Raw genomic sequence first — 144179 nt, 5'->3', positions numbered from 1 at the left:
ATATATAAACGAGTAAATGTGCACGTTTATTTGCACGTGTGGTCGTTTGTTAAGTACAAAGTGGAAGGACATTTGAGAAAGAGTAGAACGGATGGGGAGAGAAACGTGTGAGAGGGAAGATGGTGGTTGGACTTGAGAGAGGGGTAGGATGTGGAGAGGGAGAGGGAGGGAGAGAGAGAGAGAGAGAGATGGGGCCCCTTCCTGGGTTGGCCAAAAGTTAACTTCGGTTTCATCTCCATTGTATCCCCTACCATAAAGAATCTTACAATTACAAATACAACAGTAGAATTGAAGTTGCTCTGAAGGATCCTACGTTGAATTTAAAAAAAAAAAACAATATATCCATTTCAGAAAATAAATGATGACATAAAACATACAGCAGCAGCACCAAAGTGCAAACCATTGCGAGAGGCCATCACCAATCCTACTGCTGGACCAATATTGATGTCAAGCAGTGGTGACACTGATTCAGCAGCTCCAATGACGACGATTCCTTAATTCACCGCCTAGTCCATCATAGCAGAGGCACTATTTGATGCCTCTTCCTTTACAAGCTTGGCAACTTCAGTTTCTTCTACTGATTTCGATAGATTGAGAGATAAAGGAAGGTGGGTGGAGAAACAAAGTAACTGACAGTTTGGTATACATGATAAAGTTTGATATTTAGCACAACACCCTAAACAATATAAAAACAATCTAACCAACAATTATTAAAACACTGAAAATCTGGAAATATGGCTTAATTGGCAGAACTTGGTTTGAATGTTGTTCTTCATCCTTGGACTTCATTTTTATGCACACTTCTATCTGTCCCATTATTTTCACAGGTTTCAGTTTCTTTCTCTTTGGGTTCAGCTTCTCCTGTTCTTACTGGAGCAAGGCCTGCATTTCAAAAGAAGGAATATATGAAATGAAACAAAAGGAATGACTATAATTAAGGAGATACCACAAGCAATATAAAATAGGGCATGTGGGAAAAAGAGATGGAAGGGACATTTGGAGATGTGTTAAAACCTTCAGAATATATTGGATTTGCAATTAGGAAAAGTCCAAAGGTTCTTTCCAATGCTGCCTCTTTGGAATTGTTGATGCAATAGTTAAGTTGTTCAATTGCAGGTCTTCTCTCAAAGTTCTCCTTATAATGCTACTCAATGGGATCCCCTAGTTTCCACTCCATTGAACTACATCAGCAGACATCTCTAATCACTATTGCCGGTAAAACTACACATAGCGATGCGAAGTCTTTACCTTCTTGAGTTCCTCAAACTTGACAATATAGAAAAAACCAGAGGAAGGGGTTTCATGAAGGAGGAAGTGAAAGAATTGAGGAGTGAAGCTTTGGTGATAATGTGAGGGGGGATTTAGATGTTGTAGAATGGGATAATAGAGATGTCCAACAGGGTGGGTGTCAAGGAGACTAGGAGTTTTAACCCAAAAAAAAAAAATAGGAGATTAGGAGTGGAGTTGTATCTGATATCGTGGAAGCTGCATTTTTTATTGCTAGCAATATTGGAGTTGCCTTTATTGAAAGAGATGAAAGAACTTTCCAAGTGCTAAGAGAAATTTCATCAAAAAATGGTGGGAAAAAGGTTGAATCTGTGGTTGTACTGGATTCATAGGTGAAGTTGGGGAGGTGAATCTAATTCGGTATTTCCCTCCATCTCAGGTATGAGACTTCTAATGTAGAGTGTAGGGATTTGGATTCAACCTCCAAGAACTCGTGTTTGTTTTTTGATAAGGGATCAGAAAGTTGTAGTGGTTTTACAAGAGACAAAGATTAATAAATTGGATTGAGCATCTTTATTAGTAGCATCGGAAGAGAGCAAGAGATTATCCTTGGCAAATTCCAAGTGGGTTTGCCACTTTGTGGTTTACTTGTTTAGAAGATGATCCCCAATCTCATTGATTGGAGCTTATGGCTTCATCGAAGTTTTTGAGTGTAGAGGGGAGAGCTATGACAGTTTTGTTTAACAATGTCGAAGGTTGCTTGATTCAGTGGGTTACTTTTCTAAAATGTTTTAAGAGTAAAGGACCTCAATACTGTTTTGTTTCCTTGCTTCATTAAGCAAACAAATCTCCAAGAAAAAACTAAAGCATTCTGATGAATACACTATTACCATAAATGGAAAAGCACAAAAAAGTAATCATATTTGGCATATAATATTGACATACATGTGATTTACTGATCGATTGATAAATAATGATGGTGAGGTGATGTAACCATATCTTAAATTATTCATTATAAAGGTCAAAGACACAAAGGATATATTGGTATTTAACCATTTAAGTTGGCAACAGATTAATTTTTTTCTACAATTTTTCTTGGAGGGGGGTCTCTTTAACATTGTCAATTTGTTTCTACTATCTAGACCTGTTACTTAAACATAGCTCCATAGCATGAAAAATCTTAAATAAAGATTTGATTCTTTCAGAAAAAACAGAGAAATCTTACTTTGCTGCTGATTGATGGTCAATCAAATGAAAATCTTCATAATGTGATGTTTTTTACCACTTCTAGGTGTGGGTCCTGTAAGGCTAACAAGATAATGCATTAGTAAAGCATATACCAAAACAGATTCTTCACCATATAAGAAGCCCCATCTGGAACACGTATTATTGAATACATAGACAAGTGAAACATGTGATACATGTAGATCGTATCCATTTGCATATACTGTATAAACATAGAAGTTGCATATTTATGCACTACTCATCTTTATTATTTCATAGTATAAAAATCTTTTGTACAACAAAAAATTCCAAAGGACCTTCGTAGCAGAAACAGACTGACCTATTGCCTAAATACATCTGCTTTAGTCGTAGTTCTTGCTAGGATAAGAAGTCCAGAGACAATGCAATCTAGTTGATGTACAACTAATAAAAGAATAGCTAAAGGGAAAGCTGGGAAGCCAGACACCCACATTTACTTTAGAAATGATTGAAATAATTGATCATAAGTTGACCTAATCAAAGATGTAAATTATTTTCATAATTATTTGTAGCTTTACAAAAAATCCACGTCAAGCTGTTTGGATATGAAACAAAGGAAACAAGCCATGTTCTGTCTGAAGGATGCCAACTGTGTTCTTACAATACTTACCACATGGATGCACTGACATAAAAATGAAAATAGAGTTACTCATGGTCATGTGCACTTAAAAAGAGAATAATTTAGTCAGAATGTCAAAACAAGAATAAGTTATCCCCCTTGCATGGGTCAACCTATAGCACAATCACGGGAAGTCCTAAGCCAAAAGTGAAAATATATGAACCCTAAGGCATCATCTTGATCACCTTCCCATCTATTTCCTTGGTTTTCCCTCAATGCATGAATATCGTGACAAAATATTAGCAATACATATTATGTCCTTGGCAGGCCTTTATCTTTGGACCTTGGAAGATTCACTTGCAAGAATAAAAATGAGACAACAAACTGTAGTAATACAAATGTTTATATCTTGGTGAGTAAAATACATATGAATCCAATGAAGACAATTGTAAGTTTCGGAATTTGAATTGAACAAAACCTTTGACACATGGAAATGCAAGAGGAAAAAACCATGAGAAAAAGTAAAACCGCAACACCCAAGCTACCATGTAAACTTGAGAACAGATTAAGAATCATAATAGGCATCAAGTATTGGTGACTAACCGGAACAGATTGACGTCCCCCCTTCATGCTACCTTTGTTGGAACAATGTTGAAGATACTGACCATCTTTTCTTTGCGTGTCCTTTCTCTTCGGCTATTTGGAAGGGAGTCTTAGCTAAATGTTGGCCTAGAAGTCGAAGAATTCTTCCCTTTAGTAGAGAGTGGCTTTGGATTGACATGACTTTTGCTGGTTCCTCTATTTGTGACACTGTTAGAAAGTTAGCTTTTTGTGTGACCATCAACCACATCTGGATGGAGTGTAACCTAAGGAAATGGACCTCCAAATCGCAAAAGGAGAAGAGCAATAAAGCAAATTCGGATTCCCCACTCAGCTTTGACACATTTTACTAAAATGGTCATAACTTCTTGTAGAAGATAGCACCGTTTTTTTTGTTGGAAAGTAGACTTCTAGACCTTCCCATACATATAACACTCATGGTCTAATTCCTTCACAGTTGGTACAGGTGTCATCATGAAGTTGACCCAAAATTGTTGACTACAAAATTGTTGATTACGACTTGGGCCCTATTTGCATGGGCTCCACTTGCATGAGACTTAAAATGGACTTGAGCCATTTTTGCTTGAAGTATTTTGTATCTTCTAAGAGTACGACTATTGACCATTTGAGTAGAGAGTTGATTAGAGTTGGCCACATGGGTGCGGGTGTGGCCTGCATCATTCTCCCCTTCTTCAAAAGAATTCGTCCTCGAATTCTTGTTCCACCCCAAAAGTAATCGAGCTCCACCGGGATTGAAATTCTGGTAGATTCAACTTTGTACTGGAATATGAGTTTTGGGTGATTCAAAATGGATTTTGAAGAAGACAAAAAGGGCTACGACTTTGGTTCTTTAAGTTTTTGCAAACTCAGAACAGAAATGAGTGATAAAGGGCCGTGAAGTGAGGGTCACTGCATAGATCCGAATCTACAAAACTAAAAGAGAAAGTAAGGATGTAAGAAACTTCAAGAGATCTACTCTTCTAGGTAGATTTTCGAAGTGAAGCCCTTCAACTCTTCAAGGTTGAGGGTACAAGCTCTTCAAGGCTGCACAAGGAAGACCTTACTCTTCTAGGCAAGGGAAACTCTTCAAGGTTTCTTTAAAACTCTTCTAGGCTCTCATAAGATGCAACTAGGCAACTTGAAATTTCATTCAAAAACAACAATGGAATGCCTTACAAGAGAGATTGGGCAGCCTTTATATAGGCTACTTGGATGATGTTAAAAGACTACAAAACCCTCCCCCCATTACATTGAGAGTTGCTTCTCTAATTAATTTAAATTGTAGTTCCCAAACAAACTTATCAAATAACAAGAAAAATAAAAACTGATTTTTGACTTTTGTTAAAGTCTCCAAAATTAGAACAACTTTCCATGCCTTGATGCAAGAGTTGAGGTCTCCAATGCTTTGATGCAAGATTCCATACTTTCATTCTTGTTCCAAGGTGAGTAGTGACTTCCAAGTGGACCTTCTTTGCAGCTTACAAGGGAAGAGAAGCTTCTTGACAAGGGGAAGAGCAAGAGGCACTCATAGGGACTCTCAATGGAGAAGGCCAAGGTGTTTGGGGCAGCTTCTTTGGTGCTACTTGATGACCTGGTCTATAATGTAGTTGGTGCTTGATCATGCCTTAGTCCAGGGCCAAGGAAGCTTGATGGGCTTGGGCTTTGATTTCATTATTTTGGGCTGCATCACACTCCCTTTGTCGAAAAAGAATTCGTCCCAAATTCTCGCTCACCCTAAAATGTACTCGTGCACCACCAAAATCAAATGGGAAAATACTAAGAACATCATATGTACAATATGTTTAATGCTCTAACATAAGAAAGAAACCCAAAATTTTCCACGTGAGGTGTGTCACTAAAATTTCAATGGTAATGGACAACATGGAGAAAATATTGGAAGTATTGACCATGAATTGAAGAACATATCCGAGTGACAAAGAAGGTGGATTGGTCAAATGGAAAAATGGATCTAATTCTTCCAATCTTTCTTTAGTCAAGCATTTTTTGGCAAAAAATCCAGCATCATATAAAGTAGGCTCCCTCTCATCTTGGAAACCTACTAATCCAAAGACTTGACTTAAAACTCAGATAAAAAAATGGAAAAATTCAAAGACTAACTTCTAAGACCACAACTTGGACTAAATTGTGCTAGAACTAGGACTAGACACATACGCTAACCCCTTTTCTTCCTTCCCTTTGCTGCAGCATCAAAAAACCAAATTCTGAATATGCTGGCAGATTGTTAACCAAATGAAAGCACATTGGAAAGAGATCTGGAAACTTCTGTTCACTCAGAACCAGTCTCTTACTGTGGAAATATTGAAACAACACCCTCCAACTAGATCTTAATCCGGGAATCCACAATGACAATGTATCTTTCTCCATCTATGGCTCCCATGAAGAAAAGGTAAGAATGGACAACTGAAATTGCAGTAAAGGCATAAGGAATCTGATTGGCCAGAAATTTAGTTTCTCTGCAAGTTAATCCAAGACGAGTTACCAGTTCCATCTTGATAGGATAAAGTGCTAGTCTCATAAAATATAGATATGCTCTCAACTGTTTCAAGACTCTAGCTTTAAGGAAGCTACCAATCTTCACACCTCCCCTTCCTCCCCTCCAATAAATTATTTCAAAATGAAATTTGGTGGTAGTTTTTTAAAGGGCATCCAAGAAGTGGAGGCATTCTTATCGCTCTAAGGGACTATAGTGGCACATTTCTTGTAGCTAGAGCAAAACAATGTCTTGCCAGAGTCCAGAGAAGCTGAAGTTTGGGCAATCAAACGAGGGCATAAGTCGCTAGATTAAAAAACAAAACCTTTGCCATTGCAAAATGAATACCTTGAAGCAAGGTCCCTGGAATCTTTCCTCCGATATTGGACTTAAAATCAGTTTTTCAGTCTCTAAGCAACATAACAATTCGGTATATTCCTACATTAGCAAACTCATATCATGCAATGTATGGTTTGGTATATTGCATTTCCAGATTGGTTAGACAATTTCTTAGCTATTCATAGCCTTTGCCTTCTCCTCTTTGGGGGAGGGGATTTTCAATGTATTGTTGCACGGCTTCTCTAGTTTGCAAATCTAAAATTGCAGCAATCAAAACCAAGTATAGAGAAAAATCACTGAAAGAAACCATTACAGAATTGCAGGATAAAAGGAACAAACTAAGACAACCCCATGTTTCCAATCGCCGTAAACATAATCAACGGATATAGAGAAAAACTTACCCAGTAATCCTGTTGTCCTATATTCTATTGACTAGGGTTTTCTCGTCACGGATATCAAAGCCCGTGAACAACCGCCTTACTCTCCTCCTTCCTTGCCTTTCCGAATCATCTTCTTTGTTTTCCCTGATCGACACTGTCGACCAGATGAAGTTCTCGTGGTAGCTTCAGAATCAAAGCGAGAAGTCAAATCTGACAGCGAAAATCCCTAGAATCCCCTGCTTCCACTGCTCCTTCTTCATCTTCTTCTTCGTTCAACCATTCTTCGTTAGATTTCCTATTCTCAACAGTAGGGTTGGTGGAACAATAGAAAGAGAGAATCCAAAAGGATGAGGTAAGGTTTGAGTGTTGCGATCGAATTGTTGAGGACTTGAGGAGAAGAAGTGGTTGTTTAATAACTAACTTGTTGAGGAACGTTGTCTGTGCAAGCGGGGTAGCCTACGCCCCTTATAAATAATCTTCAATTTATTTTTTTTGCGAACCAATTCATGTCACTACAATTTGTGAATTTTTTAGATATCACAAATTAATCTGACTGTCCATTTCCAAAATTCTTACTCTATTTTACAAAGCTGCACCGGGCTTTGACGACAGCACCACTAGCAAGGTTTTAAAACTGGCAATCGATCAGAGAGGATTTTGATCCAAATTGGCCAGAATTGGAAATCTAAACCGTGAAAATCGAATATGTTCAAAATTTGAGAATCGGCCCATGAATCGATCCAATCTAAGATGGATTATAAAGAAAATGACTAGAAATTGTCCGATTTGGATTCGATTTGGCCGATCCAATTCCGATTCAGGAAACAATGATTAGGAGTGGTGGAATTGTGGAAATCGGGATTGGTGTCAACCAATTCCGATTCAAATCGGCTGATTCACCGATCCGATTCCCAATTTTTAAAACCATGACCACTAGGCCTCTTGTTCCCTTTCTTACCTCATTTGCATCGACAATGGAGAGCAATCACCGGTGAAGACAGAGAATGTGAAACATGGTTTCATAGAGAGATTCATGCCATAAAAAAGAGATCATTTTTTTGTTGATTCTTGTCGTTCCCGAACTTATGTATCATACGCGTATCCGAACGTTTAAATAAAAAAAAGGTCCTCTGGGCCCAAGAATCATACTCCCGAACAGAGTCCTTTTCCACTATTTTTTTAAGGGAAAAGGTTCTCTGAGCCTCTTGGCTAGGGTACCCTAGCACCTTTGTGTCTATCTATTTTTTCCTGACATGAAATGACCTGGCTGCCCTTTAGTGTAGGATACTATTTTATTGCACCTCATTGGTGCATTTCTCTATGCCATTTGCTTAGAGAACCATCCCTTATTTTTTAATGGGCAAGAGATCGCTGCTTGGTCGTGTAGCCCTTACACCTGGGCATAACACTGATGACATTTTTTTATTTCAGAAGGGATTGAGCGGTAATATCACGCGCTCCTGTGTCTGGGCGCAAGATCCATGCAACCAAGCAGCATTCTTTTTCCCTTTTTTTAATTATATTTTTTAGAAGAGATAAAAAAAAATATACGGCAAAATATTCTTGTAACAATACTCGTGATTTTACATAATGTCACAAGAATGCATTAAGATAATAAGGGAATACACTAGTAAAATCACATCTTCATTCTCCTCCCCGACCTCTTCCTTTTCAAACTCTTTCTCCCCTTTTCTCTCCAACTACAACCATGAGTGATGCTTAGCAAATATGTATCCTTGGCAAAAGATGTAGTGGCTACCATCTACGACTTCGACACCAATGATCTCTTTTTGATGGCATAAATCTCTCTATGAAACCATGTTTCACATTCTCAATCTGCATCGGTGATTGTCAATGTAGATGAGGTAAGAAGGGTAACAAGAGGCCTAGTGGTCATGCTTTTAAAAATTGGAAATCGGATCAGTGAATCACCCGATTTGAATCGGAGTCGGTTGACACCAATCCCGATTTCCACCGCTCCTAATCATTGTTTCCTGAATCGGAATTGGATAGGCCAAATCGAATCCAAATCGGGCAATTTCTAGTCATTTTCTTTATAATCCATCTTAAATTGGATCGATTCATGGGCCGATCTTGATTTTTGAACATAATCGATTTTCACGGTTTAGATTTCCGATTCTTGAACTGATTTTGGCCAATTTGGATCAAAATCCTCTCTGATCGATTGCCAGTTTTAAAACCTTGATAGTGGTGCTATCATCAAAGCCCGGTGCAACTTTGTGAAATAGAGTAAGAATTTTGAAAATGGACAGTCAGATCAATTTGTGATACTAAAAAATTCACAAATTGTAGTGAATTGAATAGGTTCCCAAAAAAATATAATTGAAGATTATTTATAAGGGGCGTAGGCTACTCCGCTTGCGCAGACAACGTTCCCCAACAAGTTAGTTATTAAACGAGAACTTCTTCTTCTACTCAAGTCCTCAATAATTCGATTGCAACACCCAAACCTTACCCCATCCTTTTGGATTCTCTCTTTTTATTGATCCATCAACCCTGCTGTTGAGAATAGGAAATCTAACGAAGAATGGTTGAAGGAAGAACAAGATGAAGAAGAAGCAGCGGAAACAGGGGATTCTAGGGATTTCTGCTGTCAGATTTGACTTCTCACTCTGATTCTGAAGCTACCACGAGAACTTCATCTGGTCAACAGTGTCAATCAAGGAAAACGAAGAAGATGATTCGGAAAGGCAAGGAAGGAGGAGAGTAAGGCGGCTGTTCACGGGCTTTGATATCCGTGTTGAGAAAACCCTAGTCAATAGAACGTAGGACAATAGGAATACCGGGTAAGTTTTCCTCTATATCCGCTGATTATGTTTACTGCGATGGAAACATGGGGTTGTCTTAGTTTGTTCCTTTTATCCTGCAATTCTGTAATAGTTTCTTTCAGTGATTTTTCTTTCTGCATGGTTTTGATTGTTGCAATTTTAGATTTGCAAACTAGAGAAGCCGTGCAACAATACATTGAAAATCCCCTCCCCCAGAGAGGAGAAGGCAAAGGCTGTGAATAACTAAGCAATTATCTAACCAATCTGGAAATGCAATATACCAAACCATACACTTCATGAATAGATGAGTTTGCTAGTGTAGGAATATACCGAATTGTTATGTTGCTTAGAGACTGAAAAACTGATTTTAAGTCCAATAGCGAAGGAAAGATTCCAGGGACCTTGCTTCAAGATATTCATTTTGCAATGGCAAAGGTTTTGTTTTTTAATCTAACGACTCGTGCCCTCCTTTATTTGCCCAAACTTCAGCTTCTCTGGACTCTGGCAAGACATTGTTTTGCTCTAGCTACAAGAAATGTGCCACTATAGTCCCTTAGAGCGATAAGAATGCCTCCACTTCTTGGGTGTCTTTTAAGAAACTACCACCAAATTTCATTTTGAAATTTATTGGAGGGGAGGGAAGGGGAGGTGTGAAGATTGGTAGCTTCCTCAAAGCTAGAGTCTTGAAACAGTTGAGATCATCTATATTTTATGGGACTAGCACTTTATCCTATCAAGATGGAATTGGTAACTCGTCTTGGATTAACTTCCAGATAAACTAAATTTCTGGCCAAGCAGATTTCTTGTGCCTTTACTGCAATTTCAGTTGACAATTCTTACATTTTCTTCATCGGAACCATAAATGGAGAAAGATACATTGTCATTGTGGATTCCCGGATTAAGATCTAGTTGGAGGGTGTTGTTTCAATATTTCCACAGTAAGAGACTGGTTTTGAGTGAACAGAAGTTTCCAGATCTCTTTCCAATGTACTTTCATTAGGTTAATAATTTGCCAGCATATTCAGAATTTGGTTTTTTGATGCTGCAGCAAAGGGAAGGAAGAGAAGGGGTTAGCGTATGTGTCTAGTCCTAGTTCTAGTACAATTTAGTCCAAGTTGTGGTCTTAGAAGTTAGTCTTTGTATTTTTCCATTTTTTTATGTGAGTTTTAAGTCAAGTCTTTGGATCAGTAGGAGTTAACAGTTAGCAGTTTTCTTTTCTTGTTAGTAGATGTTATCGATTTTAGAGTCCAAGGCTCACTAGGAACTCAGATAAGGCCTATTGTCTGCTTTATTTTTGTGTTTTCATTTTGTAGTTTTTGGTTCCAATTTCAAGTAGGAAATAGGAATAGGAAGGTCCTGTTTAAGTCTATAAATATGTCATAATGCTATTGATCCACTCCCAGGATACAAGCAATAAGAATTTCCAGTTTTATGCAAACTTCAGTTGTCTATTCATGGCAGATTTACTGGACTCTCAAGTCGCCTTTGGTAGATTCCAAGGGCTCAACTTCCCAGATGGATTTATTCCAGTTCAGTTTCATATCTTTCAGGTCAGTTGTATAACTTTGTCATTGACTTGTGGCACCCCTGTTTTGAACTCTATTCTATAAACCTTCTAGTTGTCAAATCTGTTACAATACTGGTCTATTGTTCTCCTATTTTATGCTAAGTTTCTGATATCATTATCTTTTGATTCTGTCCTTTAAAATCTAGTCTAGTACTTCATGTTGTCATATCTTGCAACTGAATTTTTATCCTCTCCTGTTACAGCACGGTGCTGTAACGCATCGTGCGGCGCTGCAGAGGCCATGGCCCTATTTTGTATATTTTGCCACATGAGTCCCATCCACCCTGTAAACTATTAGAGAAATCTAAGAGTTTATTCAACCTGAAGGCTGAATATCAGAATCACTCGACCTGAATTTTAAGTCCAACCAATTAATATTTGCTCATTTATTTGATTTCTTTCATAGTTACTGTAATCTGGTCTTACCAATTTTCTCAGTTCTTACATCTGTTTTCAGGGTTTCTTCTTTCTACTAATATATTTTCTTATTCTAAAACTCCATCATCTATTTTTGTTTGTAGTTCCATATTCTTATGGTGCAGCACTGGAAACCCAAACCCTAATTTAGGATTTAGGGCCTCAAAGTCTGAAATGGAGGTATATAAATTAGGCAACAGTAGGGCAGATGTGAAATTTATGGACCTTACAAGTGATGCAGAATTCCAGCAAGAGGAAATGATGGACCTGTTGTTTTGAGTTTGGTTTACTTTTTTGGGTCCAACTGAATCAATGGTTCAAGTTTGGTTTAAGTTAGGCTTCATTTGAATGCCCAATGTGTTATATGGGCCATGGGGCTTAATATTTTTGAGTCCACTATTGTAATGGGCCAATTCTATAAGCCTAAATATTAGAGATTTAGCTCCTATATAGGATTAAGTAGTTAGTTTCTATTTTGCTTACTTAGTAGCATCTTTAGTTTCCAATTTTACTTCCTTCTTGTACAAGGCACCACTACTTCATGTATTGGCCTATTTTTTTTAGTTCTTTCCTTTTTGGCAGTAGTAGACTCCTGTTTATATTGTAAGAGCCATATAGACTCACCCACAATTTGAATAGTTGAATGAAGATTTGCTTGTGCCATTGTTATTGCTGTGAGATGCGCTTGAGGTTAGTGAGACTGACCTAGGCCGTAGGTTGTGGCCTTGGTCATATCATTTTCCCTGATTTCCTGTAACTGTATCCAAGGATTCCAAGCTGTCGATTGACTGTTGTTTATGTTTGGGTGCCTTACTGAGCCACTTGTTGCTGGTCTTCACTAGAGGCTTGACTGAGATAGTAACCAGAGTAATCTCTTGCCTGGTTCAAGTCCTGCGATTGCTAATAACTGGAGTTTTCTGCTGCTTCTGTGATCCCTTGTACTTATATTCTGTTCAGCAGATCACTGAGGTATTTGAGAGTTGTTTCCCGCCCCCCCCATTGAAGACCTTCCATCGACCCCAATCCCGGCCATATCTAATGGTTGGTTCTGTTACAAATTAGTAAGTAACATAATCTGCCTTTACTTACTAATTTCACATCTGTGTTATTATCTCTCCATCTAACCATCAGTGTGATGAGAGTCTTGGAGGAATGCTTCCATTCATCAGACCTCACCTTCGACACTATTCCGTTGTTGATCTGACCAGTAATTTGTTAGATTTCTGATTGTTGCGATATTCCCATTACTAATTGGGATGGTTCTGGGATCTGGGTTTGGAACTGATTAATAATCTGGTTGGGCTGGTTCTGGGACGGGTCTCCCAATGGTTCCAGTACCGATTACGAATCGTCTGGAACCGGAACCACCATAATTGGTTTAAAGACACAATGTAAGTTTGAGTTAAGGTTTGAGTCGTTTGATGAAGAGAGCGGTAGAGAGCTGAGAGCCACAGACTGACGCTCACATTCGGCAGCCGAAGAGGACCTGAGCTCACACTGCTTCTCATTTTCCACTTTCTACTTGGAGGGTCTTCTCTCTTCTTCGAAGTGTTCTTTTCATGAGACATTAAAGTATACAAACATGCTTTTACGTCTTTTGAGAAACCCAACTTTGCATGATCGCTTCCTCTACCAACGGCTTCCTAGTTTCAAGCTTTAACACGTCGAAGCAAAGATGCCATAGTTTTTATTCCTAGCGGTTGATTTGATCCCACTTACATGGACTTCGCCGAATACAGCGTGAGGTAACCGGTCTTGAAGCCTTGCATCAGATCTGCAGCGCAGCGGTGGACTCAATGGACATCATGACCCCAAACGCCGGTAACCCACCAGAATATTTGATATGTAACTTGGTAAAGACCAAAAAAACCAATTAAGTCTCAGATCGATCTCACTTAATAAAGAAACAAAAAAAAAAAAAAACACCAAACAAGTGAGGGAGCAAAGGTTTGCCTGAGTTTTTCTCCAAGACCGTTGATGGTCACAGCGGCAAGTGTGAGAGGAAGGTTTGCAAGTTAGGCTGCTCCGGCAGAGTGAAATCCGTTTACAGCAGGGGCTCTGGTTTGCGCTCTAGACCAGCAGTGGGAGAGAGATTGGAGCAGGGGTTCGCCGGCAAACCAGTTTCTTCTCTTGAGATTGGGAAGAGTAGAGAGAGACGGAAGAGGTTAGAGTAGGGGGTTCGCCGACAAACCACAGCGTTCACAGCGGCAACGTCTCCGGACTACCACAACGCTCACAGCTGCTCTATCTCCGGCGGTCTTTTTCTTGAGAGTGGCTGGAGTAGAGAGAGATGGAAATCTCAGATCGTGAAGAGGAGAGAGAATGAGAGGGAAAATGAAAGAGGAAAATGAAAAAAAATAAAAAATGAAAAAAGAAAAGTTTGTTTGTAATTAAATTCCGTTCGAGACAAAGAAAGAAAAGTTGACGACAAAAAAGAGAGGGTAATTTAGACATACCACCTCTGAGGTTTGACGAAAGGATCATTTTACCCTCCAGTTTTGAAAAATTTTGCGTATCCCTGAGGTTTGCAAACAGTAACAAATAAACCCATTCCGTTAGTTAGTTCATGACTAACAATGTTAAAAATAAGAGGTGAACTAACAAAATTACCCTTAAAAAAAAAAAACCTGCAACTCATCTTCCCCAAATCGATTGTGGAAGATGAGCTGCAGGTTTCAAAACCCTTTCAACCCTTAAGGAATTTAGGGCTTCAAATTGGGAAAAAATCCCAAATCAAAACCCTTTTGCAAGGGTAATTTTGTCTGCTCTTCAGTAAAGGGCATTGTGACAGAATCCTTTCCTAGCTCCGAGGTTTTGTCTGCTCTTCAGTCTCTAGGTTTGTTTTCTTGGATCCATAATTGTACTTCTGTTTTGTTCTCCGCAGCTACAACTCCCCATTGCTTAAGGTGATTTACTGTTATTGGTCTGCCAGGTACTGAACATGAAACTCTGAAGAAGAAATATCTTGAGGAGTACTCTGAGCGCAAGTGGCTCTACAATGAAGTAATTGAGCTTAAAGGAAACATAAGAATCTTCTGTAGATGCAGACCTCTAAATCAAGATGAGATTGAAAGTGGTTTGTCTTCCGTGGTAGATTTTAACCCATGTCAAGATTCTGAGCTACAGATTAATTGCTCTAATTCATCCAGAAAACAATTCAAGTTCGACCATGTCTTTGGTCCTCGTGAAAACCAAGGTAACTTTAGGTTTCCATCTTTATTGATAAATATAGTCTACCTCGGAAAGAAATATCAATGCAGTGAATTTGCTATTTATATGTTCCATTTATTGAAGCTCTACTTTAACAAAAAAGTTTGAGAACTCTTTATCAAGGTTTCAAATACACTTGGAAAACCTTTGAATCGACCTGTAGATCTCTAACGTTATCGATTTAGATGGGAATCGGCCATTTTGGAACTGGGATTGGCCCCGGCGGCCAGTCAAAATAGGCCGATCCAATCCAATTCTTGAAACCTTGCCTTTATTGATGTATGTACCTGTGTTTAAGCCTTGTTTTTCATGAATGTGCAGAGGCAATTTTTGCACAGACATCACCTGTGGTGACTTCAGTTCTGGATAGGTTCAATGTCTGCATTTTTGCTTATGGGCAGGCAGGAACTGGGAAGACATTTACTATGGAAGGAACACCTGAAAACAAAGGAGTTAATTATAGGGCATTAGAGGAGTTGTTTCGGATTTCTGAGTTAATTCGGGTTTTGAAGGGATTGGCTTGCTTTGCTAAGGCCTGTATTAACCATAATAATGGACAATGAATGGACCTCTTCTTCTTTTTCTTCTTCTTCTTCTTGAGGAAAGAGGACTATGGATGGAATAAACATGGTGGACTCACAAACACCAAATTGACCGCTTTCCACTCTCTGACGTTGGCTGATCTTTGATTAAAATGTAATATTTCTCAAACCTGGAGTATCTCAGGTGCGCAAAAGGGTTTTGGGGAAGATGAGTTGCAGGTTTTTTTTTTTCTTTTTTGCAAGGGTAATTTTGTCAGTCCACCTCTTACTTTTAACACTTAGTCATGAACTGATGGAATGGGCTTATTTGTTACTGTTTGCAAACCTCAGGGGGGTACGTAGAATTTTTCAAAACTGGGGGGTAAAATAATCCTTTCGTCAAACCTCAGGGGTGGTATGTGTAAATTACCCAAAAAAAAAGTGAAAAAGGAAAAATAAAATTTTTATTTCAAAACTGACCATTGGAAGTCAGATACACTTGTCAATGATCTAAGAGTATAATGGAGCAAAATGGAGCAGATAAAAATCCACCCCAACCCCTGTTCTTCATCCCAATCCACCACCCCTGCAACCTAGCTAGCTCCAACCCCAACCCTTGTTCTTCATCGACAACGTTCAAGAGGATGTCAGTGTTTCGTGTTAAAGTCAAGTAGAGGAAGTACAATCGAGATCATACGTTGAAGACTTGAGCTAGACACACCGTAAATTTTCATCAGTGATGAGATGGCCTAGAGACAAGACAATTGTTGCTCCTCCCAAGCACCCAACCTGCTCTCTCCTCTCCAATATCTTCTACGCCACCCCTCTCTCTCTCTCTCTCCTTCCTTTGTGGTCAAGTCTAAAACCATGAGATCACTAGAGTTGTCAATTCGATCGAAAATGAGATCCAATTTGAGTCCCATGTGTCACAATGTTTCAATCGAGATTTGCAGGACCTATCTGGAAAAGAGAAAACATGTGGCATAGATTGCCCCAACATCTTGTCGGTTTCAAAAAAATAAAAAAACTTGTCTCTACCTAAAAGATTTAAGAAAAAATAAAAAAGGGCTGGGGATTTTCAAGGAGTGAGTAGACTAAAGAACTTGGAGAGACGAGTTGAAGAAAAAAAAATTACAGGGAGCGAACAGAAGAGTTTCTCGTTTGAATAACAATAACTAGTTAGCTTAGTGAATGGAAGAGCTTCGGGTACATGTATCGCTTGAAAACTCCATCAAAATTAAGCCTAGCGATGTGGGTGAAGTTCCTCACTGAACTTGAATTTTCTAAACCTAGGTTTGATAAGGTTCCATTCTTTAAACTTATATAAATACCGTAGATGACTGATTGAAGACCAATTTTGAATCTTGCCAAGGAGAAGTACTCAGGTTTCTTTATTTGTTGGCTCTAGTAACTCTGGTTGAGTCGCTTGAACTCACTTTTCTTGATACTGGAATTGGGCCTGGACGAGTCACAGTAATCCATTATTATCGCACAACTCTCAGGGTGTATTGTTCAAGCAACAAGGATGGGGGCGGGAGAGGGAGAATGGGGGTTTGTAAGGAGTGAGTGGACTGAGGTAGGGAAGAGGGAAAAGCAATGAGGGAGCATGAGTGAGGGTGGAGAGCTGGGTTGAGCCAACAGCAGGGGTGGGGGCAAAGTTGCAGGAAAGGTGTAAAACCCACCCCTAAACCAGGTCTAACTGACGTTGTATGATATTAGGTTTTGGTTTAGTAACCATGTATGCCTCGATGTTTTTGGCTTTATCGGTTGAGGATTCTAACCAATCTCCCAGTTCACTAATAGCGGATTCTAAAAAATCGATTGATTTAGCTATCTTCGGTCGTCAGGGTCCCTGACCAATGGATGATTCCGGTACTGGCAGGTTTCCACTATAATAGAGTGGTGTTTTTAGGGTCTGATGGGTGATTCCAGAACTAAGAATACCATACTTGTTACAGTAGCATTTAACCTCATGAGACTTAGATTTGTTGATAGTTGCATGATTAGATTTGAGTCATGCATTATGGACTATATGCACCTACTTGCATGTTTTCCCTCATTGGGCTCAGTGGAGCTCATTTTCGTGGAATTCCCCTTTTTCAGATGGCTTGGCTGGTTGTGAGGAACCAGAGTTGGTGGATGATGCAGCTTTGGACTTCATTACCGATAGCGACTATGCGGTGCAGGAGCTCGAAGTGCATGATCCTTCATGCATGTGCGACCAATGCGTGTTCCTGTGATGTGGCTTGACGGACTAGGCTGACTTTCTTTTGTGTTTATATATTACTTTTGACATGTAGTTAATTTGGAATACTTATACTTGTAATTACTTCGGAAAGGGATGTACAGTGTAACTACAAGTTGTTATATGAATAAAACATATTTAACACCTAGTAATTCTGCCTATAACTATCCATATTTATTATCTGTTTCTTTTCTGCTGCATTGATTGTTGTATTGTGATGAACTGTGAATAGGAGTACTGTACTTGCGATCCTGGTGGTTGTTGGATGTCTGTTGGCATCCGGTCATAAGTCATACCATCTCGGGCCAACCGGGGCGGGGTGTGACAAAAGGGGCTGGGGTGGGGTAGCAAGGAAGAAGGGGTTTAGGAGAGACGAGTTAAGGGAGACAAGTTGAAGAAAGGAGGTGTTGGGTTGTTTTCGTTTCCTTGATTGTAAGCGAAACAACCCCAGCCCCCAAGTTTATTTGGTATTTATAAATTTACGTAGATAAAAGCATCAGCTGCTGTGGTGGTGGCTCTCAGCTTCAAAGGACGACCAGGTGAGAAGAAGGTTACGGCAGTAGGGAGAATACTTTGAAGGAGATGAGGGGTGTTTAGGGTAGTGATGGAGAGTACTTGAAGGAGATGATGGACAGTACTTCGAAGCCAGTAGAAGCGGAAAATTGTCAATAGAGGAAGAATAGTTAAGGACAGCATTGTCAAGACACTTTTTCTTTTAACAGATTAGCATAAGGGGGTACGGGAATAATTGTTAGAAACACATGGGAGGTAATTAAGGCTTAGTATAGGAGAGGTCCATGTAATTTATTTTATTTTATTAATATTATTTAAAAAGCGTTTCAAATGTTTTTGGATTTACTCAGTGGTCTTGTCATTCCCTTATTGATGAATAATGGATTAGGTTTCATGGTGGTGGTTTTATTTAATGCTTGTAAGGCCTATTGTGGATGTTAGTATTATGGGAGAAAAAGTGTAATGAAATTTTATACCACTAGGGTTTATAGTTTACGTCTTTTGTAGTATCGTTTTTTAGTGCAATTAAGGATAACTTAAAGCTATCCTTTAAGATCACATCACTTGACATGATTTTGTTTGTTAGATTGTAATTTATATATTGTTTTTCTATATAAGAGAAGCTATGGTGAAACCCTAATTGCACAACACATGATTAAAGAAAGAGTTGAAGAGAGAAAAAGAGAGTATTTTTCTTCAAGCTTAGGATTAAGCCATTGGAGAGGGTGTATTTGACAGAAATCATATTTGAGTACTGCATTCTTTTGAACACACCATCAATGCATTCTAAGTAACCATGAATCCCCCAGTTATTAGTTTTAATGAATATGTGTTCATCAAAAACCTAGCTAGGCTGTAACATTTTTTTGGTTATGTATCGCTTTCGCTGCCATCCTTCACTCTGATGTATTCATATTTCTCTGTAATTAAGGTCATGTTGGCCCCATCTTGGGCCCCCACTATTTGAATGGCTACAAGCTTGTGCATCAATCGTTCAAGGAGTATAGACTAACACTCCCCTTGGAATATATTACCTTTAATATTGATGGTAACATGTGACCATGATATATAGCTTACACTTTTGTGAGGAGAAAATTTGTTGCCAGCAAGGTGAAAGAGGTGCAAATTCCTTATATGTCCTTATAGTCTCAGTCCTTTGTTTTAATGCTAATTGTGGAAGGGTTCACAAGTAAGGGTGTCAAAATGTAACCGGAATCGAATACCGAATCCAAAACCAAGCAAAAATAATCGAATCAAACCGGACCGAATTAATTTGGTTCGGATTTGGATCGACCAAGTAAGTTTTTTATTCAATTCGGTTCGGATATGGTTTTGATGCTAGAACCATCAGTCTAACCGAGACCGAACCTAAATGGCTAAATCCCTAATTTTTTTACGTTTGACAGTTGACCTTTAGCTTTAGGCTTTAGGGCTTTATTAGTTTATTCCTTCATTCCTTCGCCGAGACTCTTTATCTTCCAAGGTTTCAAGTTCCAACCTTTTACTATCTCTATTCTCTACGACTCTTCGTCTCTCCCAACTCCCAAATCACAAGCTCCAACTCTCAATTTGATTTGCAGTCTGTAAACTACATACTTACACAATAACACATACAACAGAGAATCACAAAAACATTTGGATCCAACAACATATAATGTTCATGAATGTGTTGTACGACAATTCCCTGAATACTAGATTCAAGAAAACCCACGACTATTCGGCTCAAAGATATACTCTTCTAGGTAGAGGAAGCTTAACTAGACTTCATATTCCTCGAAGTGTACAACAGCCAGCTAGATCTTTGCCTTACCATTGTTGAGGGAGAGATTCCTGCCACATGTCACCTGCAATAAATTTTTGTTGTTTAATTATGAATATATTTTTCTCCATTACAACCTTCACCATTCCTATCTTTTGCTCATAACTGAATTAAAATCGTATTAAGACCCAAATGGGAATCGTATTCTATAACCAAATTAGAATCGAAATCGAACCGAACCAAACCAAACAAGTTCGGATTTGGATCCAATTCTAGAATTGAATCGGTTCTCAGTTCAAATTTGGATTACATTATCACTTCATGGAACCGAACCGAATAACTGAAACCGAACCCATTGACACAAGTTCTGCGCCATGTAAAAGAAACCCTAAATCCCCGTTATTCAAAACAGGTAAACTTTTTGTATTATTTTATTGATTTATCTTCCAACGGTTTTTTGTGTTAATTTACCAATTTATCCCTAAATGATCATTTCAATGGTCTAATCAGTGAAGGTATTATGGTCAATCTGACTGACCCAAGTCCCCACCTCTTGAAAAAGATAAAACAGAGTCAAATAATAAAAATCCAGTACAGAGGTCCAGAGAATAGTTATTATTCATTTTTGTGGGCCCCACCAATGGAGGCAAGAAAAATCTTCCCAGGAAAGTGTCATTTTTTGTGTTGATAGGGACAACTACGTAATTACAGCACGAGTCGAGGAGAGGACTATTGTCATTGCCGGGTGTAAGATACAGAATCTACAGATGCATGTCATTGTCGATCTCTCCTGTCCCAGAATTCTTCATCGGTGCCACGTGCGAAATGTCTTTCTAACCATTGTGTGAATCTCTCTTCTCATTGGTTGGTATGATGCCCTTTAGTTCGATCAGCCTCTTCTCTCTCCGTCTATCACTATGTCACTCACTCCCGTAGTAATCTATCACTCTCTCTCTTGCTCGACAGCCTGTTAAATTTCAGAATTTTAGGGTTTTTGATCTTCTTTCTCTTTGTTAAACCATCATTTTGGTAATTATTGGGATAGATCAACTCGAGGTGTGTATCCTTTCTTTGAATCTATTTTCATGTAAACTGCGATTTTCTTTTTCAGTGTTTTTGTTTCTAATTTTCTTTAGTCGTAGATCTTTTCTAAGCTGAATTTGGCGTTTAGCTTTGTTCAAGTTCAGACATTGTTGATTGTTGTTTGAATCAGTGCTTCTACAGCTCTAGAAATGGATTACCTTGAATTCTCCTTAATTTCTCGGGGGTAGATTGCAGAATTTGTAGTATTTCCTAGTTACCAGTGTTCTCCTGAATTTGATTTCTCTTTATGAGTGCAATTGGGTTGAAAATTACTGATTTTTCAATAGAATTGTGGTGGATAAGTTGGCCTGCCTGTGTTAAAAATAAAAGCTTGTAACTAAGCTGATAATGCACTTCGTTAGAGCTAATGAGGGTTAATTGGAGAGGGGATGGTTGAAGCTCAAGGATGGTAAGTTATAGTTTCTCCGGGTATGTGCTCCTTATCCTTCTCTTGTACTTTTCCCCTTATTTTCGTTGTATTCGTACTTTACATTCTCTCCTAAAGGATGTTATATCCTACCCTGCCTAGCAATAAAAAGACCAGCAAGTCCAGGCAAATTGGGGTGCCTAATACCTTCCCCGGACCATAACTTGGCCCATACCCAGACCAATGGATCGATCAGTCCCCAAAGAGCATTTCATAAGTCATTATATTACAATTTCGGGTCCTAGACCCTCTTCTAGTGGCAACTCCTACATACATTCTTTTCACCTCTCTCTCCCTTTCCTCCCCCCCCCACCCAAAAAAAATAAGAGGGATAAGGTGGAGGACACGTGGCGACCCCCGCCATGTCATTGGCCTTACACCCCTCAGTCTCAAGTCTAAACCAATGTAGGTGAGTACGAGGTATGTATTCACACATAGGTATCGAAGGATCTTCTTTACAACTTGCCAATGAACTGTTCTTGGATTACTCTGATAACAGCTAACTATGACAACTGCGAAGCATATGTTTGGGCACATGCACATCATCGCGTACATTAAACTACCTACTGCAGCTACATAAGGTACTTTGGACATTTGGTTTCTTTTTTCATCAGTCTTAGGGCACTAGTCTAGGCTAAAAGTGCATGCCTTAGAGTGTCTATAGGTTTCGAGTTGCTCATATGGAATCGCTCCAAGATTTTCTTTATGTAAGTCTCTTGAGACAAACTAAGGAATCTCCTAGTGGGGTCCTCACAATCTTCACGCCCAATTCAAAGTTGGCCTCATTATGTCCTTCATCTAAAAAATAGAGGACAACCACTTTTTAGTGGCGACAATCATCTCAATGTCATTCCCAGCCAATAGGATGTCATCAACATACAAGGATAGGATAAGAAAACCTTCCTTGGACCGTTTCTCATACACTCAGTGGTCTTCTTCTATTGTTTCCAAAACCAATAGAGATAATGGCATAATAAAATCTAATGTACCACTGCCTAGACGATTGCTTAAGGCCATAGATGGAATGTTTGAGCTGGCAGACGCTGCGCTCTTGTCCCTTGACCTCAAACCCACTGGTGAGCCATAAAGATCTCCTCGTCTAGTTCTCCATTAAGAAAAGTAGTTTTAACATCCATTTGGTAGTGTTTCAAATCTAGTTTTACAACACAGAATAGTGGATTTGTACTATCGCTCGATCGTAAACGTAGCCTTCCTTATTGGGGGTGAATCACGTAAATCTTGTCTTATGCGTGTGTATTTCTCTTTCATTTTGCATTTTCTTCTGCAAATTGTCATTCTGGGCATTGTTTTCTTAACACGGGGACTTATAGAGATTGACAAGACCATTCCCACGTATTACTGTGAGGCGGATGTTGTTCGGAGCTTGTCGAGAGCTTTGTTTTGATAAGTATTTTGACCTATTTTTGTTTAGGTCCGAACCGGGTGCTTTTCAGGAGGGGGTATTTATTTACTTTTTCGGGTTAGGGTTTTCCAATACAATGTTGTTATCTCTTTGAGAGATGGGAGAGAGGGTTCTGTATTTTGCATCATAGATTAGTAGAATTGTACTATCACTCGGCCGTGGACGTAGGCTTCCTTCTTGGGGGGTGAACCACATCAATCTTACCTTGTACGTGTGTGTTTCTCTTTCATTTTGCATTTTCTTTTGCAAATCGCCATTTTGGGCCTTTTTTTCTTAACACGAGGATCTATGGAGATCGATGGGACCCTTGCCACATGTTACTGTGAGATTGGACGTTGTTCAAAGCTCGTCGAGAGCTTCGTTTTGATAAATATTTTGACCTATTTCGGTTCAAGTCCGAACTTGGTGTTTTTCAGGAGGGGGCATTTATGTACTTTGTAGGATTAAGGTTTTCCAATATAATGTTGTTATCTCTTTGAGAGATGGGAGAGAGGTTTTTTTGTTTTTTTTGTTTCACAGATTAGTGGATTCGTACTATCGCTTGGCCATGAACGTAGCCTTCCTTCTTGGGGGTGAACCAAGTAAATCTTGTCTTGTGCGTGTGTGTTTCTCTTTCATTTTTGTAAACAGCTTTGATATGAATGCTTGAGTGATTAGAATCGATCACCCAAGCCCCTTTATTTATATTAACTTGAAGTAAATCTGATCAAGTACAAATAGGAATAATAACACCTCAGTCCTAGTCCTACTAGGAATTCCTAATACAACTAGGAATGCCAGAATAGGACTCGATTGAGGGTAAAACAATAAAAATAAAATAAAAGAAAATAATCTAATCTGACTAGTACTACTCCTAACATGACTACGACTAATCCTAATCAGCTAGGATTAGTCCCCCTAGTAGGACTAATCCTAATCAAACTAGGACTGCTTACCCCAATCGTGTAAGCAGCCTATTTCAACACTCCCCCTCAAGTTGGAGCAAAGATGTCGATCATGCCCAACTTGACTACATTGGGATGAAACAATTTTTCAGACAATCCCTTGGTGAAGATATCAGCAAGTTGATCCGCAGATGTCACAAAGGGAATACAAATCAGCCCAGCTTCTAACTTCTCTTTGATGAAATGCCTATCCACCTCAACATGCTTGGTACGATCATGTTGTACTGGGTTGTGTGCTATGCTGATGGTAGCCTTGTTGTCGTAATACAGCATCATAGGAAGACGAATAGGAACACCAAGATCTTGTAGCAAACCTTTAAGCCATAGTAACTCACAAATACCTTGTGTCATAGCTCGAAACTAAGCTTCGGCACTAAAACGAGCAACCACATTTTGCTTCTTGCTACGCAATGTGACAAGATTTCCACCTACAAAGGAGCAATACCCAGAAATAGACTTCCGATCTGCAGAACCAGCCTAATCAGCATCAGTGTATGCTTCTATCCGTAGATAACCATGAGTAGACAAAAGAATTCCTTTTCCAGCAGCTGACTTCAAATAGTGCAAGATACGAAAAACAGCCTCCATATAAGAAGAGTAGGGATCATGCATAAACTGGCTCACAGTACTCACGGCGACAACAATGTTAGGACGCTTGTGTGAAAGATAAATCAGCTTCCCTACAAGTCTTTGGTACCGGCCTTTATCAACAGGCTCACCCTCTTTCTCCTTGAGTCGAACAGTAGGGTCCATAGGAGTATCTGAAGGATGACAGCCTAGCAACCCGGTCTCAGCCAATAAGTCTAGGACATACTTCCTTTGGGAGAGAAAAATGCCTTTAGAAGATCTGGCTACTCCAATCCCAAGAACGTATCGTAGTTTCCTTAGATCTTTAATCTCAAATTCTTATCTAAGGAAGGTCTTCAACCGTCTGATCTCATCACCATCATTGCCAGTAACCACTATATCATCAACGTAGACTATAAGAACAGTGAGTTTTTCACCAACCCTCTTTATAAAGAGTGTGTGATCAGCATTACTCTGCTTATAGCCCACATAAATCATGGCCTTGTGAAACCGGCCAAACCATGCTCGAAGTGACTGCTTCAAACCATAAAGTGCACGCTTCAGTCTACATACTTTTCCTTGGTTTCTATCACAAGAGAACCCTGGTGGAATGTCCATATACACCTCCTCATCAAGTGTTCCATTTAGGAAGGCATTTTTTACATCTAGCTGCTGCATATCCCATCTCAGGTTGACTGCACAAGATAATAACACACGAACAGTATTTAACTTTGCAACAGGTGCAAAAGTTTCCTGGTAATCAATGTCGTATGTCTGAGTGAACCCCTTGGCCACGAGTTGTGCCATATACCTATCCACAGTGCCATCCACCTTCTGTTTCACCACAAACACCCATTTACATCCAACGGTTTTCTTCCCAGGTGGAAGAACCACAAGCTCCCATGTGTTATTTTTCTTCAAGGCGTCCATTTCTTCCATCATAGCTGCCTTCCACTTTCCATCTGATAAAGCTTCCTGCCAATTGTTAGGAATACGAACAGAAGAAAGAGAGGAAACAAAGGCACGAAAGGATGGGGAAAGGGAATCATAAGAAACAACATGAGATATGGGATGCTGAGTGCAAGTTCTGACACCTTTGCGAAGAGCAATAGTTAAGTCAGGATCATTACCAGGTGGAGAGGCAGGTTCTGGATCCGGGTTCGGCAATTGGATGGGTACTGGAGCAACAGTTGATTGAACCTGCTTATGTTTCCTTGCATAGGTCTTCACATTACTAGCATCAATCCTCCTCTGAAATTCACTAATAGTCCTCTGGATAGGAGTCTGGACCGGGGTAGATTGCTCCCCCTGAATAGAAATGGTCTCCCCCTGTATAGGAACCTCTCCCCCTGACTCAGGGGGAGTACTAGGGGCAGGCCGAACTGGTTCAGACTCATGGTAAACAGACTGAAGTGGAGGTGGAGAGTCAATAGTCAGCACATCTTCACTAACACTCTCCCCCGGAAGAGGTGGGGACACATAATATGAAACATTTTCATGAAAAACAACATCCATGCTGACAAAAGTCCTGCGGGATGGAAGGTAGTAACATTTGTACCCCTTTTGGGTAGCAGAGTAACCCAAGAAAATGTAGCGGAGGCTATGTGGGTCAAGTTTACTAGGGGACCTTGTATCCCTAGCATAATAAACGCAGCCAAATACCTTAGGTGGGACTATAAAGGAAAAAGAGCCAAGTAATAGCTCAATAGGGGCTTTTGAAAGAAGAACCCGACTGGGCAGCCTATTAATTAAATAGGCTGCAGTAAGGACAACATCCCCCCAATAAAGGGAAGGGACATTGCGAGCAAACATAAGGGCCCTAGCCACCTCCAGGAGATGGCGGTTTTTTCTCTCAGCCACACCATTTTGGGCTGGAGTGTCGACACAGCTGGTCTGATGGAGGATTCCATGTGCAGTAAAGTATTTTTGGAACTGACCTTCCATATACTCTTTCCCATTGTCACTCCTCAAAATTTGAAGAGTAGCATTAAACTGGGTCTGAATCAGTTAATGAAAGTGTTGAAAACATAAAAAAAACTTCCCTCTTTGTGTGCATAAGGTATACCTAAGTGAACCTAGAATATCAGTCAATGAAAGTGACATACCACCGATGGCCAGTCAGGGAAGCTTTCCTACTAGGCCCCCACACATCAGTATGAACAATATGAAATAAGGAAGAGGATCTTTGATTAGAAATAGGATAAGTTGAATGCGTCTGTTTAGCCAAGACACAAGGCTCACAAAAAAATTCTTCCTTATTACAGTCTTTAACTAATGCTGGAATAAATTTGATAAAGTACCTAAGGGGGGATGGCCTAGTCTAGAGTGCCATTTATGTAAATCAGAAGAGAAAGATGCCGAAGGTAAAGCCTGAGTAGGATCGCCATCAAGCAGGTACAATCCGCCATGCACTTTACCTGATCCAATCGTCTTCTCCGAGTCCAGTTCCTGAAAAACACAGTGAGTGGGGAAAAAGGTCACTTTACAATTCAGGGATTTAGTGATACTGCTAATGGAAAGAAGGTTAGTTGTAAATTTGGGAATATGCAACACAAATGACAGTGTAAGGGAAGGAGAACAACCAATGGATCCTTTCCCTGAGATGGAGGAGAGGGACCCATCAGCAATTTTGACTTTATCCTTACCAGAGGCAGGAGAATATGTATTAAAAAGGCTAGAAGAACCTGTCATATGATCAGTAGCACCGGAGTCTATGATCCATGGAGTGGATACTACTGATGCACAATGACTAGCAAAAGAAATACTTGTACGGGCAAAGAAGGAACCTGAATTGGCAGCAGACGTAGTAGAAGCAGTTGATGTGTTCAACATACGACGCAAAGTCTGGAGTTCTTCCTGGGAGAAACCAATGTCAACAGTGGGAGTTGGAGCTACACTTTCAGTATGATTGGCTTTGCTTTTAGACCTAGCACGACCACGTTTGGCCTCAAAATCAGCTGGCTTCCCATGTAATTTCCAACACTGAGCCTTAGTGTGATATGGTTTGTGACAATGCTCACACTTAACAGGCTCTTTGGTAGTAGTAGTGGAAGCAGCAACACTATCATAAGAAGCAACAGGAGTGGGACCAGCAGTCTGTAAGGCTGATCTCTCAACTTTAGGAGTCATCATCATGGCAGCCCTTCGTGTCTCTTCACTGTGAACATAAGAAAAAGTCTCATCTAAAGTGGAGAAAGGAACCCGTCCAAGAACTTGCACCCGAATAGGGTCATAGTCATCATTGAGGCCAGCCAGAAAATCATAGACATGGAATTGGTCTACATAGGTGTGGTAGGCAGTAACATCAGCAGTAGTAGTAGGCTGGAATCGAGCATAATGATCCAATTGCTGCCATAAACACTTGAGGGCAGCATAGTATTTAGTAACAGACATCTCCTTCTGAGTAGTGGTTTGGAGTGTCTTCCTGATTTCATAAACCTGAGCACCACTTCCTGATCGACCATAAGTTCCCTTGACAGCAGTCCATATCTGAGTAGCAGTGTCAAGGAGGAGATATTGACTGGATAGATCAGTGGTCATAGAATTTAAAACAAATGACATCACCATAGCATCGTTAGCAGCCCATTTAGTACGGGCAACACCTTCAGCTGGTTGTTTGGTGGTGCCAGTAAGATAGCCAGTGAATCTCCTACCAGGCACAGTCAAGGATAGTGATCTGGCCCAGATTAAATAATTCGTACCATCAAGCTTGATGGCGGCATAGGGAAGGAAGTCATTCCTAGTCCGACCATCCCCTCCGTAAGTAGCGATGAGTTGTCTCGAATCTCCCATAGTTCAGTAGAAACCGATCCACAAATTTGAACAAAAAAATAAATCTTCAAAAAGCTGAATCGATCGAAGTATGGGTTTTGAAGTGGCAGCAATTGCAGCCGTCAGAATAGGTTGAAACTTGGATCGAATGCCCTGTAAGTGGTGGAGAATAAGCCTGAAAAAATTCAGAAAATTCTGATGATGCAATAAGAAACCCTAATAGGGCTGGTTACAGTATCAAGTGAAACCCTGGGTTTTGAAACTGTATGAGTTTCAGCCGTCAAAACAGACTGAAACAAGGATCGAGTATCTCCCTTGTCGTGGAGAAGATTCCCTCAAAAAATTGGCCCCTTTAGATGAGCCAATAAAAAGCCCTAAATTTTTTAAAAAATTTAGGTATATCTGAATGTAGGTAATTGTAGGTTCGAATCAGATGTGGATTGGATTCAGATCTGCAATCTGAAATATGTAAGGTGTAGATCAGCAAGTGCAGGGATCAATCTCCCAAAAAAAGCAAATCCGGCTTGAATAATGTAGCAGCTTGATCTCGAAAGGTTGGAGGAAACTGCGGCGGTTTGAATCACACCAGTGTTTGTATAATCTTCAGTGAGGTGTTATTGAGGGCAGCAGCTAATTCTTCATTGAATCACCTCAAAGATGCTGCCCTGAATAAAATAGAGAGTCCGAGAGAGTTGGAGAAGAAAACCAGAAAAAATCGAGGGGGAGGCTGCTCTTCAGATCAGAGATGGCTCTGATACCATGTAAACAGCTTTGATATGAATGTTTGAGTGATTAGAATCGATCACCCAAGCCCCTTTATTTATATTAACTTGAAGTAAATCTGATCAAGTACAAATAAGAATAATAACACCTCAGTCCTAGTCCTACTAGGAATTCCTTATACAACTAGGAATGCTAGAATAGGATTCGGCTGAGGGTAAAACAATAAAAATAAAAGAAAAGAAAAGAATCTAATCTGACTAGTACTACTCCTAACATGACTAGGACTAATCCTAATCAGCTAGGACTAGTAGAACTAATCCTAATCAAACTAGGACTGCTTACCCCAATCGTGCAAACAGCCTATTTCAACTTTGCATTGTCTTCTACAAATTGCCATTTTGGGCGGTGTTTTCTTAATACGAGGACCTATGGAGATCGACGGGACCATTGCCATGTGTTACTGTGAGATTGGACGTTGTTCAGAGCTCGAAAATTACATAAATGGGAATTTGCAAAACCCATATCGGGTCTTACTTTAGTTGTACTGTGATAATTCCTTGTAAATTATTCGCCAGTAGACAAGAAATTTTATATGAGAAATGTATATGCTTAGCTTCCGCTCTTTCTACTACTTTGATGTATTGTAAAGTTATAAAGAATGTTTTTGTTAATTTCTCATGATTTTGCTTCTAAAGTAAGAATGAATAGTATTTTCCTTTGGCCTTACGGTCAGCACTCGTGAGGGTGGCACCTTTCCTTTGTCTCGGGACTAGGGCATTACGGCCAACTTGGGGAGACCTTGATGATCTCTAATTATAAAGCCAATACCACCTTTAGAAATTTTTAGGCTTTGAGTTGCATCACTGTTGATCGAAAAGAAGCCGAATGGAGGAGGCTTCCAAGATGACTTGAGCTGAGTTTTTTTTTTTTTTTTTGGGGGGGGGGGGGGGGGAAGAAGTGGCGGAGACTGTCGAACTCTTCTTGTTAGCATTTTGAAACTCCTCATAAGCTTTCACAGCAGCTGAGATAATTTCCATAGGCAACCAATGATGATGTTTGAAGTGGTTATCATTCCTTGTGATCTATATCCGCCAGCAAATAAAAGAGTATATACAAGAGATTTCTCGATCTCTTTTCTTATCCCCTGTTCAAAAAGAAGCCAGACTATTGAGCCAAAGATGAAGCTTTGGACATCAGTTTGAGAAACCATAAAGGCCAAAGGGCATCTGAACCAAACTGCTTTAGAGAAGGGGCAGCCTACCAAGATGTGGTCGGCTGATTCATTGTCGAAGCCACAGTGAGGGTAGGAGGGATCAATAGGGATTTGCCGATGAAGTAGTGCTTTGCCTGTTGCCAAAACTGCAGCACATGCTCTCCAGAGAAAGTGTCTAATCTTGGGGAGGGGAGGGCATTTCCAAACAAATCACTACTCAGTTTTTCTCTAGATTTCTTATTCAATCTATGATGGGCAATAGGTATATTTGACTAGAAAAAGATTTGACCTTTTTTTTTAGGAAATTGAAACTTCATCCTAGGTTCAAAGAGTTTTCTGTGGAAAGTTCTAATAGGGGGGCATGCTACAAAAGATCGGCTTTGCAGGTTTATGTCAATGGATTACCGATGTCCTTTTTGCCAATTTGAATGTGAATCTCTGTGGCATGTTCTTTTTTCATGCTCTCTAACTCACTCCAAGTATGTTTTTGCCTAGGATGTTCGGCCCATATTGTCAGTTTCAGCCATTACTATGTACTTTATAAGGATTACTAGGAATAAATTGGTATTTCAGCATCAAGCCCCTTCAACACTACTCATGCTTCATCTTATACATATTTGGACTGCTAACCATGTCTCTCTATCTTTAACTGTCTCCTCTCTAACTCATTTTTCGTTATGTGAACCATTGTCATTACAACAATATCAAGCACTACCATCTGATCAGAACTCTATACTTATAGGTGACGGATATGTTGATTCATCTTCTTCATGCTGTGGGTGGGCTGCGGTATTACTCTCCCATTACAAGTTTCACTTTGCTTCGTTGAGTTGTGGTTTTTCAGGGAACATGTTGGCATTACAAGCCAGAAGCATCATGTAAGGTTTGCACCATGCCGTGGAACAAGGACTAAAGCAAATAAAGGTTAGGATAGATATTGCTGAGCTAAACACAAGGTTAATGCAGGAACCAGAAAGGCTGGCCATTTGAACTTTTTGATGTTCTACCCTAATACTATGACTCAAGCTAAAGCTTTTGTTGTATGTAAAGATGATAAGTTAATCTCTGTTGCCTCTAGGGCTGCTGCTAGGCCTGCAATGCTCGATAAATTATTGTTAATTCTTTATCATGATGTAGATACGTTATTGTTTAATTGAACTTCTTTTCTATAAAAATAAGGGTAACAAGAAGTTGGGAGAGGATTTGATGCAGGAGAATCTGGATCAGGCCGACCCAACTTGTGCACTACCTGGAACCGACCCAAATCCAGTTTGCGTGTCCAGATGGGAATGAACCAGATCCAAATATGATTTTATTCTGATAGATATTTAGGATTTTATTATTGGGATAATTATGTAAGGAGATCTTTTAATTTGGGTAGAATTCATAGGATGAGTTTTAGTAAGTTTTAAATTGTCTTAGAGTAGTTATTTCCTTTTTAAAGTCTTATTTTTCTTATTTATATGGTTGTAACCAATGTATTGAACAGATTATTGAAGAATGAATTGAGTTTGCGGTTGTGTGTGTGTGCACTCTCCTCTTCCCCCCCTTTGTTGCATTTTCTCACGGTTTCTTCTCTTCCCTCCCCCTGCAATTCTGATTTCTTTCTAGCTTTTTCCTTTCTCCTTTGTGGTCCTCCATTAGGATTCCCTGACACTTTTCACTGTTCTGGATGAGCAGTGAAATGTGAGGGAGTGTGCAAAAGTGATCCACATACTGGCATTGCGGGAATCTTTTTCCCCCAAAAAGTAATATCTAGAATAAAGTTTGGATTTAGAAGTTTGAATTAAATTTCTTGTCTAATATTTGTCTAGAAAAAAGAAAAAGAGAAATAAATCCAAAAAGAGCCTTAGAAAATTCCCTTCGAGAGTTGCGATGAAACGCAATAACTCTTACCATTCTACATATTGGTCATATTGGTCATATTGGCAACAATTGTATCATAGCCCATACTCTACACCATTGGGGTGTGCCTTCATAGAGTGCCAGACTATACCTCCAGGTGATGGGTTGACCAAGCTGGGTCTAATGGGTTTCATAACTGGTCTATCAAAGGTTTCTGAACCTCTTGTCTAGTAAAGTTTCTCATCCTCAATATATGCAGTATTATTATGAACCAAACTAATTTAAAAAAAAAAATTGTCTGGTTTAGTCTCATAACTCAGAAAGGTAACAGAGTGTGTAACTAAAGAGCTCGAACTGTAGGACAGAAGAAAAAAAACAATTCTGATTTCATTAGGGCTGTATCGAGATTACAAAAGCAACATTTGGCTTATGTACAATTATACAATGCCCAAGGATTGCAACACTCACTATGCTGTCACCCCCAATGAAAGAAAATCACTATAGGTCAAGAATATCTCAGTTTGCAGGAATCTCATTACCTTCTTTGGGATGATGTCAACTCTTCTAAATCCTTAATAGCTTGGCTGATGGCATGGACAACCATTTTCTTTATCTATATTCCGTGATAAGGATAAAATGCAAAAATCAGTAACACAAAATATACAACAAAGCAATCTGTGCTATATAGTACATAGGTCTTCATATAAAATATTACCTCGAGTTTATCTTCTCTTGCCTTGTGATTCTTGGGAAGTTGTCTAAACTCATCAGCCAACCGGAAGCACTCACCAACGTTTTCAGGTGAGACAAAGTCCATTGCAACCTTAATGCATGACTGAGTTGAGGAGCAGAAGAAGAATCAGAAGAATGACGTCTAAGAAGAAATTGAATGGAGCTGAAGATCAAAGTACAGTTGTGAAACCATTTAAAAGGAAATAGCTTATATTAAAACCTTGAGATTTCTGACTTGATGAGGACATCCAGCAGGAATAAATACAGCTTCTCCAACTCTTTGTGCAAAAGTCCATGGTTCAACACCTAAAAATATTTAAAGAACATCTTTTAGGTTCCAAGCATGGAAATGAATTAGTAAAAATTGAGAAAATAAATGTGGCATACTAACCATATTCTTCCTTCAGCTTCCTTTTGTGTGCGGATGTCAAATAAAAACTTTGGTCATGAATCGGATGAGCAACCTAAGAGAAACATAATTAACATATTATAACTTTTGATAATTATAAATAAAGTAGTATCATTGTAGGTTCAGTTTACATGGATAAACTGTTTTATCCTACCTGCTGCACTGGAGAGCAGTATGTGTGCCTAAATTCATGTGAATACTTTCTAAGGTAAGCCTGCAGCTTATCGACATCTTTTCTGCGGAAAATGTCCCACAAAGCACCACCAGTTTCATGGTTTCCTCCCAAGGGAAACCCAGGAAAATTAGATTCATCATTCTCCTCATCGGTTACAAGTTCACATGATTGAAATATAGCAAGATGCTCCCTTTCATCTTGTGCTCTATGCTTCCTCTTCAGTTTTTCAATCAAGGAGCGCTGCTCATCACTCAGTGTTACTTCTCCAGTGTGTGTCAAAATATTCACCTACACCAACGGAAAAGTTTGAAGAACAAAAGTTATAAGATACCCAACATCAATGCTTCCCAACAAAGACCAAGTATTTAAGCTAGATATTTCTGAATATTCTTAAAATATTAATAGATCAAGACCGTTCAACTGTTATGGTTCCATCTAATCTTGTATGTGGAAACTCTAATGTCTATTACAGCTATTTTCTACCACACACACATTATCAACAACAAACTGTACTTTTGTCTAGCCCTGTTGGAAATATGTGTGCTGTGTGAGATGGCACACATACACATGACAATAGCCAAAAGTCCTAGCTGCGCCCAGTTATTGCACTTCAATTCATCAATTTTGGAGAAATGCCTAACATCCCTATTTTTAAGTTGAAATAAAGGGTCTTGACTGACACTGGTTTAACCAATGACTTTACAAGATTTTGGAAATATGTGTGCTGTGTGAGATGGCACATATACACATGACAATAGCCAAAAGTCCTAGCTGCACCCAGTTATTGCACTTCAATTCATCAATTTTGGAGAAATGCCTAACATCCCTATTTTTAAGTTGAAATAAAGGGTCTTGACTGACACTGGTTTAACCATGACTTTACAAGATTTTGGAGTATGAATCTAGCCCTTCCTCACTAAGAGCAATTTTAAGCCATTAAACACCATCTACACCCCACCCCGAAAAACAAAAAAAAACAAAAAAAACTTGGAGAAATAAGCTGTCACAACAGAAACTAAACCATATTACAATTTGAGCTGTCAAATAGGCAAACACTTTAAAAACAAGGTATCCGAAATTTGACTTGACCAACACAAACAGGCTCTAAAGTTTATATGCACATTTTGCCAAATGCAGGCACTGAACCTCATATACCATAAAACAAGTGATAGGGGAAGAGGAAATGATGCGAAAGAAGCAGAAAAATCGAAATCATAAATGACACAAATACAGGTGAGTTGGGGCCTATATTCACTATCAGACAGCATTACCGCATCTGACATATCGCAGTGAAGCTTAGTTACAGAATCCCCTCTTCCAAGCTCTTCACGAATTCCATAAGCAATATATGTTTTTGGCCCCAAATCTGGCTTTAGGCTATCCTGTGGTAGCTTCACAGCAAGATTAAGCAAACCAGCCCTAGGATCTGTGTATTCATGAAATGGCAATGCCCTGATGAATTCATAACAATGGCGGGGCAAAAGATTCTCAAATGTATCAGATGGGGGCCAGTCCTTCAGCTTGAGCATCTCCGGCCAGGAATTATGATATGTTCTCCCCTCAGAATACCCTTTGAAAAATTCATAAGTGCTAATCTCAACCTGTACATGAAAAAAGTCGATGCTTTGAATTAATAACATGTGAAGTTGACTCCTGACACCCAACAAAATATACAAACAACACAAGGAAACTTTGCATTGAGGCTTCAGATGGATTCTGCAAACATAAGAAATAAGTTGAAGAATGTGTTCACAACTCTCCAAGCATGAGCCATATGCAAGTGTCATATTCAACTGTATTTTTTGAATCAGACCAGATTTCTACCTAAGGTCTTCTCTGTAAAATAACACACTTTGGTTTTTCCAACAGAGAAGGTGGGGGAAGGGTAGATAAAAGGAATGAGGGAGAGAGAGACAGCATGGAGAAGAGGAAATACTGGATTTTATCACTATCCCATCTCAAAAACCAGGATCTATTGAGACCGAGATCGACAGTCCCTGCCCTGCTCATCTAGAGAAATCACTCACTTTACCCTTTTTTTTCCCCTTTCCAGAGGGGGGGGGATATCCAGTGTCCTAACTTGAACCACGAGGTTTCACCCACCCATATGCCCAAGAGATATAACTATTTAAACAGTTAAAACTGATACCATCAGCTCTACTTCTTGGAGGCAGTTCTAAATTATCCCAACATGTATAAGAAACAAATTTTATCCACAAATATTCCTATGCCAATGGCAATCGAGGTAACACAATACTAACCTCGCAATTAACCAAGCAGTCAATAGGCTTCACTTCATACAACTTTGAACCAGTCTCCATGTCTATATTGTTGCATAATGCACGCCACATAACCATTGGTTCCCAACTTAAACCAGACGTCCGTTCAAGCACATTGCGAACAATGACTGGTTCACCATTAGCCCAATGTCTCTGAAAGCCCAATAGTCCTTCCTCTGTTAGGGTATCTTCAGAAGATGGACAATACAAGTTATTATCACTCGCATCTTTTCTAAAAGCAGCTGTCCTTATATTTTCTTTTGTTCTGCTATTACAATGTTGCTTTAATTGGTATCGTTCAACATCAAAACTCCTTACCACTTCTTCAACTTTAACGTGTAAGTCAAAAACCCAAAATTTTGGAAGGATTCTCTTAAGCTCCAAACTATGATAACCACAACCACCCAATTCCTTTGGAGGACAAGGAACAAATCCATCAGAATTGACTTCCCATTCTATTAACGGTTTGAGAGAAACCAAAGGCACCATCATAACACCGGAACCAGGAAGAGGATCTCCACCATGGATGTATTCAGTACCTTTATTTGAATAATGAAATATTAATTCCTCAGCACCTCCCAAAAGGGCCCCTTCACGAATCTCCCGGCAACAACTAAGACAAATTTCATAAGGACAGTTCACACAGCTTCTGTGAAGATCCACAATTGAGGTTGCGCAGTTGTTACTGCTCGGAGCAGAATAACAAATCAATTACCAGGACAGTAATATGGAGATCAGAAAGCATGAAGTTTTTTTTTTTTTTTTTTTTTTTGGGGGGGAGAAGAAGAAGATGCCTACCAGTAGACACGCTCATCAATGTAACATTTTGTTTGTGGTAGATCAATTTCAGATGATGATATTCCTGTTCAAGTACATGCCACTTTACCGCTTAAAAGAATTGTCAAAGCAATGAGTAAAATAACAATAGCAACAATAGTAATAGTAGTAATAGAAGTGAAATGAAAACTGAAGATGAAAAATTAATACCTTGCAATCTGGCCTCAATCTCCATCTCCTCAGCTTGTTCTTCAAGTATTTTTTTAAGGAAGGGTTGAAGGGAACGGATCAAATATTGTGTACACTGGATCTTCTCTCGCCTAGTGAATTCCCTAATTGAACTCTGCAGTTTACATGTATGAGCATAGGTTTGACATACCTTCTTAGAAAAAAAAATTCTTCTTTTGGCATCAACACAATGAAAACTGACCTTCAACATTGCACTTGAACGCAAGCATGTGGTGCAGTTACAGTTTCCACAACAGAATGGGCAGGCCTTAGCAATTTCTTCCGCTGAGATTTGAGGATACCTGTTTGAAGAGTAAGAAAATGATAAAAACATGAGCTGTGGAATAATGCTGAAAAGTTTTAAATAGAAAACTCTCATAAAAGGAGGAAAAGAAAACAGACCATTGTTTGATACATCTGATACAATATAGCTTCTCTTCACACTTGGAGCATCGAACAACAATTTGTCTATCACGTCTCTCACACTGATGGCATCTGTTGTCACCCTGTGCTTTTTCCGTCTCCTGAAGAGATTCCTAAAAGCATGAAAAAGGAAAATCCTTCAGTGACAAAGAAAAATTGCATTGTAATAAAAGAAATAAGAGAAACACAGTGGGAAGTCATGATTCAAAGTGAGTGCTTGCCTTTGGATTCCTTGCCGTGCATCTGGCAGAACTATCTTTATCACCAACAAAGACTGTAACAGAGGAAGAAGATGAGAAAGATGTTGATGCAGAACAAGATGAGACAACCCTAGGCTCAATCTTTTGTTTTCCGTCCTTTGAACTTCTTAATTTTTTCACCCCATATAAATCTTTAATGCCTTTCATTCTCTTCTTAATCAAAGTAAGCTCCTCTTCCTGGCACCCATCACCCAGAAATTTTCTCTTATTTGAGACATTCTTCCTCCGAGAATTTCCCTCTGTAACTAGCTCCAGGTCTGAAGGTCCGATTCCTTGATTTGTCACCCTTCTTTCAACAGAAGCTTTGGCCTCTACCCATGAGAATCTTTCATATCCCCTTTGTTGTTTTTCAACTAGTCTTTTCCTATCTCCATTCTCCAGGAGTTTTAGAGTTGTTCTCTTCTTCAGACGCTCAGCAACATTTGAGAATTGTCGCATTCCCTTCAGTTCCTTTATTATTCCACTGGGTTGGCTGAAACATGATTCCTTTCCACCAAACACTGCCATCATCACTGGAGGGGCAGAGAGAGATGTGTTACCCAGTATTGTAGTAGTGCCTGGAACAGGGTTATGTTTTCAGTTTTCACTAGATTTATGAGCCTTTCAGTCCATGTAGCATCATACCTTTATTAGTGGAAATGGATTTGAAAAAGGATATTCAAACTTTTCACTGCAAAAAATATGGCAAAAAGAAAAACTTTTTATCTAGTATATGGTTTTGACAATCCAGAATATTGACTTCAAGAACGAAGCCAACAGCCATCATGAGCATAATTAATGTCCAATACAACATAATGTCACATGCATTTTAGTTTAAGCCAATGAAATTGCCATTGAGACATAAATAATGAATTTAAGCAAATACATGAATATTAGCGATGACTTGATCAAATACAATCACACATATATTTATGCTTAATTTTGTTCTGCATTACCCATTTTAAACGCAAAAACTACTTGCAGCATAATTAATGTCCAATACAAAATAATGTCACATGCTTTTTAGTTTAAGCCAACGAAGTTGCTATTGAGACATAAATAATGAATTTAAGCAAATAAATGAATATTAAGGATGACTTGATCAAATGGAATACATTTAAGCTTATTCTATTCTGCATTCCCCACTTAATAAACAATTATACACCAACTATTATATAAGTTACCCTTAATGTCATCAACTTAAGGATCCCAACCGTTGCATTTCAACATCCTTTCTCTTTAAAAAATATGGTACAGGATACACAGAAGTAACAAAATTATGCGATGACATTTCTTCATATGGAGGATATATAAGTGGCCCCTAATTGATTGCTGAAGAAATTCTTCTTTTTTTTTGGTAAAAATTGCTGAAGAAATTCAATATCATAAATAATGTGAAAGATAAACTAGGAAGAAATCTTCCTGGATTGGGTGCCATGTGCGATTAATGAAAATGCATTAATGTTAATGCTACGGTTGCAAACTACTATGAGAGCAAATACACTTGGACTAACATTTTACAGGATACAGGTCTTCCATAGACCAGGTACAACCAAACTTCTTTTAAACAGGAAGCAGTGCAGATTCTAGACATTAGCAGGGTTGATAATCACCCAGGAATTTTCTCAACCACTTGCCCCTGTTGGTGTATCTTATGTTTTTAAATGAGCTTTGTTAAGAATATTCAACTTTTCAGCTTACAAGCATTGAAAATGAGCAACCTTCTTAGGTGGTAGGAAACTCTACGCTACCCAAATTTCTAGTGTTGTATGGCCCTGAGTTCTTGAATCCTCTTGGCAGCAATTTTGCGAGAGTCAGCCTTAAACTATGTCACATGGGTCTAAATGCAGTCAGAAATATCAAGGGTTAGACTCAGAAAAGCACAAAAAGCAGGACTCAAAGGGGAAGGGGGGCTATGAAACAACTTTCAAAATTTTAAAATGTTTTAAAAACTGTTTTGATATCATATTATTGTGTAAATGATTCTATAAGTTAGTCAATCAGATTAAGAAAACATACGTGTATATACATATTTTTATAGTTTTCAGATATACACGTATACCTTTTTTTTCTTCAGGAATCCCATTGCCCCCTCCCCCACCCCCAGCTTCCTCTACAAAGCGATTACAAAGACTTTGACCAATAAATTAAGCCATATCTACCTGAAAAACCATTATTCAGAGAAATAAGGAGCCTTTATTAAAGGCAAAGGCATCACTGGAAATACTGGTCTAACTTCAGAACTTACTGTTGAATTGAACTGGAAGGTGAAAAGGAGCATTCTCAATAGCCTAGCTTTCAAGGATACTAGCCTAAGACCTGTATTATTACTTTTAATATTGAATTTACCTTTGTTCCCACAATTTTGTAGTGCATTTCACCTCTAATGTATCGATCTTGTAGTGGGATAGGACATGGTTCATTAAGTTTATTTTATCCAACCAAAAACATGAAGATCCATTTGAAAAAAAATAAAATATTTGGAATTATAAGTTATATTGGCTCTGGATTAGAGCCAGAGATGAGGTACATTGACTCAATAAGTAATAAATTTTGCATCAACTTAAAAACTAACAAGTTCAATTATGGGTTGAGTTTGATCTCCTGTGATGCATTAGTGGAGCTCAATCAACTGAACTAAATTACCAATTCATTAATCAGCCATTTTTAAAGTTTCAGTGTTGTTATTTCTTCAATTTTGTTACACTGCTAGATATGTGGGAGCTAGAAAAGTGAATAACACACTCGTAGAAAAACCTTTTTAACGGAATAACCCAATAAACTATTAAAATCTTCAATAATATAAAAATCATACACAATGGAAACAAAAGCCATGAATGAATCAAATGAAGGAAAGAGAAAATGAGACAAATAAGAGTGAGGAATGCAGAGCAGACATTGGATGTCCATAGCCAAGGAGCTTATCCATAGAAATCAGCTAATCCACCTTCTAATGTGCAGAGAAGACATTCATTACAGATGATATAAACTCATAATCAATAACTGATCATAAAAGTAAGAATTACATCAGAGAACCTCGCAATAACTATTGTAGAATTGAACGCGTCAACTCACCCTCACAACAACAAACATAATCCGTAAATCATCCGTCCGAGAAACCCTCAAATTCTTTAAAAAAAAAGCGCTCAAAAGATTAAAACAATCAAAATTTGAAGAATGAGATGAATAAAAATACCTTCCAGATCAGAATTTAACGGAAAGCACGAAGAAAATTGATGGAAGCTCCGACGACGAGAGATGAACGAAGGGATGAAGAAACAGTAACTGAAGTCAATAATAAAGACTTGAATTTGGAGTCTTATTAGCTCTCTGACTGAAACCAAATCAGTAAAATATGAGCTTCAATTCTTCATTCCTTTTCCCTGTATATATAAAAAAGGACAAATTCGTACTTATCTGACTAGTAACGTGGTCCAATGATGAAACGGAAATAAGAATCTATTTCAAAATTTCAATTTCATACCTATAGTACGTCAGGTAAAGATTCTGCCTAACGTCTGTTTGATAAAATCTGGGTAGTTTAGGAAGTTCCGGTAGGTCACCGTTACAGGAGATCAAAGCTCTTGTCAACGTCAACAGATATGACAAATTTTTTTCTTAATCTTTCTTTCGTAGCAGCTGCGTTGAGAAAGAACTAAAAGAAGACTTTGGATCCTCTGCACGGTCAGAAGATGCCAAGTCTCATTTTTTTAACTTCCATAAATACATCTTTACATGGCTCACACATGCAGATGGATTCAACTCAGTAAGGAAGAGACAAAAGGCCACTATGTGTGGTGTCATGGTTTTAGTGTACGGGATCGGATAAGGTATCCTTGAGATTCGAAATCGATATCGATATATACCCATTTGTATTGGCTGTATCGGACATTTTTGCCCTCAAAGGTACTAACTGTTGCTAACTGTTGCTATCGGAATCTGGCTTGATGACATGGACGACCTACAAAAGGGAAAGGGTACTGAAGAAATTCGGAGCGAACTCTAAAGGGAACTCTCTTATACCTAAGTCAGACCCATGTAACAGTAAATTTATAGAGGGAGTACAGAAATAGCACTAAGTTACAGTAAAAGTGAAGTTCCCTGTACCTGGGTAATAAAGGAGGGGTAGCTACAGGAGCAGTTGTGGATTCCTCGTGTCAATTAGATATCCCTGTGTGCGTAACAAAGTGGAGATCGTCTTTTACTTGACTTGGGGAACGTGTCTTGTAGTGGGGGTTGGCTGCTACCTGGAGCTCAAGTTCTACCAAGGTTGTGAATCGCTCATTCATCTCGGTCCATTTTGATCGGTCATGGACCTCATTCATCTCGGTCCATTCTCGTAATGCCCTGCATTTTCATTTTAATATTTTAATATTAAGTTAGAATTTTTTATTAATTTAGTGCCATTAGAATTGTTTAATAGTATTTTATTGCAATGGAGAAATATTTTAATGTTATTTCTTGTATGGCAATATTATAATAATAAGTGTGAGAAGTGTTTTGAATATTATATTCATATTTAATGCAAAATGGAACTATATATAGTATTAATTATTATAATATTGATTTAATCATATTTCATTTGTATGATTTTTTAATGATTTAAATGAATTTATCTGATTTATTTGAATTAATATATATTAAGTCAATAGTTAAGCTTCAACCAAAAAAAGTGAATAGTGAAGCATGAGGTGACATGTTTAGTAGTAGTCATGACTAGTTAAGACTACTTATCATTAGTTAAGTTAGATAAAAATTTCTTGTACCCCTTGGTACTTGCGCGAATGTCATGTCAACCCCACGATTTGAAACTAGGGTGTAACTGTGGGGGGGGGGGGGGGGGGGGGGGGGGGGGGGGGGGGGGGGGGGGGGGGGGGGGGGGGGGGGGGGGGGGGGGGGGGGGGGGGGGGGGGGGGGGGGGGGGGGGGAAGTAACGGGCGGTTCGGGCCGATTTTGGTTCGGGCTTTTTTGGTTTCGGTGTGACTTTTATAGAAATCGAAACCAAACCATTAAGAAATATTCAGTTTCGGTGCGGTTTCGATTTCGGTGCGGTTTGGTTTCGTGTCGGTTTCGATTTATAATAGCGGGTTGATATCGGTTTGGTACTGGAATTTTATATAACTAGTAAGGTCCGGTTAGTGCTAATTTTTCTTCTCTTTCTCTTTTAAGTACATAAAATATTTCAAATACAATGCATCTTTGTATCCTATGGCCTATGGATACGATTGGTTGGGTAATCACTAACAAAAGATATGAGATAAAGTGAGAAACTATCACAACACATTTAGGGGGCAATGGGGCATTAGGCATTTACTAATTTACTCATTTATCGGGTTAGGTCGGTTCGGTTCGAGTTCGGGCTACCGGTGCACCGTCGGGCTAGCTAAAACCAAACCAAACCGTTTGCCTTTCTGGATCCACAAACCGAACCCAAACCATTAAGAGTTCGGTCCAGTGTGGTCCGGGCTCATTCGGGCTGATTTGGGCCGGTTTCATCGGTTCGGGTTGGGTATTGACACCCTAATTTGAACAAACTACATATACCACCCCCACTTGTACGTAGTAATATTAGGTTGGTCCTATTATAAAAAAAAAAAAAAAATATTAGGTTGGTCCACCCCGTTAGTTGATTCCTGATGATGTCATCATGTTAGATTTTATTAAATGACCAAATTACCCTTGAAAAAGGTTTTATTTACCATTTTACCTTCTATGCAAAAACCCCAAATTGCAAGGCTTGGTAAGTTACAGTGTATTCTCTGCAAAACCTTAGCTTCTCCATCGATGGTGATGAATCTAGGAGATTGTTGGGCAATTTTCTCCACTCAAACCCACTGAAGCTCACCGATGATCTGCTATGTCACTCGAACTCCCTTAAGGTCACCGTTGATCTTCTCTTTCACTCTCTGCAAAACCGTTTCTTCTGTCTCACTCGCCTATTGCTCTCTTAGGTGAAGAACACATACCGGTGACCAATTGTTCTCCCATGAGAACAATCCCAACGATCTGCTCTGGTACAGGTAAAATCTTGAGAGTAATCCTGTAATGTTTGTCTTCTAAGTGAATTTGTATGCATTTTTATTGAATCAATTATCTGTTATTTTTCGTTCTTACCTAATTCATTCTATGCATGACCAACTGCTTCTCTATTGTAGCTGCATGCTTGACATTTAGCTACTTCTATGCTGTATTTTAGCTTAAGGTTATAACATTTACTGAGTACCCTTTCCTAAGGTCTTTTGTTGAACCAATGATGCTCATTTTTTAGCTGCTTCTCTGTTTCTTTGTACAAAAGTCATCCTGTTTGAACTGCTTTTCTATTTTAGTGGCAAGCTTAACATTTTTTTTATTCAACCAATTATGCTCATTTGTGTCTGCATTTGGGAAATGATGAGTGAACCAATTATGCTCATTTGTATTGAACCAATTATGTTCATTTGTCATTGAACCAATTATTCTTTATCATGTTGTGTGTCTTTTTGAAAATGAATTCATTGAATTAATGTTGAGTTATTGGCATCAGGCTAATGGTAGGAAGATCTAAGGATGATTAACAAGAATTGTAGAGTGATCATCCTGTTGTGTGACTGAATTACTGGAGCAATGTATGTGTTTGTAAAATTGCATTACTACTTTAATGAGAAATTTTAAGAGAGATTTATAGACCCCAACAAATAAGGCTACTTGGAGATGGTATCTGACATATACAATTTTCTGATCAAAGAAGAAGCCCATGTAGGTTGTATTACCTAATCTTGATGAGGTTGAGGTGTATTCTAATGACTCTATTATGAGTTTGTTTTTCTTCATGATGATGTGGAATTTATCAAGTTGTGTGTGTATATCTAAGAGTAAGCAAGAACAACACGCCAACTTACACCATAAATAACTTCCCAGATTCAGTGGTTCCCAGAGAAACCCCCCGAAGTAAGGTTGAAGATAATATGAGGCCAAGTGTGAGTGGTACTACTAGGAGGCCTGGAAAGCAAAATGTGAGGAGGGGTGGTGCTACAAATAGGCTTCTAGTAGTGTCATTGGTAATGGTATTGGGAATATAAGGACTGATATCTAGAGTGTCGCCACTGTTAGGGCAAGAAGTGGAGGTGAAGCTAATGCAAAAAGTTTTGGTAAGAGTGCTACCACTGTTGTTGGAAGTGGTACTTCTGCAAGTATCGGCAGTGCTAAGAGCAAGAGTGTTGCTATTACTGCCAATAAAGGGAAGAATGTTAATGATACAATGCAGGTTGATTGTGATGAGGAGGAAAAAGACAGTGATGTTGAATGTGAGGATGGTAGTGATAAAGAATACATAGACTCAGTTGCAGATGCTACATCAGAGGAGAGCTAAGATGATGAGCCATATGAAGATGAAATAAGGGAAGGGGATCCAAATGGTCAGTCAGAAGATGACCAATGGTCAGACTACAGTGATGATGAGTATCATCAAACATATTATAGAAAGTATGATGTGAATGATGACTTAAGAATTTAACTTCAATTGTATAATGTTTTTAAGAATGTAGACCACTTTAGGCATGCCTTGCAGAATTATAGCATACAAAAAGGGTTTGAAATTATAAAAAGAAAAATGAGAGGACAAGAGTTACAACTATATGTTCTGCAAATGGTTGCCAATGGAAGATACATGCCTCACATGCTGATGATAGAGTAAGCTTTATGATTAAGTCAATTGGGCTAGCACATAATTGTCAAAAGGTTTTAAGCAACAAGAATGTAGATTATAAATGGATAGCAAGGAAACTTGCTCCCATGCTTAAAGAAGAGTATATGAGGGTAAAGAGCATGATTGCATTGCTATAGAAAAGGTATGGTGTTAAAGCACACAAAATGCAATGCTACAGGGCATACACTTTTGCTTAGGGAGAGAGTGAAATCAGCTTTATTAAGTCATATGCAAAACTACCTAAGTACGGTCAAATGCTAAGGGGGATGAATGCTGGGACTATGTTCAGGCTCTTACCATATGAGAGACATGACATCAATAAAAAATAAAAAGGTTTAAGAGGTGCTTTGTTTGTATTCAAGCATGCAAGAATGGGTTTGTGAATGGATGTCATTTGAAGAGTAGATTTGGTAGAGTACTATTGTCTACAATATCAGTTGATGGTAACAATGGATTGTATCCTGTTGCCTTCGATGTAGTTGAAGTGGAGAACAAAGACAGATGGACTTTCTTCCTCAATAATCTGGATGAAGCAGTTCAGTTGAATTGCTATAATATGAGTCTCACATTTATAAGTGATAAACAGAAGGTATGTTTACTTTACAATAATGATTTTTCTAACTAAAATCTTGTAAATGCAATTAGATGAATTCAATTGTTTAAGGTATAACTTAAATGTTGTATTACTCCTTCTGTGTAGGGTCTTACAGATGCAATCAGAGAAATCGTTCCAGGTGCACATCACAGGAATTGTAGTAGACACCTCTACAGCAATTTCAAGGTATTATATCATGGCCTATTACTAAAGACACAATTCTAAAAAGCATCAAAAGCACCAAGTGAATTCATTTTCAAAAAGGCAACAGAAAGGATAAAGAAAGAGAACAATGAAGCACATGAATGGTTAGTGGAGCATGATGATCCCTCAAGTTGGTCTAGAAATACATTTGACTACAGAGCCAAGAGTGGTCATATTACAAACAACATGATTGAGTCCTTCAACCATTGGATAGGACCATTGAGAAGCAAGCATATACTAACCCTGATTGATGAGATCAGGATTAAGGTGATGTCAAGAATACACAAAAGATATGAAAAGGCTTGCACTATGGAGGGGAGGGTGACACCAAATATTAGAAAGACGTTGATGATGATTATGTCAGATTAAAGGTTTTGTACACTTGTGCTATCTGGAAATGAACAATTTGAAGTCACAAATGGGTTGTCAAGATTTGTGGTGCATTTGACAAAGAGGACGTGTTGTTGTTATTAGGTAATCATGGGATCATCTCCATGGTTGCCCATGGAAAACCAAAACAAAACATTATTGGGGTTTGGTATAATTTTTTTATTATCAAACACTTCTCTTTTTTGTCCCATAAAAATTTGGGTTAGTCAAGAATAGAAAAGATAATCTCTTATCCATCCCATGGAAAGAGGAAATTATCCCATACCCGAATGCGCAGTGGAAAGAGATCGATTCGGGTGTTCTTTCGCATCCCATGAATATCAAATAAAAGAAACTCAATGCATAATTAAAAATATTAAGATTCGCTAATCTGGGGAGCCTCAAATGTTGCTCCTCCTCCAGATAATGGTTCTTCTCCCAATGAGCACGTCAAAAACCCTTTCTTGAAACTTCTTGATGCAGCCAAAGATTCCCAAGTCAAAATAACCAGCTTCTCCAAGAACCAGAAAGAACCAATCTTTCAAGAAACCAGGGTTTTCCAAAAACCTAAAATAGCTCTCCACTCAATAGAGGACAAGAGCAAGAGAGAGAGAGAGAGAGAGAGGCAGAAAATTCGATCAAGCATGCTTGGCCGATCCCGCCCTTTGGTTTAAATAGTTGGGGCTCTAAAAGAGCTCATATGTCTATTCCCAGTGAGAGTCTAATAGCGTGTTTGGTTAAAGGTGTCGGAGGAGCTAGATTCTGATTTTGGATCAGCTTCATACGAATCTAGTTCAGGTGGATTTGAAGTTGAGACAAAAAAGCAGTTTGGTTACCCTGAGTCTGTCAAATGGAATCCTTTTGAATCCGTTTGTAAAACTATTTGGTTACACTGAGTTTGTCAGGTGGATTCATTTGAAATCCATAAAAACTGTTTGGTTACCCTGAGTCTGACAATTGGATTCTACTTGAATTTTGTCTGAGAAAATATTTTAACCTTGTTTTATTATACAACATATGCATATATTTAATATGACTTTATAGAAAATAAGATAATCAAAAAATTGGATTAAAATTCTCAAAAGAAATAGTCTCTTCCAGTTTTCCATGTATCCATACAAATTTCAAATTTGCACTAAGTGGTGTTATGTTACTTCAACAATGCAAAACTCATAGTATCGACAATTTAAGTACATACATATAATAACAAAAGTCGTACACCTTCTATTTTCCTTTTCTCATACTACTTCACTTGTTAAGATCCAGTGCTTTTATAGCATCAAGGACCTCCTCCAACATCTTTCTATAGTGCTCACATACTTTTGTTTGTTGTTTTGATTCTCTGATTTTTGTAGTTAGGTATCCCTCTAGATATTCTTTGGATTGACGTGAAGTTGGTGCAATGGTTGGTTGATTTTTGTCATTACTTGACTAAACTTACTTAAAATTAAGATGAAAACATCCATCATGATCATGTATAACCATCCAAAAAGTATATGGGCGGATTCGAACCACCATCCCCTTAGAACATACTTGAGACATGCTCATGTTCCAAGTGCTCCACCAATTTGAGCTACAGACCCAACAAGTAGAGTTTCTCCAACGTCTTTCTATGGTGCTCACATACTTTTGTTTGTTGTTCTGAATCTCTGATTTTTGTAGTTAGGTATCCCTCCAGATATTCTTTGGATTGACGTGAAGTTGGTGCGATGGTTGACTGATTTTTGCCATTATTTGACTAAACTTACTTAAAATTAAGATGATAAAACCACCATGATCATGTATGACCATCCAAAAAGGATCTGGGCGGATTCAAACCACCATCCCCTGAGAACAAACTTGAGACATGCTCATGTTCTAAGTGCTCTACCAATTTGAGCTACAGACCCCACAAGTAGAGTTTGAAATTTACAAGTAACTCATTATGGTAAGTTGAGTCACACAATTGACCTTCACTCCTTTACCATGATGCTCTGGAATCATAGGTTTTGAATAGAGAATAAATATTACGTTAAACCATCAAACAGTGAAGAGGCAGAACCAGTCTCTTAACCCTGAGGTTAGAAAACATAATCCGCTCTAATATCAATAAAAAACTATGAATAGATACATATATATATAGCCACAACGAGCTATAGCCCAGTTGCAAATATAAGTCAAACTCTTCTAGCAAGATCCAGCCACTATCCTAAATAAATACAAAAGAGAAAAATCATGTCCTATTCTCACTCAAAATAGGACTGAAACTACCAATTAAAATCCTAATCAAACACATTTCCCAATCCTAATCTAACTAGAAATCAACTCAAAATACCTATTAATAGATAGGAAATAGAAGGATGGGATGACCAGCTCATTGCACGACCAGATTCTGCCAAGGCTGGAAAGAAGGCTCTGGCCTGCATTTCTGAGTTCACCAGGTACATTAGAAGGAAAACCCAATCCGAGAAGGAAGCAACCAGAATTTTGAGCCAGCAAGCCATGAGTCAATTCATAATTTAAACAATTACTTTCAAATGGCATGAACATAACTGGGAAATCTTCAGAGTTTCCTCAAACAACTCAACCCATGACAGTTTCCAAACTAAATTATCAAATTTATTTTAGATCAAAATTTTTAGTTTCTAATTTCTGTACTACTCATCTAGTTTTCATTGAATCTCTCCTATATTCCTGCAAGGCTGCAACCATATGAACTAGATATTTTTTTAAGCGGGGGGCGGGTGGAGGGAATGGTAATTGACATATGAACTAGATATTGCTGGGACAAATACCCTTTTGGTGCACTGAAATCAATTTTCATTAAATTAGTAGGAGCTTGCCCCAAATTTCAAGAGGAAATAAATAAATAAATAAATTAGCAACAATAAAAATTATCCACAGTAAAGGGCTCCCTTCAGATAAGGTTTACAATTTCCATGTAAATCGAATATAATGAATGAAAATGACGAGTTCTTTTTTCAAACTCAAAGGATCAGAAACACACAGATCCAACACTTTAAGATACTGAATCAAAACTTGATCTATCGAGACAAATAAAACCCTCTAGTACTTTGTAATTCAAAATAACTGCACCATGTAAGATCCAATCAAAGATGAAACAAAAAAGGACGCATTTGAGTACAAACGACGGGAAAAAAGATAGACAAAGATAGAAAAAGGCGTACCGCAACTAGGCTTGGGGCTTTCTGGCTCTCTACTTCCACCATGGATCTCGACAGATCTGAACTCATTCTTGTCTTCACTATTTCTATTTATCTTCTTAAAAACCTTACAAAATGATGCGGCGATTTTTCCAAAGGTTAGACAAGAGACTGAGGAAGCGAGAATCCATCTCAGGAGAATTTTTGGGCCATAAGTTTTGTAGAGCAGTTGCAGATGTGCACCAAGAGCTAAGAGAAGGGTTTGCGTGAGGGAGGAATGCGAGAGGGATTAGGGTTAGCCTCGATAGTTACAATTCACTAGAATCCACTCCTTAAATACCTAGGTCAAGAAACTTGGATTCATTTCAGAATTTGAATTCGCCCCTAGGGTTGAATTCTAGTGGATTCTAAATGTACACATAAAAATGGACTCCGGTGGATTCTTGGATTTCAACACGGAACTGTGTTTTGAGAAACCAAACACGATAAAAAATATCGAATCCGGATTTCATCGAATCTGACTCCGTCGACACCTCCAACCAAACATGCTATAACACTTTCTCTCCTCAAATTTGACTTGAAACCTAATGGGCTTCTAATTGGTGAATAAGTAGAATCTAAAAATGAATTTAAATAATTAATTAATTTAATCTTTAATGGGCTTATAAATAACCCACCTCCATAACCTGACCTTTTATCCAAACTCTGGCCAGACTATATGGAATCAATCGTAGCCATATCATTTAGTTAGGATGTGGGCTACCCCGACCCCACAGGTTTCTAGGCTTTTAACAACCTAGGTGGGGACTCCCATTTTATTTTATTTCTATTTAAATTTTGCATCCCACACTTTTCCCTGCACAATTAGTCTCTAACAGAAAACAACTTTCCAGAGGTGCCGCACCCAAGGCACCCGCAAGATGCTGGACCGACACATGTTGTACCTACAACCATCTCGGTAGGTTAGGGTCGGCTTCATTGCCATACCATCTCAGCATGTATTTGTTAAACATATTGAGAACATGGGTGTTGGAGTAGTTAGACATTGGTTTTGATATACATATGAGACATTGTTGGATATTTGGCATTACATGTGTCCATCAAACCCAATTTAATGAGATTAAATTAATTGATGATAATTTTTAAACTGTGTTTGTTATAATTTTTCTTTTATGTGCAACTACCCAATTGAACCGTATATCTGTTATCAACTATGGATAAACTTTGATATTTTGTTCTAAGGTTGTCATATTGTATATTTCCCCAATGGGATTGGTATGGAAATATAAATATGGGCTCGCTAATGTGTTGAACATTAATGCATTGAAAATCCTGAATAGTTCACCACTAGTTGTTTGTGAACATGAATTTCTGGTAGTTTCTTTTTCTTGTACTTGAGAGTCACTTACTATTGCATTCATGTCTTGTGCATCTGTAGTGTGCCAATGGTTGATGTCTACCAATATGACTGACTACACACCGACTGCTTAACTTACAAGATATAAATGTGAACGAGGGTGACACACGTCAATGGAGGACATCCAAGTGTGAGAGTTGTAAGATGGTGATTGAACGAAATTCAAGGTCCGATAGTTGTTTTGTAAAGTGTTTCCAAAGTATTATATTTTTTTGAGTAAATATAATGGATATCCCCTGTACTAAGCCGTAATTACACATTTACATGGACCTCCCTTGTGTTTTTTGACAATTACATAAACTACCCGTACTTTCCACACCTTGTTACAGTCAACCCCTCACCGTTAGTGGTTTATGTTTAGTTGCTAACGCCCAATGGAAATTAATTTTTAATTGATGATTCTACCGTTACCCTCTTCCTCCTCCTCCTCCTTCTTAGAAAACCACCACCCACCCATCCTGTGGAAGACAATAAACCCATCACCACTCTTGCAACCCAGCTCTACCCCAACCCCTGTTCTTCATCCCAATCCACTGCCCCACCTCCGCCACTGCAACCTAGCTCCAACCCCAACCCCTATTCTTCATCAATAATGTTTAGGAGGATGCTAGTGTTCCGTGTTAAAGTCAAGAAGAGGAAGCACAATCGAGATCATGTCTTGAAGACTTGAGCCAGACACACCAAAAATCTGCAACGGTGATGAGATTTCCTAGAGACAAAACAATCGTCGCTCCTCCCTAGCACCCAACCTGCTCTCTCCTCTCCAATATCTTCTTCCCTGCCTCTCTCTCTCTCTCCGTCTCTCTTTTCTCTCCTTCTCTCCTTCCTCCGTTGTCAAGTCCAAAACCACGAGATCAGTAGAGTTGTCAGTTTGATCGAAAATGAGATCCAATTTGAGTCCATTGTGTCACAAGGTTTCAATCGATATTTACAGGACCTGTCTGAAAAAAGAGAAATCATGTGGCATAGATTGCCCCAAAATCTTGTCGGTTTCCCCCAAAAAAAAAAAAACTGTGTCTCTACCTAAAAGATTTAAGAAAAATAAAAGGGTGGGGGTTTTCGAGAGAGAGAGTAGACTAAAGAACTAAGTAGAAAAAAACATTACAGGAGCGAATAGAAGAGCTCTGAATAACATAACTCTAGGTTAAAGAAAAAAAACTCCATCAAAATTAAGCCTAACAATGTGGTAGAAGTTTCTCATTGAACTTGGACTTGTTAAACCCAAGTTTGATAAGGTTCCATTCTTTACACTTATATAAATACCACGATGAGCTGAAGATCAATTGTGAAGAAAAACTAAAAGGGTAACTCAAGTTCTGTGGAATAACATAACTCATTAGGTGTTAATGGAAGAGCTGGTACATGTATCTGAAAACTCCATCAAATTAAGGTTTTCTCCTGAACTTGTGTTTGATAAGGTTCATCTTTACTACATAAATACAGGAAGAGTGAAGAAAAATAAAAGGGTGAGGTTTTGGGTGAGTGACTAAAAACTTGGAGTAGGTTAAAAAAAAACATTACGAGGAATAACAATAACTCGTTACAAGAGCTGTATGTATCGCTTGAAAACTCCATCAAAATTAAGCCTAACAATGTGGTAGAAGTTTCTCATTGAACTTGGACTTGTTAAACCCAAGTTTGATAAGGTTCCATTCTTTACACTTATATAAATACCACAGATGACTGCTTGAAGATCAATTGTGAAGAAAAAACTAAAAAGGGTGGGGGTTTTCAGGGAGTGAGTAGCCTAAAGAACTTGGAGTAACGAGTTGAAGAAAAAAAACGTTACAGGGAGCAAACAAAAGAGCTTCTCGTGTGAATAACAATAACTCATTAGGTCAGTTAATGGAAGAGCTTCGGGTACATGTATCGCTTGAAAACTCCATCAAAATTAAGCCTGACAATGTGGTAGAAGTTTCTCACTGAACTTGGACTTGTTAAACCCAAGTTTGATAAGGTTCCATTCTTTACACTTACATAAATACCACAGATGACTGATTGAAGATCAATTGTGAAGAAAAAATAAAAAGGGTGAGGGTTTTCAGGGAGTGAGTAGACTAAAAAACTTGGAGTGACGAGTTAAAGAAAAAAAAACATTACAGGGAGCAAACAGAAGAGCTTCTCGTGTGAATAACAATAACTCGTTAGGTTAGTGAACGGAAGAGCTTCGGGTACATGTATCGCTTGAAAACTCCATCAGAATTAAGCCTGACAATGTGGTAGAAGTTTCTCATTGAACTTGGACTTGCTAAACCCAAGTTTGATATGGTTCCATTCTTTACACTTATATAAATACCATAGATTACTGATTGAAGATCAATTGTGAATCTTGCTAAGGAGAAGCTATTGGGTTTCTTTATTTGTTGGCTTTGGTAACTATGGTTGAGTCGCTTGAACTCACTTTTCTCGGTACAAGAATTGGGCCTGGACGAGTCACAGTAATCCATTATTGTCGCACAACTCTCAAGGTGTATTGTTCAAGCAACAAGGATGGGAGTGGGAGAGGGAGAAGGGGGGATTTGTAGGGAGTGAGTCGACTGAGGCAGGGAAGAGGGCAAGGCGGTGAGGGAGCATGAGTGAGGGTGGGGGGATGGGTTGAGCCGACAACATGGGTGGGGGTGTTGTTGCAGAAAAGGGGCTGGGGTGAGGTTGAAGGGAAGAAGGGGTTGAGGAGAGACGAGTTAAGGGAGACAAGTTGAAGAAAGGAGGTGTTGGGTTGTCTTCGTTACCTTGATTATAAATGAAACAACCCTCCAAGTTTATTTGGTATTTATAGATTCTCTCGTACGCAGATAAAAGCGTAAGCTGCTGTGGTGGTGGCTCTCAGCTCCAACAGACGATTAGGTGAGAGGAAGGTTGGGGCAGTGATGGAGAATACTTTGAAGGAGATGAAGGATGTTTAGGGCAGTGATGGAGAGTACTTTGAAGGAGATGATGGACAGTACTTCGATTCCAGTAGAAGCGGAAAATTGTCAATGGAGGAAGAATAGTTAAGGATAAAATTATCAAGGCACTTTTTCTTCTAACAGATTAGCATCAAGGGGTACGGGAATAATTGTTAGAAACACATGGGAGGTAATTAAGGCTTAGTATAGGGGAGGTTAATAAATATTATTTAAAAAGCATTTCAAATGTTTTCGGATCTACTTAGTGGTCTTGTCATCCCTTATTGATGAATAATAGATTAGGTTTCATGGGGTGATTTTATTTAATGCTTGCAAAGTCTATTGTGGATGTTAGTAGTGTGGGAGAAAAAGTGTAATGAAATTTATACCATTGGGGTTTATAGTTTACGCCTTTTGTAGTGTCATCTTTTAGTGCAATTAAGAATATCTTAAAGCTATCCTTTAAGATCATATCACTTGACATGATTTTGTTCGTTAGATTGTAATATCTATATTTAGTTTTTCTATATCAGAGAAGTTGTGGTTAATACCCTAATTGCACAACACACATAATTAAAGAAAGTTGAAGAGAGAAAAAGAGAGTATTTTTTTTTCAAGCTTAGGATTAAGCCATTGGAGAGGGTGCATTTGACGGAAATCGTATTTGAGTACTGCATTCCTTTGAAGGAACACACCATCAATGTGTTCTAAGTAACCATAAATCCCCGATTATTAGTTATAACGAATGTGTTCATCGAAAACCTAGTTAGACTGTAATTTTTTTTTGTTATGTATCACTTTCGCTCCCATCCTTCACTCTGTGTATTCATATTTCTCTCTAATTAAGGTCATGTTGGCCCCAACTTGGGCCCCTGCTATTTGAATGGCTACAAGCTTGTGCATCAATCATTTAAGGAGTGTAGACTAACAATCCCCTTGGAATATATTATCTTTAATATTGATGGTAACATGTGACCATGGTATATAACTTACATGTTTGTCAGGTAAATTTTTTTTGCCATCAAGGTGAAAGAGATGCAAATTTCTTATATGTCCTTATAGTCTCACTCCTCTGTTTTAATGCTAATTGAGGAAGGGTTCACAAGTTCTTGTAAAGTAACCCTAAATTCCCGTTATTCAAAACAGGTGAACTTTTTGTATTATTTTATTAATTTATCTTCCAACGGTAAATTTGTTGTCTTAATTTACTAATTTATCCCTAAATGATCATTTCAATGGTCTAATCAGTGAAGGTATTATGGTCAATCTGACTGACCCAAGTCCCCACCCCTTGAAAAAGAAAAAACAGAGTCAAATAAAAATCCAGTAGATCGAGAGGTCCAGAGCAGAATTATTATTCGTTTGTGTGGGCCCCACCAACGGAGGCAAGAAGAATCTTCCAAAGAAAATGTCATTCTTTATGTTGACAGGGACAATTACGTAATTACAGTACGAGTCAAGGAGAGGACTATTGTCATTGCCGGGTGTAAGATACAGATGCATGTCATTGTCGATCTATCCCATTCGAGAATTCTTCGTCGGTGCCACGTGCGAAATGTCTTTCTAACCACTGTGTGAATCTCTCTTCTCATTGGTCATTATGATGCCCTTTAAGTTCGATCAGCCTCTTCTCTCTCCGTCTATCACTGTGTCACTCACTCCCGTAGTAATCTCTCACTCTCTCTCCTGCTCGACAGCCTGTTAAATTTCAGAAATTTTAGGGTTTTTGATCTTCTTTCTCTTTGTTAAACCATCATTTTGGTAATTATTCGGATAGATCAACTCGAGGTGTGTATCCTTTCTTTGAATCTATTTTCATGTAAACTGCGATTTTCTTTTTGAGTGTTTTTGTTTCTAATTTTCTTTAGTCGTAGATCTTTTCTAAGCTGAATTTGGCGTTTAGCTTTGTTCAAGTTCGGACATTGTTGATTGTTGTTTGAATCAGTGCTTCTACAGCTCTAGAAATGGATTATCTTGAATTCTCCTTAATTTCTCGGGGGTAGATTGCAGAATTTGCAGTATTTCCTAGTTACCAGTGTTCTTCTGAATTTGATTTCTCTTTATGAGTACAATTGGGTTGAAAATTACTGATTTTTCACTAGAATTGTGGTGGATAAGTTGGCCTGCCTGTGTTAAAAATAAAAGCTTGTAACTAAGCTGATAATGCACTTCGTTAGAGCTAATGAGGGTTAATTGGAAAGGGGATGGTTGAAGCTCAAGGATGGTAAGTATAGTTTCATTTGGAGCCAACTTATAATGGCATGAGTTCATAATATTGAAGCCTTAGCCTACCTAATGCACAAATGCATTGGTCCTAAAGCCTTGCTCTGGTTAACGTGTTTGATTTTCTCTTTGGCATCCGTGCAGAAGTGGTGATGAAGTTATAATTTCTTTATACATCACATTTGGGAGGTTGAATTGAGTGGTTTTATGCTTCACTTCATGTGTCATACAGTAGACATATTTTAGACTTTGTCAAGGCTTCAAGATGCATGTTCTCACTGGTATCATAGGGTGATTCTGGGTCCAATCCAGGGTGTACTGGAAAACTACAGTTCCATAGATCTGATACATGTGCTTCACATGAGTGTTTTGGTAAATACGCACGTAACTGAAGAAGGTTTTCTGATAAATGTTCTTCAAATTAGATTGGGTCCAGATTAACGCAGAAAATGTACCATTTCTTAGTACAATGTAATGAATAGCTTGGGTTGGGTTATATATATGTGTTGAGCCTTTAGTCCAGTGAGTTTTTGTTGTGGGTAGGAGCTAGGAATACGGGATTTACTTTATTAGTTTAGTTTGAGTGTTTTGTTTCATTAAGTAATTGTTACTTCCTTGGTTATTAAGAATAGGATAGAGTCTTGTATAATTAGAACTCCTACTCCTACATTGGATAGAGTTTTAATTATGTGGGACACCTATTATAACTAGTTATAAGGGACATCTATTCCTATTATGGATTGAGTTTCCTATTTCAAGTGTACTTTCCTTTTCTATTATAACCACACTTTTAGTTTCTATTTAATGAATGTAAGGCCATAGAGCCCCCCATGGTTTTTTATATTGAATAGAGCTTGGCTTTGCTCCTATTTTCTGTGTGATTCAGAATACATTCTATGAGATGCAGTGCAACCCTTGGTGAGATGCCGAGGTAGGCTGATGGGATTTCATTCTAGTTCCAAGTGAGATCCCTGGACCTTGTTCATATCCATTTATCTTTCTTCCATTCTTCTTCATCTTATCCTCCTTTAAACCAGGTTAGTATTTTTAAGTTTGTATTCTGTTCTTATGCATACTTACTTGCTGGATTTTTAATTCTCTATAGTTTACATATGAGATTTCCAATCTGATTTCATATTTTGCAATTGGATTATGTTCTAAACACACCCATGGTTTCAAAATTTTATCTTTGTGTTGTTTTCCTAGAATCCTCCTCCTAGTTGGATTTCTAGTTCTACTGTATTTTAAGATCAATTTGATTTTCTGTTTCAGAATAGTATTCTTATATTATTGCTGAAATCTGTTGGTGTTTTAAAAGTCTTTTAATTGTTGGTTTTGAACTCCATGAGATCTGCCATAGATAGTCACTTGTGAAATTATGTTTTAAAGAATCCTATTCCTAGTAGGATACCCTTATAACTCTAGATCAGACCATTGGACTAGACTCATCTTTTGAAGAGTTATTCTTGGCCATACTTTTGACCCTCAACCAGAATTTGAACCTATTTGAGTTTCTGATTCTTACTTATCAAAATTTCTCTCGAAAATCTGGTTTCTGAACATGTCCCTGCAATTCTGGTATCATTGGATATCTGAACCCTGTAACCTTAGGCTTCTAGAAACCCATCAGTTTGTAGTAGAAACAGTATGAGGAATGGTTCTCCGTACTAAATTTTCCAAACGGGTGTCCATTGATTCATTTGAGGGAAACTGATTCCATTACTTCTTTGATCAAGGGAAGTAAGATTGGTTTGATTTTGAAGATTAGAATTTAGTAATGGATTGAAGGAAACCTTTTATGAATTTATCATACAGTTGCTAGACTAAGGATATCTTCTGAGGAAGACTCGAGTTTTTAGGATAAAAAGTATTAATATAGGATTGTACAAATTGGAGAGAACTATGGGTTGAAATATGTGAGGAACAGTGGGTGTACTGTGAACAGTTATAATGGAAGGGAGGGGAGATTTTGTGCATTATACTGTAAGTTACTAAGTTTCTTTTGATTATGTAAGTTTGTAAATTTACCAAGGCCAAATTTGAATACAATTCTAATTGTCAATTTTGGATGAGAATTACAATTGGCATATGGATAACATGCTTGTCTCAAATCTCAAGGGCAAATTCTAGATTAATTCTTAAACTGTCACAGAATTCAGAATTGAAGTTTTGGGCAATTCTCTATAGGGAAAAGGTCGGGCACACCACCGGTGTACTGTAAGCTTGTGCCCACTTTGTCTATCTCTCTTCCCCCCTTTGAAAATGACTATTCTGCCCCTCCTGTATGATACCCCACCCCACGCCCCCCATTGGTGCTGCCCGCTAGCTTACCGCACACTGGCAGTGTGCCTATCCCTCTCCTTTCTCTAAATTCCACTATTATTCTAGAGGGGCTGAAGTATTGGAATTCATATTGGAGTAAGAGCCTTGTGGGCCCATCTCAAATGTGTGCTTCATTGACAGAATTCTCATCTCGTCGTGGGAGTCACATTGGAGTAAGAATCATATGCGAGTATTGTGCATCTGAATGTGGATCCTCCTGGGAATTCCAGCTAGAATGGCTCAGGATTTAGAATTATCAGAATTAGAATTACACTCAAATGTGACCTAAATTATCAGTTTCTTATTTCTGACAGTACTGAGACTTCCATCTGAACTGAATCACAAGTCTGAACCTGAAACTAATCCTTTTATAAGGCTATTGTTATGATGGAGTGTGCATATCTCTTCTGTAATACCAGGTCTAAAGCTCCCCCTCTCCCCTCCCCCCCCCCCCCCCAAAAAAAAAAAAAAAAAAAAAAAAGAAAAGAAAAAGAAAAGAAAAAGGAAAGGGCTTTAAAAGTGGTGCATTTTCGATCAATTGTCAGGAAAACCATCAGCTCTTGTTGATGCCTAAGGTGAAGAACCCAGGGAGAATAGGATATAAGTCCTTATAGACCACATGAGTATTAGAGTATATATCAAATCGTTCGTAAAAAAAATGAATATATATCAAATCTATTCGTTCGTTTAGAGTCAAATTGCAGGTCATTATATAGGGCTGGTTGACTTAGATGGCGGCTAGTTGCTGGTTTGTGAGCTATGTAGAGCTAAGTAATCAATTTTGTTTCAGTTTCATAATTTTTTGCTGAAATTGCATTTTGGTCCCCAAACAGTGACAATAATATACCATGGAGTATTTTGTTTTGAGCTTCCAAAATTTCAGCCTGTTCTGGAAATTGTAGTCCCTCTTGAAAAATGAAAAGTAAGCATAATGTTTATTGTACGAGGGACTTGAACACAAGGCCCTCTAAAGCAGAAACTGAGCCTCAACAAACTAGTCAGAATTCAGATGCAGTTCTTACAATTAAAAATCAATCTTCAACTGTGTATCATAAACTGAGCCTCAACACAAGGTCAGAATTCAGATGCAGTTCTTACAATTAAAAACCAATATTCAACTTTGTGTCATAAATTGAGCCTCAACACAAGGTTAGAATTCAGATGCAGTTCTTACAATTAAAAGCCAATCTTCAACTATGTATCATAATGGTTATTTTTTTAAAGGAAAAGTTTTAGTGAGGAGAAAGCCAAAAAACTGAACATCAAAGGATATATAAAAAAAACTATCCCAAACCCCTTCAAAGTTTAAACAATAAGAACCGTTTACAAATATATCTTTTACTGCACGATTGGAATTGCCCGTTGTTCAAGAGTCTAAAGTGAAGTGAATAAAATCAAATGCATGGACCCTTTCAGGTTCGTTTATGTGGGGAAAGTGGACTCCAATCAATACAGGCTTAAGAACCAGAATAGGCCTCAGCTGCAAAAACTTAAATGACATGGTGGCAGAATGGGGAAAAAGTCCTCATGTGAGCCTGGACACAAATGAGGCTGAAATAAAATTACACTGATAAAAACTAAGTGAATTAAAAAAAAAAAAAACTGTAATGCAAGCATTCCTCCACAAAAAATTTCTGGAACCCATAAATGGCTCCATAAGAGCTTTTCCAAGTATTGATACCTTTCAACCTTGATTTTCTTGGACAATTCTGCATCTCTGAAATTTGGCTTAAAAATTTCTGACTTAAAAAATACATACACTACTAGACGACAATGTGATTCTACAAATGCTTACATATTTTTTTACCGTTGTTAGTTATTAATGAGTCATTTGAACCAAAAGTCATGAGACCTTTCGACCTTGATTTTCTTGGACAATTTTGCATCTCTGAAATTTGTCTTAAAAATTTCTGGCTTAAAAAATGCGTACTCTACTTGACGACAATATGATTCTACAAATGCTTACATATTTTTACCACTTTTAGTTATTAATGAGTCATTTGAACCAAAAGGTGTTGTTTATCGCTCTTACCTGCTGTTATTAGGCCTTGACAGGTGTCATCGGTTATGCAACTGCACTAGAAGGTCTTCCCACTGGTTGCTTTGATGCAGCTGGAGAAGCAAAATCAGGTGTGCCTCTATATTTCCTGTCTAATAAAGAAATCCAAAAAAGAATATAGAGGACTAATAACACCAGTTACTGTTCTGTTGTGGTTCAATTGGCCATGGTTGGAGAGAATACTTACTTCTCTTTGTTAAAGCTGTAAAATTTCAATAATAATAATGTGTTTGAATTAGCAAGTGATGCAACCCTTGGAAGAAGGAGAATTTTTGGATTTGGATTTGGTTTGGTTCAGTTTTTTGGGTCAAGTTGAACCTGTGGTTCAATAAGTTAGGCCCAAAGTTAAGTCCCCAACGGGTCATGGGCTAAGTAATTTTTAGTTTTCTATTGTAACGAAACCTATTCTATAAGCACAAATATTTAGAGATGTAAACGGATAGAATACGGATGGGATCCGGATATTTCATGACTGCATACGGATATCCCTAAATGGATACGAATGCGAACCAAATTCGGATTTTCGACTATCCGCTTACATCCTTGACTTGTGTAACCCAAACATTCCTCCCCCGACAAATATGATTCACTCTCAATCCATGTCTCTTAGTTGTCATAGTCTCATGATTCTCATTTCCTCAGTCCTTAGAACATGTTGAATCTTAAAAAACCATCAAGATCATTAGTTATTTAATTTTTTATTATTAGTTGGATATCTATTCTGATAGGATAATTGTTTTTCTGGATATCTCTAAACGGATACGGATGCCCCTAAACGAATAAGGATGCGAACCGAATTCAGATTTACGAATATCTGTTTACATCCCTATAAATATTAGGGATTTAAGGCCTATATGGGATTAAGTAGTTAGTTATTATTTTCTTAGTTTGTAATTCCATATAATGAGTTACTTAGTGGTTAAGATAGATGTTAAGTAGAAGAAGTTTCTAATTTTGTTACTTTCTATTTTGCATGTAATAGCAATGGATCCTCTAGAAGGATTCCATCCTAGTTTCTATTTTATTTGCTTTCTATTTTCCTTGTAATAGCTAAGGATCCTTTCTAGAAGGATTCCTTTTTATTGTTTGCTTGGCAGCCAAGTGGCAATGAGTGTTTCTATTATTGTATTCTATATAAATAAAGAAGTAGAGCCTGCTTTTGATTAATTGCATGTTTCTCTTCGGTGGTGATGCTAAGAGTAGCTCTTGTGGTGAAGCAAGTGGCAACCCAAGGTGGTGAATCCTTGGTTTGGGACTGGTGGTGAAGCCTTTCCCGCAGGCCGTAGGTGTTGAAAGCCTTCGGTCATATTCCCTTCCCCTTTTCTTCCTTTCTCTTCTTTCTTTCTTCTTTATTAACTGTTTCCCAATATTCCATAAATATTCTCTCTATCATGGCTTTTTATTAGGTGACTTCTGAATCTCTGTTTTCTGAGAATATACTCATCAGATGGACTGAGCTTTACGTATGTTATTCCGCATCCTATCTACTCCACTTGACCCAAGTTTGATGTCCATCGGACTGGTAGATTGAAAGTTATGCTAGTTCTCTTTAATTTCTATTTTTTGTTCTCTCTACTTTCTATTTCTGTCCATGTGTGTTTATCCTAATATAACCAGCAGTTTGCTTTGATATTTTAACCACATACTGTTAAGGCCTTTAATAAATGTTAATTTTAGCCCCATCAGATTTGTGGTTATCAAGTTCTAATCTCGTTTAGTTTCTGCCGTTTTCATAGTTTTCTGGTTCACTGCGAGTCTGGTTTCTCATAGGTTTGCTAGTTTTTGTTATTTTAGCCTAGCATACCTCAGCGGTAAGAATCCTTTATCTCAGACCTCCAAATAATGTATTCTTAGTTATATTTTATATGTTAACAGAAACAATAATTTAGGGATCCGAAACAGGGATTGGATCAGCTACTGACAATCCTGCTACAATACTGAGTCAACTCAGCCGGATCAGTCCAAGCTTGGCCAGAACCAGTTGTGGAGTCCTGTTTTGACACAGTCCTCAGGGTGAGAGGTAAGTCAACTTGGGATTGGACCGGTTGATAATGGTTTATATGGCCGATCCTGATCCCGATACAAATCGCAAAATCAATGAATGAAAAGTGCGGCTTCTGAAACCCATTCCGATTGAAGCTACGGTGATGAAAAGTACTCCTAAAGTGATATGAACAATGTAACTCACTTGAAACCTACAATGACATTAATATTGTAAAAGAAAAAGAAGATAAAACTGTGTGCTAAACCGTTGGCCCATCTCTATTTATTTTGGTCCACCATTTAAGGTTTGTAAACTTCAAAACCAAGTGGCTTGCAGTTAGATACTGCAGTTCCCATTATTGACTGGACCTTGTGGATTACTTATCTACTAATAGATTTGTTGGGCCAAGGATTTCCAAATGGACCAGGTTCACTCAGTGTTGGATGCTTACTAGATTTGATAGTAAGATCCAGATTTATGTGGTTGTTTGGATCAAAGTGTTGTAATGTGGGGTTAAAAGGTGATTTGGGTATCCTTCTAATTATGTATTGTTCTGAGGATGTCCTTGTAATTTGCTCTTTCTCTCCTGTTATTATAAATAGAACATGATTGTGCTCCATCATTTTCATCATGGTATCAGAGTGGGAACCAATCTTGGGATCACCGCCCTAGTACTCATGTCACTGTGAAGCGAAACAGCAGCGCCGTCGTCTCCAACACCATCTCGCTTCTTCTCTCTATTTCTCTCACAATATTACTGCCACCCTTCTCCGCCCTATCTAGGACTTCTGCCTCCTATCTCTTCCACTGACACACCATCTTCGCCTCCACCTAGGACCTCCATCTCACCTGTCCTTCACTGCCACAAACGCCTCCATCTAGGGCCGCCTCCTTACCTTTCTTCCACAGCCACAAGTTCCGCCTCACTCTCGCGACTTCCTTCTCTCCTTTCGTTAGTTGTCAGCTTCTTTTTCCTCTTCTATTAAAGACTCTTCTCCCTTCCGACGGTTCTTCACATGAGCTAACCCTCGGTGGTTTTCTTTTTCCCACCGGGGGTTCCCTTTTTTCTATGTTTTGTTTGCCCTGAATGATTTAAACCAGCATTTCTTTTGCTGGTGTTGTTCTCGGTGCTGCTCCTTTGAACTCCGGTGATGGTTTTTTGCTCCAGACACCTTTTTATTCTTACCGTGCTGTAGCGAGCAATCGGTTTTTCCTTTTGAGCAGCAATCATGTCCGACGGCAGTAGTACTCTTTCTACACCCACTGAAGGGACGAGTTGCAGCCCTCATAGTGACTTTACCACATTCCCTATTAGTGCTGTCAAGTTGGATGGCAGCAACTATTTGATGTGGTCTCGCTCTTGCTTTCTTTCCATTGCTGCCCGTGGGCTCACGGGATATCTTCTTGGTACGGTGACAAAACCCACTACTGACGGTGCTCCTTTCGAGAAGTGGATCTCAGATGACGCTCTTGTGATGTCATTCCTGATCAACTCTATGCAGCCAACCATTGCTCGTGGCTATCTCCTTTTGGACTGTGCTGCAAAGATCTGGAAGGCGGCAAAAGAGACCTATTATCGGTTGGAAAAGCACCCCGGGTCTATGAACTAAGGAAGAGGATCCATGGCACTACTTAGAAAGAGATGTCTCTCTCTCAGTACTATTTGGAGTTTCACAGCATGTGGCAGGAGCTTGTCTTCTATGAGAAATTTCAGCCCATTTGTTCTACTGATGCCGTTAATTTCAAGAAGCGTGAAGATGAGATTCGTGTCTATGACTTCCTTGCTGGCCTGAATGTGGAGTATGATCACATTCGATCTCAGGAACTCAGTCGAGATCCTTTTGCTACTCTCGAACAATCTTACACCCTTGAGGAGAGCCGTCAGACAGCTATGCTACAGCCCATTTTGCTAAAGAGATCAGCTCTTTACCCTGGTCATGGATCTCAGTCAAGGGATGCTTTTGTTCGCTCCGCTGGCCGCCCTCCTTTTGATCGAGATGGTTTCAATTGTGACCCCATGAAATGTGAGTACTGTGGGAAGGAATGCTATACGAAGGAGTTCTGTCGGAAGTTGCATGGATGTGCCACCTCTACTACTTCACATGGGCGTGGTCGTGGACGTCAATTTGGCTCTCCTCCAGCCGTGACGGGAGCTGGAGGGTCCAGCCCAGCAAAAACACCCAAAAAACAAGGGTGGTTTTGGTCATTTCACAGTGGGGACTCAAGTGGCTCCCCAATGAAATGACCATACCCCCTTGTTTTTGGGTGTTTTTGCTGGGTTGGACCCTCCAGCTGCTGCCACGGTTGGAGGAGAGCCAGATCCTGTGGACGTGGACGGGGTGGTTCTGATTCAGCCCACGCTCATCACACTGAGGTGACCCCTCCGACAGTCACTAAGGGCCAGTTCTCACAGGATGAGATGTTTATGCTCCCTCGCATGATGTCTAGGATGGAAGCCTCCTCCTCATCAGTAACTCCATCTGCTGCCTCTGTTACCTCCGGTTCGCATTGTTCTGCTTCCTCCTTTGTGCACTCAGGTATTCCTTTTGTTGATCAGTGTAGTTCTACCCATAGTTCAATATCTCGCGATATATCGGTATCTCGGGCCTATCGAGATATCCGAAATATTGCATTTTTTCTACAATATTTCGGGAGTCCATCTCGGTGGGTATTTGGCCATATCTAGGCCTGATACTTCATGGACACCCTTATTTAAGCTAAATAAACACATTTAAACCATAAAATTGCAAAAAAATGAACTCAAAGTGGTGTTTTAGGCTTGCACCCTTGATTGACAGTATACGATCGCCGATAATGTATAAATAGTTAAATACACATTGATTTGGCAGTTAAAGACATAAAAGAAATTTAAACAAACTAATTAAAAATTTAAAAGTTAAAACTCATAAGACAATTCATAAATCATATTCTCATAAACTCCATTATAGTCAATGACTTGATAGTCAATAACTCAATACTCAATAGCTCAATATTCAATTAATAGGCAATACACAAAGTGTCAAAGTCACAAACTCACAACTCACAAGTTCACAAATCAGTGAAATCACAACTTACAACTTACAAGTTACAAGTGCTAATAATAGTTGCTGTGCCTTCCTGGATCAACCCCACTCATGGTCCGCTGGAGTCGACGTCCATTGTTCTCTGTTTGAAGGACATATGTGGACTACGGTATAGTTTCGGAGAAGAAACGAGTGTAGTCATCCACAAGTGTCATGTAAATGGAGTCATCAACATACTGTAGGTAACCTATCCTAGGATATGGGCTAGGGTTACCAATCGATCCAGCTTGTAAAGAAGATCCAGTATGATATGATGTCGGCGGAAGCGGCATTGGCACTGGCTGCATGTATGGCTGGTGAGGTTGGTAGCTAGGGTATGCAAAGATGTATCTACAAAAGATGATCCAGTATGTCCCTGGGACTGGGACTGGGACTTGTAGTCATAGTCCCCTACCCTACTAAACTGCCCATATGATCCATATCCATATCCACCGTGAGGTTGTGATGCACTATAATCCGATGACAATGGAGTGGTATATGCGTCAAAAGATGGGGCACGCCAATGCCCAGTCGGTCCTCCCTCCCTATCACCCATACTCAAACCGCCAACAGAGCTAGATAAGTCATTAATGCCCATATAAATATATAATCAGCTTGTAACTGTGTTTGTCGACCCCTACGCTTCCTGCTGTATGGTTGCATGGGGGGTTTTGATGGTGGGGGTGCGGGGTCACGTGCACCGTGGTCCGTATCCTGTGTGACATGATCAAATTGTCTCTCCAGTGAATCGGACTGGCTCTACGGGCGTCGTATCCTCACCTACCACATAACGCTCTCGCATTCCATCAAAATCTTCACCACCACCACCACCACCACCACCACCATCACCATCACCACCATCATCATCATCTGAGGACCTAGACCAGTCATCATCATCAGCAACATTGCCACCAGTGGGCTGGAATGGTATGGGTGAGGCTTCCCGTGCATGTATCTGACCCTCGTCAGCCATATAATCATCCACATCAGCACCAATTTTGGAAGCTATCATGGGGTCGGGCCTACCTCCCTCCTGATCCAACACTGGCTCACCTCTATCGCTCACCCAATCCACAACAGGGTCCTCATCGTCTGAGTTAATTTGAAAGATGTCGGCGAGGTCAATAGTGCCCCTTTGTCCCTCATGTCCCATGCGTATGCGTTGCAATTTCAGCCTCAAGTTGTAGTGCACATACACCATGTCAGATAGACGTTCAGACCCCAATCTGTTTCGCCTCTTGGAGTGGATGAGCGCAAAGGTACTCCAGTTTCTCTCACAACCAGATGCGGAACATGTTTGGGCAAGGACTTTGATTGCTATTCTTCTTTAATTCTCAGTCGATTCCCCATACAACACCCACCATTCAGCTGCATTACAAGTTTACAACAAAAAAAGACATGTGTCAAATGTTGTTTCAAGTTTCAACTTTCAAATTTCACTACATATGTAATTTAAAACTTTTAAGAATTACCAGCATCACCGCGTGCTCTGCCTTGTATTGCAGCATCAGTTCCAAAACTTCCTAATGCATTCCTAAATATCTTCATCTACACCCTTGTGGAAAATTAGTAAGTACTTAATAGTAATTAGTAATTACTAGTTTACTACTTGCTAATTATATTCCAAATAAATTCTAAGACTCACCTCATTGTTGCAAATGACTTGTAGTTGACCATCTGACTCTAACTTCTTCACTACTTGTTTCACAACATCAATAAGTTGAGTTTACAACCCAAACCTATTATTATATTGATACTTGGGGTTCAAGTAGTATGTTGAAATTTGACATATAGAAATGAGATATTGTCAAATGCATAGGTAATTAGTAAATAGTAATACTATGAATTAGTTACATAAAACAAATTTACTCCTCAGCTTTATGTGGTGGATGCATAAGTTGATTCTCCCAGCGAGCATTGATGATATCCAAGAAGTGCTTGCTACTGCGAGGAGCCACACTGTAGATACTATCTTTCATCAAGTCCATTGCAGCATATAGGACTGATATGGTTGGGTCTTTGAGAGCGGAGTCAGCAATATGTTGAACTTTAATTACTGGCTCCAAAACTTTCATCACTTTGCCTAGTTTTGTCTAGAAGTCCTCAGATGACATGGTTGCTTGTGCTTCCCTCCCACTTGCAGTATTGGAACCCTTCCATCCAAACCACTCCTCAGAAGCAAATATACTTCTCAGCCCGGCCTTCTTTGTCTCAATGCTTTTTAGGGCAATGTAGTTGGTGGCAAATCTTGTGATGCTCGGCCTAACCAAGTCACCCCCACATTTTTCCCTCAGTAGATTGAGTGCAAATGAGTGGTTGTATACAAAGTTGGTGACTTGTCTTGCACTTTCAACCACAGTCTTCACCAACTTTAACTTTCCCATATCCTTTAGCATTAAATCAATGCAATGGGCTGCACAAGGAGTCCAGAAGAGCCGGTACTTATTGTTGTTCATCATCTTCTCACCGGCCAGCTTGAAGTTGCTTCTGTTGTCCGTTACAATCTGGACAACGTTCTCAATTCTCACATCTTTTTCAACTACTTCCTTTAACAATCTGTAAATGTATTCTGCATCCTTTATCTCTTTGGGTGCATCCACAGATTTGAGGAAAATTGTCCTCCCATCACAATAAACCATAAAATTGATGATGAACTTTCTTGTAGGCCCAGTCCATCAATCTGCCATTATCTCGTATGGGGTGGGGCCCTTGAACCCTGGCCAGCCTCTACAGTTGTATCTATCATGGTATCATAATGGGGGCCTTGTGCAGTGTTTGCTGGGATGGTATGGTATCGCATCCACTTAGCTATTGACTCTTTAACTAACCCTTTCATCTCCTTCCATGCTCTTTTGTGATCTTTTAAAAGGATTGAAAGATCTAGAACTTCCAGATGTACCAGCTCCTCCACTACCCCCTACTCTCTGTCTCTGCTGATCATCTTGAAAACTAACTCTACTCCTTGAAATAGTTCGTCGAAAGTCGCTAGCCGCCTTTGCTGTTTGTATATCATCAGGTACTGCAATCTCCTCCTCATCATCATCATCAGAGGAGTCATCATCGTCGTGGTATTGTCCTCCTCCTCCCATTGAACTCCTCACTGTATCCTCAAGTTGTTCTCTTATTCTCTGTTTGTCAGCCTTCCTCTTCTTCTTTCCCCTCAAACTCTCACCAATCTCCCTAGCTACTTGCACAGTTACCATATGACAACCTACAAGGTCTTTAGATCCTCCAGTCAGATGTTGTTTAAGTCTACTGGACCGACCTCCCATAAATTGCATGTGACAATAGTTACATTGGGATTTTCTCTTATCCCCATCAATTGGAGTGTCATGTAACCATGCAATGTCACCCTTATGCTGGCTGGCTGGCCTCTGTTCTCTCTGTTCTCTTTGCTCCCTCTGCCCCCTCTGTTGATTATTTTCCCCTACCTTTTGCTTGCCCTTCGCACGTTTTCTTTCACGATCCGCCATAATAATCCGTGTTTACTGCAATGTAAGTAAAACAAATAATTAAAAACTTAATGTAGAAGCAGTTCAATTGAGACTTTTAGAATACTAAAACAATTGTATAGCTATTTAATATTTTTCTCATAATTAAAAATAATTTTTTATATGTAATTTTAATATAAATATTGATAGGTCACAATAAAACCGAAAATTATTAAACATAATATATATCTAATGCATTTCAAAACATGTAGGAATTACTTTCATATTTTTTCAAACCTAAAACTCACATTTTTCCTTATTTATTTATTTATAAAATATTTTTTTTAATTTTTGAAAATTGAAATAATTATTTATGGGCAGAAAAATAAGTTCGGCACCGTGAAGCCATAGATCGGCCATTGGTGTTTAACATATATTTAGTTCATCCCCATCTAAGTTATATTACCCCTAATTTTTTCCTATTTTAGTTGTAGGAAAATCAATTTTTAAAACCAGAAAAAAAAAAAAAATACATATGGAAAAAAAATTTCGACACCGTGAGGTTGTAGATCGGCCTCCGGTGTCTTAACATATATTAATATCATCACCATACAACATGTATGGAACATACTATTTTCAAAAAAATTAGTTTTAGAGAAAAAAATTACTTTAAATAATGAAAAATGCTTGGAGGATGTGCTTGGATGAGGCTCCGACGTGTTTCCGGCGATAATGCGTCGAAAATTATGAAGAACAATGCTTGGAGTGTGGAAGAAAACCAAAGAGAAGAGAAGAAATGAGGAAGGAAGAAGAAGAAATAAGTGCTTTATATCGACCGAGACCTGCGAAATGGAGTTTTAATTGGCCCAGGTCACGTGATTTTTAGTGGTCACATATGTCTCATTTCGTCGATATATCGGCTTATGACCGAAATATACCGAAATGCTATGAAATTTCGACTGAAATTTGATACTTTTTCATTTTGCATACACATCTCGTCTCAGACTTCATGAAATTTCCGAAATATGGTGAAATTTCGCCGATATATCGTGAAATTTAGTTCCATGGTTCTACCATTGCCTCTTCTTGGATTATTGACTTTGGGGCCACAGACCATGTCACTAGTTCTGCTAGCCTCTTTTCCACCTTTTCTCCTGGTTCAGGTAAAGAACGTGTTCGTGTTGTTGATGGTTTGTCTTTGGAAAAGGATCTTTCTCCCATTTTACTTCTCTTCCGTTGTTATTTGTTCTTTATTAGTAGTATTACTGGGGACTTAAAACTGTAAGGTCACATTCTTTCCTTCTCATTGTGTGTTTCAGGACTTGGTGACGGGGCGAACGATTGGCAGTGGTTGCATACGAGGTGGACTCTATCTGTTGGAAGATCGTGCTGCTACAACCTCAATTCTTCAACCTCAAGTTCGTCAGTTAGACTCTTCTACTTTTGCTTTATCTAAGTTGCATCAGTGGCATTGGTGGCATCGGCGTTTAGGCCATCCACCTGTTAGGATTTTGTCTCTTGTTTTCCTGAGTCTATTTTAGAAATGTAATCCTATTGACTTTTTTTTTGTGATGCTTATGTCTTTGCCAAGCAAACTCGTGCTGTTTACCTTCTTTCAGAGAATATAATTACTTAACCTTTTGCTTTAATTCATTCTGATATTTGGGGGCCTTCCTGTTGTGCTTCCATTTCTGGTTATCGTTGGTTTGTGACATTTATTGATTGCTATTCTCGTACTACTTGGGTTTATTTGATGCATCACAAAAGTGAATTATTTTCAATGTTTTCAATCTTTTTATAGCATGATTAAAACTCAATTTAATGCTATTGTTAAGGTCCTTCGTAGTGATAATGGCAGGGAATATTTTGCCCATCCTTTTCAGTCTTATCTTAATGCTGCGGGCATCATTCATCAGACTAGCTATATAGATACTCCTGCACAAAACGGTGTCGCGGAACGCAAGAACCGCAACCTTTTGGAGGTTGCACGCGCTCTTCTGTTTGAAATGATGTCCCTAAACACTATTGGAGTAAGGCTGTTCTTACCGCCGCTTACTTAATCAACCACATTCCTTCTCGCGTGTTGGGTTCTCGGTCCCCGTTGGATGTTCTTCAACATCGGTCCTCCTTTACTCTACCTCCTCGCCATGCTTTGCACGCAACCATCACCTTGCTAGCAAACTTGATCCGCGGGGACTTCGATGCATTTTTGTCAGCTATTGTGCTACTCAGAAGGGCTATAAGTGGTATCACCCGCCTTCTCGTCGTCTGGTTGTCACTATGGATGTCGTATTTCACGAGTCCGCGACTTATTACTCTTCCTTGACACCTCTTCAGGGGGAGTCTCTTAGTGACGATGTGCCGAGATTGTTCCACTTAACAGACCCTCATTGTCTCTTCTTGATCCTATTAAGCCTGAGCAGGGGAAGCAACCGACTACTAACAATGAGCCAAGTGCTAAGCCATTGCAGGTGTATACTCGCTTTCGGTTTCACAAAGGGAAAGATTCAGCAGATATTTCCACTACCACTACTCCACCTAGCCAATTGCTTCCCTTAGATCCAGGACCACCCAATACCTCATCAGAACCTGGTAATCCTCCCTCTCCTAATGATGTTGACTCTTTGAATTTGCCTATTGCTGTCCGTAAGGGGACGAGGAGTTGTACTCAACATCCTATCTCTCATCTTGTGTCTTAGGATTCTCTTTCGCCTTCCTATCGTGCATTTGTATCTTCCTTGTCTTCTATTTCCCTTCCCCAGACTTGGTAGGATGCAATGGCAGATTCGAGATGGAAGGAGGCTATGATAGAAGAAATGCGAGCTCTTAAAAAAAATGATACTTGGGATCTTATTGCTCTTCGTCCAGGTGAAAGGCTCATAGGCTGCAACTGGGTGTACACAGTAATACAAAGAGCTGATGGAACAGTGGATCGGTACAAAGCTAGGCTGGTTGGGAAGGGGTTCACCCAGACATATGGGATTGACTACAAGGAGACTTTTGCACCTGTTGCTAAACTGAACACTGTTTGTGTTATCCTCTGATGTGCTGTCAACTTGGACTGGGAACTGCATCAACTTGGTGTCAAAAATGCTTTCCACCATGGTGAACTAGAAGAGGAGGTATATATGGATGTTCCCCAAGGTTTCACAAACAACGAAACACAAGGGAAACTATGCAAACTGAAGCGTGCCCTATATGGGTTGAAACAGTCCCCAAGAGCCTGGTCTGGGCGTTTTCATAAGGCTATGGTCAAGGCTGGGTATACTCAAAGCAATGTTGATTACACCTTGTTTATTAAGCAATCTGGTGATCACATTATTATTCTTATAGTCTATTTTGATGACATTGTCTTGATCGGAATTGATCCAGCTTAAATAACAAAGTTGGAATCTTATTTGGGATAAGAGTTTGAGATTAAAGACTTGGGGCATTTGCGCTACTTCCTTGGGATTGAAGTTGCCCGTTCTTCTAAGGGGATCTTCCTCTCTCAAAGGAAATATACCTTAGATCTTTTGTCTGAGGCAGGGATGCTTGGTTGTTGTCCTATTGACACTCCGCTTGAGGCTAACACACATCTGAAGTGCAAAGATGAGGAGCCAGTAGACAAAGGAGGTGTTGGAACTACTTCCTCTAAAAGGCCGACCTTGTAGGAAAGGGAGGAAACAATATGTATATCATACATGAGCTCTAACACGGCGGACTATCCAAAGGGGGACACGGGTGGATAAATAATTCAACACCTGTCCGCTCCTAGGGGGACTCGATACTGTTACCCCTGCCTGCTCTGATACCATGTTGGAACCGCTTCCTCTAAAAGGCCGATCTTGTAGGAAAGGGAGGAAACAATATGTATATCATACAGGAGCTCTAACACGGCGGACTATCCAAAGGTTGACACGGGTGGATAAATAATTCAACAAGAGATTAACAACATCTTGTAAGGAGGTTGATATACCTTTCTCAACCAAACATTGCTCATGCTGTAAGTTTGGCGAGTCAGTATATGCATGACCCATACTCCACGTACCTCAATGTGGTGTATCGTATTCTGAGGTATCTGAAGTCAGCTCCAGGGAAAGGGATCCTTCTTTCTCCTCATACTCATATGCGTATAGAAGCTTTCACAGATGCTGATTGGTCAGGGTCTCCAGATGACCTTAGGTCCGCATCTGACTATTGTTCCTTTGGTGGAGGAAATCTTGTGTTCTGGCGTAGTAAGAAACAAGTTCTGGTTGCCCGTTCAAGTGCTGAAGTAGAATTCCGTGCTATGGCACATGGCATATGTGAGATGTTATGGCTTAAAGGCCTTTTACATGACCTTGGTATTACTTCCAATTCTCCCATGACACTGTACTGTGGTAGCAAGTCGCAATTAGCATTACTCACAATCTAGTTCAGCATGACAGTACAAAGCATGTGGAGATAGATACTCATTTTATCAAAGAAAAACTTGATCAAGGAGTTATCTGTATTCCGTTTGTCCAGTCAAGTGAACAATTGGCTGATGTTTTCACTGAAGGACTAAGTCGTAAGGTTTTTCATTCTATTTTGTGCAAGTTGGGCATGTATGACATCTATGCACCAACTTGAGGGGGAGTGTTGTAATGTGGGGTTAAAGGGTGATTTGGTATTCTTGTAATTATGTATTGTTCTGATGGTGTCCTTGTAATTTGCTCTCTCGCTTATTATAAATAGAATATGACTGTGCTCCCTTGGGACACAAGTTATTATTATTCCTCAAATCATTTTCATCATTAAGTTATGTACCTTCTTGTTTGCAGGTACATGTTTGGATCATTAAGTTTGAGGGCGGGCCTTGGTGCAACAGTAAGGTTGCTCCTTGGTGACCAAGTGGTCATGGGTTTGAGTCTGGAAACAGCCCCTCTGTGAAAGCAGGGGTAATGCTGCGCATATTATGACCCTCCCCAGACCTTGAAGTGGCGGGAACCTCGTGCACTGGGTACGCCCTTTTTTTACCTACCTGTTTTCAAATAACCCTTTCTTTTTTGTGGTGGTGTTTTTCTTGGATCAAATAACCTTTTTTATTTGGCTAGTGAAAAGTAGAAATATTTAAAATCACACCTCTTGTTAGTATAAGAGGCAGATGGGTTAATACTGTACTTTGTTGAGATCAACGAATTCTTGTACGGATCTATGATGCTCTGACAATGTCACATTTATTAGTATCTGACATGTATATTAGGTGCCAAGGTAAGGCAAAGGTGCCCAAGTTGAGTGCCATATCCCAGAAATATCTATTGTCTAGGTCTGGCCATCTGGGAAGCTTTAAACGTAAGGCAACTGGTTGGCTTGGGTAACCCAAGAAACTTGATATTTTACACACGTTTCGTGGAGGCAATCAGCTAGTGTCACCAAAAGTATGTTTCCACTATATGCGACAAGATAATATGTTTTCCTTTTTAGGCATGCTCTCCTTCCAAACTTGTTCTTATTCAAATTTCTCTTACTTTTCAAATGGTTTGAAATTATTAATTGTTTGATAGTGTGTACTATCATGTGAAGCCTGATATGTGAGGACTTGATCAGTGGATGAAAAGTAGGTCTGTTGTTGTGGTCACATATTTTGGTGGACACAACCAGAAAATGAAAAATAGGCATGCCATATTGCCATTGCAATGTTTTTGACTCGTGTTCTAAGAACCCATGAGGTGTCTTAGGTAGTTTTGCCCATAGTTCAAGAACTCGCCGAGATCTCCTTTTTTTTCAAAACTGAGACGAGATTGAAGGTGAAATTTAAAAGTGTACCAACTAGGGCGAAATCTCGGTCGAGTTGAGAACTTGGTTCGAGATTTTGGTTTGACCGAGATTTGGACCAAGCCTTAGTTTAAAATTTACACATCTCGAAAACTTGACTGTCTCGGTGAACTCGACAGGGAAGTGAGGGAACTATGCTAGTGAGCTGATTTTTGAGGTTTTTCCACCTTGGTTTCGACGAAGAACTTGCCGGAGATGTCAACTAGTTACAAACTTGCAAGATTTGTTACAAATCATCTCAAGTGTGCGTCAGTGTGGCATGCATTTCAGCCTTAGTATGACTATGATTATGGCCAGGAGAGCACCGGTTCGAATATAGTGGCTTTGGGCAGCCGCAGTCAGTACACTATGGCCATGACTTCAACACTCGGAGCACTAGGTCAGGGTTTGTTGACGACCTATTCATAGTCCCAACCCAACCATACATGCCTGATGGCAGTAGCAGTGGATCGATTCCATTATTCCCATTGCAATCGCCTCTTTTATACCCTAGGATAGGGTACTTTCGGATAGCTGATGACATCACTTATCTAGGCTATGTGGTAGACTACACGCATTTCTTCAGCAACACTTTGACATGAGAATCCTATGTGGCACAGTCTGAGCCTTACTGGCTTTGGAAACATGGCTTGGAAGGATAGAGGTATATCATATATGTTAAGATTGATGTAAAATACCCTACTTTCCATTTCTAATGCTTATTTAAGTTGTTTTACATGATTTGAATGCTTTGATTGCTTTCTATTACTAAATTATGTGTAAAGTAGGGTATTTTAGTACACCGTCGCCTACCAACCTACGGTCCAAAGTGAAACTCCTATGTGGACTTTGTTTTTGCAAAATCTGATAGTGCCATTGTGTTTATATGGCCAAAAATAGGCTGAGTACCAAGTTTCAGGCCCAAACTAGGTTTAAAACCCACTGAAACCAGACTCTAGCTCAAAAAAAAAAGCACCAACTTGCCGAGATCGCCGAGATCTTGGCCCGACTCGGTTTTTGGGCTGGGCGAAACCAGTACCGAAACCGAGTTCTTGAACCTTGGTTTTGCCTAGCTTAGTGCTTATGGTTGAGCACTTGTCCTACTGTTGGTTAAGCACTTACCTTAACTGTCTGTTAGACACTTATCTAGAATGTTACGTTTGTGTGATGAGCTAGATCGTACTGCTGTTAGGTTTTTCTGTAAAGAGCAGATAGCTTGAGACCATGAAATGGTTTATGGGGTTAAATTGGCCATTGTTAATTCAATGAAGCATTAAAGCTGTAGTTTGATCAGTTTTAAAGATTTATTAAACAGAATTTACAAATAAGCCAAAATTCTATTCTCCTGCTAAGTTAGGAGCAGAAAGCAGCTCTCCTACTGCTTCAGCCTAACTTTACATGTCAACTTGAAGCCTTAAAATTATTTGTGAGAAATAAACAATGACATTAAAAAACTGCGAGTATTTCCAAACAAATGCTTTGCTTATTAGCTCAAATGCAACCCTAAAATTCCCAGTATAAAATTCAGCGTTTAGGCCTTAATGTAAATTTTAGTGATTTAGCATGTTATTCAACCAAAAAAAAAAAAAAAAACTCATTATAGAGTTTTTATAAAGACAAATTTTCATTTAGATGACATAAATTACGGGTATTTTGGTCATTTTATTTGCTTTAGCACTAAAATGCTGCGAAAAGGACGGTATGAAGTAGGACTTTATCTTTGGACTGTCTGATAGAAATTAGGCAACGGGTATTTTTGTTCAAATTATTTTTATGAGGGGTTTTTGAGATATTCTGCCATTCAAAAAAGCATCCAAAATTTAATTTTTTGCTTAAATGGAAAGTAGTTTTGACTGTGAATTCTTTGTTTTACCTTGTGTTCATTTTATTTAACTTCTTTTTTATGAAATCCTTTTTGGTAATGTGGTCATCTTGCAAATGTCTTGTACATTGTCCGGAGATAATTTGCCAAGGAAAATTTAAGATTTACTTGATAGTCAGAATATTGCATATCTTTGAAACTAATTTAGTCATTCAGCTAATTTGCTTAGGAAAACTTAAGATTTGCTTGATGGTCAGAATATTGCAATATTTGGAACTAATTTAGTCATTCAGCTAGATTATTAAACTAACTGCGAATGTTTTCATTTCTTCCAGATCATTAGTTTTCTATCTCGTGCTGCTGTTTGATGGAACCTCCTAGGCTCCTGCCGGATGGCAATATGTTGAAGTTCAGCTTTTCCGGATTTTGGTGTCTCAGATGATTTGCAGTAATTTTATTATGCTTGGCAAGCTCCAGAATGGGCATCCCTTTGATGAAATGTCAAGGGTTAATGCTTCTTTTCATTGTACTGTTTTGCATTCCAATGAGAAAGAGCAATGCTATCAGTCCTGATGGTATAGTTAAATAACTTGACTTTCTCTTTCCCTTATTTCTGCTGCCCAGGGAAGGGTTAATTAATGATATGTTGATATATTCAGGTTGCTTTCTGACTGTTTTGTTTACTTACCTTCTTAAGTGAAAAACCATAGGTAACTTTTGAGTTTGAGTAACTTATCAGTTCTTCCATAATTTGTTATCTCCATTCTATGACTCCCTTGTAGGAACTAAACTATTTTGTTATCAAACTGATTGGGTGCTTATATCCATTCTGTCTTTCCTCACTGCCCTTTCTAAATGTCCGAAAAAATGAGTTGGATTGGATGGTTACAATCATTTTTTCTGGTTAACTATAGACCAAGAAGTCTCTAGGTGGGACATATTAGGTTGGGTCCAGGCGCAGGTTAGCGTTTAGGGGCTCTGGAGGCGTAGGTTAGCTAGGGTTTCCTGTGGGGCCTCGCGACGGCGATTCCTCCTTCTCAGGAGGGTCGCCCTCCTGATCCTTGCCTTGGGTCTGCAGCTGCTGGGCCCAGACCTGCTTCTTTTGCTGCTGTGGTTGCTCGTCCTCTTGCGCTGCCATCTGCAGCTGCAGTTTTCTTCTCCAAGCAGGAGGTGGAGCTTTCGGAACTTTCGTTTGCTTCTTCTTTAATCACGAAGTGCAGCTATGGAAGGCCCATAGTTGTCATGGCATCGCCATGGCGTCATATCGCTGGAGAAGTGGGCATATCGACCACTGATATGGATGATGTAAGAATATCGACCGATATGGCCTCCATGTCGTCGCCATGGACGCCAAACCACGACATATGGCCATATCGGGTGACATGGTTGTTTCAAATTATAAAACTTAATTTTTTAACAATAAATTTTTTTAACCATTTTTTATTTTAATGCTTTTTCCTTAACATAAAAAAAAACTAAAAAAATATCAAACAAAAAACACTAATACACTATTGACTAATACAAAATCACATATTCACATCAGCAAATTTTTTTTTATTTAGATGGGTTGTTTATTAGCTTTATTCACTCAATATAAATTACGTTCTTGTAATTGTTTTTTTGTTTTGTTACTTTTGTAGTCACTTTCATATGAATCATATCTCAACTCTAATGATTTTTCAACTTTATTATCAACAAGATTATTGCTATCAATTATTTGATAATCCATGATTTCATATACACTAATGGCTATTATACTTTCATGAATTAAACCATAGTAGATTAGTAGTGCACTTTCATGTTAATTTTTGATGTTATAGGGTATATATTATAGCATACTAAATGACATTAAAAATAGAGAAAATAAAAAATAAAACATGGTCGATATGATCGCCATGGCAATGCCATTGCCATGGCGGGCGACATGTCGATATATCGACATGACACCCCTCCACCGACTTGGATCGCCGTGACGACGTGACAACTATGGGAAGGATGGCTTGCAGAGGTCTCTCTTCCTTCAGGGTGATGTTGTTGTGTCGACTCTGGATCAGCGGCATGTGCTTCTTAGGTTTGCGGTTTAGGCGGACTTTGTTAAGGCTTGGTTGAAAGAGAGCATGCACATTCAAGGGTTCCTTTTGCGTTTCATGAAATTGACTTCAGATGATGGGAATCGCTTATTGCTCCGGTGTGGGTTTCCCTTCCTGTTTTTCCGGTAAATTTCTATCAAGGCAATTTCTTGGTTTCCATTGCCGGCGCGATTGGCAGGGTTTTAAAAGTTGATAGTGCGACAACCAATTGTACGCTCACTATAGTGGCTCGTGTGTGTGTGCAAGTCGACCTTCGTTCTTTGCTCCCGTCGAAGGTCTGGATTGGGTGTGGTGCTGATGGGTGTTATCAGCAGGTCATCTTTGAACGGCTCCCCTCTTACTGTGTCTCCTGCTCCAAACTTGGTCACGCAAAGGGGGATTGTAGGAAACCGTCTTCCAAGAAGGATTGTGGGTTTCCCCTGGGCAGGGTGAGAAGGGAGGGGTTTGTGGGACTGAGGCTGCCGCTGCATTAGCTGACGGTGTTGGGGCTGGAAGTCGGAACCTTGATGGTGTGTTTATTCCAACGGGCGAAGGGCCCTCGCGTGGTGCTACCGTGGTGTTGGAGGGTATTGCGCCTAGGTTGGGGAATTCTCAATCTGGTTCGATGGCTAAAGGTAGAGGTGGTCGCTGGCGTCCTGCGGCACAGAGGGTACCGGTGCTTGGAGCCCTTTCGGCTGCTAGACCTGGTGATGGTGTTGTCCCCGGCAGCTCTGGTGGAGGTGTCGTGGGTTCCTTTGGGGGTGGCACTGTGACTGGTTCTGTGTTCGTGGATCCTGTGGTGGCTCTTGCACTTGTGGATGAGGGAGAGATACCTTGTGATGAAGTTGTTGTGGCTCCTCAGGCAGAGAGGGCTGCTCCTCTTTCGTCTTCTCCTCTTAACTCTGGTAGATCAGGCTGCGCTGCAGGACCAGGTGGTTTCGGCCTTTGTTGCTGATGTGGTTAGTGACAATGCAATGGACTGCGTTGCGGATTTTGAGGCGGAGGTTGGTGACGTTTTGTTGGCGGTTGGTTTGCAATCTGTGGGGGGTTCCACTTTGCCGGTGCCCTATGACAAAGGTGGGCTTCCCTGCTTCCGTGATGATGCTAGGTCTGTGGACCTAGTTCCGGCTGTTTTGGATCGTGGTGCTCTTCTAGAGAGCCTCAAAGCTTTTAACGCCACTATTGAGGAGAGGGTTCAGAGAACTTTTACAAGGCTGAGTGAAGAGGGTGGTGCTGCGGTACCGGTGGGCCCTCCTTTGGCGAAGCGAGTGTCTGTTAGGTCTGCCTTGCTTGCTGCCCCTGTCTACAAGAGGAAGAAAATGAGGCGGAAATGCCAGTCCAAGGGAGGGATTGAGAGGCGGGTTACAAGGTCTATGGGACCGGTGGATGTTAGCTTCAAGGGTTCCAAATGAATTGCTTCTTTTGGAATGCTCGTGGAGTTGGTAATAAGCCTACCTTTAGGCGTCTGAAAGCGATGATTAGGTTGCACAAGCTGGACATTGTAGCGATTGCTGAACCTAAGGTGCAACCTTCTAAGGCGGCAGTGGTTATGAGAAGGATTGGCTTGGATGCGGTCTTTACTACAGAGTGAATCTGGGTCTTTTGGAGGGGCTCTGTTCAGGTGAAAGTGGTGGAGGAGCACTGTTAGTTTATCACTTTGGAGTGCTTGGCAGCCAATGGGGTTTTGTTTCATATTTCTTTTGTCCACGGGCTTTGTTCGGTGGCTGAGAGAAGGGATCTGTGGGAGGCTTTAGTTCGGTTTTCAAGTTCCTCCTCTCTTCCCTGGGCGGTAGGGGGCGATTTCAATGCTATTTTATCCCCTCTGGAGAAAATTGGTGGTAGATCGGCTTGCTCACTCTCTATGGATGAGTTTGGTAGTTTTGTTAACTTTGCTGGTCTTATTGATGCGGATTATGTTTTTAATATCTTTAACTTTGCTGGTCTTATTGATGCGGATTATGTTTTTAATATCTTTACCTGGTCAAACAATCAGAATGGTGCAGGTAAGGTTTTGGCGAGGCTGGATCGGTTTTTGGTGAACTCAGCCTGGGTTGTTGCTTTCCCCAGGTTCGAGGTTTCTCACTTAAATAGAACTTGCTCTGATCATGCTCCTATCTTGCTTTTTGTCTCGGACCCTAGCAGTAGGTTCGGCTCAGCCTTTAAATTCCAGCAGATGTCGCTAAGGCACCCAGACTTCCGAGGCTTCATTAAGAATCAACGGGAAGTGCCCCTCGCCGGTTCGCCTATGCTGTTTATGAAGTTGAAACGACTTCGGGGTGCCCTCTGCACGGGGAACAGTGAGGTTTTTGGCAATATTCACCAGAAAGTTTGGGATGTAGAGGATGCTGTTAGTAGGGCAGAGGCGGAGTTTGACACGTTCGCCAGCTCAGAGGCTTCAGGGACTCTGGTAGAGGCTAGGGAGGTGCTTCAGGAGGTCCTTCTATAAGAGGAAATTTTTTGGAGACAAAAATCCAGAGTTACCTGGCTTAAGGAAGGGGATTGGAATACAAAATTCTTCAACTCTATGATTAAGGTCCGTCATAAGCAGTGTGGTGTTCCCAGGGTTAAGTCTGAGGAGGGGGAGTGGATCACTGACCAGGAAGGGGTGTAGGCAGTGGCTGTGAAACATTTCTCGGATATCTTCACTTCTCAAGGGTGTCTGGTTGATGAGGATCTGCTGGCTAGTATTCCTCAGGTTGTGTCAGAGGATGATAATGCTTCACTCATGACGGTCTCCTCTATGGAGGAAGTGAAAGAGGCGGTTTTCTCTCTATCCTGTGACAGTGCTCCAGGTCCTAATGGCTTCGCGGGGTATTTTTTCACGGCATGTTCAGAGGTTGTCAAGGTTGATGTCTGGGCAGCTGTTAAAGATTTCTTTGGTGGGGGTCTTTTTCCAAGGAGTTTCACCTCGGCTAACCTGGTGCTTGTTCCCAAAAAAGACAACCCCGAGGTATTGTCTGATTTTCGCCTCATCATTCTCTGTAATTTTGCCTCTAAGGTTATCGCCAAAATTTTTGTTGTTAGGTTGTCGGGATTGCTCCCTTCCTTGGTTGCAGAAGAGCAGGGTGCTTTTGTTCAGGGCAGATGCATCCATGGTAATATTCTATTGCTCAGGAGGTCACTCAGGATTTAAACAGGAAGACTAGGGGGGGCAATGTGATCCTCAAGTTGGAAATGGTTAAGGCATATTATCGCTTGGAGTGGAAGTTCCTCTACTTGGTCCTGTCAAGGTTTAGCTTTTCTGAGGTCTGGATCAACCTCATCAGGAAGACCACTGAGAATTGCTGGTTCTCTATTGTTCTGGGAGGAAGCTCCTTTGGTTTCTTCAAGTCTACTAGGGGTCTGAGGCAGGGAGACCCCTTATCTCCTGCTCTGTTCATTTTGGCAGAAGAGGTCCTGAGCAGGGGTGTTAAAAAACTTTTTATGGAAGGGTGTGCAGCTTATTTTCAGCTTCCCAGAGGGTGTCCTGGTATCTTTCACTGCTTGTTTGTTAATGATACTATCATGTTTACTAAGGGATTGAAGCGCTCCCTGAAGCAGGTCTTGGGCTACCTTGGCAGATATGAAAGCTTCTCAGGTCAGTTGATAAACAAACAAAAAAGTTGCTTCTTGTTGAGTGACAAGGTCTCTGGGTTTAGAGCCCGTATGATTGGTAATGTTACCGAGTTTACTAGAAAGTCTCTCCCTATTATTTATCTGGGGGGCCCTCTTCATGCTGGAAGGCTTCGAATCTGTTTCTTTGATGACTTGGTTGGTAAAATAAGAGACAAGGTGGCGGGGTGGAAAGGTTGGCTCTTATATTCCGGTGGTTGTGTTACACTCTTGAAACATGTGTTGGCCTCTATGCCTATTCATTTGCTTGCTTCTCTGGACCCTCCTAAGGCCGTCCTTGGCCAGATTTATGGAATCTTTGCTGATTTCCTTTGGGGAAGCTCGGAATGGGGGAAGCGCAAACACTGGGTGAGTTAGCAGAAAGTTTGTAGGCCCTTAGAAGAAGGGTGATTGGGAATCAGGCTCTTGGAGGATTTCGGGCTCTCCCTTTGGCTGAAGGGCTTATGGAGGGTTCTGATTGAGCGTTCCCTATGGAGTGAGTTTTTCAGGGCTAAATTCATTAAAAACAACCACTTTGCTTTAGCGGAGCCGAGCGGGATTGGCTCGAGGCCTTGGAGAAACGCTCTGGTTTACAAGGACCTCATTTTGGCCAAGTCAAGATGGTTGATCAGCTTTGGCAATATTAAGTTCTGGTTGGATAATTGGGTAGGGGTTGGCCCGCTGATTGATTTTGTCGACAATCCCCTTCAGGTCAACATGGATTTGCAAGTCAAGGATGCCCTAGAGGGGGATGGGTCTTGGAAACAGGGTGTACTGGCTCTTATTGACTTGGATGTGGTCAGGCATAGCATCACGGGTGGTAGCTTTGCCATTAGTGATGTGTCATGGCGTCTGGCGGAGAGGGCTGCATGGCGACCTACGCCATGGCGACCCTCTTTGATTTCTTCCTCGACTCTCTTTCCCTCTTCGATTTCTTCTTCCTGTCTTCGATTTCTTCTTCCCTCTTCGATTTCTTCTTTCCCTCTTCAATTTCTTTCGATTTCTTCTTGATTTCTTCTTCCTGTCTTCTTTCCCTCTTCGATTTCTTCTTCCTGTCTTCTTTCCCTCTTCGATTTCTTTCGATTTCTTCTTTCCCTCTTCGATTTCTTCTTCGATTTCTGAATTTTCTTCTTAAAACTTGAGAAACAATAGAGAAAAATAAAACATGGCTTGAGTATACATCTATTAACACATTAAAAATAGAGAAAATAAAAAGTTTAAGTTTGTTGGATTCCCCTCAAAGGTTGAAGCGTCCACTCCTGTGCATTGGTGTCCCGCCTTTGCCACGATTAAACTCAATGTGGATGGTGCTTGTAAGCATAGTTCAAAAACTAGTTTCGTTTCGGTGTTTCGAGTTGGCCGAAATATCCGAAATTAAAATTTCGGATATTTCGATCAAAATTGCATTTTTCGTTATGTTTCGGTAGGTCATTTCGGTGGGTTTTAGGCCAGTTAAGGCCTGAAACTTCATGGAAACCCTATTTTAGGCTATATAAACACATTTAAATGTTCGAATTGCAAAAATAGTCACCCAAAGTGGTGTTTTGGATTTGCACCATTGATTGGCAATGTACGGTCGAATCCTAATGTATAACTTAGTTAATTACACATACACATTGTTTAAGACTTTAAGTACTAGAGGACATAATAAATTAATGATTAATAAACAATTTAAACAATAGCCTAATTGACTTGGAAGTTGGAAGAATAAAGGAATGACTCCTTGAAGTCATAACTTAAGTCATAATATTAAGTAAGTAAATAACAAGTTAAGAAGATGGTATCAATATGCAATATCCTCGATAGTCATACAAGTCAATAGGCATCTAGCTCGAATGTTTACAAATATTTTAATAATAATTACTCGGACGTCGGTGCCCACTCATAGGTTTGGGAACTTGCATTGTTCTCTCTTTGGATAATGAATGCCCGTCTAGTATGGGAGAAGAAGCGACCAAGACTAACGAGGAGAAAAAACCTCCTTGTTAAGTCTCGATCAAATTCGGAGACTAACGAGCTTGCATTTATAAAGCTACATTTGAAAAAAATCTCGATGAGTTTTTGCATTTTTGATTCGAGCTTGTGTTTCATTTCTCGAGGTTGAGATACTCAAATATTCTTGATCTCGGAGATTTGGGAGCTTTAGTACTATGCTTGTAAGGGCAACCCAGGCATTGGAGGGTGGAGGGATCATTAGAGACAAGAAGGGTGTGGTTCTGGCAGGCTTCTTCAGTTTTTATGGTGATTGTACTAACTCAGTGTTATACCCGCTCCCAAACTACACCCTAATTCTTCGGGCCACGTTGAACTTTCATTGGTAGATGTTGCGACACTGCCAACGGTCAACACCTGTGACCTTGAGACGTAGCAGTCAGGGTGATAACTAGAATAAAAGGGTGGAATTTCGATCTAATGGGCGGTGTGACCGCGTGAAGGTGAGCATTTAATCCTTAAATATCTTGTGTACGTGCTCCGATACGATAGTAGTATATTGCATCATACGGTTAGTGCTATTATATGGTTTGTCATGCGCCGTGTCGTGCTGGTACCCGGGTACTAGATGGTATGGGACGTTGATGCACCCGAAATACCTCTCGACACGATAGTTCATATAGTATGGTTAGGGTTACGTTCCCCTTGCTACGACCCTTACCAACAGGGGTTTAGGTATTGGGTAACCAAGGCTCCCAGTGTGCCTGAGGAGTGATACGAGGCCAGGTCAGGGATGATCATTGGTTATCGGGGTTTGCCTCTGGGTGGCGAGTGGCTTCTACCGGCGCGGGCCCCAAGGTAACAATTGAGGTTGCATCGTGGTGATAAGATAAATGATCCATGATGTTTCTTGAGTTGTTGCAGTAGCAAGAACCTAGTGACTTAAACATGTTTGCTAGGTGGCTAATATTGTTAATTAATTCATGCATCATGGACTGTGTTATTGTTTGCATGTTACCCATCCCCTCATTGGGCTTAGTGGAGCTTACCCCTCTTTGCGCAACCTTTTTAGATGCGTTGCAGGTGTTGTTTTAGTAGAAATCTCTGTGGCTCTTTCTCTTGGATATGTTTTGCTCGATGTTGCTGACGTGTAATCGGTGATTTATATTTTATGATGTTGATTAGATGTTCATGACTATGGCAATGGGGCACTTGGATCGAGACACTTATTTCTTTATTCCTTTTAAGTTTCATCAATTGTATGGTATAAACTCTTTAATATTACTGTTGTTCTTAGTTTTAGTGAATCTCTTGGAAAAAGATGTAATATGTTAATTGTCTATCACTTAGACTTTTGAACTCTTTTATTATTGTAAACGCTTCCGCACTTTTGCATCTACATTTACATTTATTGTAAATGTATTTCTTCCCACACTCTAATGTACATATCAGTTGTATTGAGTTTACTGTGATTCGAGCCACTGCATCGAGATCCTGGCAGTGTGGGGTGACACGTGTCATCCTAATCATACCTCTTTTATTGTATTTTATCCCTTTTTGGGATGGGGGCGTGACAACATGGTATCAGAGCGTGATGCTCTGCACTTGGAATCAAAGTCGAGCGGAATATCAATTTACTCTACACAAGTAGGTTTTAATTAAAAGACTTGCAAGACAATGATATTGTATAACAAAACCTAGGCAGAAGACTAGATAGGCGTGAAAGCCGATAACATCAATAATAAAACAAGAATAATATGACACAGTAGTGATGAATTAGCGTTCTATTCTTAGATTCAACTTGATTACATAGACCTCCCCTTGAGGCGTCCACTAAGGTTGAATTCTCAAGAAATTCAGCTGGGTTTCTTGTTATTCTTACATAGAATGAAGTAAATAAACTACAATAACTTAAACTAATAAATGTAAAGAGCATAACACATAATAAATGTGGGCCAAGGACCCTAAGCCTAGCTCCATGTGCCAAATCATCTCTAGATTTTAGTACTCTTTCCTTATGACTTCCCTCTTTGCTTTTAAGCTGTCGTATATATATATGTATGGATTCTCTATAGACTTGGATTTCTCTTTATGAAACCTACTAAATGTACGTGTTGGGTTGAGAATTTTGAATAGGTATTTATAATGGTTCACAACCGTTCAGATGTGAATTTCTCCCCTCCCCATGATGAGGCCTCAGATGCCTCAAACACGGCTGTACCACTCGCCCGTCCTACCCAAAGCAATGCAGACGTGATGGCAATACTGAGGAGTATGTTGCGAATCATGAAACAGGAGCATCAGACCTTCATACAAACCATGAATGCCCTTTTCCAAGTGGTAATGCTGGAAGGAGAAAGGCAACCAGTGCCTCCTGTACAAGTACCACCTCCTGCTCCTGCTGCTCAACCCCCCTCACTACTGATGAGGTTATCTTCATAGTGAATGATATCCTGAGGAGTTTTCAACAACAACAAGGCAAGTATGTAGAGGATATGTTGGGGGCCATGAGAAGGCAATAATAAGAGTTCATAGCTAGTGTGAATGCACGAATCCAATCGGCACAATAGATGCAGACCGTGTCAGCGGATTCCTCCGTAGTTGTTGCACCATCTACAAGCGATGCACCTCAGGACCAACCTAGACCGCCACCTCGAACACAAGGATCTAAGAAGAAAGCTATGACCTCGCAAGAGTCTGAGACACCTAGTAAGGCTCCCAGAGGACCCTATCCTGATTCGACTCCAACAAGCTTTGGTAGAAGGGATGCAAACCAACCTGGCCAAATGGCACAATTCACAGTGACACCTCAGTCGTCTAGGCCGAACTTCTGTTGTTATGACTGCAATCAGTTGGGGTATACAACCAGGGTTTGCCCATATCGTGGAGCCAAGTATGTGTCGGATTCACATGTCGCATATCCCGAGCAGCCACAATTGGACGGTAGGTCCCAAGGTAGCTGTCACCTTGACCATAGAGAAGACAGACAGAGTCAACACCGGGCACCGTAACAGGTACCTTATCTATACCTATGACCTGTGCATGCGTTGTCTTTTTGGGGCTGCGTTCTTTTAGCCGCCGACTAAGGTTGATAAGAATCACTTGCTACTTAATTTGATTGTCGGTGAGGGATTCACCGAAGGACTTGTTACTTAGTCTAGTGGTTGGAGAGGAGGTTTTGCCTTTCTCTTCCGTGTTGCATAGGCACGTAGTCGAGTTTCGATAAAGTTATGCACCCACAAACCGATGGATAGAACTATTCAATCCCAAAGCTTATTTGGTGTATGGTGTTGTGTCGGGTGTTGGTTTTGTAGTCTTGTGTGGGTAAGAGTATGGAAACTGGAACTGAAGGATTTGACAAAACTTTACTCAACAATGGATATGAGTGGAGTAATGGGTCACCGAATGTCCCCTCCGTTATTGGGAGCGAGCAGTAGGGATTCTATCAACATTCCAATTCATTCTAAAGTTGAGTTAGGTATTGGAGAATCAGAAGTGAAAGTCTTCAGAGTAAAAGCCTTGTAAGAAAAGTAGTACAGATCTATGCATACAAGCCCAAGTGCCTAATTCCTCTATCTTTTCACAAAATACAGCAAAATCGGGGATTTAATTCTTAAACTACAAAGGGTAAGACTTAGAAAATTTTGTTAAAAATAGAAATATTTATACTATGACCAAATGGAATCATAAATATGAAGTTTTAATGTTATTTTGTGTATCGAACATGATACACTGTTATAACAAGTAAGAAGGGTGTACACTGAGAGATCAAATGGAACTTGCATGTTTGGACGCTAAAATCCTAGTAAGGCATATAAACAGACTAATTGCCCCATGTGCAAAATCTCTAAGTCCATCTGAAAAATAAATAGTAAATTTAGAGGTGAAAATCCTTGATTCACAAGTAGAGAACACTTAAAAGCTGAGGAAAATGAGATTTGTTTAGGTGATGGTCAAATGTCACCACTAACCTGAAACTATAATGTTAACATATGCTTAGGACATGGTATGCCATATAAAGGAAATAAAAAAAAATAAAAAAAAATCCAACTTAGAGCATGCTAGCAACTTTATCATGTACCTTTTAAAAAAAAAAATCTGGTTTTGATTGGTGAAACAGGGAAGGTGTAACATATACAACTTGTATCAAGTGGTAGAGACACAATTAAAATCTTACATTAATAATTCAATCCATATATAACAAAGGAAATTGGGAATTAAAACTTGGGTTGGATTTTCTTTATCAAAACCCCTTGTCTAGATCCTTGGTTTGGAAATGCAAAGTCCATGAAAGTAGTATTATATAAACCTTATATAGTGTAAATAGGTTGATGTTATGTTGCAAACAAATTTCTAATAGAAACAAAACCACAATAGCAGGTTTTGAGAAAGAACTTAGATTTGTCAATTTCGACCCCAAGCTTAAGGGCATAGCTCTAAAGACTTGGAGTCCAACAAACACTTGGACAAATAATAATCAATGCAAACTAAAAACAAAAAAAAATAAAGCCTCATTCAAGTAGAGATATGAGAAAAAGGGGAAAATGCCAATACAATTACAACTTAAGTATAAAAATTCTAAAATCAGTGAATGGATGATCTAAGCAGTATACACCAATCTCCAATGATAGGATTGATGCCTTTTGTGTTTGATTCTTTAATAAAAGACAATGATTGTGAAAGATTTGACCTCAGTAGGGGGCTATTCCCAAAAAATAAAAAATAAAAAAAAAATTGCTTGAGACCCTTGGTGAGCATGCCAAAGAACATGGAGTCAATGCTATAACAACCACACATAGAGCAAATGGGTTAAGATTCAATCATAAATAATGCACCAATAGGAGATAAAGCACAACAGCAAAAAAAAAACACAAGACCATGTCCAATTCGGGTAGAGAAACAGGGTCTTACTCTGGCAGAGTTTAGCAGGTGGACATGGTCTTAGTGTTGTTATTACTGGGATTCTGCCATCCTTGATCATTTGGGAGCTATGGAGGGAGAGAAACTTCAGAAGACATGATGACAGGAGGCGGACAGCCAACTCCATTATTGCTTGCATCAAAGCCTGGGTGAGGGAGTTGCCCTACCCGACCAAGGTAGGTACCCACGGATCTGCTAGGGAAACCTTGATCTTATAGTGTCTGGGTCTTCCAGCTCCCATCGTAAAGTGCAAATGGCCCATCCCAGTATACTGGTGCCCCCCCTTCTACTCGGTAAAGTTGAACGTTGACGGAGCTTGTTTTGGTAACCCTGGCCTGGGTGGAGGAGGTGGGATTATTAGAGACCGGAATGGGAAAGCGCTGGCAGCCTTCTCTAATTTTTATGGGCCGAGTACCAGCTCACTGGCGGAACTCAAGGCGCTGAGGGATGGCCTAAGGTTGTGTAAGGATTTGGGGTTCACGGATGTTGTAATTAACAGTGACTCAGAGGCAACGGTTAGAGCAGTCAATCAGAGGAGGGGTAACTTATGGGAAGGGTGGTATCACTACAAGGAGATTCATGAATTATTAGCTTGTACTCGGGCCAACATCACTTTTGCCTACCGGGAGAGCAACAGAGCGGCTGATTGGTTGGCCAAGCACTCTTGTCTTGCGATGACTTCTATTGTTTATCAACCGGAGAGCTTGCCGGGTGGTCCCTTTCAGGCCATTCTCCGTGAGGACAAAGCTGGCCTTCCTGTCCTACGAAGCTAATGGCTTGGTTGTTTTTACTCTTGTATGGGGTGGCTGTTCATTGAGAGGTGTGATTTTGTCTTGGGAAGGGGTTAGGCAGAATGCCCCCCCTGTATTCTTTATTATTTGCTCATTGATTTTAATAAAGGTTTAGGGGCCAACCCGGGTCCCAAGTAATATTCGGGTTAAAAAAAAAAAAAAAAAAAAAAAAAAAAAAAAATTCGGGTAGAGAATGAAAATCCTTGTACGGTTAGGGGTTTCCCAAATTTGACTTAGATTGATGGTTTAGCTTGACTACACTATTTTAAAGCTAATTTCTGATTTTACTGCATTGAACCGTATAACGTTTTAAAGCTGATTTCTGATTTTTACTACATTGAAAACTACTTTGCTTTAAAATAATTTCTGAATTTTGCTGCATTGGAACCTTCTCTGATTTAAAGTGAATTTTTTATTTTGTTGCATTGGAACCCATTCTGTTTTAAGGCTAAAGTTCTGATTTTTCCTTATTTTGAAAACCTATTATGTGTTAGAGTTTTGGAGCTATACTTAGGACCCAAATCACAAGACCCAATGTAGGTCAGATTAGGGTGAGATTTTGGGGTTTTTGACCTACTAGGAGTGAAACTAGATTCTGATTTGGGTCCATTTTGAGGTTGCTTCCTGTCATGATTGAGAAACTTCCATATGTTTGTTTTTGGTCTTTTTTGTCACAGTTGAGTTCTTCCTCAATCACTTTAATTCTGCCCAAAGTTCATGAACAAAGTTTAGGAGTATGTGAGTGCTACTTAGTGTAATTTTGACCAAGGTTTCAGTCTATTGTGACTGGTGGACCTTATGTTGACTTTTGAGGGAGTAGGGTACTGGTTTGGAAGGGTAAAATCCGTGAGTGGAGTACTAAACCAGGCCTCCATAATACAAATATGTCGGGACATAACTATAAACAATGTCTTAATAAATATACAAAGCATGACAGCAGAAATTTTTGCAATTTTCGATCTCAAATTTCTGCAAAGAAAGCGAACCTAATTGTGGGGCCAACTTGTTCTCCTTTTTGTCCCCCCCACCTTTTTGTGACTCGCCTTAGGTACAATTGCGGACGAAGTACCCCTCTCTTTTCGAGTTACAAGGTACGCCAAATTTCGGGGACGAAATTTCTTGTAAGGTTGGGGGAATGTTATACCCGCACCCAAACTACACCCTAATTCTTCGGGCCACGTTGAACTTTCATTGGTAGATGTTGCGACGCTGCCAACGGTCAACACCTGTGACCTTGAGCCGTAGCAGTCAGGGTGATAACTAGAATAAAAGGGTGGAATTTCGATCTAATGGGCGGTGTGACCGCGTGAAGGTGAGCATTTAATCCTTAAATATCATGTGTACGTGCTCCCTTTGTAACCCTCGAAAGGTGGGCCAAGCCCGGGCTCTAATGCCTTGGGTTTACCCTATTTCTGTAGGACTGGACCCTGAACTGAATTCACATTGGTGAGTCCACACTTGTTGTAAGGTTAATTTTGGGTAAAGTGTTGTGGGACCCCACCCTCTTCTATTCTATTTTTGTTGGGCCTTAAAAGTGGGCCCTATAGACCCAACTTAACCTAAAAATGGATTTTGAGACTTAAGGACCAAACAGCCAGGCCCGGGTTCACGCAAGGATTCACATCCAGGCTTGGATCCGGCCTTGTATCCGATGCGGGTCGGATACGAAATTTCAAGAATTTTGTCATTCACTAAAACTAAGAACAACAGTAATATTAAAGAGTTTATACCATATAATTGATGAAACTTAAAAGGAATAAAGAAATAAGTGTCTCGATCCAAGTGCCCCATTGGCACAGTCATCAACATCTAATCAACATCATAGATATTAGTCACCGATTGCACGTCAGCAACATCGAGCAAAACATATTCAAGAGAAAGAGCCACAGAGATTTCCACTAAAACATCACTTGCAACGCATCTAAAAAGGTTGAGCAAAGAGGGGGTAAGCTCCACTGAGCCTAGTGAGGGGATGGGGAACATGCAAACAATAACACATAGTCCATGATACATGAATTAATTAACAATGTTAGCCAATGTTAGCCACCTAGCAAACATGTCTAAGTCACTAGGTTCTTGCTGCTGCAACAACTCGGGACACATCATGGATCACTTATCTTATCACCACGATGCAACCTCAATTGTCTAAGACACTTATTTCTTTATTCCTTTTAAGTTTCATCAATTATATGGTATAAACTCTTTAATATTACTGTTGTTCTTAGTTTTAGTGAATGACAAAATTCTTGAAATTTCGTATTCGACCCGCATCGGATACAAGGCCGGATCCAAGCCTGGATGTGAATCCGTGCGTGAACCCGAGCCTGGATGTTTGGTCCTTAAGTTTCAAAATCCATTTTTAGGTTAAGTTGGGTCTATAGGGCCCACTTTTAAGGCCCAACAAAAATAGAATAGAAGAGGGTGGGGTCCCACAACACTTTACCCAAAATTAACCTTACAACAAGTGTGGACTCACCACTGTGAATCCAGTTCAGGGTCCAGTCCTACAGAAATAGGGTAAACCCAAGGCATTAGAGCCCGGACTTGGCCCACCTTTCGAGGGTTACAAAGGGAGCACGTACACATGATATTTAAGGATTAAATGCTCACCTTCACGCGGTCACACCGCCCATTAGATCGAAATTCCACCCTTTTATTCCAGTTATCACCCTGACTGCTACGGCTCAAGGTCACAGGTGTTGACCGTTGGCAGCGTCGCAACATCTACCAATGAAAGTTCAACGTGGCCCGAAGAATTAGGGTGTAGTTTGGGTGCGGGTATAACACTCGGTTGCTGAGTTGAGGGCCTTGAGGGACGGCTTGAAGTTGTGTCATGACTTAGGGTTCACCGACTTTGTAGTCAATTCAGACTCATCTGTCAGGGTTGGAATGGTTAATCAGAGGAGGTGCAACCTTTGGAGGGGTTTGACTGGTTCCAAGACACGATGGTTTTGCTGCGGTCTACGCGGCCTCTTGTTTCCTTTGCGTTTAGGGAAAGTAACAGGGATGCAGATTGGCTTGCCAACTTTGCTTGCTCTACAAAGTCCTCTAGCATCTTTAACTTTGGCAGCCCGCCTCGGGGATCTACAGCATATTCTTCAGGAGGACAGTGCAGGTCTACCCGTTCTCAGAATGTAGAGGCCTTTTCCTTTCTCTTTGTATGGGTTGGGGCCTAGTGGTTTGCTGAGAGCTTGCTCCTTAGGGTTGGGGTAAGGCGGTACGTCCCCCCCTTGTATTCTTTATTAAATTTATTGATTCTAATAAAATTCTAGGGGCTGGCCCGGGTCCCAGGTAATATTCAGGTTTTTTTTAAAAAAAAAAGTCTCTAGGTGGGACTTTTAAGCTCTTAGGTCTCTACTTCCTTGTTTTACTGCTGTACATGACAAATGGAGATGGAAATACCATACACTTGGGAGTTGGGATCACAATGGGGCAAACAAACTGGTGCTCAAGCCCTACCCTCTTGTGATGGTATTCCATGTTGGTTTTGCAGTTGGGTAAGGATTTTTAATATCTGCAGGGCCCAGTAATGCAGATCTAATCCCAAGCTACTAGTCAAGAATGATTTACAAACACAGAGTCTCTAATAAGAGAGAAAACTAAACAATTCAGTTCAGATTTAAGGAAGTAAAAGAGAAAATTTATATCCAACAGAGGACTGAACAGAATGGCCTGGTTCTCTAGTCGATTGGTCCTCTAAGAAGTCTGTACTTGCTGGGAAAATTTAAGAATGATCAAAGCAAAGAATCAGGGCTTGACTGAAGAAATCAAGTCCAGATACTAGAAATCTCATTATTTGAAGACCAGGATTGACTTTTATCAATCGAATTTCAGGGAACAACTAATATAAGGTTCATATAAAATTTTAGGCTGATCAGAGCAATAAAGAATTCAGATATAGTCATATAGCAATCTAAAGCTAACTGAAATAAATGGGGTAAACAATGGTGCCACAGACTATAAGCGAAGTGGTGAAAATTGGTTGCAGGATGTCACTAAACCAGTAGCTATATTAACAGTAGCACGAGAAAAGAAGGGGAAGAGTAGAAGAAGAAAACAGGGGAAGAGAAGAAACTAATTGGAAGAAGGATTATTTTTTTCTTCCAGTTGACTCTTACTGTTTATAAAAAAAAAAATAACGATAACACTTTCAGACGGTTAGGTATAATACTGGCAAAACCTGCACTGCATTTCCTGCCTCGCTGTGCTCCCTCCCAAATTTACAACATTTTTTCTCACCACACCGCTCTCTATTATTTGAATATTTTAATTTGACTTTGTGAATTGTAGGTGAAGCACTTTTGAGTTTCAAAACAGCAATTGTTAGTTCAGATGGTGTCCTTCTTCAGTGGAGACAAGAGGATGCAGACCCTTGTAATTGGAAAGGCGTGCAATGTGATAAAACCAAGCGAGTGATTTTTCTGTGAGTCTTACCTATCCAACAGCCTAATCTGCAGATCATCTTTTGGATTGAAGCCCTTGTTCATAGAGGCTCTGTACAAAAGCTATCTTTTATTTTAGTGCGAGTCTTTATTGTTATCATTTATGTTGGTTGGTTTTCATGTTCCAATGATGAACATATGCTTTTCAAAAGTAATGTGAGTTGATTTGCTGACATTTTTTGGAAAACATTCATGAAAATTAGAAACTTCAGTGAGCTGTTTGGTGGAAAATATCAATGATAGTTTGAATTTTCAAATTGCAGGGGTGTATTGATATTGTTTATGTTTTTTAATACTAAAATTGGGGAATTTTGTATTCAATTGACATGTGTTTCAATCTCAAAGTAATGGAATTTTCTGAGATTTCTGAAAGTTCACTGAAGTTTCAGATGATGGTTATAGCGTCATACATATCGTCATACATATCTTCTTTCCTGTTTTTTATGTGTTCACTTTGATGATCTTTGGTTGAGTCTGCTATGGTAAGCAATTATATTTGTTTTTATTTTTCTTTCTATTTTATGGTGCCTGAATTGATTCTTCTACATTTATTTTTCAGGACCCTTCCGTATCACAAATTGAGTGGCTCCATATCTCCTGAGATTGGAAAGCTAAATCATTTGAAGTTTCTGTATGTATTTCTTGAAGAAGTTCTAGTTGACATGGTTTTCTAGGTATTTGATATGTGGTTACCTTTTTTAGAAAATGTGCTTTTGATGCTCTGATAATGTGTGTTTGTTGTAGTACTCTTCATAACAACAATTTCTATGGAACAATCCCTTCAGAACTTGGCAATTGCACAGAGTTGAGAGCATTGTAAGTATTATCCCAGATTTAATAGATATGTAGCTTCTCCTGTTATTGTTGCAATTTGGATTGCAAGACACCGAACATCCAGGAATTGGTTCAAGTTGCATTTAGATCTGGTGGAGATGCTTTGACATCCTGAGTACTGAATCCTTGATTTCTGTGCTTCAATTATCATAACCATTAGGAACATAGAGCTGCTCCGAAAGTCATGGAGTATTATTTGAAGAGACAATAAAGAATTTGTTGATGTAATGAGAACCTAATCTGTTAGCTGGATCAATCATCGCTCACTGTCAAATTAATCGAAATCCTGCTGTTTTGGACTCCTGCAACTCAAACTGAGCCTCTGTGTTTTTTTCTTTTCAAATTTGTTGGATGAAAATGGGATATAGAAATCTTAAATTTCTGTTTTGTAATAGACCTAAATTTTCACAAAATATTCATGCAAGGTCTATGTAACTAATGATATCAGAGTTTAGAGAACCAGCAAGGAGAGAATAAGAGCTACTAGCAACCAAAATATATATTATGGAATACCGACTCTTAGCAGGGATCATACTAAGAGTGGAAGATTTATTACAACATAACCAACATTTAAAATCTCATTTTGTTTCGGTCTGACCAAAATTTCCGAGATGCCAAAATTTTGCACTGAAATATGGTATTTTTTCTGAGTTTTGCTTGGTCATTTGTGGGTGTAAAATGCCGAAATGACTAAAATAACCTAAATTTTGACGAATCCGTGCATTTTTTAGGCCGAAATTACCGAGATTTCTGAAACGAGATGACAAAAAATTCCAAAATTACGAAAAATTTTGAAATATTGCATTTTTTCAATTCGATGTTGCATTTTGTTTCGACGTGACCGAAATACTCAAAATATTCGAAATTTTGTCCGAAACAAAACGAGATTTTGAACTATGAATATAACTAAACAACTCCTAAGCCTAACTACCACAACAGACAATAAAGACAACTAATACTAAGCTATTAAATATGATCCTTTGGTACATGTTCCAGGGATGTTCATGGAACGTCACCCCACAACACACACTTTACCACTCTCCCTCAACCTTGAGTATATATATCTCCCATACCCAGCTTGGAACAACCATTAAGAAATGCAGGCTAGAACAATGCCTTCGTGAATATGTCACCAAGTTGATCGCTGGAGTTGACATACGGAGTCGAAATAAGCTTTTGCATAACTACATTTCTCAGAAAATGATAGTCGACCTCAATATGTTTAGCCGTCTCATGAAATACCAGATTACTGGAAATATAAACCACAATTTGATTATCACAATACATCTTCATAGGTCTCACTACTGAGAAGCCCAACTCTTGAATGAGAGACAACATCAATTCCTCTGCAGTATGCGACATATCTCTGTACTTATCTTTTTTACTAGACCGAGCCACAGTAGTCTACTTCTTATACCTCCAAGTCACAAAATTACCACCAACAAATGTGCAATATCCAGTACTAGATTGGTGGTCATCAGCAACACCAGCTCAATCAACATTAGAATAACCCACAATATCTGTGTGACCATGACATCAATATATAAGATGCATCCCTGTGAGCCTGCTTAGGACTCTCCATAAACTGACTAATAACTCCAATGGCAAAGGAAATCGGGAAGTGTAAAAGTCAAATAAATAAGCCTCCCAACTAGCCTTCTGTACTGATGTTTATCCAAGAACGCTTTGTCATCACAAATCACACGTCCTAAGTCTTGGATTAGGATCCATAGGATTATCAATAGGCTTACGGCCCGATATACCAGTCTCAGGTAGAAGATCAAAAACATATTTCCTTCAAGACAAAGTGACACCTTCTTGCAACAACTTAAATTCTACAAAAAAGTACTTGAGCATCCCTAAATCCTTCATCTGAAAATGCTGGCGTTGATATGCCTTGACATCTTCAATGCCAGACGAACCATACCATAAATTATAATATCATCAACATACACAACAACAATGATGACCTTGTCCCCACAACGACGAACAAATACATAGTGATCAGAGAAGCACTGAGTGAACCATAACCACCAACTACTTTTCTAAACTTATCAAACTAGGCACGAGGAGATTGTGTTAGCCCATATATGGCCTTGTGAAGACGACATACCTTGGACGCATTCTCCCCCTTAGCAACATACCCCAGAGGTTGCTCCTTATATACCTCTTCCGCACGATCATCATAAAGAAATGCATTTTTTATATCTAGCTGAAACAGAGGCCAATCAAGATTCACAGCCAAGGAGCTAAGGTCACGAACATAATTAAGACGTGCCACTAGAGAAAAGGTCTGAAAATAGTCAACACCATACATCTGGGTAAACCCTTTGGCAACCAAACGAGCTTTCAACTGCTTAATGGTTCCATCTGGTAGGTTCTTAACTGTGTACACCCAATGACACTTCACAAACTCCTTTTCACGCACACGCTGGGGGGGTGTTAAGTCAGTAAGAGACCATGTTCAACGATCTAGCAAGGCATTCATTTCAACATCTATAACATGTTTCCATCCTGGATGCAATAAGGCTTCCTGATACTTAGTAGGTACAAACACAATAGATAAAGACAAAGCAAAGTTGCGAAGTAAAGGTGGAACATGAGATACAGAAAAGAAATTGTGAAACAGGATAATAATATCAGACTGTTGAGTACAAGTACGAGTACCTTTATGAAGGGCAGGCACGTCAAGGGAAGGGGATCCCCGGGCAAAAGGTCTGATGAAGTAGAGGGCGGTAGTGAAGAATTTGCTTGGTCCGTTGAAGTCGACTTGGAATGACGCTTGTAGACCTGCAATTGCTTAGGTGAAGAACTGGTAATGGGAGAGTTGGAGGGGGAATAACTGCAGGAATTAGTGGACAAAATCAGAATCCATCTGACGACTTTCAGTAGTTTCAAAGAAAGTAACATCAACACTGATAAAGTGTTGACATGTAATAGGATCATAACATTTATAGCCTTTCTGAGTGTGAGCAACTGAGCATATCCTAGAAACACACTTGGTGATTTGTGGGTTCTTCTTGAAGTTTTATCACTTCCCAGAATTTAATAGCTGTATTAGGAATTCAAACATGGGAATTAAGTTCTAGAAGCACTGCTTTGTATTTGTTATGTAATCTTGGCTGTCTAGCACACCCAAGAGCTATGTGATGTTTTATTTCGGTCTGTCCCATGTCATGTTGGACTCCCCTCTCCTGCTCTACTGATCAACTCTATAATTTTATTAAATTAAATTATCAGTAGGTCTAATAGAAGAGCAATACAACTAAGTCAATCATCTAAGTGATGCCGAAGCATCTGAAGCTTCAAAGGATGTTGAGCCATTATTTGGGTCTATTTCATTCGTGTCTATCTTGAGGTCAGTTTTTGCAAGGTCAGAGGACGCAGAAGTCAGAACCTGTCCAATTGGCAATTTGGCAAGACTGGGCTGTCTTTTGAAAGCTTATTCTCTTAGCATTCCAACAATACCTAGATTTTGAAAATTAGAGCGGATGATCTTACTTGAGTAAGGGTGGATATACTAAACTTGTGACCTTAATGCAATATGCTATTTCTAGCCTTTCTTTCCATGTTTTCTGTTGTTGTGCTCTATTTCCATCTAGTCTTTTCTCGTTTTTTAGCAGAATATTTGTCTGAAAAAAAAAATCTATGTTTATATAGGTGCGAAATATGTATTTAGGAGCAGGTATGTGCACAGTACGTCTTTGTCAAATTACTATTGCTATTGACAAAGAGCAGCTAATTTCTCAATTATTGGGGTGGTGCTACTGATTAGAGATCGAGGGTAGGAAGATGAGGGCAGCAATGGGGAATGGGAGATTTAAGTTGACAGTGAAATTAATTTGATTTGATACAAGACTTGCTGCCCTCTTTCTTTATGAAGCTGTTTGGTGCTCCTGCTGTTCCATCAGAGGGTCAGAAGGTGCAGTACTTTCCATGGACAGCAACCAAAAATATGATTCTGACTACCACCAGAGGGTGTCGCTCTGTAATCTCTGGTTTTTTATTTGTGAGAGTGGAGGAAATTTATTTGCATTTCTACTGCATGTTTGGTTGTAAATTTGGGATGGTGTGCAAGGTAGTATGGGTATCAGGTATCGTTTTGAAGGGAAAATTTTAAGAGACATATCGTATTGGAGAGACGCAAGATACGCATGGAAATGACCAAGAAACGCATGGAATTGCTTAGGATACATGCAAAATACAATTTTAAAGCATAAAATACCATAAATAAGTAGTAATTAAATTCTACCATAAGATTTTAGATTGTTGGACCCAATATTAGGGCCCAAATTTTGTGTACTTGTGTGTGTTGTTTATTATATGCTGTACATCATTGCTTTATGTATGTATGCTGCATTATATGACATATTTCGATAGTATCCTGCATTATTAAATGGATTCTATATCAATAAATCTTGGCCAGGGTCTATAGATTTATTAGTGGGCTGTGTGTGGGTGGTCACTTTATTTATTTTCTATGTTATATAATTTGATTCTATTTCTGACCTGTTTATTTTTTTGTATACAAGCTTTTGGTACGTCGTGATGCATGGAATCACATGTATTTGTATTAAAAATATATAAAAGAGAGAGAAAAGGGGGCTGAAATCGTCGAAACCCCACTTTAATCCCTGATGGTGTGCTAGATGGAGTTTGGCCAAATTAGGATTATGTGGATAATATATGCCACTCCCTTAGCCCTAGTGGCGAACTGTTATGGATTCTAATCCCAGCTGATTTCATAGAAGTGTCTGAGGCTGTCGCTTCAAGCTCCAGGGAATTTGAGAGCGTGGGTGCTGCAAAATGCTAATACACAGTCTGAACATATCTCCTAGACTCCTACCCTTATACATAATATTGCATGCTCTTGTAATGTGTCCTTGACCTTTTATACAATATTAAAGCCCCTTTGCTCCATTTCTGCCTTCATGGTAAAAATTTGTCTCTTGTATATAGTTGTCACTATGACAAGGTGATGCTAAGCAGTCTTGGCGTCTATGCGACTAGGGCATTACTTATAAAATGAGGGGTGTTTAGGTGTAAATATATTAGAGTTATTTCTCTTGGTTTTAATTTCAAAGAGGGTCTCTTGTGTAAAATACAAAATTTGGTCCCTTTTTTTTATAAATATGAAAGGATTAATATGTAAAATAAGAAAATACTTACCTTTAGTTATAAAAGGTAAGGTGTGCTACCTAAAGAGTTGGGGTGTTTGTGTAAAGTATTCAATTTTTAAGATGGGTTTATGTAAAATGTAAAGTTTTTTAGGGGGTTTATGATATACTAACTTTTGGGGGAGTATTTATATGTAAAATAAAAAACTTATTTCCTTTACTGAAAAATTTTGAAATATAATATTTTAAATTTATGAAACAACTCTTGTTGGAGACTTGTAGGACTGTCTTCTTTCCCTTCTGTTCCTTGATGTTGGACGACCAATGGAGATTGGTTAGGGACAGTTCCATCAGCTGCAAGGACAGGTAGGCACTTTCTTCTTCTTTTGGCTGCCTGGATGGATGTAGCAGCGGTAAGTGCTGCTGCTTCTTCTTCTTCCTTCTCCTCCTCCTTTTTTCCTTTTCCTGTTGCTGCTGTTGTTGTAGCTCTAGTGGCGGCATTAATGGTGCTGCTACTTCCCTAACTCTCTTTCTGTCTCGTTTGCTTCTTCTGCCTTTTGCCCTTTTTCCTTCTGATTTAACCTCTTTTATTTTTCACCTCCCTTGGGGTCATAGTACAAAAATTCGTTTCTTGTCGGTTGAAATCTCGGAAATTTCGAGTATTTTGGTTGAGCCGCAACGAAACATAAATTCGAATTGAAAAAATAAACAATTTCGATTGAAATTTCAGACATATACCGAAATTTCGACTGTTTGTAACATCTCTCCGAAATTTTGGCAAGATGTTACAAACTCGCTTTAAAAAAGGACAAGGTCTCGTGAGTCTCGGTCAAAATTTGAACTGAGAGCTCCCAAGCCTTGGTTTTGTCCTCCCATTTCTTCCTCTTTCACTTGTTATTGGTGATTTTTTATTTCTTCTTCGAATCTTCGCCGCATCTATGCCGGAATCACTTAGGGAACACATAGTATTTCTTCTCCATCCATTCCCAGTTTTGAGTACGTCTCCCACTCACAGGGACGTAGTGGATCGTCTTTTGTGGATGACATCTTCTCCTATCCAACCCACCAGTCGTACCCGTACATGCTCCTTGAGTCATGATATCACAGTGGATCAGTGGGTAGTTCTTCATACTTTGGTGACCCATATCCTAGGATTGGTTACCTTCAGCATGTCGATGATGCAATTTACATAGCAACTGTGGAGGACTATACTCTTTTCTTCTCCCAGACTATGACTTGACATTTATATGCCCTACAGTCAGAGAACAATGCACGTTGGCTACATCGGACTATGAGTGGGGTCGATCCTGGACGGCGGAGTAATTATTATTAGTAGACATTTGAGTCACTTGATGACTAGTTGACTTGTATTAGGATATTGATGTCATCTTGTTATTGTACTTAATATTATGACTTATGAGTCAATGACTTTATGTTTCCTAGAGAATTTACTTGTTTAAATTGCTTATTAATTATTATGTCCTCTAGTACTTAAAGTCTTAAACAATGTGTATGTGTAATTAACTAAGTTATACATTCGGATTCAACTGTATAGTGCCAATTAAGGGTGTAAATCCAAAAGACCACTTTGGCTGATATTTTTGCAATTTAAACATTTACACGTGTTTATATAGCCTAAAATAGGGTTTCCATGAAGTTTCAGGCCTTAATTTGGCTTAAAACCCATCGAAATGATCAACTGAAATCTTATAGAAAAAATACAATATTTCAGTCAGACCAAAACACGAAACAAAATGAGATTTTAAACCTTGCTTGGGGTTTCCTCTTTTTTGTCTTTTTCCCTTGTTTTTCCATTTACGGCACCATGACAAAAGCGGTCGGTCAACTTGACCTTCACAGATCTTGCCTGGATGCCAAGGTGATGCCTTGGCAACTATGGTCTTGTAAAATTAATATGTAGTACATCAATGAAGCATTTAAGATTTTTGCTTCTCAAGAAACCTAGAGGGCTTGCTCTCATCACAGTTTTGATCCATTTATTTGGTTTGCTCACTTTGAGGCTGATCAAATATTTAGCAGTGCCTGTTCTTGCAGAAACCTAATTAGAATAGTTTTTTTCTGCTGAAATGTTTTTTTAATACCAACACTTCTTGCATATATAAGCTTAAGTTTCATGAAAATTTTTTGATAGAGGTTTCAAAAATGTGGTGGTTGTTGAATTATCTATCCCAAAAGCTTAAGCTATTATTAGGTGGAGAGGCCCAACTGATATGTGAAGTCATCCAAGGCCCCTGACTTGGTCAATATGCGATATGGGATTATTCCTAACATTCCCCTCACGTGTGGTCTCTCATGAGTGCCCTTTATACGTGGGGTGGGAGGAGTTATTTTTTGATGGCGGTTTTGATACCACTTTGAATTATCCAACCCAAAAGCTTAAGCTGTTAGGTGGCCGTCTAAGGCCTCAAAGTTAGTTGTGTAGGATTATTCCCAACACTATGTGTGGCTTCTATTTTAGGTGGTCGCACATGGATGTTTAGGACTGGTTTCATGTATGACATCGAATAGAGCTGATTGGAGGGCAGGGGTCCATGTAGCCGACCTCATTTAGGTAGGATATTGCTGAGTTGTCGCCGACTTTGGAAGGATCCATTTAGCCGACCAAGGCTGAGTTGTTGTTTTGTTGTTGTTTGCACATGGATGCATCATATTGTAGTGGACTTTGAGGGTTTGATATCAGGTTGAATTATTTAGCTCAAAAGCATAAACTATTAGGTGGAGAGGCCCAATTGGTATATGAAGTCATCCAAGGTCCCATGCGTAGTATTTATCAGATTATTTCCAACAGTTAGACTTTAAAGTATAGGGTACGTGATGTAGACCGAAATATGAAGAAAAAGAGGCCAAAACACTGTTCACGTGAACAGTATCACAGCCTGTTGGAATATGTAATCCAGAACACCGTGGGGGTATTTTGGTCCCTTTGGGGTTAGTTTATTTTTTATGTTATTAAGTGTAAGTCGGCTATGTGGGTTTTAGTCCCACATCGCCTATTTTAGTCTCTTGTAACTTTCTCCAATAGAGGGGCTTACCTATCAATTAATATAAGCAATTATTCTCTCATTCTCTCTTTTCTCTCTTCTCTGCTCTCTCTAAGGTTACTGGTTACAGGTCCTAGGTTTTCTACATGGTATCAGAGCTGCTGTAATCAGTGACTGATTCTCTCTAAAAATTTGCAGTTTTGAGAGTCGTTTCAAGGTTCTCCGATTTATGGAGAAACCCTAGTTTATAGAAAGAAAAGAAGAACTAGGGTTTCCTGCTCGTTTCATCCTTGTTTATTCATTTATTTGGAAATCGTGTGGTTATACATTGAAGGCTTGCGGTTTCTAGTTCTGGAAAATTTCTGCAGTGTTAAGGGTTCTTGGTGTGCCACTGCTGCGATTATTTATTTTCAAAAGCTGAAATCGATGGTGCCTGCATCTCTTCGATTTCTATTTTTTTCTTCCACCCTTGTTTGTTGGCCTTTTCTGGTTTGAAGAATTGTTCGATGGAGTCCGTGGCTGCTACTGATCTGGATTTCTAGTTGAAGAATCCTGCTGCTGATTTCTGGTTATTGCGGAAATCGATTGCTGTTGTTTATCCTTTCATCTGGAGGTTGAAGGGCTTGCTTTGGATATTTCTTTTATTGCTGAATGGAGTTGCCGCAACTGAAACTCTAGAATCTTGGCTCTTGTTAATGCTCCTACAGTGAGAATCGAAACCAAATCAGGTCTGGTTCTCAGATTACCGCCCTAACTTGTTTCAGCCACACTCTGTTGGCATAATACCTAAAATCAGGGACTGTCCTTGGGTGATCTTGAGAGGCCTACATGTTACGAAGCCTTGCCTAAAATTTAGGATCGAACAGATCAAAGGTGAGAAAATTCTCTTCTTCAAAGTCGAGTCTGGTTTCGTTTCTGGTTTCGGATGTGGCCAAAAGTTGAAGGTGACTATGCTTCCTTCTCTCACGGTAGCGGTGAGGCCTACAGATTACGAAGTCTTACCCAAGATTTCAGGTTGAAAAAAGCCCTATTTGCTAAGATATTCCCTTCGAACCAGGTCTGGTTCCGTGACTTTCTCTACCCTTCTTTGTGTCATGAGGTTGAAGAAGACCTTCTTCCCACGATTTCTCTTCATCTTGGTTAGTTTTATTTTGAGTTTCCATTAATACCCCTCCCTACTTCTCTAATCCATCCCTTGTCCATATTTTATCATACCTTCCCAGTTTACCCTTTTGCCTAGTTGGGTTTATAATTGGATTTCAATTTAATTGCAATTCTGCCATTCCCCAACCAATAAATCTAATTCCCTACATGACCCATTACTTTCTTATTTACCAAGGGCCCTTTGCAAAATTCTGGTTATTTACGGAACTGCCATTACCTTTTAATACATTCCCCTATTTGACTACCCAATTGACCCTTGCAAAATTCTGGTTATTTACGGAACTGCCGTTACCTTTTTAATACATTCTCCTATTTGACTACCCAATTGACCCTTGAAAATTCTGGTTTATTACCAGTTTGCCCTTTGGCTTGGATTGTATTTAAAAGTGGATTTCCACCAAATTACAGTCATGCCATCCTTTTTTCCAACACCATTCCCTTTCAATAATTCTAATTCCTTTCATATCCCAAAACATACCTTTGGCATATACCCATAACCCCTTTGGAAGTTGATGGTATTTTCTAAATTGCCATTTCTTCCTTTTCCATTACCCTTAGCACTTCTTGGAAAAATCTGGAATATTATGTTTTTGCCCTATCTCTTACATCATCTCTGTTATGTCCACATGTACTACACGTGAGGGGGGGATTATGTACAGTACATCTGCAGACATTGCAGAACGTAGAACTTGCAGGAACATTGGTACAAAACATAGAAGATCAGTGTTTTCCACCATTGCTATTGGGTATCCTTTGTTATTGGGTTGAGTTTGCCGTAAGGGGAGATTGAAGTATTGAAGAGTATTGAAGATATTTGGTTGTTGCCTATTTGAGGACTTTCAGTTGGGTTGATACAGTTTTTTTCCGTTGCTTGATTCAGTTTGTCTCCGGTGCTTGCTGCTCTAGTTATTTCACTTCAAGATTCTATGTCATTATGACAATCTGAGATTCATCATTGGATAGCTATTGAAGATGGTTGAAAGCTGCCTTTTTTTGGAAGACATTCCAGTCCCGGTTTGCTGATCATGTCTGTCCAAGTTTTGAAGATCTATTTTTTCAAGTTCTTGAAGGTTTATTTGGGAGCTGTATTCATATGGCAAATTGGATTCTGCTGCAACTTAGTTTTTTTCCCATTTTGTTCAAGTTGGGCATTAGTACTTTATATGCGCCAACTTGAGGGGGAGTGTTAGCATTATTATGGAGTTCTTTTTTATTTAGTTCAAGCTGGATTTTCTTTCTTCTCTTATTTGTACAATCCAGCTGAGGGGAGTGTTGGAATATGTAATCAGAATACCGTGGGGTATTCGGTCCCTTTGGGGCATAGTTGTCACGGCGTATCGGCGATCCAAGTCGGTGGAAGGGTGTCACGTCGATATATCGACATGTCGCCCGCCATGGCGTTGCCATGGCGAGCATGTCGACCATGTTTAATTTTTTATTTTCTATATTTTTAATGTCATTTAGTATGCTATAATATATGTCCTATAACATCAAAAATCAACATGAAAGTGTACTACACTACTACTAATAAACTATGCCACTATGGTTTAATTCATGAAAGTGTAACTAATATCCATTAGTGTATATGAAAGTATGAAAAATTGAAAATATAGATTAACCTATCAAATAATTGAAAGCAATAGTAAAAATCAAATAATAGGCTAACCTGTTTACTGAAGCTTGATAGCAAGTCTTTCTTTAGTGTATGTGATTTGGAGCAAAGCATCTAAGCTATTAAATGGTTAAAAAAAAAAAAAATTTAATCTAACTTTTATATGTACAAATATCGACCGATATGCCAACATATCGTGGTATGGCGTCCATGGCGACGCCATGGAAGCCATATCGAATGATATATTGACATCCACCATGGCGTAGCTCGATATGCCACCTCTCCCAGCGCCAGGACGCCATGGCGGCGCCATGGCGACGCCATGACAACTATGCTTTGGGGTTAGGTTATTTTTTATGTTATTAAGTGTAAGTCGGCTATGTGGGTTTTAGTCCCACCTCGCCTATTTTAGTCTCTTGTAACTTTTCCCTCTATTATAAATAGAGGGGCTTACCTATCAATTAATATAAGCAATTATTCTCTCATTCTCTCTTTTCTCTCTTCTCTCTCTAAGGTTACTGGTTACAGGTCCTAGGTTTTCTACACAACCCCTTATTTTGCCTTGGTGTGAATGCTACTAGAAGATCTTGTGGGGCCTAAAATCAGTTCGTGTGAAGACTTTTTAGAAGGGTCAATTTTGTCTGTGGGGAAATAGGAGTTTAGTTTAGTTTCTATTTTTAGAATTATTCTCTTAGATATTTTGTGATTGTCTATTAAGCAACCTTAGCTCTTTAGTTTCTAATTCCAGATTTAGAAAGTAGGCTTAGCTTTTATTTAGAATTTTCTATTTTTAGTTTGTTTCCTTTTCTTACAAGTTTCTAATTTCCTCTTGTAAGGCAAGCATAGCTGCCCATAAATATGTAATGCCCTTAGAGGTCCCCTACCAATGATGTAGTGAATGATTGAGTATTGCTTTGAGCAAGTTTCTTATCCCATTGTGAGAATGAAGGGAAGAGGGCCTGGATGGTGAGAGCCGAATGTCCTTATCCTCCCCCCCCCTTTCTATCTTCTTCCATCATCTTCTCTTGCCCTGCTCGATTCCCCCTTGTTACTGCTGCTACTTGTGATTGTTGCATGTGCTGTGAAGACTTCTTGATAATGTAGTCATTGATTGGTAGAAGACCAATTAAGAGCCAGTACCATGATCTGTTATGACTTATGAACAGGTGAATCGGCTAGGTCAAAAATGGGGTTTTTGGTGAAATTAGGGTTAGGGTTTGATGTATGGGTTATGTCAAGTTGAGGTAGGGGAGTCTATCAGTGAAGATCCTGAGATATTTTGATGGCTGGAAGTAGGTTACATTAAATAGATAGCGAGTTAGGGTTTCGGGTTTTGGTAAAAGGGAAAAGATGAATTTCTAGGGTTTGTCTGGACAGAAGGTAACCAAACTTGAATGGTTTTCTTAGGAGGGTATAAGGGATAATCGGTCAGATTTGTAGACTTTGCTGACGGTTGGTTTGGGCTGGGCAGAAATTAGGGTTTCAGGGGTTGGGATGGGCAGCAAGGGAGATCGAGTTTTTCTTATGGGCAGGGGGTGTTGTGGTTGAAGTTTGATGAAGTTCTGATGGCTGGTTAGGTCTGTGGAGAATTTAGGGAGTGGGAAAACTGAAAATAACAAAGGGGAAAACTAGGGTTGGGGTAGTAGAGGATTAGAAGAAGAAGGATGGGGATAGGGATGTCTCAAACTTATTGTAGTTGCCGATTACTCTTGGCAGCAGCTTGTTTGAGGATGAAACTTGAATAAAAATTGGATATTTAACTGGAACTTCAAAGAAATCTTCAAGTAACTTGAAGGAGAGAGCTTCAAAAGAACCACCTGGGCTTCACACCACAAGGTGTCGATTGGATCAAACACCAATCCCACCAGCTTTGATCAAACACAAAACAATTCTTCGAAAAAGAAACATAGATGCAGAGCAGCAATAGCAGATTTTCAAAAATTCAGAGGTGAGAGTAACTCCCCCACCGAATCGTTTATTTATAATGGCCAAAGGCCCAATTCCTATGCAGCCTTGGAGTGTAAATACTCCTAGCTGGGTAACTTTAATATCACCTCCCTTGACTAATTCATTGGGAGGTGTGGACCCAAAGAAAGACAAAAATTACATTAAAAACAAAAAGGTGACTTAAGTCACTTAAATTAAACCACCGGTACAAACTAGTTTTGGACCGGTTCATTTTAAACATGAAAATAAACTAAGTATACAGCTAATCCCGTATGCAACCTATTTACCCCTACTTTAGGTCCATAAAAGTGACCTATTACATTGAAAACCTATGGGACCAAAGGCCCCACATATATATAACCTAACTTTAGACTTATTCCCATCAAAATAAGCCTCTTTTGGTGATGTATCTGTATCACTTGAAGGCTTGAATCCATCTCCAGTCATCTTAAGGACTGCTGCTGTGGCATACTACCCAGAGTAGGCCTGGACAATCTTGCGGCTCTGCTGTTCTGCCCTGTTTCTCCAGTAAACTTCAAGTCTCAATTTCTCTGCAACCTGAACTCAGTTTCAACAGAGATTTGGAGGGTTGAATCACACAACCAAGGGCTACACTCGATCCCTGATTTGGAGTCCAAACTCCCACTGGTTTGCAAGATCTCAACAAACCTTCTAATTTTGAATCTCCAGTAAACTTCGAGTCTCAATTTTTCTGCAACCTGAACTCAGTTTCAACAGAGATTTGGAGGGTTGAATGAATCGCACAACCAAGGGCCTCGATCCCTGATTTGGAGTCCAAACTCCCACTGGTTTGCAAGATCTCAACAAACCTTATAATTTTGAACCTGTCCCATATCTCAGCAACCCTTGATCAGAATTGACTAAGGTTTGGAGGGATTTTCATTGCTGCCTGGGCCTTCACTCGATTCCAGTTTGAGCACCTGCTACTGGTTGGTTTGGCCTGTAGCACTTACTTTGTATTTTGGAGGCCTACCTTCTAATTTCAAGTCCAACTCATAACTCAAGATTCAGCCATCAGAATTGGTTGCAATTTGAAGCACAAGACCTGATCAACCTCACCTCCACTCGACCTAAGTTTGGTGAAGTTCAATTGGCTGGTTTGCTTAGAATGACTTACTTTCTATCTTCTGTTGTGGTTTTATTTGGGGCTAGGTTAACCCTAATCTAGTCTCACATTAGTACGTATCTATTTGGCTGGCTCCATCTTGTCACATGTAAGGAGCGCTGAAGGGAATTGATTAATTTAATTTATTTTAGAAAGAAGTGCAAGCTTTTGTGATCATGATTGTTGACTAATTTAATATCTTATCAAGTATGGTAATTAAAATTTTAATATAGATTCATTAGCCCTATTATACATTCCTGTTAATGTCCACGTAATTTGGTTGAAATTTGAAGTAAAATTAATTGCTATATTTGGTAGTTTTTGAGTTAGTTACATCATCATTGTTGGTAATGATTAGAAATTTTTTTCTTATAATCTATTTGAATTGCATGTTACTTCCAACCAGACAGAGTTTGAAGTTGATAAGCTGTTCCATTTAATGGGGAAAATGATTTCCTATTCAATTTTAATTCCAATAATGCGAAAAGCAACTCTAAGATATTCAGAAGCTTAATTATGTGTTCCTTTTTCAGAAATTTGCAGGGTAACTACTTAAGTGGTTTAATTCCCGCTGAACTTGGGGATCTTTCAGATCTTGAAGCCTTGTGAGTTTCACAGTCCTTTTTCCTGGTGTCATGCTTTTTTTTTTGTTGTTTTACGTGAGAAGTCTCATTAGCAATGCTGAACATTTGATGGGGAAAATGTGGTTTAATGGAACCTCTGCTTGTGTCAGGGTATACTTCTTGTATACCATATTCAGAATTTCACTGGGCAGGGTGCTATTGATGCATGAACTCTAACATTTAAACTCAACTCAATCCATCCCCCCATTTATTTGACGTAAATGCCCTTGTGATCCCAATCTATTAGATGTAATGTTTGATAGCACCTACCTTGTCAGTGACCTTTTCTGTTTGTTATAATTGCTTTTTTGTCATAAAAAGTTATTCATTTGTTCATTATTCAGCGTGATGAAACTGGGATTTATAGAAGTTTTCAACTGATATTCTTAGGGATATCTCAAGCAACTCTCTTAGTGGATCTGTTCCTTCATCACTTGGGAAGTTGTCCAAGCTTTCAACCTTGTGAGTATCTTAATTTTGCTTACATAAGTTAATCTTGGTAGGAGTTGTATGTATTAGTGCGTAATATTGAAATTCTCTCCAATGTTTTGAAGCAATGTGTCTACCAACTTCCTGGTTGGACATATACCATCTGAGGGTGCACTCAGCAAGTTCACTGAAAACTCGTGAGTACTGTTTTGGTAAAATAGTAATCTTAACTATGGACTCATGGTTCTGATACCATTCCAGACATTGACGACTGTATTTTTGTCAGTTTTGTTGGAAATCGTGGCTTATGTGGGACACAAATCAGTGTGAAATGCAAAGACGATCTGGGAGATCCTTCATCACAGTCTCCATCACCTATTTCAGGTAGAACGCGTAGGAAATAGAGATGATCATTCTTTTTTCCAATTAATAACAATGATAGTTTTGTTTTATGCAGTTTCAGAGGCTGGATGCATTGTGGACAATAGTAAATTCTGATGCAGTAAATATATGATGTGGGATATGTTCGAGTATAATTTGATATGATCATTGAAAAATATTATGAAAATTTTGGCATATGTTAAAACATATTACTATCCGTTCTTTATTCAAGTTATTAATATTCAAATAAATTATAACTAAAAGTGAAAAGTACGGCAAATATTCATGAATAGTATTGCCTAGGGAGGTTCCATCACCTTATAAGGCCAATTCGGCAGCTTGCAGCCCAAGCTTACATTGAGTTCTGTTGGCAACAAAGGAGTTCAAACGAGATGGTGGATGATTTGACAAAGCATGACCTCGAAGCAGGTCTGGGAACTCTAGTCCTTTGTGACTTGTAGTTAAAGTCCAAGCTCTATTTTGGGTGGGGTTGTGGATGTTTGTCCTGCTGAGAAAGGCTGGTTGTCTTGTTGTACTACAATGTGTTCTGTATCTCCTTGTAACCCTAGTTTTCTTCTTCTTTTCTTCATCAAAATCTGTTATTTATAAAAAAAGAACTATACATTTTCTTTTGTGTGGCAGAAAAGTGTCAAATCTCCAAATTGGATCTCCACTTACTTTCAAAAATTGATGTGTTATACATGTGAATTTGTTTGTTGACCATACCCATTCCACAGTTCTCTGTCCAGTTCCTATGTACAAGTAGATCTTTGCTCTTTCCTTTCCCTTAAAAACTATTCTATTCTTCTCCTTTCATGGAGTCTGGTAACAGTATACGGTATCATGTTCCATACTACCTTCACTTGTAGGAAGAGTAAGCTTTGGCCACTTAGTAAACCAATATTTTAGGCCAGGGAGGGGGGAGCCATGGTCAAAGGGCCCACGAAATACAAACATAAAATCAAAGCCATTTCACACTTCCTGAGTATTTGAATTGAAGTCTTCGTAGCCCTGTAACACAGGCTGCATCTAATAGCCAAGGAGAATCCTCTACTCTTGAACTGCACAAGATTTGATAACTTCTTTAATGATATCATCCATGCAAAGACACTAATAGCTTCTTTAAAACTAACATCCATGCAAAGACACTAATTGTTGATGGTACAGGACATTGTTAGATTACGGTCTGTGATTTCTGAATCATCTCCATATTAGATTTGAAATTACTCCACAGAAAACTGCCCTTTCACACTATTCTTATATCTCCTTTTTCCCTCTGTTGATTCATCCCATTATGTAGCCTTTGCAATTGGTCAGCGTCTTGGACTAGTTCGTAATCCCTTAGATTTCTCCCACACAAGGGCTCCCGTACAATGGAACCATTGGATATCTCTAATACTTGATTTATATTTGCCCCTTTCTGTGATTTCAGCATATACAGCTGTGGCAAAATTTTGCGTGACTTTCCTTCTTCCAATTATTTGTCCTCCCAAAATCTGATTCAGGAACCATCTCCTAGAGTGAAAGCAGAATTGGCTACGAAATCGCCATGAAATTTCATAATTGATCTCCATACTGACACCAAAAGGATCCCTTACCACAGATTTCATGTCCCAACTACACAGAATAACACAATATTTGCAATTGATCACCTCTTTCCATAAAGACAGCTCCTCACTGCTAAGCTCCACAGCCATTTAGTTAGGACTTTATTCATTAACCTTGGCATGCAAATACGTAGCCTTGCATACAAATTTCCACTTAACCAAATGCTCCAAAGGTTGAAAATGGAGTATAATTGTGGAATCAAGTAACATTATAAATGAGTCAATTTTTTTGACCTAAAAAGATGTCAAGTGACTCAAGTGTTCAAGCCTGGTGGGAAAGCCTCTTGTATGTTGTTAAGAAAATCTTGTGTTTGAGATCGCACAATTCATTACTTTATGGCAAAAGTTTTCTGGCCTGTGCAGTCTAGAGGGGTATTTGTGAACTCTGAAGGTTGAAAATGGAGTCTAATTGTGGAATCAAATAACACTATAAATGAGTCATTTTTTTGACTTAAAAAGATGTCAAGTGACTAAAGTGTTCAAGCCTAGTGGGAAAGACTCTTTATGTAGTACAGAATTGAAGACTTCAATCAGTCCCAGAATAGGATCTTAATTCAGGGGGTGATTTAGGCTGATGGAAATAGGGCTGGAATGATAGGAAGGGTTAAGGAGTAGGTCTAGGGTTAGGTTAGGGTGATGGAATAGGTCTGAAACAGTAGGGAACTCAAAGGGTTAAACAAAAATCAAATCAGCAGCAGGCAAGATTTTAGGTCTCGGTTTCGTCCCTGGTTTTGCCAGGCCACGAAATCGAGTTCTGCCGAGGAGATCTCGGTGAGTTGGTGTATTTTTTCCCTTCTGGACTCGGTGGTGGGTTTCGGTGGCCATATGACCAAGGTAGGTCCTGAAACTGGACATCCACCCTATTTTAGGCCTTCTAAATACAATGGAAACATTAGTTTTTACAGTTTCAAACCCATAATTGTACTTTGACTTCGGACCCTAGGTTGGTATTCTACAACGTAGGTGAGCTCTACCTTAGGCTATTCCACATAATATTTAGAACACATATAATTAAGTAGAGGTGTAAAACAACTTGATTAAGCGTTAGGAATTAAAAAACATCAAGCCATAAACCATTTAAGCATTAGTCATTATATTCATAATCATACATGTAGAAATTAGTGAATGGCTTGATTGATCAATGAGATCAGTCAAGCTCTCTATTTATAATAATAATAATAATAAAAGAGATTACAGAGGGAAACACTGTTCACGTAAACAGTGCCACAGCCCAAATATAACTCTAATTCTAACTAGTTAAATAGAGCTAGAATAGAACTAGGAAAGGGAAAATAACTAAAATAGAAATAACACCCCATGGGTCGATCTTATATCATGGATCGACCCATGTCACACGTAATACCCAAATACCCATATTCCAACACTTCCCCTCAAGTTGGCGCGTAGATATCAGTCATGCCCAACTTGCACACTAGAGGTTGAAAAACTTTTCCACTTAAGCCTTTGGTGAACACATCAGCCAACTGTTCCCCAGATTGCACATAAGGAACACAAACCATCCCCTTATCCAGATTCTCCTTGATAAAATGATGATCAATTTCAATATATTTCGTCCTATCATGCTGCATTGGATTATGGGCAATGCTTATTGCTGATTTACTGTCGTAGTAGAGTCACATAGGCAGAGTAATAGGAATACTCAAATCTTGTAATAAAGTCTTGAGCCACAATAGTTCACAAATACCAAGAGCCATAGCTCTAAATTCAGCTTCTGCACTAGAACGGGCCACCACTGTTTGCTTCTTGCTGCGCCATGTAACACAATTTCCACCCACAAATGTACAGTAACCTGTGGTGGATTTTCGATCATGGGAACCAGCCCAATCTGAGTCAGTGTAGGCCTCAATCTGTAGATGATCATGACGAGAGAATAATACTCCTTTAGCAGGAGCCAACCTCAAGTATCTCAAAATCCTGAATACTGCTTCCAGATGATTAGACCGGGGATCATGCATAAATTGACTGATAAGACTCACAGCATAGGCAATATCAGGCCTAGTGTGAGATAAATAAATTAGTCGCCCAACTAGCCTCTGATATCTCCCTTTGTCCACTGGTTCACCATCAGTGTCTCGGAAACGAGCATTTACCTCAATGGGGGTATCCACAGGAGAACAGCCTAACATGCCAGTTTCAGAAAGAAGATCTAGAGTATACTTGCGTTGAGATAAGAACAGCCCTTGAGAAGAATGGGCCACTTCAATCCCTAGAAAATAGCGAAGTATGCCTAGATCCTTAATCTCAAATTCCTTGGCCAAATAATTCTTCAACTTGGAAATTTCAGCAGGGTTATTTCCAGTTACAATTATATCATCGACATATACTAGGAGGAGAGTAATAATGCTGCCCGATGTCTTGATAAATAAAGTGTGATTTGCATTGCTTTGTTTATAACCAAATGTCAACATCGCTTTCTGAAAACGACCAAACCATGCACGTGGTGATTGTTTCAGACCATACAACGCACGCTTAAGTTTACAAACCTTGCCATGAGTTGCAGCAGATGTGAACCCAGGAGGGACATCCATATATACCTCTTCCTCTAATTCACCATGGAGGAAGGCATTTTTAACATCAAGCTGCTGTAAACTCCATCCTAAGTTCACAGCACAAGAGAGAATTACCCTGATAGTGTTCATTTTGGCAACAGGTGCAAAAGTCTCCAAAAAATCTATCCCATATGTCGGAGTAAATCCGCGAGCAACCAGCCTTGCTTTAAAACGATCAACAGTTCCATCAGCTTTTTGTTTAATTACAAAGACCCACTTGCAGCCAACAGTCTTCTTTTGTGGTGGAAGTGTGACAAGATCCCATGTACCACTCTTCTTTAGAGCTAGCATTTCTTCGATCATGGCCTCCTTCCACCTAGTATCTGCAAATGCCTCCTGCCAAGTCTGTGGTGTGGAAACAGAGGAGCAAGAGGAAACAAAAGCATGAAATGATGGGGATAAAGATTCATACGAAACAACCTGTGATATTGGATGTTGCGTATAAGACCTTTTTCCCTTTCCAAGAGCAATGGGTAGATCAAGTGATGGATCAGAAGTAATAGGAGAAGTAGCAACATTTAAAGGATTAGAAATATTACCAGAGGAGGTGTCATTCAATGTTGGGTCAGAGGACAACTCTTGGTCTGGTAATGCTGCAGTGGTGGGCTATTGTTGCCCTTTTTTCTTTCGATAATACTGCTGTGTGAAATCTTTCACTGGCTGTACCTGCTGCTCCCCTTGAACATCATTATCTAAAGGTACATGATAGTCATCAATAGGTTCATGTAGAGGAGGAATGGGAATCGGCACTTCTTCTAGAGTAGGAATGGACTCCCCTTGAAGAGGTGCCGAAGATGGAAAGAAAGCCACGGCCTCATGAAAAACGGCATCCATGGAAACAAAAACACGACGAGATGTAGGATGATAACATTTATACCCCTTTTGGGTGGGAGAATAACCAATGAAAATACAGCGGAGACCGCGAGGATCAAGTTTGCCATAGGCATAGTGGTTTCGAACAAAACAAACACACCCAGAAATTTTGGGATGAATAATATAAGAAGAAGACCCCTTCAAAAGATCAAGAGGAGATTTATAGTCAAGTACCCGAGAGGGCATCCTATTGATAAGATAAGCAGCTGTTAAAACAGCCTTCCCCCAAAAATGAGAAGGAACATGCATTTCAAACATAATAGAGCGAGCTACATCAAGAAGATGTCTATTTTTGCGTTCAACCACTCCATTTTGGGGTGGAGTGTCAACGCAACTAGTTTGATGAATAATACCCTGAGTAGCAAGAAATAATTGAAAGGCTCCATCTAAATATTCACGACCATTGTCACTCCTGAGAGTTTGAATGGTAGCTTGAAACTGAGTTTGAACCATGCTATAAAAGACTTTAAAACAGGAAAAAACTTCACTCTTGTGTCGCATTAAATAAACCCAAGTGGTGCGTGTGTGGCAATCAATAAAGGTGACAAACCACTTAAAGCCAGAAATAGAAGAGGTACGTGAGGGACCCCAGACATCAGAATGAATCATAGAAAAAGGCTTAGAACATCTTTTATTTGAACTAGAATAAACGAACGAGTTTGTTTTGCAAAAACACAAGCCTCACATAATAAAGAGTGAGGGTTACAATGCTGAAATAAAACAGGAAAAATCTTAGCTAAGGTTCCTAAAGGTGGATGGCCCATTGACGATGCCATCGGTGCAATTGAGATAAATGATGTTCAACTGAAGTAGTAGTAAGAGCCTGGCCGGACATAGTAACAGAGAGATAAGATAATCGTCAAGCAAGTAGAGACCACCACGCATTTTACCAGTTCCAATCGTTCTCCCTGTCCCCAAGTCCTGAAAAACACAATTTGAAGGATAAAAAATAGCTTTGCAATTGAGATCAGATGTTAAACTACTGATAGAAAGCAAATTAGAAGTTAACTTAGGAACATGTAAAACAGAGGACAAAGATAAAGAAGGAGAACAATGGATGGCTCCCTTCCTTGAGACAGAGGAAAGAGAACCATCGGCTATTTTAATTTTATCTTTGCCTGAACAGGGAGAATAACGAAAAAATAAATTGGTTTGACCAGTCATGTGGTCAGTGGCTCCGGAATCGATTATCCAAGGATGAGATAATGCCGAAGCACAATGACCAGCAAAAGAAATACCTGGTTTGGAGAAAACAAGGTTCGATTCAAAAGAGGGAACCACAGTCGAGGTAGAGGCAGGTGCAGATGAAGAGGCGAAGGTAGTCATCATACGACGAAAGGCCGCAAGTTCCTCTGCAGAAAGTGTGGTGGTAGGGGCTGTTTCAGTAGCTTCAGAAAGATGGGCCTGTGTGCCACCACGGCCTCGACCACGACCACCACTACGACCATCAGAAGAGTTAGATGGCCGACCATGTAACTTCCAGCAAAAATCCACAGTATGTCGTTCCTTTCCACAATGAGTGCATTTAAGAGGTTCCTTCTCAGACGAGGAACGTGTACTAGTACTAGAAAAGCCACCTCTGGAAGAAATTAAAGCAGATCTCTTTGGCTGTGTAGTTGGTAACATGGTGGAACGACGAGAATCTTCCAATTGTATCATAAAGTAGGCTTGCTCCAAAGTGGGAAAAGGTGAACGACTCAGAACTTGAGACCGAAGCTGATCATATTCCACATTAAGGCCAGTCAAGAAAGTGTATACTCTGAATTTATCCTCCCTAAGCTGAAATTTGGTAATATCAGAAGGACAATCAAGCTGAAAGTTATCATAATAGTCAAGCTCTTGCCACAGGCTACGGAGTTCACAGTAGTATTCAGATAAAGTAAGTTCGCCCTGTTTGGTTGCATGGAGTTTTCGTTGAATATCATAAACTTGTGCATCATTCCCTACCTGGGAATAGGTACCGTTAGCAGCTTTCCAAATTTTTGCGGCTGAATCAAGTAGTGTATAGCCACGGGCAATGGATGGAGTCATTGCACTGAGAAGAAAAGCCAAAACAAGAGAGTTGCGGGAACTCCACTTGTCTTGTAATGGACCAGCTTCACTTGGTTTGACAGTGGTACCATATATATATCCCTTATAGCCCCTTGAATCAATGGAAAGAAACATTGGTGTAGACCAAAGTAAATAATTAGTGCCATCGAGCTTTATCGGGCTGACTGGAAAAGAGGGATAATCATGATGGGTCCCTTGTATAGAAGATTGGCCAGTGTTGGTGGTAGCAGTGGATGCAGCTGAATCAGGCATACTGATAGAACTTCAGTAACCGAGAACTGCAGGAATTTGCATAATATTCTGCAATAGGCAGTAGTTCTTCAAAATAAACTCTGCAGGTTGTATAAAGAAACAACTACAGTGTTGTCAAACAAAGAGAAGCTGCAGATCTGTATACAGAAAAAAATCTGCAAGGCTTCAAAAAAAATACTGCACTCTGCAAAAAAATCTGCAGATCTTCAACAAAAAAGCTCTGCAGGTCTTCATAAAAAACTGCTGCGGTGTCTTCAAAAAAAAAAAAAAAGGAGGAAAGGAGTCTCGCAGATCTTTGCACAATATGGATTTGCGGTCTCGAGAAAAAATCTGCAGTCTCGAGAAAAAAAATTTCAGGTCTTAAAACATTTGCAGGTCTTCTAAATAAAATTCTGCAGTGCTTGAGTCTTCAAACATGGAGAAAAAAATACTGCAGGTTAAATCTTAGGTCTTCAATCTTCGAGAAAAATAAATCTGCAGTGCTTCAGTCTTCAAACATGGATCTCACTGTGCATGGAGATCATAAAATAGGATAAAGTAAAGGAGGTAAACTCTAGGGCAAGTACTAGATCATATTTAGATCACCTCAAAGTACTGCCCCCATGAAATAATGGAAACGAGAGAAGGGAAGAGAGAATGAGGGTCTCGGTTGATTTAGGGTTTTAGGGTAATGGGTTAGTTGATCTAGGAGAGATCAATTGTGGAGGGAGCCGATGGAGGAGAGCAGAATTAATTTCTCAGATATCGAGTTTAGGCTTTGATACCATGTTGAAATTAGTGAATGGCTTGATTGATCAATGAGATCAGTCAAGCTCTCTATTTATAATAATAATAATAAAAGAGATTACAAAGGGAAACACTGTTCACGTGAACAGTGTCACAACCCAAATATAACTCTAATTCTAACTAGTTAAATAGAGCTAGAATAGAACTAGGAAAGGGAAAATAACTAAAATAGAAATAACACCCCATGGGTCGATCTTATATCATGGATCGACCCATGTCACACGTAATACCCAAATACCCATATTCCAACAATACATGTTGATGGTTTGATGGTTTGTTAATAATTGTTAGAAACTTGAACAGAGGCATAAATTAAACAAATACAAGTGTAAGCGTGTGACAAGTCCTACCACTTGAGAGTAGCTAGTACTGAAACGATTGTCGGGTTGGATCATCAAAACGACCATGTTGTTGATGTTGTTGAATCAAACTCTGCTCTTTTTTTTTTTTTTTTTACCTTTAACTGTTATTGAGATGCAATGCAGCTCCCTCTCTTGATGTTGAAGCCTCAATCTTGAATCTCCAACCTTTAATCTTCAGTTGAGGTGAAATTTGCCAAAAAAAAAAAAACACAAAAACCCTCACTTCCAAGTGTTTTTCCTTCACAGCAGAGCGAGAGAGGTGAGACAGAGATGGGATTTCGAGTTGGGGTCGAATCTCGCCTAGAGGGTGCCTTTTTATAGCTTGATTTGGTCCCGAGTCGAATCGAGATCAAGATATACCACGAGATCTCGGCGAGACCAAGATCTTGCACAAATCCTGTATCGCCTACCGTCTCGTCTCGAGACTTCACGAAACCAAAATATTTTCGAGATCTCGCCACTATGGCAGCCAGCAGGTTTTCCCTCTACTATTTTACTAAAAGGCCAGAAAATTGGGTTTTGAACAGAATTGGAGAGAAATCCCATACCATCCAATTTGCTGGGCAGATGAGGCTGAAACTTGGATCAAGTGGGGTTCAGAGAGGGGGGAAGGTGTGCTCAAAAGATTGAAGGAAAATAATGGCTAGATTGGGCAGGGGGTTGAGGGAAAGGAATTAAAAGGTTAGTCACAAAACAGAAAGTAACCTCAGAACAGCAGATTGGGCAGCAGCAGAGTAGCTCGGTTGGAGGGATGAGGCTTCTAATGGCTTGAGAACTTGAAGGGGATGAAGAACAACTCTGAAAGCAACCTCCTGGGCTTCCCACCGCAAGGACTCAACTGGATCAAACACCAAGGAAAACTTCAGCAGAAGCAAACATGCATAACAGAAGTAGTTGAGGATAATAATCGTGGCCTATTATGGCCTCTTTGGGTTGCTTTTATAGATTGCAATAAGAGAAAAATAGCAAGGTATCAAAATTGTAAAGTCACAAAATTAGAAACTTCCAACCTTGGCCCTTTACTCGAGTTACAAGACACAATCAGTCAAAGCTGATGTGAACTGACCTATCAACAACTTAAATAAAATTAAAAGACTTAGTCTAACTAAAATATGGGACCACAACTTAATCTTGGCCAACTGAACCAACCGGTTCATTACAAGACTCAAAATAAAAGACATATAACCTAATAGTCAAAATTGTGGCTGTTAGGCAGCTGGCTTCTTCTTCTTCCTTGAGTACACTCTCAGCTCTGTATCACCTCTTGTATGTTCTTAAGAAAACCCTGTGTTTGATATGGCACAATTCATTAATTCATGGCAAAAGGTTTCTGGCCTGTGCAGTCTAGAGGGGTATTTGTGGACTCTGCACCTTGTTGTGCGACATGGAAGGTTGGAGTGGTATTACATTTATACTCCCTCTAGGGATAAAACTTCATCTTCTCAAAACTGAAGAAAATGAAAACGAAAACCTCCATCCCTGCTAAACAACCGACAACCTCCATCGCCGACGTCGCCATCACCATCGCCGAGCACCACCATCGGTCCATCGCCATTCCACCTGGCAGAGAGTTATGGATAATGGAGATGGTACGGCCATGGTGGTTTGAAAAGAAGAAGAAGATCAGCAGAGGAGGAGAGGGTTCGTCGGTAAATAATACTTCTGATGTTGGTTTTCAGCAAGGAAGAAATCTGAATAATTCAAAGAAATTATCTTCATTTGCTTCCTGATCTTTGACTTCTGGGCTTGCTTCCTCTGTTCCTCGCTTGTGTAAAAGATAGCTGATCGATAGTGTGTACCAATACCAAAGTCCTGAGCCACCCATTCATAAAGAAAAAATTAGAGAAAACATGAAGAAGAAGAAAAGATACGAGAACAAATCAACAAAGAAAAATAAATTATCAGATATTCTTTGTTGGTGGGATCTTGGATTTCCCAGAACTCATCGCAGAGGGATTGGTAAGATATCTTACGCCTATCATGTACGACTTTAACTGCCTCAGTGTAGCATGTAATTCCTTCAAGAACCTTCAAAATACTAACCAGGAAACACTAAAAAATAATTTTTTTGAGCAAAGAATGGAAGGAGTTCGAAATGGGCTTCTCAGGTTTTCAGTTCTCTTCACCTCTGTATGCGAAAGTTCCGAAGGTTCCTCCACAATATCCAGTAACCGTTTTTAAAATTCCATTTACGCTCCCAAAGGCTGCTTCAATTTAAGAAGAAGAAGAAGAAGGAGGAGGAGGAGGAGTTACCTGTTCGGAGCAGAAGGTGGTCGTCGCCGGAGCGACTCCCAAACCCTTCGCACTCAGGGGTATGGATGTAATTTAGAAAATTTTTGGGGTTGTAGACATAATAGTTTGAAACCACAGGGGTGGTAAACGTAAATTTCCCTTCTTTTTTTTTCCGGTGAGGGTACTTGTGTGATTTTTAATTCTTAAATATCTAAACAATGAAGTGCACTTGACACTGCTTGAACTCATTTCTTCTCACATGATATTTGGTGCTCCTACCATGAGGTCAAATACATCTTGTGTTTAGAAGGCCATTTATGCCTTATGTATTAGTCGTTTTGTCACTTCCAATATAAGTTGTGCACATAGTTTATCGATTTGATAATCATCTTGGTAACTTGGCATAGTCTACTCGACTCCCAAGCTCCATGAATTGAGTCAATGATCTGGCTTTGATTGCATGAGACTCGGTTAAGTTGACTACATGATTGGCATACTTGTGTGCCTCAGACCGTGTCTTCCTAGTTGGACTTCCAAGTGGTGGAAACTTTTTTCACAAACAGTGTAGTCTATGGGACCCTTGATATATTTACATCAAAAAATTTCACACAGTGATTTGAACGAGGGAAGAATGTGTATTGAAAACTAAGGCCACACTAGATGCAAATAAATTACCTAAAGGGCTTATTTTATTGGAAATTAACTTGGGTTGGGTTATGTATATGTTGGGCCTTTGATCCCATGGGTTTACTTTGTAATCAGCCACTTTAATGTGGCTAAAATATGGGTAGAAAATAGGAAAACGGGATTTATTTCATTAGTTTAGTTAGAGTCATGTTTTGTGTCAGTTTCTTTCATTATTTAAGTTTCCTAGTCAGTTTATGTTACCTTATTAGTTGATTATTGGCTTAGGCCTTTCATTTTTAGTGTTTGAGCATGTTTTTGTGTCTTCTATATAAGTTTGTAAGAGGCTACAGCCTTGTACACGAATTTGATTAATGAGATTGAGAAAAATATACATAGCTTTGTGTTTTGCCCTGTAAGAGAGTATGATGAGAGACCAAAATACGGTGAGAGGCCCTGGGTGATAGACCCGAGTCTGAGAGAGACTACCCTATCTTCTTCGTCTTCTCTTCTTCCTTCTTGTTTTTTATTTATTGTTCTGAAATTTCTGCAAATCTGAGAACCGATAGAAATATTTACTGTTGCTGGACCTGAAGTTTGCAATCTTCTTGTGGACTGGTTATCACTTGTGACTTGTCTACATTAACACCAGCACGCCAAATTAGTCGTTGGTTGTTAATTTCATACAATATGATGTATATCATCGTTCCTTATACTATATAACCTCATATTTACACGACTCCCTGAATCGACTTGACTTGAGGTTCTCAAGTCGAGTAAAAAATACAAGTCAGCAATCATTGGACTGGGTGCTCGGAGTGCCAACTACTAGCACAGAATGGTCCATCTTCCAGTTGAGTTCTATATACAGTGGTTTCTGAACATTATTTGGAAAGTCCATTCAAAGTTATAAGCCTAATTGCAGCTTTTTTTGGCTCATTTTTATTGTATGAGAGCGGTTACTCTGCCTCAAATAGCTTTTTCTTTGAAAATTTTGTTTTGGCCTGATATTAAAGTAGTAATTAGCAATTGCATTTGTATGAGGATGATGTTGTCCTTTGAGTACGGTTTCTCGTAGTGTTTCTGAGTGATAATCACAGCCACATTTTCATGTTCCCTCTCCGTTTATGTACTTTCTTTCCCTGATCCAAGGTGAAAATTGACTTTGTTCACATACCTTCTTTATGATGATCTTCAATGACTCACTTTATCTTCATTTACATTAGATACTCAAGCTGGAAAGAAGAAGTCTGGAAGGTACTCAACTAGTCTCTTAATAAGTGCATTGGCAACAGTGGGTGCTCTACTTCTGGTGGCTCTCATGTGCTTCTGGGGCTGCTTTCTTTATAAGAAATTTGGTAAAAATGACAGCGGTGGTCTTGCAATGGATGTTAGCGGAGGTACCCATCTTTGAGAAATTGCAAGATTATATTTAAAATATTTTTGAGCTGTTCATTTTTTATTTACATCTCACCAACTGCAAATTGTCATGAGGCTACCAGCATCTGTTTACATGTTCTTATTGCTTCAGGTGCCTCCATCGTGATGTTCCATGGAGATTTGCCATACTCTTCAAAAGATATCATTAAGAAGTTGGAGATATTGAATGATGAACAAATTATAGGTGCTGGGGGCTTTGGAACAGTTTACAAACTTGCCATGGATGATGGCAATATCTTTGCTTTGAAAAGAATTGTGAAGACAAATGAAGGTTTAGATCGCTTTTTCGAACGGGAACTTGAAATTCTTGGGAGCATAAAACACCGTTACCTGGTGAATTTACGTGGATATTGCAATTCTCCATCATCAAAGTTGTTAATTTATGATTTCTTGCCTGGTGGTAGCCTAGATGAAGCCCTTCATGGTATCTCTCTTGTTCTATTATCAGTTGTTAGTATTTTTAAGGCTCTCACTGGATTGTATGTCTCTTAAGGATTTATTTATTCGGATTCCACTTACCCCATGGTTGGGATTCAATGATTGTCTCTGTCCCCTGAGATTTTGAATTTGTTCATAATGCTCAAATTATTTCTGACCTTGTTTCCACTTTTCCAATTATTCTAGATAATGTTTTCAAATATAGGGAGTGATTTATGAATGTACATCCAAAATCTGTTCAATTCGGTATTGCTATTGTTGTCCAACAAATATTTGACACATTTGTACCAAGGTATATGTATCATTTGCATTTTTTGCTCTGATATATTTCTGACTTTATTTATCATGTTGCTAAGAATTTTCAGTCATACCCTTTGCTCCAGTACTGTTGGTGACATATTTCCAATGAGCAATGGATTCCACATTGTCCCCCAATCCATGACCGAGAAACATTGATCATTAGTTGCATAGTTTGCATATGCAGGTGGTTATTTGAATATGATACTGAATTGCTTTCAGTTGAATTTGAATCCAATTAGTTTTCTAATAGCCACATATGAGGAAGGCCATACTGAATCTTATATGGAGTAAAAGTTGAAAGGAACTGTTGTGTCTAATTCTTATGTACTGAGTTCATCTTGAAAATGTTGTTCAAGGAGTGGAAAATGCATGAGAACCCATGCGTACATGCGTTTGTACACATGTAGACACAAATGATGTTGAAAAGTTAGTAAATGTCTTTTCCTGTCAATAGAGACCATACAAATGCACCATACTGAAACATTTGTTACTTGACTTACATCTTGGTGAGAAAATTTAAATAGAACCAAGCATCATTTGCCATAACAGCTGTAGTCATCTCATCCAAATTTTTGATGCATTGGCTAATGTGATTGTTATTTTATTTTTGGTGTACACTGTTGTAGTTGACTGATCTAATTTTGGTGATTATGACAAGATCTATTTTCTGAAGATTTCAGAACATATACAATTGTAATGTGCAACTTGGAGTTTGATCTTTAGTGTGATTTGATTTACAAAAACTGAGTGATGATGCTCATAAATTGGAGTTGTGAAGTACTTGTGTAGCTAAAGTAGTTGAGACAAGTCTTTTAATAATATTCTTGACAGTAAACTTGGTTATTCATCAGTATTTTTTGACAATTTCTATTTTGAAACCTCTACATCTTGACAATCTCTTAAAAAAAATTTGTAATATGATCTGGAATTTGATACATTGGGCAGAAAGAGCTGAACAACTGGACTGGGATACACGCCTTAATATTATCGTGGGAGCTGCAAAAGGACTGGCATACCTACATCATGATTGTTCCCCACGCATCATTCACCGTGATATAAAGTCAAGCAATATATTGCTTGATGGGAATTTGGAAGCCCGTGTATCTGACTTTGGACTTGCAAAATTGTTGGAGGATGAAGAATCCCATATCACCACCATTGTTGCTGGAACATTTGGCTATCTGGCTCCAGGTATGCTATGTAAACTCCAGCTAGTAACTCCAGTATCTTTCCGTGAGATTTGCACCTACTCATAGGAATGAATTGTTTGCCAATTGTGTATTAGTACACTTTAAACATTTCACTTCTTATATAAACACTAATGGAATCTGTACAGAAATATCACTTGTCCTCCTAAATGGATACTTACCATTTCTGGTGTAGTTTTCCTCAAAGTTGTCCCAAACCTGGTTCGTTTTTAGGCTGGTGATTTGATGGGTCCTGCTTTGGTAGTCTCCTACTCTCTTGAGCCTCATGGGAGGAACTAGACAAAATAATTTGAGGAACTAAACAAAATAATTTGAATGGCCTTGTGAAGTCAAATAGTGAAAAGATATACGAAAGGGGAAGAAAATAACAATTGCATTGACTCTTGGCTTATCATTGGAATCTTGTCATATTTTTTTTGTAACATCAGAATTATAATTAGAAGTTTAAGAGGGAAGTTTGTTTTGGCCATGTGGATGAACAGCCAAAGTAATTCTCTTTAAGCACTGTTATATGTTTGATGCTTAGAACTTCAGCTTGTAATGCCATCTGCAGAGTATATGCAAAGCGGTAGAGCGACGGAAAAAACTGATGTTTATAGCTTTGGGGTTCTGGTGCTTGAAGTGTTGAGTGGGAAACGACCCACTGATGCTTCATTCATTGAGAAAGGACTGAATATTGTTGGATGGGTGAGTCTCTCTCTTCCTCTCTGCATGTTTGTGTATATTTGTTGAATGATAACAAAGTAAGATTAATTGCTAAGAAGAATATTGAAAAGGAAGCTGAAGCTAATGATGAAGGTCATGAAAAGAAAAGGCATAAAAGAGAGCTCCCTTTAGCGCTGCTTGGACCAACTTGTGGTGCACTGTACACAACTATAAAAGATCAGAAAAAATATATTACAATGGTTTGTTGACCAGCTCACCAAACTCTGCCTGGGTTTCTGTATTTTACCCAATCTGTATAGTTAAAAGATAAAAGTAAAAAAAAAAATCTCTCAAATGAAAGTGAAGCATAAGAATATGGTGAGGACCAAACAATATTATTGAAATAGAAAGAAAAACTCCCTTTCTTCTGTTAGTCATAATGAAAAATAAAAAATAAAAGGGGATGGCGGTTGGGGAGAAGTTCTATTTCTACAATGTCAGATACTAGAATATGAAAATGGAGAGACCAAAGAACTCAAATGGATTGGTTGTATGTCCAAAGAGATCTGTTATAGAAAGAAGTGGGATAAGTCTAGTCTCTTGAGTTTTGGGCTTTGACATATCATGGTGTTGTGTCTTGTTAAATGCAGCGGAAGAACTTAAGAATATCTTACTGTGCAAAAAACTAACATAAACCAGAAAGGTTGAAGAAAACAGAGCTTAACTGCTGCTTCTTTTCATGAAACAATAGAGAGGAAAAAACCAGAGGTGAAAGTCTGATCGAGACACACCCGTATAACCGAGGAACTAAATCTCAGTTTCGCAGCTGACCGAGACCAGTTGAAGGGGGAGTTTAAAAAAATGCAATGTTTCGACCATATTTTGGTAATTTCTCAAGTTTCGACATTGAACACCTATAGAAATTCACTTCTCCCCATCGAAACTTGAGGAAACCTGGCTCAAAACCAGGGCATGCACTTATTTATGCCAAATATCATTTAAGTAAATATTTTTATATTTTTTATTTCATTTACTTAAGATATTATTCATATAAGTAAATACAGGGCCCTATTTGAATCCAATAAAAATAGTTAAAAAATCAAATTTTAAAAGGATAAAAAGTCAACCTCCAGCTCAAGAATAAAAACTGGATTTTCAGCGATAGGTGCAATTTTCAATTTTTAAATGCTAAGGTTTTTCTCAAATATAAAAAATCCATAAATCTTAATAAGATAAATCATTTATTCTAAAAACCAAAAGAGTAGTAAAATATTCATTTGTTTTGATGTCTAAAAATTTATTTCCATTTAGAACGATTTTAAATAGCATTCGCGCACACCAAATTAAGTTTGACCGGAACATAACTCCTTCAAGATAAATCAGATTTAAGCTATTTTGGATTTGTTGGAAAGCTTTCCAACAAATCCAAGAGTGTTTAAATCTGATTTTTATTGAAGGAGTTATGTTCCGGTCAATTGAGTGTTCTCTATGTGAAACTAATGCATGCATTGGGTTCAAAATGTCAAAAATAGGTAGCACAACAAGAATCAAGGCAAAAAAACAACTTCTGGGCCCCGAAACCAAGGTTCAAGTTAGTCTGGAGAAAGTACTAGGTTTTGACCAAGATATGGTCGAAGCCAAGACACTTTCAGTTTCTGGCTGGTCGAAACCGAGATCTAGAACCTTGTGTCTAACTCCATATAACCCTACTAAATAAAGACATAATGTACCCCCAACACCCTACTAATGAGGGTTGTTTAAAACTGGTTACAAATAAAATTGATAACTGCAAACTAAAGGCCTCGATTTAAAAGTGATAGAGACCATAACCTGCGGACAAGCAAGTCTGCCTGTAATATAACTTTGTGTAAACAAAACTTCAACCCATTGAATATGCTAGAGGCTGATTTAGGACTCAAAGGCACAACCACTATATCTGGAATCAGGAGAGAAATCTGAGAGAAAATAGGTTTGAAATCAGGGCTGGTGGATACTCTGTTTTCCATACCTACCACAGATCTGAAGTCCCTCTGCATCATTGTTTGATTTTCTACTTTGTGAAAATCGGAATTGGGTTTTACTCTTTCTCCCCTGCAATCTTGTCATGTTTGTTCTACTTTGAACTTGGGTTAGATAGGGCAGAAGTTATAAATGGACTTCAAACGTTTAATAAGATGTAAAATTGGTGCTCCCTATGAGTCGTGTGCATAGGGTGAGGCATGACAAAGGATGGGGCATATGCCTTAATGTCATGCTTTACCCCAATAGGCTTATGCCCAAGATGGAGATATATTTTCTATACAAGCATTGGGGCTTTTCCAGGGTATCAACCTGAAGCATGCCTTGGGGCACCCTGAGCACATCAAATTTGGTTATGCAGCATTTGTCTAACCAAGAAATTTCTTATGTTGGTCAGTGTTGTTGCTTGTCAACTCCTGCACTGTCTTATTTGTTACCTGTAATTGACATTCTTGTTCCGACCCCTATCAAACCCTGTTTATTTATTTGTTAGTTATTGTTATTATCTTTTGCAGTTGAATTTCCTAGTTGTTGAGAACAGGCAAAGAGATATCGTTGATCCACACTGTGAAGGGGTGCAGGCAGAAAGCCTTGATGCCCTGCTCTCAGTTGCAATCCAATGTGTATCTTCCATCCCAGAAGACCGGCCAACCATGCATAGGGTGGTCCAGCTACTAGAATCTGAGGTCATGACCCCATGTCCAAGCGACTTCTATGATTCCAACTCAGATTGAACCTCGTGGCATAGTAGCAAGTGTGCTCATGCTCACATTCCACGTGGCTTTTTATGTCTTGTGTGAAGAAGATGCAGGCTGCAATGAAGGCTTGGAATCTGTGGACTTCATTTTTGTTCTGTCATTCTTTCATTCTTTCTTCTGCAGATTTATGACAACTGAACATGCCTGCTTCAGCTATGAGCGTTTGTTGCAGAACAAGGAGATCGGCAGTGTAATCTTATTTTCAGTCTCCTTGATCTCACATGGGTTTGAGGTCCTGGTTCCTTCTCTGTATGATTGAGATTCCACTTCCTTTTGTTTATACTTATTTACTAGTCAATTTTTTTTTTGGGCATTATTCGCATAATTTACCTGTATATGGATGATAGAAAATGTGTTTCTGTGCCAGCCACCCATGAATATTTACCTGCCATTTTTGTACAATGCATCTCCATTTCAATGACCAGCTATTCCATGGACAAGCAAGACAGTTAGCAACATCATCTTTTTTTTTTAAAGAGGGTGATAATCCTTAGCGTCTTGCATCATGTAGTCTGATATCCGATAAACCTCTATTACATGAGATATTGATCTCTACTGCTTACAGGTCCAATAATTCACATATATGTGATGGGCATAAGGGGTTTAACAATGATAGAAACAGAAGCAGGCTAAGCAACCATTATCAAAGTGTAACAGAGAAACAGATCTGGTTTATGGAACAATATATAGAATTGATATTATTTTATTCACATATGAAATCAGAACCAAATGATAAACTGATAGGTACAGAAACAGATAGATGTTTGATGTCTTATAAGAACATGAAATAATATGATTTACTTGTTGACAGAGAAGTCCATAGCAGAAACCCTTGTTTCGGTACCTGCTGCAGTCTAGCAGGGAAGAGGAAAAAGCAGAATATTGCAGAGAGATGATGTTGATAAAAGGAAGGTGAAGGGATGGGTATGTTAGTGGTACACTGTAAGCTAGTGCTCCATTTGAATGACTTCCTTATCCCTTTGAAATGACTCCCATATAGGGTGCTAACTTACGGTATAACGCTAGCATACCCAGTCCTCTCCTTTTTATCAACATCATCTCTCTGCAATACTCGGCTTTTTCCTCTTCTCTGCTGGACTGCAGTAGGTTCCGAAACAAGGGTTTCTGCTATTGTCTTCTCTGTAAACAAGTCAATCATATTATTTCATGTTCTTATAAGAAAGGATGAAAGGAGTGCGTAGTAGCCAAGCCTTAATTTATACACATTATGAAACCAAGAAGTGGAAATAGGTCAAACTGTCATACGCTCTAATGACAAGATCTTTTTGGCAAATGAATGAGCTATCATTTGCTCCCTTTGAAAAAGAAGAAAAATTACAATCATTAAAGATATATAAACCTTTGAGAAGTGGATCGATCTCGAGGGTACAAGGATGACCTTGATTTGTAATCCAATGCACTAGAGTTGCACCGTTCGATTCCACTTGAACTTGCAAAAGACTTTCCCTCACTGCTGCCTTGAGCGCCACCCTTACTGGAAGAGCCTCTCCCACAGCAGCAGAATTAAAAAATAACGTCTCTGAAATCATCAAAATCTGTACTCCAAAGTAGTCTTTTATAATAAAACCAATTCCTCCAATACCTGCATCCAAATAGAGGGAAGCATGAGCATTAATTTTTAACATATCAGATGTTGGCGGTTTCCAAATTGGTCCATCGCAAATCAATGGAATAAAGGTTGAAGATGTTGTAGGCAGACAATTTGCTACTCTTAACTTTTCCATTGGCTGCTTGATATGCATTAACATATGACTCCCAATGATGTGCATTGAAGTTTGAAACCCCATGATGAGCATTAATGTTATAGACCTTTAGATTTGCGTTTAATTTTTAAAACCCGTTGTTGTGCATCAAGGATTGAAATCAATTGATGAGTTGTAAACGCTTGAGGGGTAAGGCCCACTTGATGAGCTTAAGGGTGAGTGTTAATGAGAGGTTGATAAAGCCTAGGAACCTTTACAATTGAATAAATTAGGGTTAATGAGAGAGTTTGATAAAGTCTGGAAACCGTTAAGAGGTTGGATGGTAATGGGGTTAGGTAAGTTATGAGAGAGGTCATGGATATTTAAAGAATGGGTAGACATTAAGTTATGAGTAATGGTTCCATGAAGAGATAAAGATGGGTTGACTTGGAAATTGTTGAAAGGTTGAGTATTTGTAGATTGTAAAGACAAATTGAATGGAGTAATTGAGATGTTTAAAGATGGATCATGGGTCATTAAAGAAGATAGAAAGATTGAATTGTAAGTAACGGTTCCAGGGAGAGTGGATGGTGGACTGACCTGGGAAGTAACGGTAGTATGTTGGACCAACTTATCACACAGGGATGCTATAACTGTGGATCGTTAAAGCACCCCCCCCCCCCCCCATCTTCAGCTAGTTGATTGCATTTTTGGTAAGGACCAACTGATAAATCGTTGAATGAACTCCTATCTCATCCATGTGATTAACTGATGAATGTCATCATATTTGAGCACGGAATAGTAAACGAAACATCCTAAAAAAAGTCGCTCCAAATACCCAAACTCATGCTCCCATTGAAAAATAAAATGGGTACATGTGGAGCAAACAATTATATAATATAAATTGATCCAAATAGATTTTCCCAAAAGAATTAAAATAAATGTTCCATTAATCTTTCAAATAAATATGATTTCACTTTGATATGACTTGCAAAGCCGAGATGGTGGCTTGTTATAAGCCAAATACATCTATGTGGCTTGGCATTAAACGACAAAATCGATAATGACCATTTTATAATAACCAAAGGTTTTTCCTTCTTTTTAAAAAACTTTTCAAATTCTAACTTTTTAAACTTACAGGTCTTTTCCATTAACAATGCTTGTCATATTCCAATGTCACTTAACAATTCTCAATGTTACAATGGTACTCTCCATGAGTAACAATGATAGTAATTGTCACATCACACCATGCTTTTTGCCTTCTTAATGAGAATAGCAAACAAAGACTAAAAAGAATATCAAATTACTTTTAGAATAAAAATAGAATTATTTTAATTATTTTTAAATGAATATATGTAGACACAAGATCAAAACCGAAGAACAAGTCCAAAGAACAATATATATATATAACTACACTGAAGAAAATGATATATAACTACATTGTGTCTCTCGACTCGTTCCTAGAAAAATCCCACTTAAAAGGGGAACATATTCTGATGCATTCTCCTTTGGAGAAAGCTCTAGTTCTACCCCTCAGCAACCTGACGATCTTTCCTCCACTATTGCATCTATTCGTAAAGCAAATCCTAATTGGATTTTTGAGTAAATTCATCAAAAAATCCTTGATGCTCTTTTGCCAAAAGAAGACAAAATGTCTACCTCTGAAGTCACAGTGGATCTTGCTCGTGACTCGGAAAATACTTTTCAGTTTGGACAAAGATAAGAATCTCCACAAATTTATTTCACATCATCCAACACCAAGGGATAAGGTTGCTCTGCATAATTTTGCATTTAACAAAAGAGGAAAATAGGGTCCCTCAGACCTGTGGAATGTCTCGTCAGATGTAAAATTATTGCTTCCACCCATAAAGTTAGAATGTCTTTTTAATAAAGCACTGTGTCGGTGGATCTTATCTTCATTTTGATAGCAAAAGGCGTCGATGGATTTCACTAGCTTTGAAGTCAGCATATTTGTAGACCCCTGAAGTCCGAAAATTAAGTCTATATAAGACACAACCGGCGAGGACAAGATGATGGATAGAAGAAGTTTTAATTTCCTTTCTGCAAGTGTGTTTTTACTTTGTATTCTCCTTGAGTGTTTGTTTTAGTGAGTGATGCTTTAGTGAGTTGTAAATCTGTATGAAATCTCAAGAGATCTCTGATATTATCTCTGCGATTTATGACCAGCTCTCTGGTTCTATACTGTTCAACGACAAGTTCACTACCGGCTTTCCAGAGAGTTTTTGGTCCGCTTGTTATTGTATGTTTCCTCATTCAGACAAGTGTTGTAAGATACATGTGTAAGTTCAATCTTTATTTCGTACATTTTATTAATGTTATGTGTGCAAGAATTGAAGTTTGATTTACAACTAATTGAAGAAGATATTCATTTACATCTATTAATATAGATAGATTGTTTGCTTTATATGCTCGTTCTTGTCCTTCTGATGCTGTAGCTTTTCTCTTATATATTATTAACTGGCAAATAGATTTGCAAATGATATTTAAAGAAAAAAATGACATAACTCGGGAAATCAATCTCCTACTTTTATGAGACTTCATATACTTAAACGCATTAGACTACTTGAACAGGCTATAACTAGGGATGTAAATGGATCGAATTCGGTCGGATAGTAGCATTATCATATTCGTATCCGATTATATTCGGACGGATTCGGATAATTTCCGGATAGTATTTTTTGAATACAGATTCTCTTAAATGGATATGAACATGGATCGAATACAAATTTTCGACTATCCGTTGACATTTTTACCGTTTTTATGATGAGGGCTAGGGTTTAGATTTGAGAGTTCAGCGACTCCCCTTTTTTCTACTCTTCTTAGTCTTTGATTTTCTCTTGTATTTATTTTCATAGATATGTGATTCCATGTTATAACATTCTATAAGACAATATATATAAACCAATAGAAAATCTAGAAAAAGAATCACATTATCTTAACTTATAAACTTATAAAAATAAGATAACAAAATCCAATAAGGTAACGTAAAAGGATAGACGAACACAGAGATATATTTTAGATATTTTATTACTTTCAGATTGCTAAACGAATCGGATAATAATCGATTGGATAGAGGGATTATCATATTCATATCTGATTAGTTTCGGACGGATTTGGATTCTCCTAAACGGATACGAACACGTATCAAATTTGGATTTTCGAATATGCGTTTACATCCCTAGCTATAACCCTAGAAAAGGAAGATATAAAATATATTTAGACTAATTTCTATGATATTGAAAAGAATATTGAAGTCATTAATAGACAATTAAATCATCTTCAGAAGCAGGGTTTACCCTTTTCTTCTACTTTCAGTATTGAGCTATCTCGACAACGTGATAGGCTGGTATTCAACCATATATTTCTTAAAGCTCATTTTGAGACGCTTCTAGATTTTGAATGCGAACTCAATTACTTGAGACTCGGATAAGTAGTATTGCTCTTGCTGCTGCTAGATCTCGGTCAAACTCTAGTATTAGAACCATAGAAGCTTAAGTAAGATACTATAAAGACACAGTGTAGTTTTATAGTTATAGTTATATATCATTTTCTTTTAAAATAATAAAAAATCCATAGAACATGAACATCAATAAGGACTACATCACAACTAGCCACAATCCACTGTCACAACTTCATCTTCAACACCAGAAGAGACAATCCAAAACAACCAATCACTTACACTTACTCCTAATGATCCTATCCGGCTATGGAGGATGAGAAGCCTTCTTCCCACTTTGATTCTTTGAAGGATTGGGGAGATAACTCAGATCCCACAACGATTCTTTGAAGTAATGGAAGGACTCATCTGATCCACATGCACTACTTTAGAGGAGGAAAAATGTTCGCAGAAGAATCCAATAAACACAGGTTACTAACATAGTTGGCATCGAGATTGTCAATAACCTGTTGCATATAGGTTGTCATTGTTGGCAACCAAGTGCAATGCAGTGTTGAGATGACTAGTCTTGAGGCTATGACAATGTCCAGTGGCTTAGGAAACTTTGTTTGGTAGTGATACAAAGTGTTTGGAGGTGTTTGGTGGTCTTTGGATTCACTCTTGTATTCTAATTCATAAGTCACTGCGGTTGTGGTACCTTCAGGGATTTTTTCAATGGATCCTGCATCATATTTTGAAAGAGCTTTGAGCTAAAAAAAGTTAGTTCGTCGAGTCCTCTTTCCATCGGTTCAAACGGTTCGTCAATCCAACGTCAGACGAGGGAGTTATGAATTTTCTCGTATGGGTGTGCATAATAGAAGCAAATCTAGAAATTTTGGATTTCATCTCATGCACTCGGCCAGCATCACAGATTCAATTTGTGTCTCAAGGGTTTGTTTGCAAATAAATATAAATTTTGTCTTCAATGACACAAATAGGTGGAACAAGGGGTTCTTTTAAAATTTACAAGAAGTTGGTGATGTAACGTTGCTTTTGAGAACAAAATAGTTTAAAATATTCTATTTTGAAATTACTTTCCCAAAGAGCTCTCAAAAAACGTGCCATTGACTTTTTCAAAAAGTTTTTTTAGCAATACCCATTTTGAAGATTCTCTTTGTGAAGATTTGATTAGTTCATCTCAAAGGGTTATTTTGGTACTTCTTCTAAAAGTCCTTTATTGTAAAAAGATAAGTGGTCTTCTTCTCCATAGAGAGAAGTACAGAACCGTAGAGAGCAAAAGAGAAGAAAAAAAATGGGGAGAAGAAAAGAAAAGAAGAAAGAGGGGTTTTTGCTTGAGGAAAAAGAGCAACCAAAAGGGTGAAGATGGAATCTCTCTCTCTCTCTTTCAAGCTTTGATTTTTGAAGAAATATAAGGCTATTTTGGGTTGCATCAAGCTTATTCTCAATGGTTTTTGAACATTACAACTTGCTTATTGGAGTATTGTTCATGAGGAAATTGGAGTTTTGAGTGATTTTTGAAGAAATACTAGAAAAGGAAGAGACAAGAAGAAAGGAGCTATCTGTGGTCCCATTATGGCAGTGTGCACTTGAAAGCCCAAGTCTCTTTTTACAAGGAAAGAGTTGGTAGTTCTAGTGGGCTCCATCACATCTAAGATCGATACAGACAAATGGTTGTAAGACTTTTTATCTCCTATTTTTCTTTGTGATTGTCTGTGTTCTCTATTATTACTAGTGTTAGGTGATGCATGTTGATAACCTAAGCTAGTTTGAGCTTGATTGTAGGGTGTTGCTATAAACCCAACTCTATTGATTTTTATTCTGTATTTAGTGGGTGCTAAATACTGGGAGTGGGTGCTCTCAGGCAGTGGGTACTTTTTGTACTGGCATTAATTGTCCTCTCAGTTCTATGCTGAGAAAATTTGGGTGTAGGTGCTCCCAGTTGTGGGTGCAGCGAAGTTGAGTATTGGGCAAATACGAAGCCTTTAGTGGCATTGCTCCGTGGATGTAGGCAACTTGTCGAACCACATATACCTTGTGTTGTGCGTGTGGATTTTTACATTATATATATATTAGCATTTGAAGTGTGTGGGCTGCAGGATGGGTGTACACGCTTGGTAGAGCCTTGGAGTCTGCCTGGGGTGAGTACACGACTTTGTGATTTGTATTCAGATCTGCCCAATAATTACCAGTGCCAGTGGGGAAGAAATTGATAAATTGTATCATTGACTCACCCCCTCTCAGTGATAGCCATCGAACAACAATTGGTATCAGAGCTTAGGACTCAGTGACAGCTTCATAGGTAGCTGAGTGATTCAGGGTCAGTATGGCTTCAGGAGAAGGGTCTTCAGGAAAGGCATCACACTTTGATGGAACAAATTATGCTTTTTTGAAGAACAGAATGGAGACCAATCTGGGGTTTCTTAAATATGATGTTTGGGCTTCAGTGTTGAATGAATACACCATGACTGGTGTTGCACCTACAAACAACCAAGAGAAGAAGAAATATGAAAACAACAGTAGAGCCATGCATGCAATCAAAGGTACTCTTATTGACAGTGAGTTTGTAAAAGTGATGGAATGCAAGTATGCCAAATAACTCTAGGACAAGCTAAAAAGCATCCACGAATGAGATGCAAAAATCAAAGAAGCTACGCTCCAAGTTTATAGAGCTCAGTTTTAAGGATTGAAGATGTTGAATGAAGAAAACATTGAAGATTATATGCTTAGAGTCAATGGGGTTGTAAACTCCATCAGAGGACTGGGAGAGAGTCTAACTGACTCTGTTGTTGTGAAGAAAATTCTTAGATCTCTACCAGACAGATTTGACTCCAAGGTTTCAGCTGTTGACGAAGCTAAGGATCTGGAGGTACTTAGCTTAGATGAACTACATGGGATCTTTACAGCTTATGAGATGAGAAAAGGCAAAGGAAAGTCAGTTGACACAGAAGCAGCATTTAAGGCAATGAAGAAATTAAAAATAAAAGAGCAACCTGAAAGTGAAGAAGACAGTGATGATGATGATGAGATCATAGCCCACTTCAATAGGAAGCTAAAAAAGGGGACAGGGGAGTATAAAAATAAACTTTCATTTAAGTGTTTCAACTGTGGTAAAGTTGGACACTTTGTAGCTAAATGTCCTCACAAGGGGCAAATAGAGAGTGATGATGAAAAAGAAAAGAAAACAAGTTTCAAGGGACAGAAGAAGTTTTCCTCCAAGTCATCCAAGAAAAATCAATTCAAGAAAAGAAGTTTCATTTCTAAGAAGAGCAATGACACATCTAAGGAAGAATCTGAAGCTAAATCAAATGATGATGTAGATGATCATGCCATTTTTATGGTGTTTCAAGAAAAAGAGGATGATTCACTTAGAACAAGCACAATCTCAGAAGATGAAGAAGAACGAGAGGTGAACTTTGAAGAAGAGTTTAGAGCTGCTCTCAAAGAGCTCAAGAAAGAAAGAAAGAAGGTTAAACATGTTTCACAAAATCTTAAGGAACAAGAGCAATTAGTTCTTCAATTGAAAAAGCAAGCAGATGAATCAAGAAAGATTTTAGAAGATCTTGAAAAGGAGTTATCACAGAAAATGACAGAATACACAAAGCTTAAATCAGAAAATCTATCTCTGAAGACTAAATTGGAAGATGAGTCCAATATCCTAGCTGAATATTCTGATTTTCAGGAAGAGATTGATGCTCTCAAGGCAAAGGTAGCTGCGTTCGAGAATGACTCCAGTATACATGACATAGAAACATCTTCACAAGTGCATCCTAGTAGCAAGAAGCTTGATGAGCTCCTTAGTTCTCAAAGATCAACTCACAACAAATTCGGTCTTGGATTTGTAGAAGAATCATCAAAGAGTGCCAAGGGAAAAAAAAAAGGCAGAGCTCAGAATCCTATTACTATGAAGGATAAGAGAGTTGAGAAAAACCAAACTCCACCCCATAAGACTAACCATGCTAGACAACAATAAATGGCATGGCCAGGCAAGAGAGCAGAGAACTTTGGTTATTACTATCCTTCTAAACAGAAAGCTAGAAATGTTGTTGATCACAGGGCTCAGTACAAATGGCAAAGAGAGCCAATGAGACAAAGACAGTTCTTTCAAGGTCATTGTTTCAAGTGTAATACTTTTGGACATAAAATTTCAGATTGCAAATTCAATATTGGTCCACCAAACTTTGTTGACAGAAATCCTTTTGCACCCTTGATGGATGTGATGGTTGAGTGCTACAGATGTAGCAATTATGGACATATTGCCAGGGACTGCAGAACTGTATTTCCTCCACAGAGACCATACAATAGAGATAGACAGGGTAATGTCAGAAGTGTTAAAGCAACCAAGCCTAAGAGGCAAATTCCTAGAGAGAAGCAACTACAGAAACCTCAATCAAGAAGTGGAGTTTGGGTTCAGAAGAGCAGTGCAGAAAAGGGCAACAGTTCTATGGTTGCACAAACAGCTTTCAAAGCTCAAGGGGACTCAACACCATGGATTCTTGATAGTGACCGCTCAAGTCACATGACAGGAGACAAGAAGAGGTTTGAGAAGTTAGAGACCTATGCAGGTGGGTCAGTGAAGTTTGGGAACAATGATGGTGCTAAAATAGTTGGAAAGGATACCATTAGCGTCAACAATGGGAAGGTGCAATCCCAAGATGTCTTGTATGTGGAAGGACTTAAACACAACTTACTCAGTATCAGTCAAATCTGTGATAGAAGACATGAAGTGGTGTTTAATAGCCAAGGCTGTGAAATTAGAAGAACAAGCACAGGGAAGTTGATGGCCACAGGAAAAAGAACTTCAGGGAATCTCTACACTTTGACAGAGACAGATAAAGACACTTGTATGGTAAGCATGGAAGAAGAGACATGGTTATGGTATAGGAGGCTTGAACATATTGGGTTTAACAGTCTTGGAAAGATTTCTTCAAAGAAGGCTGTTAGAGATATACCTATTTTGAAAAAGCCATCAAACCGTATTTGTGGTTCTTGTCAGAAAGGGAAACAGACTAGAGTATCTTTCAAGTCAAAAGAGTATCATACTAGTCAACCATTGGAGTTGGTGCACACTGATATATGTGGTCCTATGAGGACACAGAGCATCACAGGAGAGAGATATTTTATCTTATTTATTGATGACCACTCCAGAATGACATGGGCATATTTTTTGAAGCACAAATCAGAAGCATTAAAAATGTTCAAAGTCTTCAAAAAATAAGTTGAGAAACAAACAGGGAAAATGATTAAATGTCTGAGATCTGATAAAGGAGGTGAGTACACCTGGACAAACTTCAAAGAATATTGTTATGAAAATGGCATCAGAAGACAGACCTCAGCTGCAAGAACACCTCAACAGAATGGTATTGTAAAAAGGAAGAACAGGACTATTTAAGAGATGGCAAGAACCATGTTGATTGAAAATGGCATGGGTAACAAATTTTGGAGAGAAGCAGTACACACTGCAGTATATATTCACAACAGGTGTATGTTGAGAGCTCATGAGAACAAAACTCCCTATGAGATTTGGTTTGGTAAGAAAGCTACAGTAAAACATTTCAAAGTCTTTGGTAGCAAGTGCTACATCAAAAATACTAATCAAGATTTAGGGAAGTTTGATAATAGAGCTGATGAGGGCATCTTTCTAGACTACTCCACCACAAGCAATGCCTAAAGATGTTACAACAAAAGACTTGGCAAAATTGTGGAAAGTGCAGATGTCAAGGTTGATGAGAAAAGAGATTCCTCTACTAACTCAGGAGCTGATTCTATTGAAATTGAAGACCTCACTGAAGTGAGTGAAGCAAGTGAGGATAGGCAAGAAGGAAGAGATGAACATGGGCATGAACATGACAAGTCTGGCACTGACACAGATGAGCAGGAAAGGCAAAGCAGGACTGTTAAGAATCATCCAGAAAATCAAATTATAGGTGATCCTAATGCAGGGATGAGAACTAGGAGTACAGCTAAGAAAACTAGAAGAGTATACTCCAACACCTACTCTCTTCTCTCACAAGTTAAGCCAAAAACTATTAAGGAGGCAAGTAGAGATGAGAGCTGGATGAAAGCCATGAATGAAGAGCTTGACCAGATTGAAAGAAATCACACATGGGATTTTGTTCCTAGGCCAGTTGACAAAAATGTAATTGGCACAAAATGGGTCTTCAGAAACAAACTCAATGAAAATGGTCAAGTTGTTAGAAATAAGGCTAGACTTGTATGCAAGGGATATGCTCAAGTAGAAGGTATTGATTTTGAGGAGACTTTTGCTCCAATGGCAAGACTTGAGGCAATCAGACTGTTTCTAGCACTAGCAGTTCACAAAGGCTTCAAGGTTTATCAAATGGATGTTAAGTCTGCTTTCTTGAATGGCACATTGGATGAAGAAGTTTACACAAAGCAACCGGATGGATTTCAACTCAGTGAAGATTCTACACTTGTCTGCAGGTTGAGGAAAGCTTTGTATGGGCTGAAACAAGCTCCCAGAGCTTGGTATGCTAGATTGGACACCTATTTATGTCATTTGGGTTTCAAAAAAGGCATGGTGGACAGTAATTTGTATGTGAAATCAATTGTAGATAGTCAGCTTGTGGTAGTTGTGTATGTAGATGACATCCATTTTTGTGGCCACAAGAATGAGATGTGTAGAGACTTTGCAGAGAAGATGCAGGCAGAATTTGAAATGTCTATGTTGGGTGAACTCTCATTCTTTTTGGGGTTGCAGATCAGTCAACTAAAAGAATGAATTTTTATCTGTCAATCCAAGTATGTGAGAGAAATGTTGAAAAGGTTCACCATGGAAGACTGCAAACCTGTTAGTACACCCATGATGACTAGATGCAAGTTGACTAAAGATGATGCATCCCCATCAGTTGATCACACCACTTATAGGTCAATGATTAGAAGTCTCTTGTACTTGACAGTTAGTAGACCTGATATCTTGCAGGCTGTGTGTATGGTTGCAAGATTTCAAGTTGGGCCCAAAGAAACTCATGTAGCAGCTATGAAGAGAATTTTTAGGTACTTGAAAGGTAGCATTGACTATGGCTTGTGGTACCCTAGAACCAAGGACTTCACATTATCAGCTTATTCAGATGCAAACTGGGCAGGTGATGTGGATGATAGGAAAAGCACCAGTGGTGGTGCATTCTATTTGGGTGGCAGTTTAGTGGCTTGGCATAGCAAGAAGCAAGATTCGGTCTCCCTTTCTACTGCAGAGGCTGAGTATATAGCAGCCACATCATGTTGTACATAGGTGTTATGGATGAAACTGATGATGAAGGATTTGAGTGTTGAGGTTGATAGGTCTGTGGTGATTTATTGTGATAATACAAGTGCTATCAACATCTCAAAGAATCCAGTCATGCACTCCAAGACAAAGCACATTGCAATTAGATATCACTTTTTTAGAGAGAAGGTCACAGAAGGAGTAGTGAGATTGGAGTTTATCCCCACAAGCTGGTAATGTGCTCTGCCAGATATCCTCACAAAACCATCACCCAAGGAATAGTTTGAGTTCCTCAGATAGAAGCTGGGAGTGGTTCTTATTCCCAGGCACTGAGGTGCAGAGGGGCAGGGGTGCTTATTGTAGATGATTTGCTCCCATTATGGGCTCAGGGGGAGTCCTTGTACATCCATTTGTACTTGTTGTCAAAGGGGGAGAGAGAGTCCTCATCACTGTATGGGGAGATTTTCTGTCCTTAGTAGGGGGAGAAATTGTAGGTTTTGCAAGCAGGGGGAGTTTGAGTATGCTGTGTCTGTTTGTTGCGGCACACAGATGATGAGAAGGTTGCCAACAACTCCAAAGGGGGAGATTGTTGCATATAGGTTGTCGGCAACCAAGTGCAGTGCAGTGTTGAAATGGCCAGTCTTGAGGCTATGGCAATGTCCAGTGGCTCAAGAAACTTTGTTTGGTAGTGATACAAAGTGTTTGAAGGTGTTTGGTGGTCTTTGGATTCACTCTTGTATCCTAATTCATAGGTCACTGCAGCTGTGGTACCTTCAGGGATTTTTTAGGGGATCCTGCATCAGATTTTGGAAGAGCTTTGAACAAGAAAAAGTTAATTCGTCGAGCCCTCTTTCCATCGGTTTAAACGGTTCGTTAATCCGACATCAGACGAGGGAGTTATGAATTTTTTTCGTATGGGTGTGCAGCATAGAAGCAAATCTGGAAATTTTGGTTTTCATCTCATGCTCTCGGCCAGCATCACAGATTCAATTTGTGTCTCAGGGGTTTGTTTGCAAATAAATATAAGTTTTATCTTTAATGATACAAATAGGTGGAACAAGGGGTTCTTTTGAAATTTACAAGAAGTTGGTGATGTAACGTTGCTTTTGAGAACAAAATAGTTTAAAATATTCTATTTTGAAATTACTTCTCCAAAGAGCTCTCAAAAGACGTGCCATTGACTTTTCCAAAAAGTTTTTTTAGCAATACCCATTTTGAAGATTCTTTTTGTGAAGATTTGATTAGTTCATCTCAAAGGGTTATTTTGGTACTTCTTCTAAAAGTCCTTTATTGTAAAAAGATAAGTGGTCTTCTTCTTTATAGAGAGAAGTACAGAACTGTCGAGAGCAAAAGAGAAAAAAAAAAAAAAAAAAAAAAAAAAAAAGGGGAGAAGAAAAGAAAAGAAGAAAGAGAGATTTTTGCTTGAGGAAAAAGAGCAACCAAAAGGGTGAAGATGAAATCTCTCTCTCTCTCTCTTTCAAGTTTTGATTTTTGAAGAAATAGAAGGCTATTTTGGGTTGCATCAAGCTTATTCTCAATGGTTTTTGAACATTGCAATTTACTTATTGGAGTATTATTCATGAGAAAATTGGGGTTTTGAGTGGTTTTTGAAGAAATACAAAAAGAGGAAGAGACAAAAAGAAAGGAGCTATCTGTGGTCCCCTTATGGCAGTGTGCACTTGAAAACCCAAGTCTCTCCTTACAAGGAAAGAGTTGGTAGTTCCAATGGACTCCATTACATCTGAGATTGATACAGAAAAATGATTGTAAGGCTTTTTATCTCCTATTTTTCTTTGTAATTGTCTATGTTCTCTATTATTACTAGTGTTAGGTGATGCATGTTGATAACCTAAGCTATTCTGAGCTTGATTGTAGGGTATTGCTATAAACCCAACTCTATTGATTTTTATTCTGTATTTAGTGGGTGCTAAATATTGGGAGTGGATGCTCTCAGGCAGTGGGTACTTTTTGTACTAGCATTAATTGCCCTCTCAGTTCTATGCTGAGAAAATTTGGGTGTAGGTGCTCCCAGCTGTAGGTGCAGCGAAGTTGAGTATTGGGCAAATACGAAGCCTTTAGTGGCATTGCTCTATGGATGTAGGCAACTTGCCGAACCACGTATACCTTGTGTTGTGCGTGTGGATTTTTGCATTATATCTATATTAGCATTTGAAGTGTGTGGGCTGCAGGATAGGTGTACACACTTGGTAGAGCCTTGGAGTCTGGCTGGGGTGTGTACACGATTTTGTGGTTTGTATTCAGATCCGTCCAGTAATTACTAGTGCCAGTGGAGACGAAATTGATAAATTGTATCACTAATTCACCCCCCCTCTCAGCGATAACCATCGAACAACATAACCTTTGCACTAAATAATTCAATATCATTCTCAACTCCTCATGTTGAATTAATATTTAATCATCATTACCAGCCCCTATATTCATTGATACATTATTTTAACTTCGAACTATCAGCAGTTACTCATTCACAATACACAAAGAATCAATAATTAACACAACATATAATAACTTCCTACCACTTCTCATTTATAAATCTGTGTTCAAAATATCTAATTAATACATGCCTAGATAACATAAGAGGATTTCTTTTCTTATAATTAGGAAGAGACATTTAAGTCTCTGACGCTAATCAAGCGCAGAGGCAAAGGAATGAAAACTGCGATAAATAACTTATCTTCTATTGGAGATAATGTGAGATTGTTTATTAATACTCCATACTGTCAAATACTACGATTTCCATTTAAAATAGTTCTCAAATGCAAATTGAAAACTGATACTAATTGGGTACTTGTATCAATTGATGGGCTCTTATACCAATTGAGCTCCCTTTGGGTCCAATTGTGACTTGATTTGCAAGTATTAATATTAATTACTAAATCATGGAAGAAGTCATGATCTGTAAAATTGGTTTAATAGAATCACTAACCTCGAAGGTTATCACCTTTGCTCTTAGGAACCTTCGCATCTCTTCTACAAATCTGTATTCAAAATATCCAATTAATACCCATCTAGATAACACAAGAGGATTTTTTTTTTTTATAATTAGAAAGATAGATTTAAGTCTCTAACACTAAGAAAGCACAGAGGCAATGAAATGAAAACTACATTAACTAACTTAGATTATCTAGAATAAGGGGTGTCAACTGGCTCGATTGGGCTCGATCGGGCCTAGCCAGACCTCACCAAGCTTGAAGCCTGCATCGTGACCGCCCGTTTAAGTATTCAGAGTAAGCCTGGACGGGCTCGGTTGGGCTCGTGTTATAATTGGGTACTAGAACCGGGCCTTAATCCAGCTATGGGCCTTTTTAATTCTAAATGACCTTTAAACGGTGCAACCCATTAAAATTAAATATTTTAATATCTGTTGCGTGTGGAAATCTCCGACGCTTGGTTCGCCCACGGATGAGCTTGCAAGGACCAAGTGATGAGCACAAGAGGGCCGGTGTGGCTCTGGCCTAGGACTCTCCGATGCTCAAGTTAGATCACCAATGCAACAGCGTAACAGCTAGTAAAAAGCGAGATGGGCAATAGAGCTCCATACCTTAGTATTTATAGAGGGAGATGAGGTGGTTGGAGG

General features: G+C 39.1%; 3 protein-coding genes across 5 annotated transcripts; 2 read left to right on the top strand and 1 right to left on the bottom strand.

Annotated features, from left to right (window-relative positions):
- Window positions 1-32241: 32241 nt before the first annotated feature.
- LOC122644562 (lysine-specific demethylase JMJ25-like) lies at window positions 32242-40370 on the bottom strand. Of its 2 annotated transcripts, none has more exons than XM_043837940.1 (13): window positions 40335-40370; window positions 37121-37671; window positions 36879-37012; window positions 36679-36778; window positions 36459-36591; window positions 36270-36333; window positions 35454-36156; window positions 34464-34793; window positions 33172-33480; window positions 33000-33072; window positions 32829-32914; window positions 32592-32711; window positions 32242-32489 (listed from the first exon to the last, which is right to left on the bottom strand). In XM_043837940.1, exons 2-13 carry the CDS (start codon window positions 37667-37669, stop codon window positions 32412-32414), a joined length of 2679 nt encoding a protein of 892 aa, XP_043693875.1. In that variant the 5' UTR covers window positions 37670-37671; window positions 40335-40370; the 3' UTR covers window positions 32242-32411. The 2 variants fall into 2 exon arrangements, with proteins under 2 accessions (XP_043693875.1, XP_043693874.1); XM_043837939.1 differs by having other exon boundaries at window positions 37121-37716; window positions 40335-40340.
- A 14777-nt stretch (window positions 40371-55147) lies between these two features.
- On the top strand, window positions 55148-128699 carry LOC122645809 (LRR receptor-like serine/threonine-protein kinase FEI 1). 2 transcript variants are annotated; one of them, XM_043839175.1, is made up of 15 exons: window positions 55148-55223; window positions 60026-60110; window positions 76431-76670; window positions 93689-93821; window positions 94400-94471; window positions 94585-94656; window positions 109176-109247; window positions 109656-109727; window positions 109820-109891; window positions 109981-110078; window positions 122660-122833; window positions 122965-123297; window positions 124557-124802; window positions 125373-125506; window positions 127999-128699. In XM_043839175.1, the coding sequence occupies exons 3-15, from the start codon at window positions 76574-76576 to the stop codon at window positions 128215-128217; spliced, it is 1794 nt and encodes a 597-aa protein (XP_043695110.1). In that variant the 5' UTR covers window positions 55148-55223; window positions 60026-60110; window positions 76431-76573; the 3' UTR covers window positions 128218-128699. The 2 variants fall into 2 exon arrangements, with proteins under 2 accessions (XP_043695110.1, XP_043695111.1); XM_043839176.1 differs by having other exon boundaries at window positions 55149-55223; window positions 122669-122833.
- An 11453-nt stretch (window positions 128700-140152) lies between these two features.
- Window positions 140153-140611, top strand: LOC122646233 (secreted RxLR effector protein 161-like). The gene has a single exon (XM_043839737.1). The coding sequence runs from the start codon at window positions 140153-140155 to the stop codon at window positions 140609-140611; it is 459 nt and encodes a 152-aa protein (XP_043695672.1).
- The last annotated feature ends 3568 nt before the right edge of the window (window positions 140612-144179 follow it).

Source organism: Telopea speciosissima, chromosome 11, assembly GCF_018873765.1.
Source record: "Telopea speciosissima isolate NSW1024214 ecotype Mountain lineage chromosome 11, Tspe_v1, whole genome shotgun sequence".
NCBI classification, from domain to species: Eukaryota; Viridiplantae; Streptophyta; class Magnoliopsida; order Proteales; family Proteaceae; genus Telopea; species Telopea speciosissima.
This window is presented reverse-complemented; position numbering and strand designations above follow the sequence as displayed.

Bases quoted from the DNA above. Each gene is read 5' to 3' on its own strand.
- LOC122646233 (XM_043839737.1), top strand. From the start codon at position 140,153: ATGGAAGACTGCAAACCTGTTAGTACACCCATGATGACTAGATGCAAG.
- LOC122645809 (XM_043839175.1), top strand. From the start codon at position 76,574: ATGGGCATCCCTTTGATGAAATGTCAAGGGTTAATGCTTCTTTTCATT. The intron at 93,822-94,399 runs GTGAGTCTTACC...TTTATTTTTCAG, and splicing joins ACCAAGCGAGTGATTTTTCT to GACCCTTCCGTATCACAAAT. The intron at 109,248-109,655 runs GTGAGTTTCACA...TGATATTCTTAG, and splicing joins CTTTCAGATCTTGAAGCCTT to GGATATCTCAAGCAACTCTC.
- LOC122644562 (XM_043837940.1), bottom strand. From the start codon at position 37,669: ATGATGGCAGTGTTTGGTGGAAAGGAATCATGTTTCAGCCAACCCAGT. The intron at 36,334-36,458 runs GTATTAATTTTT...GTACTTGAACAG, and splicing joins GATTGAGGCCAGATTGCAAG to GAATATCATCATCTGAAATT. The intron at 32,712-32,828 runs GTTTTAATATAA...TCCTCAACTCAG, and splicing joins ATCAAGTCAGAAATCTCAAG to TCATGCATTAAGGTTGCAAT.